Source organism: Acomys minous, assembly GCF_964271855.1.
Source record: "Acomys minous genome assembly, chromosome: 14".
Taxonomy (NCBI): Eukaryota; Metazoa; Chordata; class Mammalia; order Rodentia; family Muridae; genus Acomys; species Acomys minous.
Window position 1 is genome coordinate 4174224 of NC_140496.1, and position 131671 is coordinate 4305894.

General features: G+C 52.0%; 1 protein-coding gene across 1 annotated transcript; it reads left to right on the forward strand.

The window, feature by feature from the left end:
• The first annotated feature begins 44360 nt into the window (after window positions 1–44360).
• On the forward strand, window positions 44361–108941 carry PGBD5 (piggyBac transposable element derived 5). Its single transcript, XM_084755962.1, has 7 exons — window positions 44361–44947; window positions 92387–92814; window positions 96846–96980; window positions 99819–99999; window positions 101775–101972; window positions 104330–104435; window positions 106896–108941. Exons 1-7 carry the CDS (start codon window positions 44620–44622, stop codon window positions 107089–107091), a joined length of 1572 nt encoding a protein of 523 aa, XP_084612088.1. The 5' UTR covers window positions 44361–44619; the 3' UTR covers window positions 107092–108941.
• The last annotated feature ends 22730 nt before the right edge of the window (window positions 108942–131671 follow it).

The window sequence follows — 131671 nt, forward strand, 5'->3', positions numbered from 1 at the left end:
GCCTGTCTCAGAAAAAAAAAAAGCTAGGAAAGGCAAAAAGCCCACCAAAATATTCTAGAGAGAGAGGAGAGGAAAAAGAAAGAGAAAAGAGAGAGAAGGAGGGGGCAAGAGAAAGAAGCAGAAAGAAGAAAGAGAGGAAGAGGAGACAGAAGGGGAAGAAAGAGAAGGAAAGGAGAAGGGGGCAGGGAGGAGAGGGGGAGGGGAGGCAGAGGGCACTCAGGGTTGAATCCCTTACAATGTGTCAGGTGAGGGACTGGATCCCAGGATGCAGTGAGAACACTGGCAGTGGGTCCCAGGATGCAGTGAGAACACTGGCAGTGGGTCCCAGGATGCAGTGTGAGCACTGCAGTGGGTCCCAGGATGCAGTGTAGTCATTGGCAGTGGGTCCCAGGGTGCAGTGTGAGCACTGCAGTGGGTCCCAGGGTGCAGTGTGAACACTGGCAGTGGGTCCCAGGGAGCAGTGTGAGCACTGGCAGTGGGTCCCAGGGAGCAGTGTGAGCACTGGCAGTGGGTCACAGGATGCAGTGTGAGCTCTGGCAGTGTGCCACATGTGAGGTCACAGTCTGTAGGCACAGATGAGGCTCCAGAGCACTGGCCATTTAAGTGTAGACTGCGTGTATGGATGGTCTCTGCCCTTAGTCTCCAGTCTCCTCAATGGTCGCACTTGGATGGCATGGCCTAAGGCAGCACCAAAACACACGGTTAACACAAACTCCTTGTTGTAGCCTGAAGCTCAAAAACACAAGCCTCTGCTCTGTGGGTGGCTATTCCAAGGCCTTGGAGCCTGTCCGTCTTTCTAGAGCTGTCTCAGAATCCATAGGGCCCACGCAACCCAGGCCTACAGCACTGCCCCACATATGCTGTGGACGCCACTGTCGGCCAGGGTCCAGATATCTAAGAGAAATGGCAGTCAGAAAAACAAGGAATTTTTTTTATACCATCCTTTTCAAAGTTCTGCTTTGCCTGACATTTTAATCCTGGCTTTCCACAGCCTCTGGAAGTTCTCCCACATCTGGGGAGGCAGGGGCAGTGGCATTGTCACCTTCTGTGTCATGGATCACCTCCCAGAACTTGAGGGAAGGGACTGATCAGTTCTGCTGCCTTCTCATTGTATTATGGTGTCACCAGGGGCTGGGCCAGCTCTGAAGGGACACATATGGCCATCTGTGGGCCGCCTCCAGGGCTCATCTCGGCACTCGCTGTTTAGTGCACAGATGGTGCTCCAGATTCTGCCCCTCCCCCCTTGCAGTTACTGCAGAATGAGGCGGCTCTCTTCCTGTCCCACAGTGTCCTCTCCCTCCCCAGTACCCCCCTCCCACCGTCAAACAACTCTTATTTTAGCGATGTCTAGGGTTTCTTCATTCGCTCATGGGCCTCAGAGTTCTACCAAGCTGCATCTTGATGGACCATCCTAAAGACACCCCGGGGGCGGGGGAGGGGGGCTGGAGAGATGCTGCAGAGGTAACAACGTGTGCTGGTCTTGCAAAGGACCTGAGTTTGGTTACCAGATGGCAATAACTCCAGCTCCAGGGGATTCAACACCTCTGGTGTTTTCACTCACCACATGTTCTCACACAAACACACACGCACACGTGCATACACATACACACAACTGAGAACAAAATTAAAATTAATCTTTTTTTTTTTTTTTTTTGGTTTTTCGAGACAGGGTTTCTCTGTGTAGCCTTGGCTGTCCTGGGCTCGCTTTGTAGACCAGGCTGGCCTCGAATTCACAGTGATCCACCTGCCTCTGCCTCCCGAGTGCTGGGATTAAAGGAGTGCACCACCATGCCTGCCCAAAATAAATCTTAAAAAGACAACATGGCAGGGAATTTGAGTACTTTCTCTGTGAATCTTTTAAATACATTTGAATAAAACAAATGGTTATCTGTCTGTCTGTCTGCTTGCTGGCTTTGGGACAGGGTCTCAAGTAGCTCAGGCTGGCTTTCAACTATAGCAGCTACTGAAGCTGGCTCTCTCTGGGAGTCTTAGGGAATCCTAGGTAAGGCCCTTCACTCTGCTGACTCAGAATCTAGCACAGAATGGCGCAGGGGATGACTCGAAGGATGACCTTGAACTCCTGATCCTCCTGCCTCCACTTCATAAGCACTGGGACCACAGGCATGTGCCATAGGGTTAAACGGAATCAAACACAATGCCCACCAGTTGCCACAGCAACGAGCTGTCCAACCCGCCTCTCCTGCTGCAGGGGTCCACTTTGGGATGAGATCACTTTTTGGTCACCCCCAACATGCCAATAGCGACCACTCACTGCCTCTCCTCTTTTAGGGTAGATGGAGTATGGGTTCTGGAGACAGCTTCAGGTGGCAGTGACTCTTGGTGAGGGCCTTTAGTCTCTGTGGCCTTCAGCAAGGCCACAGTGTCCTATGCTTGTGTTGTAACACTCATGTTGGTGCCGTGAACTATTTAACATCTTTTGGGCCCTTCCCATGCTGACTTGTCACTAAGAGCTTTGAAAGTGACAATGCACTCCCGGTTACAGGCGCTCACCGGGGAGACCCTGAGCCATTCTGTACGCAGTGGACAGATGCTAAGGCTTCAGGCTCAAAGTCAGCATGGCGGAGGGCGTTCACTGGGGTGCCCTCAAACTCCCAGAGACAGCCAGGCTCAGTGGTCCCTGCAGTGTCCCTCGTTCCTGACAGTCAACTCCACAGAGCTTTGCTTTGAGCCTGTGTTTACTGTACATGAAGACGGGGTACCCCGGACCCCAGCAAGGTCCTCAAGCTTCTTCATGTGTGTGGGTCACTGCTTGTCAAGCTTGCCAGTCTCCTCTAAGATTTCTTCCCACCAGGACTTTATATTTGGAAAGACAGGACTCACCGGGACCTGTACCTCTGGGGGTCGGGGGGCCTCACGGCAGCCCTCCAACTCACTGTGCAGCACAGGGCCTGGGGATCCACTCCCAAGCCTCTGGGATGTGATGGGTCAATAGACCTTTTGAGGAAGGCTTTCAGGGACCTGGGAAAGCTAACACATTTCGTGAATGTTCCAGAGACCAGTGGTTTGCAGAACTACTCAATGTGATTGGCCTGAAAAACACACTCAGTGTGGTATGTAATGGATGTGTATATGTGGCATCGTATGTGGTGTTTGTGTATGTATGAAAAATATGTGTGTCTTATGTGTCTGTATGTAGTAGGTGCAAGGTTTGTAAGGCATATGCGTGGTGCTGTAGGAGGAATGTGGTGCCAGTGTGTATGAAGTACAATGGCATATCTGGTGTGGTGTTGGTGTGTGTATTGTATGTAGTGTGTGTGTGTGAGTGTGGAGGGGTGGCTTGGAGGTCTGGCTCCTGGTCCTGCCCTTCATTGTCATTATTAAGACATGATTTATGCTATAAAGTGTACAGCTAGATGAATTCCATCCTTGGTGTGACCTATCTGAAAAACAGATCAAGACGTGGAACCGTCTGTTGCCTCAGAAAGCCCCCTGCTGCACTCCCCGTGCACACTGGTCAGTTGTCATCACAGACCAGTGTGCTGTCAGCTTCACACAGAGGACTCACACCCTTGAGATGGTGGGTCTGCCTTCGCTTGTTAACAAGCTCTGAGCATTATCCATGTTAAGAAGGCAATAGTCTTGAGACCGTCTCTTGACCCCTCCTCATTACAGCCTCAACAGCAGGAAAGAGGTGATGGGGAGATGGCTTGGTGGGTAAAGTGCTTGCTGTGCAAGCCCTGAGGACCTGAGTTCAATGCCCAGCATATGCATTAAAAAGCCGGGTACTCCTGTACTCTCCTGTAACTGGGGAGGGGCAGGCTTCCCCGAGATTCACCGGCCTGCCAGTCTAACGGAAACACAGCAAGCTCTAGGTTTAGTGAGAGAACGTATCTCAAGGGAGTAAGTTGGAGAGTGACAGGGGAGGACACGTTACCTCCTCTGGCCTCTGCATGGGAATAGATGTCCCCACCCAAATGCACACCATGCATGCGCTGCTCCCCAAATGTACAGCACATGTACATCCCATGCAAATGCACCTGCTCCCCACAAGTGCACTCTGCACATGCATACTGCACACACACAAATGCTCACTACACATGCACACCACCCCCCACAAATGCACATTGCACATGCCCCCCACATAAATGCACACTGTGCATGCACCCCCCACAAATGCATATGCACACACCCACACATACAAATGCACACTGCACATGAACATACACACACACACAAATTCACCATGTACATGCACCCTCCCCACAAATGCACACTGCACGTGAACATCTCCCACTCACAAATGAGTATCTCACATGCACACTCACACACACTCACCCATACACTTCTACACAGAGCAGGATGGAGACAACGTTAGGAGCAGCTCTGTCACCATGTTCCTGCTCAGATGTAGCTTTCAGGATACATTTGTCTGTAAACAGCCGCCAGGCTTTAGAGAGCTCGGTTCTGAGACAGACGAATCCAGTCCAGCCTCAGCAACTTTGAAGCAAAACTGGAGCCCTTTTCCATAAATATTTTAACACTTTTATTAGGTGTTTATTTTGGCATGTTCTTTCTTTGGAAGTCACTGTAACTGTGAAATCTTTGGGGTGTCTTTATAAAATTTGGAAAGTGCGCAGTCCTTGTTCCCTCTGCTGTGCTGGGGATCGATGGGTGTGAGGCAGAGAGACAAGCTCAAGGTCACCCACCACTTCTTGAACTACAAATTCTCCTCAGGCATTGACTAGCTGCTCGGTGGCTACTTGGTTAGTTCTAGTGACAGAGACAGATGGAACAGTGTGTGGTGAGCACCTCCATGGGCTCAGGAGCAAAAGCACTCAGCCACCATTTAACGGTGACGATACACTCCGAGGACCGTGTCCTAGGCTGTTTTTTATGATGTAGTAAATGAAGCACTCTTACCCAAACCTAGGTGGTGCAGCTGACGCAGCCTTTCCGCTCCATCAGGCAGCCCATTGCACCCCTTGGCCACACGGTCCAGCCTTCCGGCCTCCTTGGTCCCGTGCTGCAGCGGTCAGCCCCTCAGGCCCACAGTGCAGCCTCTGGTTCGTTGGGTATGACCCTAGACAGCCTGATGCTGTATGGAATCCTGCACCAACCTTATTACAGTGGCATGTGCAGGCGACAGACAGTAGAAATGCAGATCACAGGACTCTCAGCTCCATCATCCTTAGCAGAAACATCACTGTGTGGCACAAGAAGCAGTTTATACTGCCATCCTGCCCAGCTCTGTGTCTCACTCTGGGTGGTTCAGAAGCAGCCCTGACTCCACAGTGCCTGTGCCTGGCCTCCAACAAGACCTGGGACAGTAGGGTCCAGGAGGGGCCATAAAGAAGCTGCTAGCCAACATGTCTGTGTCAGCACGGTCCAAAATGCCTGCTTTTTCCAAAGAAGGAACTGTGCCAACATTTGCTGAATTGATGAGTGATGGAAAAGACAGTAGAGTCCCAGTGCTACTAGCTCAGCGAGGAGAGGCAGAATCTAGGACCTGCCTCTTGCCTTCTCCTTCTTTTTCCTCCCTCTATCCCCTCCCCTTCATCCAAACACCCTCTTCTCCCCTGTTTCCTGTGGTGTTGAGACAAAATCCATGGTGTGCTGTGTTCATCCTGTCTTCTTAGCAAATAGATGCATCAGTCTCTTTGGAGACCTGGCTCTACGACTCGTAGTAGATGCTAAACCCATGGGTGCTACATTGGCCAGTGAAGAGATGCCATGACCATGGCAACCCTTAGAAAAGGAAGCATTTCATTGAGGCTGGCTTAGCGTCTAGAGGTCCAGGCCGTCCTGCCCTTGGTCTGCTGCATTCAGCCCGAGCTGTTTATAGCCGCTCTGAAAGGCTGCCATCACCTCATTGCCCAGGAAAGTGGAGCAGAAACATTAAAGAATATTTTCAAAGGAAAAGGTCCCCTCACATGATCATGAGGTCAATTCCTTCCTACGGGTCTGCCAAAAATAAGTCTCCCCGGTCCTCCGAGAAGCCCATCTCGCCTCTGCCTATCTGCCACCCGCCAGGCTGAAGAGAGAAAGCCACATGCCACTTTGTCAAGGACACAACAAGGCCAGTCCTAATTCTCCAATCCACGAAGACCCCAATATTGTTCACTGGAAACCGCTCCTGATTGAAGCAGACAGAGCCAAGGGGGGTAGCTAGATGAAAAACAGTCCCTCTTCAAGCGCCTGCAGTTAGTGGCCCTGGATACTCTAGGCAGCGACAAAGCCTTTCTTAGCCTTCTTCTACCTCTTTAACTAGACATGAAATTTGCCAGAAATTTCTCACAGAACACTGTGAGCACCGCTGGACCCCCAGGCCAGAGCTGAGGGGTGCAGTGGGCACATGCAGAGCAGAGCCAAGGGGCGCAGTGTGCAGGACTTCTGCTGGGTAACCAGGGTTCTTTTCGATCTGTGATGTTAGTCCCCCGTCCCTTCGCAAGGAATGGCTGCTGATTGTCATTTACCACTGGCATTGAGTACCGCAAGACGAGGCTCTGCAGCCCACTGGATGCTGACTGGATCTGACTCTGCTCCCTGCAACCTCTATGTCACCTCTTCCTGAGGACCAGGCTCTACGGTCCCCATCAGGGCCGCAAGTCTTTTCCATACCTGCTGTGTTAGTCCTAATTTAATTTTTTTGTTATGATAGTAAAACAGTTGAGGCGTTTGTGCAGATCTATACACAGATGAGGTTTGTGTAGCTCTCGGTTCTGGGGGTTTTAAGGTGTGGCGCTGACGTGGCGGGGCTCTGCTGAGGATCTCTTGGCAGATGGTGTCACATGGTGAGAGTATGAGAAGCAGAGATCACACGTGGAAAGAGGAAGCCTGAGAAAGACTCGAGGGTCACTCTCCCTCTGGCCAGAGCTCAGGAGTCTCAGGCAGCTTTGCTAATCCCTGAGGACAGGCCCCAGTGATCTGAAGACCTTCTTCGCCCAGGCTCAGCCTCTTGCAGTTCCGCCGCCTCTGGCTGCCTCTTGAACCCATGCGACGAGCACGTCCAACTGAAGTGTCCATAGAGCTTGACGCACTAGGGATGAGAAGCCTAAGCTTGCAGAGTGACCCTTAGACGCCCTGGTAGCCAGGCCACACCCACTCGGATGTTGGACACACGGGCCACGCCCATTCAGATGATGGACACACCGGGCCACACCCACTCAGATGATGGACACACCGGGCCACGCCCATTCGGATGATGGGCACACCGGGCCACACCCATTCAGATGATGGACGCACCTCTATAGAGTTGATGTAGGCAGCACAGGCTTCCTGGAAGAAGATGGCTACCTATGGTCTAGGATTCTTCACAAGGAACAATGTTGGGGCGCTAGTGACCCCACGGGTGCTCATAGTGCTCAGCTTCTTTGAGACGCTGGTTCCTGGCTCTGCATATCTGCCACCTGCCAGGCAAAAGTGTAAAAGCTTTATGCCACTTTGTCATGGACCCAAAAAAGGTCAGCACTAATACTCCAAGCCTAGGAAATTCCAATATTGTTAGGTGGAAAATGTCCTGACAGAGGCAAGGGAAATGTCTAAATGACAAGTAATAAGGCCTTCTGGTGCCCGCAGCCACAGGACCTGTGTATGCTTGTGACTAAGGTCACGTGTCCTTTCCTACCCGGTGGCTTCCTGGGGTCCTAGTGATGTGTAATCTGCAGCCTCTACATGCAAGCGCCTCCTTCCGCTATGCATGACTCTTTTGTGGGGCATCTTCACTGGGCATCGCGTTTCTGAGAGATGGCGCGTGTGGACGTAGCTCTTTCCTCAGGCATGTGAGAGGCCATTGTGGAAGCTCACTCATCAGCTCTCCCAGCCCTGCTCACACTTAACTGTGACCAGATGAGGGATCCCAAGAGAGCCTCTCAGGTGACGTGCCATCGAACGCCTGGGCAGCTCACCGCAGAGCCTTAGCTAGGCAGAGTGGTGGCGGGGTTTCCCTACTGACCCTTTGCTTTCTCCGTGACACGCGGGGATAATGTACATTTTTAATTACCGACACATTACATTCGAGGAAATCCCATTATGGCTTGTCTTATTTCTCAGGGCTGCTGTGAGAATTCAGTCTCTGCACTGTCATAACCACGCCCCCTCCCGCGCCCACTCAGAATCGTCAGCGCAGGCAAGTCCTGCTGTGGTACAACTCCGAGGCTTTGTTCCCTGCTCTCCCTCCATCCCAGTCCCTCCCCTCCTCCCCTTTTCCTGCCTGATGCTGAGGGTCCCAGACATCCCTCCTCCTGCCGTTCAGTTCCCTTCCCCACACCTGCTTTTCCTTTTCTTAGTAAAAAGGGAGGGTGCCAAGGGTGGCAATGTGTGGCTTCCGGATAAAGTCACATTTCCTTTAAACACCTAAATTGGGTTGGCACAAGCCTTCTTTGTTCGCGTGGCAACAACCACCTGCTCGAGATCCCGGGCGCGTATGTGTGGTTTGTTCAGTTGGAGCGAGTCCTCTGTTCTTCCTCTGAGATCTTCTCGTGCAGAGCATGTTCCTCTGGGAGACAGTACAGCCGAGGCAAGGGTACGCCTCCAGACTCCGGTGGCTTCAGAGCTGTGTGTGACACTGTCATCTCCCCTAGAGACCTGTATTTGTCACCCCAAAGAGGACTTGGGGAAGTGTGGCAGGCCCTGTGTTACCAAGCCTAGTTGGTCTATATAGATAAGCATTGACAAGGGTGACCCTACTGCACCTTAGCTGAACTGCGTCTATAGCCAAACATGGCTGAATGGGTTTTCTTATTTATTTTTACTGAGGATTTAAGAACATTATGTGAGGGTGTGGTGGTACACACCTTTAGTTCCAGCACTCGGGAGGCAGGGAGCCCTGAGAGTTTAAGGCCAGCCTTTTCAACATAACAAATTCCAGTCCACCCAAGCCTGTATAGTAAACCCCTGCTTTAAATAAATTAAAGAAAAAAAAGAAAAAAGAAAAAAGTCAACTGTGTATACAGATTTGTGCATGTAAGTGCAGTAACTCATGCAGCCACAAGAGGGCATCTTTTCTTCTAGTAGCTAAAGTTCAGGGGGCTTGTGAGCAGCCCAGCATAGGTACTGGGAACTAAATCAGGTCCTTTGAAAGATCTGTTTGCATTCTTAATTGCAGAGCCATCGCTCCAACTACTTTTTGTTTTGTTTTGGTTTTTGGTTTTTGGTTTTTCGAGACAGGGTTTCTCTGTGTAGCCTTGGCTGTCCAGGACTAACTTTTTGTAGATCAGCTTGGCCTCAAACTCACAGCGATCCACCTGCCTCTGCCTCCTGAGTGCTGGGATTAAAGGCGTGCGCCACCACACCCAGCTTCCAACCACCTTTCTTAGTTTTTAAACCATATCTTTTAAAAGACATTTTTAAAAAATACCTATGTCTGGTTGAGCGTTTGCTTGGCAAACACTGGGAGCCCTGGATGTGATCCCAGCACTACACAAATTAAAAATGAAAGCACAGATCTGAAAGCCGGTGTTCTGGATGTGCAGGCAGGAATATCAGAAATTTACAGTCATCTTCAACTATGTAGCAAGGCTGAGGGCATCCTGGGCTACATGACACCTTGTCTCAAAACATAGCTATTGAATTGTAATAGGTTTAGCATGATGCCCACAACATATTGTACACAGCCAGGCGTCGTGGCACATGCCTTTAATCCCAGCACTCGGGAGGCAGAGGTAGACGGATCTCTGTGGGTTTGAGGACAGCCTGGTCTACAAAGCGAGCCAGGACAGCCAAGGCTACACAGAGAAACCCTGTCTCGAAAAACCAAACCAAACCAAACCAAACAAAACATTGTACACAGTTTGACAAGTTGTATGGGCAGGTCCACTGGGGTAACCAAGTGCCCACATTGATAGCCAGCTGCCAGCTGCCCCGGCCTTGTCACTGGCTAGCAAGTGTGGCCTCTTGTGTGCCTGCTTCTCACACACAGGCGCTCACCTCTTTGGGTTCTTCACGTAATCCCTGTGCGGCTTCTCACCCCCCCATCGTGATGTGCGATCAGCCATGCGGTGTCTGACAAAAGCTTGTTTCTCGCACTGGGTTTGTCCCACTGTGAGATCCAGTGCTGATGTACAGCTCAGCGGTTTCCAGGTCTTGGGTATGGTGGACACACTGCTCTGAGCTCTCTCACACACACACGCGTCTTGACACACTTGGTTTGCGTTTCTGTTGGGCCCACATCTGTAATGCGAACATTGCCAGTGTTCTACTGTGGCCGTCCCGTGCACACATCAGCCAGCTTTGGGGGAGGGCCCTTACTCCCACCCTCACCAGGGGGGCGGGGCTGCCTGTGTTCCATCTGTCTCCAGATAGCCAACGACAGTTCTCTTTCACTGATCACAGACCCCACTAAGTGTCCCGTGATCTTGGCGAATCTGTGGGTCAGATTAGTAAGTTAAGGATTGAACCCAAGGGAGGTCCTGGGAGCCCCAGACTTATAGCTGTTGGTGGGGTAAAGGTAGATTCTGAGGCTGGACCTGAGGTGGGAATGGTCTTACAGCAGAGGTCAGAGTTTAGAGTAAACCGTTTTCAGTGAGTCAGTCTGTGGATACCGTTGCTAGCTAGCATCACGCCGAGGCTACGGGAACCAATGGTATGGTCAGCACGCCTTTCCAAAGTCTTAGCAAGTGGGAGAGCTCCCTGGGAAAGGCTTCCTGAGTCTGACAGGAAGTGACTAGCCAGAATAGGAGCCATATGCGGGCAGGCATGTCGTCACTTCCAGGAGTCTGGAAGCGTTTTAGAGCTTCTCCCCTTGGGTTTTGGACGGACGTCCTTTGTTTATTCCATTCACATTTCGCTGTGAGGTAGACCCAGTGGCTAGGAGGTCCTCAGGATTGCTGTTTGCTCCGTCACCCTTTGCATCATGGTCACACAGGAAACTGTGCTTTCAGAGCCTAAGCCTCAGTCTAGAAAGGAAGGTAAGAGTGAGTGGGAGAGGCATATGCCTCTGGGGGAAAAAGGAGTCTATTAATGGGTTTTTAAGTTTGTGTGCCCATGTGCATGTGCCATTCTTAAGCCCACTGCCCACCACCTTGGAGACAGGGTCTCTCATTGGCCTGGAGCTCACCTACTAGGCTAGACTGGCTGGCCAGTGTGCCCCAGGGATCTTCCTGCCTCCATTTTTCCAAAGCTGGAATTACCTCACCTGGCTTTTAACACGGCTTCTGGGGTTGGTCTCAAGTACTCTCGCTCGCAAGACAAGCACCTTACCAGCAGAGCCGTCTCCCAGCCCGGAGTCACTGCATCACACATAGAGAGGCCATGGGGAGCTACGGAAGAGAAGGAAGGGACACAGCAGGCAGGGCTGTGTGAAGATGGCCCCACCCCCAGCTCAGGGAGAGCAGCTGAGCGTTTGGGAACAAAGGCACCCTAAATAGAGACAAAACTTCACACCTATGTGCTACAAATATAGAAGAAGTTCTAGAAAGGACTAGTCACCCTGTGTAGTCTTTCTGGAATTGTTTTTCAAAGTCTGTTGGCTTGAACCCTGGGGCCTCTGATCTCTCAGTAGCTAGGCTCTCCCCATCAAGAGACACATGCCCCCGCCTCTGCATAGGCAGGCTGGAGCTTTGAGGAGTCCTAATGTTAACTCTGCCAGCCAAGAATAAAACCACGGCCACAATTTTTGAGCCAAATTTGGAGCAAGCTTTACTTAAATACTGACCAGGATGACGGGCTCTGGCCAGGACCATTCTGGGGGTTCCCAGAAGATGGTGACGAGGCACACTTTGCAGAGGCACACTTTGCAGAGGCACACTTTGCAGAGGCTTACAAAGGCAAGCACTTACGCATTTCCCACCAGGTCCAATCAGGGGCAGTCAGTATTCTGACACACTTTCTGCCTGCATACCTCCCGCCGACATCCAATCAGGGGCAAGCATCCATCCTGACTTATTTTCTGCCTACGCACCTCTGCCTACATGTGATCCAGGAGATCCGTGCACTTGGGTCGAACAAACTCTTGTAGGGGAGTGAAACATGTGGCTTGTTATCTTACATAAACAGCCACCAGCATCTCAAGAAGTATCTGTCCTTGGGCAAGGAGCTTCCAGGTTAGAGGCATTTTTGTTTCATGGACCTCTTGGGCACAGTTATTAAAACTTAAAATAGCTTTGGCTTTCCCGCCTACTGACGCTAATCACTGAAACAATTCTAACCCTATGAGATCATTAATATCTTCCATAGCTATGGATGCCACCACACCTTGGGAAACTGCAGGACAAACACCAAGTCATGAACAGGTTTTGCTTTGATAGATTGGGAGCTGGACACCTGGTTTTGTTTCTTACAAATACGGTGAGACATCATCATCATCCTAGACTTGAGTGTCCCTATCTAAACACTGAGGGATTGAGACACATAAGCCTTAAAGTCCACTTGGCTTTAGAAGTCTAAGACTCCATCAGGTGCCGGGCCCCGTGCTGGGCGAAGACCCTTTGAAAATTCCAGCTTCCCAAACCGTGCTTCATGATCATACAGGGTCATGTAACTGAACATGGGCATCTTTGGCAACAGTGTAGCAAATTAAAATTAACTCCAAATCAAACACACAATCCTAGACGTGCTCTCCGAGGTGCTCGCCCGTGTCCTGCCACACGACTTCATTGCAGCTTTGGTTCTGAGGACACACACGTGCGCACTGTGCGCCTTAGTTCTGAACACAGAAGTGCACTGTGCACCTTAGTGCTCCACACACATGCTCACTGTGCACCTTAGTGCTCCACACACATGCTCACTGTGCACCTTAGTTCTGAACACGGAAGTGCACTGTGCGCCTTAGTGCTGCACACACACGCACACTGTGTATTGCATGCGCCATCGCACCACAAGGCAATAATGAGCACTTCTGGAAACACTCTGGCTCCGATTCAAGAATACTGTGTTTTTCGTGTGCATACATGTTTTCTGCTCCGATACAGAACGTGATGGTTTGGTTACAGACAACAAAACACCTTTAATACTTTTTCTACCGTCATTCCTCAGCATATGAGTTTCAAATTAGAGCACTGTCAGATTGTGCTGCGCCAGGCTGCTTGCTGTTTAGAAGTGCAGATTCCCTGGTAGGCAGGCAGACAGCGAGAGAGGTAATAAAGGCGGAAATTTTACGAGATGGCTGGCTTCTTCCTTGCTATTTCGACCAGAGGCAAAAGCTTGGCAGCTTAACACACAGGCACTGAGGATTTTTGTTTTGTTTTGCTTTGTTTTCGCCCACCAGCATGCTCCTGCGGCTGGACGGCTCAGCAAGCTAGGCCAGATCAGGACATTGCACAGGACTGTGGGCCAGTCAACCACATAGCTTTCTTCAAACCGACCAGCCCTAAGCTAGGGGAGGAAAACTCTTCAGACACTTAGAAAAAGCAGCCCATGAGAACAGACTTGAGTTTTTGACTTCCCCGTCTTTCATTTTCGGAGGGTCTTTTCCTGTGAGTGAGTGTTCATGCCTGTAAACACCTTTCTCCAGCCGGTTCTGTCCGCTGCTGTCCGCGGTGCTGAAATTTCTCTGCTGCCACCTGTTGTGCTGGAGATTTTTCCTGCCTTTTAACTCTTCAACCCGCAGAGAAAACGAACACCACCAAGGCCGCTAGCTGCTTTCGTTTCAGGATTGGGGCAGAAATTCCAGTGATTTCTGAAACAGCCCCAAACATACATCTACCACTTTGTATCATGTATTCCCATAAAATGGCATTGTCAGCACTAATGATTATAAAATTGAAATATCGGTCTACTGTGAAAAACATTGATAATGTTTCTCTGTCTTGTACATCAAATATTCAACCAAGACTTATGCAGGAATAAACAAGCACATACATCTCATAGGTGTAGCCTTCATCTTTAACAAATGGTGGAATTATATGTATACCAAATATTATTTAAAATAACCATATGAGTTATTATATCAATAAATGTTGGCTTGTATACTTGTTTTATGAACCTATATATCCAGGATCTTTAAAAGAGAAAACCTCTGGCAAGAGTGAGTCACTTGTAGAACAGTTTCAGAAGCCCTGCTCTAGAACATTCCTCGTGCCTACCTAAACTCGAGCTTTATGCTTGACACTCAGCCTTCCCAGCCTGAAGTGCAGCATTGGCAGAGTTGGCTCTACAACATGCGCCCTCCTGCCTGCCACCCACCTCGCACCCTCTGGTCGTCGCTCATTCTGGGCGTGTAGCTAGGTGGGAGGGCCCAGCCTAGCACATGGCTCCAAATCCAGCACCAGGTGGGGGAGGTGTGGGGAAAGATGGGGGGGGGAGGGGCTGGGGATGACACAACAACAACAACAACAACAACAACAACAACAACAACAACAGAAACTCACAATGCTAAATAAAGGACACAGAGAAGAGAGCCCAGGGTGTGATGCCATCTGTGCAAAATATAGCAGCTCAGGCAAATACACAGAGATAGCTGAGCACAGCTGGGGGCGTGGAGGAGGCCAGGGCGAGAGGTGCAGGGCTTCTCTGGGGATGACAGAAACTCTCTTGGACTATTTTTCTGACAGTTCTTCAACCCTGTAAACACACTAAAAGCCACTGAATTATAGACTTACTAAAAAGCTGTCCCAGAGCCTTCATTTGTGTCAAGCTCCCTGCCCCACCCCCACCCCCACCCCCTGCAAGTTTCCCGGAGGCAAGTGCAAAACAGGTCAGAGTGGGTGGCGTGCAACAGCCCTGCAGTTCTGTTCCTTCCTCTAGTCTCTCGTGGTGGCCCTTTCTGGTGACAAGTGGCAGGTGCCACACACAGGAGAAAAGGGAGGCGATCGGTGTGCACATTAAAGGACCCGGGGGGTTTGGTTTTCCTCCATTGCTGGCGACCTAGAACACACAGGTTCATAACCTGTTTGATCGTTGGTTCCAGTTGGATTTTATGGGTTTATAATCATTCCAACCAAAAACAGGCCTCTACATTCAATGTGGCAAGGTCATTCTGAGAACGAAATTCCAGAAAATGGTTCCTCATTGAAGTGGCCCTGCTGCAGGGCACAGGCATTGTCACACATGTGCCAGCATTGTCACACATGTGCCGGCATCTCTGTGAGCAGGCTAGCAGCAGACTGTGTTCCTTTCTTCTGTGGGCAGCATTCCCCACTCTTCTCTCCCTCCTTCAGCATCTTATTCCTGGACGGGACAGGTGGAAGAGGGTTGAATGGTGCTGTGTCCATCCTCTCCTCATGGGACCCGAGTCTGGGTCCCCGCTGGCCACCTCTCCCTCTCCACCCTCTGTTCTAACCAGCCCCACGTGATCCTGCCCCCCTGGATCTGGAGATGCGAAGGGTCATCTAAGGTCCTAACCCTGGGCTGCTCCTCCAGGAAGTCCTGGGTCACTCACCTGACACCCTGAGCTGTGCCTTGCTGCTGTCTCGGGGCTCCCTGCTTTCTGGCTGCTCCTGTTTGTCAAGATAACACAGACAAACAACCCTCTTCTGGGCAGGAGGTCAACCTAGTCACAGTACTTCCTCCATCACCTGCATTTTGAGTAAATGTATTCTTCCAGGGCAAAAGCTTTACTAATATCCAGGCTTGTAGCCCATTCTGCTTTGATAACCACCTGGCTTATTATTTCATTTGGCTATTCCCTCACAACGTGGCACCACGAGCCTCCGCTTCACTCACATCCAGACCAAAGGTGACCAAGAACTTGGAGGAGAGCTGAGTCTGCCAGTTTCTCCAGTTCATTCTTTCCAGATCTTGCTCCTCATCACCAGGAAGAGACAACCTAGAAAGAAGAGGCTATCAGAGTGAAACACAAGAGAACACAGACATGTACTCTGAACACCCCTGAGGGAAGCTATCCTAGACCCATAAAGTCAAGTTTACTGTGCCCTGGGATAGTCCCTGTACTGGGGCCTTGGCGACCAGGCTGGTGGGTTCACCATAACAAGCTTTCCGGGAGAGATGGTGAGAGTGACATGGGTGATGAAGGTGAAGAAGATGATGATGGTGAAGATGATGGTGATGGTGATGATGATGATGATGGTGATGGTGATGATGAGGATGATGATGGTGGTGATGATGGGGATGATGATGGTGGTGGTTGATGATGGTGGTGGTGATGATGATGATGGTGACGGTGATGACGGCGATGATGATGATGATGGGGATGATGATGGTGGTGATGATGGTGATGATGATGGTGGTAGTGGTGACCAAAATGGAGATGGAGATGATGAGGGATAAGAGTGGTAGTAAAAGTGGTGGAGGTGATAGTGATGAAGTGTTAGTGATGGTGGTGACAGTGGTGGTAGTGATGGAGGTGGTGGTGGTAGTGATGGTGGCAAAGATGATAATGATGGTGGTGGTGATGAAGTGGTGCTGCTGGTAGTGATGAGGATGGAGGTGGTTGATGGTGACAATGGTGGTGCTGGTGCTGGTGGTGGCAGTGATGGTGATGGTAGAGGTGGTGATGGAGGTAGTGTTGGCAGCAGGAGTGATGGTAATGAGCGTCAAACACCTATTCTATTTAAATTGAAGAAATTATCTTTCCAGATTCACCTTGACCATAGTGGCACATCTTTTTCCCTGGCCCTGGATGTGTCAACTTGAACTTCTCTGAAGAATGTCCCTACACTGGCTGCTACCAGTGGGCAGTGTACAATCTTATGTTTTCATATTCCACAGGAATACAGAGAGGTCACCATGGAGTCGCCCTTTCCAGTCCCATTTAGGAGCAATAGGGGAAGAGCGCTGTTTCTGTTAAATGTGACACTCAGCTCCCCTCTCACTCCTAGAACATTCTGCCTCCCTCCATATGGGACATATCTGCCTCCCATCCAATCTCCTCAGGAAATGGCTGCTATTGGCAGCTGCTCAGCGAGAGCCATGCCTACTTTATAGGTAGGTGTAGACAGGTGCAGGCCTAGAGGTGCTGTGCTGATGGGACTCAGCTCCGCCTTATCCCTGATGCTTGCCAAGACCTGTAAGACCATGCACAGGACACGGACGTCTGTCTGCCTTGCTGGACACTAAATGCCTCTCACTCAGAATACATGGAGGGCCATGAAGACAGAGAACTCTCTCTCCTGCATGTCACTGTCACACAGGCATTGTTGGTGCCCGCCTCCATGTCTTTAAACAGTGAAAGATGGTTTTATGGAAGCTGAGGGCACAGAGGGAAACTAAGAGGGGCCATAGGGACAGAAAGCAGAGCTGGGGTATGGGGGGCCACAGGACTCTATGGATCTGGTGGCATCTCAGCCACAGTGAGGTCTGAAGGATGCTCAGTGTGGCAAAATGAATCTGATTTCACTGCTTGGTACTGCAGGGTCACCTGTGTTCACACCATAACCCAAGTAGGAGAAGCTGTGGCAGAGCCTGAGGCTCCGCCCCACTGAGGTGTCTGCTTAGCTGAGGACAGCATCTCCCAGACCACACTGAGGAGCCCACCTAAGGGCAGTGTCTTCATCCTCTTGGCTGTGTCCTCATTACAGTATACCCAAGTCCTGTCCAATGTATGGTCTTTGTCCCTTGTGTGTGATGGGACACCAAAGACATGGGGTGTTGACAGGTCTAAACTGTCGAAGGCTCAGCTGGGCTAGCCTTGGCTTCCCTCTGCCCTACCCAGGGGGAGAGGAAAGGCTAGACTAGCTTTGACCCCTGCAAAATGCACCCGGGTCAGTAGGGAATTGGAGATGCTGTTGGCCCTTCTACCTTACAGTAAGAGATATTTGGGCTAGCCTTGGAATGTGGTGGAGAAAGAGGGCTGTGTTTGCCCAGCGTTCCCATTTACTCCACCAGGTAGAAGGCAGAAGCGAAGGGAAGCCTCATCCTTCCTTCGCCCTCTGCTTCCAGAAAACCCTGAGAAGTGGCCAAAGGTGCCCTTCTGGTCACGAGGTAGGAAGGGGAACCTGAGTCTGAAGTGGGTCAGGGTGCAGCGGTACATCCCTGCTCTGCACTGGACTTGAGTGGGAAGCTGAGTTTAACAGCATCAGATTTAGGTCAAGGCCACTGAACAGAGAAGGTGGGGGTAGGGGAGCCTCAGCCCCAGCTACACCTCAGCTTGGCCGGCTGTACCCAGGCCTGCTTCAAAGCTGAGGGAAATTTGGGACTCTTAGTGCCCCAAGGGAGGAAGCACATGGACCCGCCCAAGCTGGGGGACACAGAGATTTGCCAGACCTTGGTGATGTGCCTTGGGAAACCAGTGTCCCGGGTCTGTCCACACCACTCTCTGGCCCCTGGCACTTCCACTGTCTCCAGGGTGTCCCACCTGTCCCAGTGCCCTCCCGCAGGCCCACTTGGCCTGCTGGTCTGCCTGCTAAGGCAGCTGGACCTCTCCTCTTACAGCCAGCGCACCCCCGCGGTGGGGCGGGGACACTGCAAAGGCACTATTTGTGCACAGAGAGAAAATGGCCCTGTGCTCTCAAGTGGACAGGCCAGGCACAAAAGCCAGAGTGGCTTGTAAAGTTTCCTGAACCCCCCACTCCCCACAACACACACAGACTTTCAAAAGTAGCAACCGACATTTAGCTGCCCAGAATGCAATTTCCCTGGCAACCGGAGTAAAGCTCATCTCTCCTGTGGGGATGTTAAAAATAACGCAGCACGCTTGGACCACGCTTACTAACTCACATCTCCAATTACCTCCTTCACTGTCCCCTGGCTGCAGCAGACGCCCAGCTCCCCTGTATCTCATCCATCACCAAGGCAGCCTTGTCAAGACTTGGGACACTCACCTGCATACATACCCTTGCTGAGACCACCTCACTGCCTGCAAGGAAAAAAGCTGGAGTTTGGTCATTAGTGGAGGGGCTGGCACACATTTGCATGTGTGTGTGTGCACATGCATGTGTGTGCGTGCATGTGCCTGTGTATGTGCATGTGTAAGTGCATGTGTGTGTGTGCCTCTGTGTGTGTGTGCGAGCATGAGTGCACTCGTGCCTGTGTGTCCCTCTGTGTGTGTGTGTGTGTGTGTGTGCGCGCGCGCGCGCGCGCATGAGTATGCACATGCGCACATGTGTGTGCATGTGTGCCTGTGTGTGCATGTGTGTGCATGCATGTGCATGTGTGCTGTGTGTGCGTGTGTGTGTGCCTCTGTGTGTGTGCAAGCATGAGTGCACTCGTGCCTGTGTGTGCCTGTGTGTGTGCGAGTGAGCATGTGTGTGTGTGTGTGTGTACTTCTTGAGTTCACATATCATCCCTGGCTTTAATCGAGCCTGTAGTAATCTTCTTTGCCTTTGCCTGTTTCATATTGGGACCTCCCTTCCAGCATGAAAATCTCAGCTCCTTAAACAACACAACACCTGGGTCACACAAGCGCAAACTTGGGGCAGAACCCAGGCCCTCTCACATGCAAAGCATCTGCCGTGCCAGCCAGTTACTCAGGCCTCTCTCACCCCTTCCCCGTGTTGCACCATGTTTTAGCTACTAGCAACCTTTGGAATTCTCTGATGAGACCACCTTCTTCCTCCCTCCGTCCCTCCCTCTGTCCCTCCCTCTGTCCCTCCTTTTGTCCCTCCCTCTGTCCTGTCCCCACCTCCATTTTTTCCTCTACTATGATTTTAAACAGTCAGCTCAGTGAGCTTTGACACTTGTATAAGCAGGGGGAGAATGTAAAGCATGCACCATTCTCTCTAGAACATTCTCTCGTGCACTTTCCACCTTTCTTGGGGCAGATGCATTCCACATGGTGGTGTCCTCAAATATCAAATTTCAAGTGTCTATGGGGCAAATCAAGGAGGTGAAAAATGACAGCCAGGCATGGTGACACGTGTCTATGATTCCAGAGTCTGGGAAGCTGAGGGACAGGATGGGGAGTCCCTGGCCAGCCTGGGTACAGGGTAAGACCTGTCTCAAAAAGCATCACGCCATCACCAACAACTAAGCAATCATGGAACGAGAGAGATGGCTCAGGACTTGTCGATGGCTAAGAGCACTGGCTGCTCTTGCTCAGGACCTGGGTTCAATTCCCAGTGCCCACATGGTGGCTCACAGCCACCAATAACTCCAGTTTCAGGAAATCTAATGCGCTCTTCTGACCTCTTTAAACACCAGGAACACGTGTGGTACCCAGACATATATTTACACAAAACACTCAGACACATAAAATAAAATACATCTTTTGTTAAAAAAAAAAAAAAGACCTTCATGGGTAAGCCTTACTTTTCTGTTATTGTCAGCCACTTATTTAGTGGTTTAGAGCGTATTATCCTCTTTTTTAATATTGTTAAAGACTACATCCTTCAATGGTAACATTACAGCTTTTATACTAATAACAAACAAACGCATACCAAAGGGTTTATTTTGCATACTCTTTAATCTGAGAAACAATAAAAGGTCACAACTAATTAAAAGGAAAACTCCCGGGAGCAGACACATACAGGGGCAACCAGCAATGTCAGCACGATTGCTTAGTAAATGAAAAACGGGCTCCTTTTGTGCTGGCAAAGGAATCAATTATCCGTCCCCTGGGGAAAATTCCACTGTCATGGTTAAACCTGTGTGTTTTAGATGTGGCGAGGGAGCCACTCAGCTCACACCTGTGACCCCAGCACTGGGACGGCTGCGAGACAGTGACGATTACCCTGAGTTCCAGATCAGCCCGGATACAGCGTTTGATCTAGTGGTAATAAACCAGAGAACTTAAGGTAGGCCTGTGTAGATTTTTCTGATCCTGTGTCTTTGTTCAGATGAAGGTAATCCCTTTCTGGGGTACAGGGAAGGTGTCTCTTTTGGGGGACTATTATTCAGGGTCCTCTAGAAGTACAGAACTGAGAATGACCCTATGTTATAAGGGGGTTTACCAGACTGGCCCACACAGTCTGGGCTGGGCAGTTCCATGATGGCTGGCTCCACGCAAGAAAGGCTGAGAAATCAGTTTGCTGCTCAGTCCACAGTGCTGGAGGCTTTAGCAGTTCCAGTCTGTCCGTGGAGGCCTGGAGCAGAGGCTCCGGCAGAGCCACTGTCTGCAGCCCATGTTGGAGGGCCGAGGAAGCTGTGTTCTGACGTCAGGGAGACGCACCTGCAAGCAAGCGGCAAAGGTGGGCAAGCTTTTCCCTCGTGCTGGAAGGTTCTGCTTGCTCGGGGACCGGTCTTCCCGTTCCATTTCCTCCTGTCTGGAAACTGCCCCCAGGCCCACACAGCACGCCTCTAGGTTTCTTCCAGATCCTATGAGCCTGATGGTGAACACGGTAACCGTTAACCATCTCGCCCTCCAAGGCCTCGATGCTCCGGTGTGGCCGTGGATGGCAGGAAAGTGGCCATGACCTGCTTCTGCCTCCCCTCAGGTGCCCCTGTGCCATGTATTGGGGGAAATGTATCTTAAAACACACTTCTTTTGTTGCTAATATCTTACATTAGTACAGTAATTTGCTACAACGGATCAACCAGTACCAATATATTATTATGACTAAAGCCTATAATTTACCCTGGTTTCCTGAGATTCTCCCTAAGGCCCTTTATCTGCCGAGGGAGCACCCTCCCTCACCCTGCCCCCAGCCCAGGACAGCCTCCTATCATCAAGGTGCTTATGTCGGCTTATTTCTACCATCAAGCAGTGTCCCTTTGTATCGTGGTCGGTTTTGCTTTACTTTGAGATTTATTTTATTTTATTTACGTGGACATTTTGCCTACATGTATGTCTGTGCACCATGTTCGTACCTGATGACCATGGAGACCAGAACAGTGCATCAATTACCCTGGAGCTGGGGTTACAGAGTGCTGTGAGCCACCACGTGGGTGCTGGGAATCGAACCCAGGTTCTCTGGAAGGGCAGTCAGCGCTCTTAACCGCTGAGCACTTGTGATTGGTTTTAACCTGCGGCAAATTAAAATCACGTGAATACGCAGCATCACCTGAAGAAGCGGCCCTGGTTGCCTGGATGAAGTAGAAACCCCACCCTGGCCGTGGGCGGGACCTTCTGCTAGCAGTCCTGATGAAAAGGGTCTGTGGCGGAGAAAGACCGCCCGACTTCTGCGCGTGGCCTTCCCTTGGTCGGAGTCAATTTGCCCGGTTTGAAGCTTTGCTGACACCAGACGAAGTGTTTCCGCGCATTCATAGCAGATGAGAGACACCAGCTCTCCAGGAACCTTCTGAGCTTCCACACCAGATTGGGACCACTGGACAGCCATCCTCAAGGACCGTGTAGCTAGTGAGGTATCCAGATGTTTTTCAGCTGTGTTGAGGGTCAATACGCAGACGTCACAATCAATTGTGTGTTGTCAAGGTCAAAAATCATTGCACACGATGATTTTTATTACTAGGCGTGTTTGTACCCCCCCCCCCCCCCCGATTGCTTGTTTACAGTGCTGGGGACTGAAGCCAGGGCCTCACACGTGCTGAGTGAGCCCTGGCTGCAACTGCTAATATGAAAAAGCCTTATAGTTTCTCCTTTTCCACACAGTCAGCCCTGTGGCTTTCAGCCTGAAACGCCAGGCAAACCTTCCTGAAGATGTCAAGTTCAGTGTCTTTCCAGATCCATGAGCTGTTTCCTTCATGTTCAAAATTTCAGTCTTTCACAGTACATTGGCAGAGCTCCTAGGGAGACTGGATCGCTGTGGCCGTATGTGAAAGGGGCACACAGGGAGAGAGAATACGGAGGGAGCCAAGGATAGAACTCCACTCTGACGATGATGATGATGATGATGATGATGATGATGGTGGTGGTGATGACGACAACTCTTCTTTCTAAAAAATAATAGTAATAATAATAATTCTACCTGCACTAGCAGTGGAGTGAGGTCGTGTGACACCCTCAAGGCTGGTATCCTGCTTGGTATCCACAGTGGCCTCCGTGTCTCAGCAGCAGGGCTGGCCATGCTCCTGCCCTCATTTCTAACTCTTTCTGCCGCTCATCACTGGGCTTTTCTCATGCTGCTGTCTTGTGTCCCAAAGCTCAAGAGAGATTGTGACGGCGCTGATGGCTGCCATCTGCCAAGCTGGATGGAGGTGCTGGAGACCGCTGGATTGACAAAGCACAGGCCAGCCTATACCATGACTAGCACTGGGCAGGGTGGAGACAATAGGCACATGTGCTTCTATGCACCAAACAGGCCAGCGTGGGTGTTAGGATTCTGCTTCAGTCTGCCTACCTATGATGTCATTGCTTACCTGTCTCGGGGGCGTGGTGGCTCACACCTTTAATCCCAGCATTCAGGAGGCAGAAGCAGGCAGATCTCTGTGAGTTCAAGGCCAGCCTGGTCTACAAAGCAAGTCCAGGACAGCCAAGGCTACACAGAGAGACCCTGTCTCAAAAAACCAAAAACCAAACCAAAACAAACAAAGGACAAACTGTCCATGTGGTGCCTCCTCCTCCTCCTCCTCCTCCTCCTCCTCCTCCTCCTTCTTCTTCTTCTTCTTCTTCTTCTCCTTCTTCCTCTTCCTCTTCCTCTTCCTGTCTCTCTCTCTGGGGTACCCCTCCCGCATGCTCATTCACTAAACTCCTCTATAACATAATATCTATCTATCATTATCTTATGTAAATATATAAAATTGGGTTTCTCCTCAGCGCAGTGATCAGAGGCTTCTCCCCCTTCTGCTTCCCTCTCCGCCTCCCTCGCCCGCGCCACCCGCTCCACAAGAGCACAGTAACGACTGAGTGGAGAGTGGAGGAGCATCGCAGTTAGAGGAAGTATCTAGCCGAGAGCTTGCTCCTGCCTTAAGTGCCGCCACCCATTCCAGGGCCCATGACTCTGACCGCAGAGCAGACAGTCCGTGCTGCCTTCCCACCCTTTGCCATGGCGAGCATGGGTACAACCCACAGGAGCCCCCCAGTAGGATCAAGAGTGACAGAGGGAGACAGGGACATGGAGGGGGGGAGGGGACTGTGTCCTTGGGGCCCATACACGCCAGATGTGGGAGTTCCACAATCCTACTTTCCGTTATAGGGTACACTTAATCATGGCAGACGACTAATGGACGGATGGAAAAAATATGATGTTATGATAGATAATAGATGGATAGATCAAATATATGCATAGTACATTGATAGATATAGACAAGATGGCTGATAATATAAATAGATGATAACTATAAAGAGATGATGGACTATGATGCATACAGATGATAGATATATAGATATTGCTAGCATTCTGCTTCAGCCGGCCTACCTGTGATGTCATTGCTTGCCTACCTGCCATGGGGACGTGGCCCTACCCGGGGCCGCATAAAAGGACAGTCCTATCTCGCCCCTTTCTTCCTCTCCCTCTCTCCCCTCTCTTCTTCTGTCTCTGTCTCTGTCTCTGTCTCTCTCTGTCTCTCTGTCTCTCTGTCTCTGTCTCTCCCTCCCTCCCTCCCTCCCTCCCTCTCTGCGGTGCCCCTCCCCCCTTTCCGTCTCCCCCCATGCTCACTTAATAAACCGCATATAATATAATATCTGTTGCCTAGGATCTTACTACCTTATCATCTTATTTTTTTAAATCATAGCAGATATTATACATGGATGATAGATAAATTGATTCAGATAGATGATTGATTACATAAGTAAATGATAGATAAGTGACCGCTATGTAGATATACAACAGCTATAGGTAAGCGACAGGCAGGATAGGTAGATGGGGAGTAGATGCCAGTGGAGCGTGATGCCTCATGATCAAACGGCATCCATCCAGAGTCATTTTCACATGCATGTACTACTGCAGAGTGCAGTAAACTGACCAGAAAGGAAATCAGTGGTTTCTAAAATTTAAACCCCCACAATTGCACTGAGCCTTTCTACTGTGGTAAGAGATGTCGGGGGGGGGGGGGCGGGCTTCTCACTTCCTTTTTCCACATTGCCAGCAGCTGTTTTGTGAGTGAGAGACAAATAACCCCAGAGAAGCATGCAGTATGGCTGACGGTGTTTATGGCCTAATGATGGGATGGGATGGGATGGTACTACTTCACACCCTGGGTACCTCCATATCACACCCTGGGTATCCCATCACACCCTGGGTACACCCCACATCACACCCTAGGTAACCCCCACATCACACCCTGGGTACCCCCATATCACACCCTGGGTACCTCCATATCACACCCTGGGTACCCCCACATCACACCCTAGGTAACCCCCACATCACACCCTAGGTAACCCCCACATCACACCCTGGGTACCCCCACATCACACCCTGGGTACCCCCCACATCACACCCTAGGTAACCCCCACATCACACCCTGGGTATCCCCATATCACACCCTGGGTATCCCCATATCACACCCTAGGTATCCCATCACACCCTGGGTACCCCCACATCACACCCTGGGTACTCCCATATCACACCCTGGGTACCCCCACATCACACCCTGGGTATCCCCATATCACACCCTGGGTACCCCCCATATCACACCCTAGGTAACCCCCATATCACACCCTGGGTACCCCCACATCACACCCTGGGTACCCCCACATCACACCCTAGGTAACCCCCACATCACACCCTGGGTACCCCCACATCACACCCTGGGTACCCCCACATCACACCCTAGGTAACCCCCACATCACACCCTGGGTACCCCCACATCACACCCTGGGTACCCCCCACATCACACCCTAGGTAACCCCCACATCACACCCTGGGTATCCCCATATCACACCCTGGGTATCCCCATATCACACCCTGGGTATCCCATCACACCCTGGGTACACCCCACATCACACCCTAGGTAACCCCCACATCACACCCTAGGTAACCCCCACATCACACCCTGGGTACCACCTTTGGATACATTATGTTTCCCTGCTGGGAGATGTTGCTGTGTTGCTGGGTAAATGCCTTTTCCTTGAGCAGAGCTGCTCCTGTGCCCTTCAGGGGCACTCAGCAGTGTCCTGTCGTCTTCTGAAGGAGACACTGTATCCAAATGGCTTTCATCTCCTGTCACCCCTCCACCTGCAGGACCATGAATGGACCTTGGCATCTCTCAAAGGGGAGAAGAAAGCAAATGTGATGTCAGGGAAATCTCTGTCTCTGTCTCTCTCAGATATGTAGGTGTCAAAACTCACCCCACTGTGCTATTTCACTGCCATTGTGACCCAGGCATTTCTGGGCTCCTTTTGATGCTGGGGCCTTATGGCCTGATTCACACGTATGTGGGATGTGACTTGGTGACACGCACTTTCTATGAGCTGGGCCTGAGGGTTCTCAGTCTAAGGCATGAATAGCTGCAGCACGGGGCCTCGGGAGGCAGGTGATGCTGCCCTCAGATGCCTGGAGCTATTCTCAGCAGCCTCTCTGTTGCAGAGAGCTCATTATAACCCTGGATGCTGTTCTCTCTGGGAAGGTTTGAAAATGGCCCTGCGACGTTCCTCTGGCAGCCAGAGGAGCTTCATCCAGCTATCGTACCTCAACACGAGAGCCATCCAATCTGACCTTAGGAGAATCACTTAGAAACGTCTGTCCTCTAGGATGCCTGGGGGCTCCTGGTGACAGCCAGTTTAGCCTATGGGCAACCTTCAGGCTCCAGATCCTGTCTCAAAAAGTAAGAGAGAGACTTGTTTGAGGAAGACACTTGACATCAATGCTGATGTCTGGCTTACACACACACACACACACACACACACACACAAACACACACACACACACACATACACACACTGGCAACTTAAAAAATGTTCCATCTCCTCCCTTTCTGTACCTGCTATCACAGAAATTCCACCGTCTTAGTAAGAGTTTCTATTGCTATGAAGAGACGCGATGACCATGGCAGCTCTTATAAAGGAAAACATTTAAAATTGGGGGCTGGCTTACAGTTCAGAGGTTTAGTCCATCCTCATCATGGTGAAAAACATGGCAGCGTGTGGGCAGACATGGTGCTGAAGAGACAGCTGAGAGTTCTCCACCTGGGTCCTCGGGCAGCAAGAAGGAAGAGTGAGCCACTGGACCGAGGTTGAGCTTCTGAGGCCTCAAAGCCTACCCTGAGGGAGACACCCTACTTCCAACAAGGCCACACCTCCTACTAGTGCCTCTCCCTGAGCCTACGGGGGCGGGTTCATTCAAACCACCACAGCCACCACCGTAACTCGGGACAGTTGGCCTGTTTGCTGGTTTGGTTTAATCTAATAACCTGTCAGAGAAGGAGAGTCCTGGTTCACAGAGCTTCTGTGGCTGCTGTAGGGCTAAGTTTTATCATTGAATCCCCAAAGCCTGTAACAGGCCCCCAAACCTTAGCACAACTGACTCCATGATGGAAGTGCCATCCAGGCTGTGAAACCCAGCATGTAGACAGCACCACCTGCCAAAACTAAAACAAAGGCCTGATGCATCAACATCCACAGCTCTGGGAAAGCCTCTAGATGCGCTAACCTTGCTTTTTAGCTTCTGTAGTCTGTGGTTCTGTTCTGGCTAACTGTTCATGTTGACTGAAGTGTGTCAACCCAGAACATGGTTCTGTCATCCTGAGAAAGGCTCGGTTCTACACTGGGTCCCGAACACTTAGGGTAGTCGCCGGCCAGCTAAGAAAGACTTTCCATTGGCTTAGACCCGTGTCCCAGCAGTCTTCACTGGATGACACCGCACAGCAAGCCCTTCTGTCAAATTCAGAGCTGAACTCTTGTTGTTGGGACAAAGTCCCCTGTGTGGACAAGGAACCTGCAGTCCTCCTGGTTCAGCCTTCCTAGTGCTGGGGTCACAGGCGCACACCACCCCGGCCAGCAGAGCAGCTCTTGTTCTGGTGTGTCGGAAGCCAGCACACCCTGAGCAGCAATAGTAACAGGAAAAGCTACGCGGCCGAGTAAACACTAGATGCTTCCTTTTCGCTCAGAAGGGAACCAATGCAGAGCCCATGGCTGTCAAGATGTCGTTGTGAAATGTCCCCTATAAGCTCTTGTTTTGTACTTCGTCTCCAGTTGGCTGGGGTGGCGAGGGCCTGCCTAGCTAGGATAGACCACCAAGTAGAAAGGTAGGCCTTTGAGGCTATAGCATCATGCTGCTTTGGAGCCCATTTCCTCTGCTTCCTGCTCTGCCTTCCAAGTGAGAGGCGTCAGATGTGAGCACGTGCCTTCATCCCTTCCCCTCCATGATGGGGCGGCACAGTGAGTCAAGTTAAACCGTCCCTTATTTAAGTCGCTTTTGCCAGGCATTTTTGTCACAGTGACAGGAAGAGCGATGAGTCCAGGAGCCTAAGAGGTGGGTGTATGTGAGGGCCTCTGCCAGGCTAAGAACAGTGGTGTGGGAGTCTGCACTGGAACTCCAGTCCCTCCGGGGAGGACTCCAAGGCAAAACATACTGCCCAAGGAAAGACCCGGAAGCACTGCAGCTTCAGGGTCAGAGTGAAGTGAGTGAGCCTCGGGCACACCAGGTAAGCATTCTTACCTAGCTAGGTGTGGCGCTGCAGGAAGGGAAGACATGGCCACAGGAGGATGTGATACAAATCCACAGAACCTCTCCAGCCACCAGATATCACAGGAAGGTGTTTTATTCAAGGTGATCCCAGGCTGGTAGCATCCTCAGGAGACTCAAAAACCAATCCTCTTTGTGACTATCAGCTGGGCCACGGGACCTTTCCTTAGACGACAGTAGCTCAAGGATGGGGGGAGTCAAAGCCAGTTTGAGCTATATAGAAACATTATGTCAGAAAAAAGTGAAAGAAGGAAGGAAAGGAAGATAGAAAGAGACGTAAATGAGTGTTATCTTGAGAGTCAGCACTAGAGTAGAAGAATAGGCCATAGTTGAAAAGATCGGGGAGCTGGGGGTGTAGTTCATTCGGTAGAGTGCTGGCCCTGGGTTCGGTGGTGATGAGCATCTGAAAGCCCAGTACTCAGGGGCCGGAGGCAAGATGACCAGGGCTGTACAAGTCAACCTCTGTTACAGCGAGTTTGGGGACCAGCCTGGCTTATGTAACATCCATTCTCTAAAACCCGAAAAATTAGGGGGAAAAGCCTTTTGTGAAGGACACCAAATTCAGATCCAAGGAGCCCAGCACATCCTAAGAGATAAGCAGCTGGACGGGAGGCCCATTATGAAGGAGAGGACAGTGCCGTCTCCTGCAGTGTCAGTGCCGAGCAGGATGCTGCCTCGCTTCCATCTTCACAGGCTGAGTGTGGGTCCAGGACGGGCTAGGATGAGTCATGCGCCTGAAAAGCATCCTGGTAGGACTAAAACAGCGCAGGCCCTTTTAGAGCAGGAGAGCATGCATCAGCAAATGTTGAGAACAAGCCCCGTGTTCATCAGGAGGCAGGAAGCCGTCCAAACAAACCTAAACAGACACACAATGGAGGCCTTTAGGAAGAATGGAGATGTGATTTCCCAATGCAGAAGAGAGCAAAATCCAAATGATGGGGGCTGGGGCGCTTAGTCAGCCCAAAGGAAGGGGTGGGGGCTGGGGCGCTTAGTCAGCCCAAAGGAAGGGGTGGGGGCTGGGGCGCTTAGTCAGCCCAAAGGGGTAGGGGCTGGGGCACTTAGCCAGCCCAAAGGAAGGGTTGGGGAGTGGGGCGCTTAGTCAGTCCAAAGGAAGGGGTGGGGGGTGGAACAAGGAAAAGACACAAGTTAAAAATGAAAATGAAGAGAGACACGTTGAGAGCTCTCACTATTAAAGCAAATGCTATACCTTTCTTTTCAGACATGTCACATCTGCTTTACATGTTTTAAAGTTAAGCACCATGTTCCCACTCAAAGTTGTGTCCATTTGTGCTGTCCAAATACTCTTCTCAAATTTGTTTTCTTTTATTGGTTTTTTGAGACAGGGTTCCTTTGTGTAGCCTTAGCTGTCCTGGACTCACTTTGTAGACCAGGCTGTTTTGTTTCGTTTTGTTTTGAGACAGGGTCTCACTATGTAACCCTCGCTGGCCTGGAACTGACTGTGCAGACCAAGCTGGCCTCCAGCTGCCTCTGTCTCCCTGCACGTGTCCTCTTAGAGTACGGCCTTTCACTGGAGCAGAGCTGACTTGTTACACTTTATGCTCTTGGAGAAACCTGGCCCTTCTTCTTCCGGCAGCTACTGCCAATAGCTGCTCAGCTAGGGGTGGAACTTCATGGCCAACTGCACTCCATGCTGACCTCACCGGGGCCTCTACAGGCCGGATGCATGATGTCACCATCACTGTAGCTCACGAGTGCGGCTGCTCCGGTGTGTCTGGGAGTCCTCTCACACTGGGGAGGGGGGGTCAGTTGGGAAGTTGTCCTCTCATTCAGCACTGCGTTGCCTAGTCTGTGCCTTTCACCTTTCCAAATGAATGTTGGGATGGGTTTGTCCTTCCGCAATCGTTTCTGAGGTTTTGATGGAGACTACACTAAAGCTACGCATCTCCCCTTCCATGAACATGGGATGTCAGTCCCTTGCTTAGTTCTTTCTTTGTGGTTTTTCCAACATAGTCTTTGTATTGATAACTGTTCTTTTTTTTTTTTTTAAGATTTATTTATTATTGGCCGGGCGTGGTGGCGCACGCCTTTAATCCCAGCACTCGGGAGGCAGAGGCAGGTGGATCACTGTGAGTTCGAGGCCAGCCTGGTCTACAAAGTGAGTCCAGGATGGCCAAGGCTACACAGAGAAACCCTGTCTCGAAAAACCAAAAAAAAAAAAAAAGATTTATTTATTATTTATACAGTACTCTGCCCACGTACCAGAAGAGGGCCCAGAATGTATTATAGATGGTTGTGAGCCACCATGTGGTTGCTGGGAATTGAACTCAGGACCTTTGGAAGAACAGACAGTGCTCTTAACCTCTGAGCCATCTCTCCAGCCCCTTGATAACTGTTTTTATAACTGTAACTCAACAGTTAACGAAAGCCACTGAAGGGGGGAGAGCATTTATTTGGGCTTGCGGCTTGAGGGTGCGATCCAGATCCAGGCATTGACATGGGGAGTGGGAGGTGGCTGGTCACACTGCAGCTGCACGCAGGGAGCAGAGAGAGCTGAGTCCTGCCGCTCAGCTCTTCTCCTGTCTGGGGCTGCAGCCCATCGGATGGTGCAGTCTGCACCTCAGGGTGTGTTATCTCGCCTCAGTCACCTCAGTTGAGGTATCCCCTCAGGTGCTGACTCAGGAGTTTGCCTCCTAGGCAGTTCTAAGTTGACAATCAGCATCAACCATCACAGCCTTGTACATACTTTGTTAGATTCACACCCAAGTATTTTGATCTTTTCCCTTTGTGTGTGTGTGCGCGCGCGCGCGCGCGTGCGCGCACGCACGCGCGCTAAGAGAATTTTTAGAAGAAAATGAAATTAGAAAGCTTAGCAATTACAAAGAAGCAAAGTAAAAGGAGAACATTAAGCCACACAATTGACGCCGTAATTCCAAGGCAGAACAGCGCAGGGACACAGCGTAGTTTGTTAAGAAGGCGTAAAGAAAACCTACAGGCTTCTTTAGTGGAGCACACATGAGGGAACAATGTGAGCCGCACAAGAAGAGCCTGTGAGCACAGCCCAGAGGCAGAGCTGCTTCTCCACAGAGCCGACCTCACCAGGCTGCCTCAGCCCTGGCCACTGCGCCACGCCATATGCCAGGGGGAGGGGGAGGGAGGAGGAAGGGGAGGGGGAGGGGCCAGGAAGCAAGAGGAGGAGACAGGAAAAGCCCAGCTCAGAACATTTTGTGTCTCCTCTGTGGTCCCAAAGCCACAATGAGGAGCAGAGATGCCACTGTTCTGAGAAGGCACAGGCTGTCAGACAGACCCAGGGAGGTACCAATCAGAGGAGTGGTCTTGACTGCGAAGCTGCTTGTTAGCCAAGGTTGAACTCTGAGAGCAAGGGTTTCAGAAACTGTGAAAACAACAGGAGTTATGCCGCAGTTTGGTAAAAAGACGAGAAGTCCCAGGTGGCAAATGCTGAAAACAGTGGGGAGAAAATCAGAGCAAGATTGTCAGCGTGGCGTGGCTCAGGCGGGGCAGACTCCATCCCAGGGGCCCTGTGTAGTGGTGTTGAGGGCCGGTGTGACCCAAGCAATGTGACTGCTTCATGAGAAATCAAAGTACGGGCTGCCTTCCATACCCATGCCAGCCTTGGGAAAAGAGGAAGCAGTCATAGCAAAGAGTGATCTCATGTGTTCCTGCAGAAGTGAAGGCTCACACAGGCCTAACCGGGAGGTTACACATCAAGAGGAACGCAAGACCTCTGTGCACCAACTGTGCACAGTGATCAAGTACTCAAATGGGTCATAAAAGAATAAAAAAAATTTTCTTTTTTGTCCTGTGTGTGTGTGTGTGTGTGCAAGTGTGTATGCACATGTGTGTGCATATGGAGGTCATGGGTTAATGTCAGTCGTCATTCATCAGAAAGTGTCCACCTCGGCTCATGACACAAGGTCTTTCACTGGCCTGGGACTCACCAACTAGGATGGCCACTAAGCAAGCCCTTGGCACCCTCTGGTCCGCATCCCCAGTGCTGGGATTAGCAGCCTGCAAGACTGGGACTAGCTGCGTATGTAGGTATTGAGTCTCGAACTCAGGTCCTCATGCTTGTGTGACAACCACCCCACTGACTGAACCCTCCTCCAGTGCAAGGCTAGGGCTCTTACCTCTGCTGTGTCTCACTTCTGTGGAAATGAGGAAAATTGAGACTTAGAGAACAAAATGACTTTCCAGAGGCTCAGGGGACATAGTGACAACGGGGTATAGCACAGGCTACTAGAGGGGAGACCCCACAGAAGCCTGCACTAGCCCAGGGCCCCCTTGTGTGCTGATAGGAGCAGCTCACAGGCAGCTAGGGGCCTCCTGGACGTCTGGTGAGCTGATTTCTGAGGACGCAGCCGCAGAGTGAGGGAGGGTGGTAACATACACAGCAATGCTCGCCATGCTCTGCTCTCCAACCCCGGAACCTCTGTGCCTGTGTTTGTGTCGTGTACACCAGGAAAAGCCCTGTATGAGGTGTTAGTAACATCCTTGTTCCTGATAATTCAAATGCCTGTCAATAGAAAAATGGGAAAACAGTCCCTTAAACGCAAGGGAAAAAGAGCAAGCAAATGCATAAAAGCAGCACATGTCAATCAAAAGCTCACACTCTGTGGAGGAAGCTGGACTCGGACGTTACAGGATTGCAGCATTCCATTGCAGAGGGACTCACAGCACCCGAGGGCTGAGCCACAGCGACAGAAGCAGACAAGCTCCCGCGTGGTGCTCTTCACCACAGAGCTGTGGGGCTTCTTGGGTATGAAAATTCCTTATCTAGTTTTGGATTTCAGCACAGAAATATGACTAATGTTTAAACTTACCAAATGGGCCATTCAAGATGTGAGCATCTTATGACGTAAAAATGATAGTTCAATTAAAAAAAAAAAGACATTAACATGGACTAGGGAAGTGGCTCAGTGGTTAATAGCGCTCTGTTCTTCCAGAGGACCCGGGTTCGGTTCCCAGCTCCACTCTAGGTGCTCACAAACTGCCTGTAACTCCAACTCCTGGAGGATTCTCTTCTGGCTTCTGCGGGCACTGCACTCACATACCCATAAACATACAATCATATACACATGTACATATAACTTAAAATATAAGTAATTATTTTTTAAAAAGAAAATACTAGCAACATGAGGCAGAGGAATTCTTCTCTCTTGGAAAGCTATGCTATCTAAGCTAATCAGGTCCCTTTCTCTTTTTCTCTTTCTCTCTTTCTTTCTTTCTTTCTTTCTTTCTTTTCCGAGACAGGTTTCTCTGTGTAGCCTTAGCTGTCCTGGACTCACTTTGTAGACCAGGCTGGCCTCAAACTCCCAGTGATCCACCTGCCTCTGCCTCCCGAGTGCTGGGATTAAAGGCGTGCGCCACCACACCCAGCTCTTGGGTCCCTTTTCTAGTGGGAGATCTTGATGTTCCCATTTCCTTGTGTGTGGTCTGAGAAACAGGATGTGTCCCTGGTGGGGTTTTTGTCAGGATGAAGTTAGTCAAGGTAGGAAATTCAGCCAGCCTCCTGCAACCTAGCACCAAGTGTTCCCTAAGGTTGCCATCGTATCTTGCAATTAAAAATAAACGACAGTTCTCCATCGGCCTCTCTTTGCTTCTGCTCAAGTTGAGGCTCTCTGAGCAAACTTCTGATCTGTGGGTGTGGAGAATGTCGCTCCGGGAGACCACAGTGCTTCTGACCTTGAAGCAAAGGAAAATTGGGTCAAGCTGAATCCATTTCGATAATGGTAAAGACAGCTCTGAAGCCTGCTCCCTGAACCTCAGATCCGTCTATCCTTTCACGCGGAGACTTAACGGGAGCCACTCATTGGCAAAGTGCTTTAAAACCAGGCTTTTGATTCTCAAAGTAAATGTCTGCTAAAGGTTACAGATATGGTTGGTGCTGTCATTTTATTATTTCAGAAAATGAAGGTCATTATTTCTTGATTTTTGCATTATTGACCTGGATAATGATTTCTGTCGCTTTAGACAGCTGGGCTTGCTCTGGGGAGCCTGTGACTCTTGGCTTCGTGCTGTGTGTCTCTTCATTCATCCCTCCCCGGACTCTGTGACACAGAAAGGTTAGGATGTCAGGGCTGGCTCAGGCTGTGAGAACAAGTGGCTGCCCCTGATGGAATCATAGCAGCTGAGGTAGGGCTCTGGGGGGTTCTGGCTGGTAGCCCATAAGGTGATACGGAGAACCCAAGACACAGGCGGTAGGTGAGGTAGGAGGACCTGGGACAAGTTAGAATCCTCAGGGGCTGCCCTACTGTGTGCTGAGTCCTGGCTGTGGAGGGCAGGTGGTAAAAGAGACAGACACAGCTTCACCCCTAAACTCTGAGCCTGCCTGCTGCTCTGTTCAAGAGCCCCTGCTATTGTGGCACCGGCGCCAGGGTTCTGGCCAAAGATTCCTTGGAGGGTGAATGCTCTTGTGAGTTACAGCAGGGCACGCGTGCCCACACCGCAGGCATCCGTGGACAGCACAGAGTGGTCCTGTGCAATGATAATAAGGCTGAGAAATGCGGACGGCCAGCAGTACTGTCGCCAGGACAACGTTACAGCAAACCTACCACACTGCTCCAGCCAGCACACACGGGGTACAGTGTGCCTACTGTATTAGAAGGTGAGGTCTCACTGGGAGGAAGCGGGTCACTGTGGGTGGACCTTGACATCTGACTGCTAGGTCCCACTTCTAGCTCAGTTTCCATCTCTACTGTGGACACAATGTGATCAGCTGGCCTCACGTTCCCGGCACTGTGTTTTCTACTACGAAGGACCCTATCTCCCAAACTTGAGCCAAAATAAAGCTGTCCTTCAAGTTCCTTCTTATCAGATAACTTGGTCACGGTGATGAGAAAGGTGGTTAATTTACTAGCTTCCATTGTAGTCTGTGTTCTCTTTCCATCGCTTTTTTTAGTGCAAATTCAGCCGGGTGTGTTGCACGCCTTTAATCCCAGCACTCGGGAGGCAGAGGCAGGTAGATCACTGTGAGTTCGAGGCCAGCCTGGTCTACAAAGTGAGTCCAGGACAGCCAAGGCTACACAGAGAAACCCTGTCTCAAAAAAAAAATCTCTTCTATTTGATGAGTTTTAGATTCTGAATGGAGCCTGTCTTTTATGTGTAAAAATAACAGAAGCACTAGCAATAATGAAAGAGACACACAGTGGCCAGTGCCATGTAATTAACCTCATCCCTGCTCTGTGTAGCCGGCAGCTAATTAGGTTTGGACGACAGCATGCAAGCAGGATTGAAAACAAACTCCACAGAGATGCCCAAATGCTCCGTTCCTCTCCCTGTTAATAAAGGAAAATCCCCAGGCAGGTGTTTTCTGTCACTGAACATAAGGTGGCCAGATCCCAGATTACGGTTTGTTTTGATTGTGGACTTGTGGAAGCATATTAGACTCTCTTTGTTCTTCTAAAGCAGGTTTCACTAGGAAGCTACAGATACACATTAGTATAGACCGAGGAGCACAAAAATGCAGTGTTAGTTTCTTGAAAGGGACATCATTAGCCTGTTGTAAGTAGCTGAATTGTGACTGCTCGAGCCACAATGCGTACGCCGAGGTCAGAGCTCGACAATGCAGAAAGTGCTTGGTTGAAGACAGGGACTGTACAGAAGGCATTCAGTAAAAGGGGTGTGGTGATGTAGGTCAGTTGGTGTCGTGCCTGTCTAACGCACATGGTGAGCTATGAGGCAGAGACAGGAGGATCAGAAGTGCAAAGTCAACCCTAGATATCCCTAAATTAAGGAGAGTAATTAAGTTAACGAGTCAGGGTGCTCTAGAGTAGCAAAACTTACAGAATGAACCGCTCTCTCTCTTTTATTTTTTAAGTTTATTTATTTATTTATTGTATGAGTGTTTTATCTGCATGTACACCTGCACACCAGAAGAGGGCACCAGATCTCATTATAGATGGTTGTGAGCCACCATGTGGTTGCTGGGAATTGAACTCAGGTCCTCTGGAAGAGCAGCCAGTGCTCTTAACCGCTGAGCCACCTCTCCAGCTCATCACTCTCTATTTTTAAAAGGGGGACTCACTAGACAATGACTTGCAGGCTGTGGTCCAGCTAATCTGACAACATCGTTGGTTCCAAAGATGGACAACTTGCTACTTATCGTGGAGGTGTGTGCTTGTGTTTCAACTTAGCACCAGTAATCCTTCAGCTTAGGAATGGTAGGGGGCTGATGAGGAGGAGGTCAGAGTCATGTGACCTTTAGGAGACGAAGCCCTGCCACCAGCACCTTCAATGGCACTTTTCTCCAGAGAGGCTTTATACGCTAAAGGGACCGGAGTCGATTGCTTATGCTGCTGAGGAGTGTCCCTGTCTCCGCTGCAGTGGGAAAATACTGTCCTCTGGGCATCCTATGGCCTGCAGGTCTCCCAAGGCAGCGAAGGGCCCATCCTCGGTTGCTGCCTGGAGCCAAGTGCCTAATCCTTTTTCAAGGCTCCAGGAGGTGGTGCTGGAGAGATGGCTCAGAGCACTGGCTGCTCTTCCAGAGGTCCTGAGTTCAATTCCCAGCAACCACATGGTGTCTCACAGCCATCTATAATGTGCTCTTCTGCCCTCTTCTGGCCTGCAGGTGCACATGCAGGCAGAATACTGTAAAAATAATAAAGAAATTAAAAAAAAAAAAGACTCTGGGAGAAGGCTGTGCTCCTTAGCAGTTCTCAAGGAAAACACTGGTCTTGGGATTCTTCACCCTTCCCCAATTACTAGAAATTCTTAATTATGTCCCTAGTCTATGTTTACTAACTTAGTGTGACCCCTGCAGCTTGGTTGGTTCCTGAACAGCAGTTGATACTGATGGCTTGAAGGAACGTTCTTTTCCTGGACAGAGCCAAGCTCTGACTCGGAGTGCAGCAGGCAGCCCTAACACTCAGAGCATAAATAATGACTATCCGCCGCCACCTTTCCTGCATGACCCCATGGCTAAGGTACTGAGAAGTGTCACTACGTGGGCGTGAGTTGAGATACAAACGACAATTAGATAAATTCTAGACAGCTGCCGTTAAGAGTATGCTGTGAGGAGCCAGCAACCTGGGATTTGGGAGGTCCCAGGAAGTCTTTGGGGGGGGGGTGACCCTAGCTGAGACTCCTAGCAGTAGTGGGGGACATAGAATCTGAAGTCACCACCTCCTGTAGCCAGGCAGGACTTCCATAGGAGGGGCACCATAGGGTGGGACACCAACCCACCCACAAAAACTTCAACTCAAAATTTGTCCTGCCTGTAAGATGTGCAGGGATAAAGATGGAGCGGAGATTGAGGGAACGGCCAACCGGTGACTGGCCCAACTCGAAACCCACCCCGTGGGAGAGAGCCAACCCCTGACACTGTTAATTATACTCTGCTAAGCTTCCAGACAGGAGCCTAGAATAACTGCCTTCTCAGAGGCTTCATCCAGCAGCTGATGGAAGCAGATGCAGAGGCCCACAGCCGAACATGAGGTGGAGCTGGGGGAGTTCTGTGGAAGAGTGGGAGGAAGAGTTGAGGTTGCCAGACGTGTCAAGGTCACCACAGGAACGCCTACAGAGCTAACTAACCTGGGCCCATGGGGGCTCCCAGAGACTGAACCACCAACCAAAGAGCACGCATGGGCTGGGACCTAGATCCCCTACACATAACAGCAGATGTGCAGCTTGGTCTTCGTGTGGGTTCCCAACAACTGGAGCTGGGCCTGTCTCTGCCTCTGTTTCCTGCCTTTGGATCCCTTTACTGTAGCTGGGCTGCCTTGCCTGTCCTCAGTGGGAGAGGGTGAGCCTAGTCCTGCTGTGACATAATGTGCCAGGGTGGGTTGGTACCCCTGAGGAGGCTTCCCCTGAGGAGGCCTGACAAAAAGGAGTGGAGGGAATGGGGGGAGGGTGTGTGTTAAAGGGGAGCTTGGCGGGGGGGGGCGGGGCTATGATCAGGGTATATAGCGAATAAAGAAATTAATGAAAAATTTTTATGAACCATCCCTTGATATAATTCTTTTATTTTCTTTCAGTAAACATTAAGCATCACTGCATAAAGTAACACGAGACTATCTAATAGTACAAAAACAATGTACCATAATGATATATTAAAATTTCTTAATGCCCCCCCAAAGAGTATGCTACAAAGAGAGGGCTTACGCAAAGCTGCTGGGACTTCTGGGTTCTTGTGCCCAGGAATAATGAATTGGACAGCAGAGGACAGAGTGGGAGGGGCCCCTTTTAAAACTGAGAATTTCATGCACATGTATAACGTGGTTTGACCAAAACCCACCCTTTATTCTCTACCCCCCAACCCCGCCTCTTTCCCCTCACTACCACTTTTCCATCCAAACCTCATCTTGTATTTATTTTAAAAACCTCACTGTGTCCACTTATAGGTGCCTGTGTGTGCATGCATATAGAGCCACTTACTGGAGCACGGGCAAAATGGAGCCCTTTAGGGACCTCATCCCCACTGAGGGAACTTTTTTTTTTCCTGAGACAAGATCTCTCTATGTAGCTCCTGTCTTGGAACTTACTATTAGACCAGGCTGGCCTCGAACTCACAGAGATCCACCTGCCTCCTCTTCCTGCCTGCTGTCGTTAAGGGTGTGAGCACAGCTGACGGCTTTTGCTCTGTGTGTGTGGAGGGACTCAGTTATCTTTCAGGGGAAGGCCACTGGGAGTTTGACCATGCTCCAGTGAGTATGTGGGCAACACTAATTGGACTTGATATTTCCTTTTCTTTTGGAGGGAGGGCAGGAGGGTGGACCTGGGAAGAAGGAAAAATGAGTGTGATTGGGGTGCATTGTGTGAAATTCCCAAACAATCAATAAAAACATGATGTTGGGGGGAAAAGGTGTGAGCCACCATATCCAGCCCATGAGAGAACTTTTTAAGGAAAAAAAAACCCCACAAAAACAAAACAAAATGCTTCCAAGGGCAGCCAGAGATGTGAGAAAGCTTAGCAGCTCAAATAGGCATTCTGTGCAAAGAGCTGGATTTAGACAGGATAATTTGCTCCTTTATATAATAATATAGGCTCTGAATCATAATAATACAACATAGCACATTATATTACAAATTATAATACAAATATATAAATATAATATCCAATTGCATATTATAATAAAAGTATATATCAATATTATAATATGTAATATATAATAATATAATAATAATAATAATAATACAAGCATGCTCCACTATGTAAATCTAGATATTTAATTTTTGTTTGTATGTGTGTTTATATGTGCATGCACACATGAGCTCATGGACACTCACATACCACCTATGTACAGGTGCCTGTGGAGTCCAGAAAAATGTGTTTGATCCTGTGGAGCTGGAGTTACATGCAGTTATGAGCCACTAGACATGAGTTCTGAAAACTGAACTCATCTATGTCCTCTGGAAGAGCAGAAAGTGCTCATAACTGCTGAGCTGTCTCTCCAGCCCTCCAGTCATCCTAGAAACAGCTTCCTGAATCAGATGCCTAAATTAGATGCTTGACTCTCTACCCAGTGTTGCTACCACAGAGAGGCGGACATTGCACTCAGCGCCTGTCATATGCCTCTGTGCCTAGGCCAGCAGCTCCAGTCAACACACAGGGCGTTTCCAGCAATTCCTCTTTTGCAACTTGTGTTCTCTCAAGTGCTAATTCGTGCAAGGCCCTCTGGACCTGGCTCTTCACCTTGTTTTTCTGCTGTAGGAAGATGACTAGGAGTTCAAAGCCAGCATGGGCTACATAGGGAAACTACAGTTCAGGGGGAGGAAAGGACAAAAGGAGGAGAGGAGGAGAGAAAGATTGACTGGCCCACCCCTAAAATCCACCATGGACCACATAGACAAGTCTGTCTGAAAAAAACAAAAACAAAATCTGTGGGAAGAGAGCTTTGGAACCAGCACAGATCTTTTAAATTGCCCTGTTATCCAAGAATATAAAAACCTGACTTGCAATATGTATTTTTTTTCACTCTAAACATTTCATATTATTCACTTGAAAAAAAATTATTTCAAACCCTGGAAAAGGAAAGGTAGGTTGCAACACTAATCAGAGTCATTTGTGCTGCCTCGCAGGGGTCTAGCTGCCCTAGATTACCACAGGGAAATGTAAATTAGCTAAACAACTCAAGGAGAAAAAAAAAATCCTCCTGATGAGAAGCCACTTCCCTGCCTTCTTTTTCATGCCCTTCCCTGGATTCTTGCTTGCCAACCTCACTGGCTCACTGGCGTCAACTAATCTCCCTGGGGTTGGGGGGTGTTTCTATCTCTCTAGTCTGGGCTTAGAGTTATCGATTGGTTTTAGCCATTGGTCAGAAAGGGACCTGGTTCTGGGACAGATTTCCTCAAGCCCTCGCTGCTGAACGGGGCTGTGGCAATTGATCAGTTGGTGAAGTGCTTAATGTTACAAGCAGGAAGACTTGTTTTGCTCCCCAGAACCCACAATAAAGGGCTGGGCATGGTGGTACATACCATGTGCTGTATGTACCCTTAAGCTGCGATCCAGAATAAACCTGTTCCCCGCCTAACCTGCTCCTGTCAGACTATTTTATCGTGTCAACAGGAAACAAACCAACCTAAGGCACTACACTGTAAAAAGAGTTTCAGGGCCTCAGAACACAGCCCAGGAGCATGGTAGGCCCCAGTTCAAGAACTGCAACCCATCAGTCAAGTATATAAAAACCAAACAAAAAGAAGGCTCAGACACAACTGAAATGAAATTTTAAAAAAAAGATTTATTTATTTTGTGTTATGCTTGAGTCTTTTGCCTGTATGTGCGCATGTGCACTGTGTGCAAGCCTGTTACATCAGAGGCTGGAAGAAGCCACCAAATCCCCTACAGCTGGAGTCACAGACAGCTGTGAGCCACCATGTGGGTGCTGGGCACTAAGCCTAATCTTCTGCACCGGCAGCCAGTGCTCTTCAGCATCGAGCCATCTCCCCAGCCCCTCCAATAGTTTTGACATAAAAACATGCACCTTTGGTTTAGCAAGATCTATCATATCTACTACAGATTGAGGAATTGCTTCCACTGCTCGGAACTTCTTGAGAAACTTGAAAACCGGAAGCTCAGTGTTAATCTGAGATTATTTTTGAAGTTAAATTATTTGGGGGGGAGGATGTTTTCCAATGACTCATAGGCAAACTACCTCAGTGTAATAGCTGCTCTGCAGCTAAGCTCACAGTAAATGTGATGCTGAGAACTCAGTGGTGGGTGGCATCCAGTAGAGAACACCAGACAGGTGACAACTGTGCCCTTAATTGTTTGCTTGCTTTTTTAAATTTTAAGTATTTTATTTAATTTTAATTTATGTGCATTGGTGTGAAGGTGTCAGATCTTGGAGTTACAGACAGTTGTAACCTGCCAAGTGGGTGCTGGGAACTGAACCTGGGTCCTTTGGAAGAGCAGGCAGTGCTCTTGACCACAGAGCCATCACTCCAGCCTCTCCCTTAAGTATACTGTTTCCTCTCTCTCTCCTATATTTTGACAAGAAGCAGTCGCCTGCCTTCAAAGGCTGACCCGTTTTTACTTTTTCTTGTTTGGAGAACTTGCTTATACAACATAACACGTTAAGGGCCTGAGTATAAAGTGAAGCAGTCATCTACCTTTAATTTTTGAAATGCATCTCTTTAATGTTATGGGTGTGCGGCGGTTTAAGTGAGAGTGGCCCGCACAGGCTCACACATTTGATTACCTGCTCTCCAGGTAGTGAAACTGCTGGGGACCGATGAGGAAGTTTGGCTTTGTTGGAGGAGGGTGTCACTGTGGTGGGCTTTGAGGTATGAAAATACGCCAGCCATTTCAAGCTGCTTCTCACTACCTTGTGCCCGTGGTCTGAGATGAGGCCTGTCAGCTGTTTCTGCTCTGACGCCTTGTTCATGATATGGACTTTAAGCATCTGGGACCGTGAGTCCAGTTAAATATTATCGTCTGTAAGTTGCCTTGGCCATGAGGCTTTGTAACAGCAATGAAAAAAGTAACTAACACAGGCTGGTTTTTGTTTTTGTTTTTCCCTGCAAGTTGGAGGCCAGCCTGGGCACAATGGACGCTGTCTCGAAATGAAAGAATAAAGAGGAGGAAGAGAAGGAAGGACAGGAAGAGATGAGAGATTGCCCAGCAGTTAAGAGCGGTGGATGCTCTCCCACAGATGTGTGAGCGCCTGGTGCTTGCAGGAGCTAGAGGAGGGCATTGGACCCCTGGGACCGGAGTTGGCCAGTTGTGAGCTATCATGGAGGTGCGGGCACTGGCTGTCCTAGAACTTGCTCTGTAGACCAGGCTGGCCTCGAACTCAGAGAGCCACATGCGCCACTGGGCCTGGCTCCTTTATCTAATTTCTATTCGATAAACGTTTGCTCCCTAGTCTCTTGCTTCTTTTCTTCCTCTCTTTTTTCCTTTTCCAGACAGTGTCTGCCGTGCCCAGTCTGGCCTCCAACTTGCTGTCTCACTTTGTAGCTGAGAATGACCTTGGACTTCTGTTTTTATTGCCTCCATCTCCTTGGATGACAGGCCTGCACCACCCACAGCCAGTTTGTGCTTTCCTGGGGATCAAACCAAGAGATCCTGGCATGCTTAGTAACCGTGTGCTTGCTGAACTAAATCCCCAGCCGCCCCCACCCCCCCCCCCATCGTGTGATCCTCTTCCCTCCCTTGCTCTCCATGCGAACCACTGGGGGAGGAGGCGGGAAAGCATGAAGGCCCTGTAGTTTCTTGGCATGCACCACGTCGGGGGCGGGGGCCTGTGCTGTCATAGTGATCATTTTGTGGGATGCTCCCATGCTGACAAAGTGACCAGGATGACACTCCCGCCAGCTGCTGGGGAGCAAGGACTCCTTCCTGTGGACTGGACCCTCGGATGCTACCCACCTCTCACCACTTCATTCTTTTTAATAGGTTACACAAAACCCTTACAGGAGTCTTACCCAGGTTTTGGGTTTGATCTATGAGGCCTTATTTTGTTCCTTTAACCTGTGATCCCCGAGGCTCTTGCTGCTTAAGTCCGTTTACAAGCAGCTGCTTCACAGCCGTTGGCGGTTCCGTGTGCTCGGGGATGCTGAAGACCTCCCTTTCCTTGGCGCACTTGTCCAAGAGAGTTGCAGTGCTCTGCAAATGCTTTCTTTCTTTTTTTCTTTTTATCAGGTAATGCACACGAAGGGGAATGATCAAGTTTCATCCAGCCTGTCTGTTTGTTACCATGGATTCACGCCTGTGCAGAGACCTGGTTTGGAGGTCCCAGGGACAGACTCGGGTGAAGACTGGTCCCAGCATCTTCACTCCATACGCACACTTAGAAACCGCAGCCCATCGTCTGTCTTCCGTTTGTGTAATTATCATTTAGTGTGCCCAGTAGGGTTTTCTGAGCCCTTCACATCTACATGGATTTATTTTATTTCGGAGTGAAAGTGACTTTATGGCCCAATTACCATTGATGCAACTTATTGCATTATGTTACAGAGGAGGAGCGGAGGAAGACATTCCGATAAGGGGAGGCCTTCTAGCCTCACGCTCCTGCCCCAGAAGAGGAGAGACCACCGACTCTACTCCATTGTTAGACACTGAAGCCCTGGCGACCGGCTGGTTTCTTTCCTGGTCATATAATGTTCTCTTCCAGATGTGCATGTCCAGGCCTGCCCAGGCAATACCAGAGCGCAGTTGGTGGTAGCTCTCCTGAAAGCAATGTTGAGTTTCAGAAGGTGTCAGCCTCAAGGACTGTGAGAGATGACGAGCCACCTCAGTCCAGGTTGCCGCCCTTACATGACAGTTGTCGAAGGAGACCGTTTTAGTGTCTGACCCAGCTTCTCAACAGAACAAGATTCGGGGAAGCTAGGAGGGCAGCCTGAAATTCTCAGGAGCGCGCGGCGGTCCGTCCACCTGGAGCGCGTCCGCAGCGTGAATTTCAGAACCGCTGAGCGGACAGCTCCCCGACGCCGGGCGCGGCTGCGCAAGGGGCGGGCCAGAGAGCACGGAGCGCGAGGACCCGCCTCCCTCCCCACGCCGGCGGGCCGCTAGGAGCCAGTGGGAGGTGAGCCCCGTGACAGACGGGCCTCGCGCCACGCCCCAAGGAGGTGGGGCGCCCGGCTATCCCCGCCCCCGCGAGGCCCGAGCTCTCCATTGGCCAGCGGCTGGAGGTGTTGGAGGCGGGCCCGGTCCACGGCTCGCGCCCGGGAAGGTCGGCGGCGCAACGCGGCTGCCGCGGGGAGGGCGCGCGGGGACGCGACGGGGCCGGGCGCGGCGGAGACGCCGCGGGTGGGGGTAGCGGCGGCGGCGGCGGCGCCGGACAGCGGCTGAGTCTCTTCCCGCCGCGGCCGCAGCCAGCGGCGCCCAAGCTCCAAGGCGCATCCCGGGCGCGCGGCCCGAGCGGCCAAGACGGCGGGCCGGCCGGGCGCGGGGCGGCGCGCGCTGTGCTGCGGGCTGCGCTGGTGGGGAGCCGCGGGCCGCGGCGGGGGTCCCGGGCCCGGCGCGTGCGGCTGGGAGGCGTTGTGGGGTGTAGGCGCACGGGCGGCGGCCGGGGCCATGGCCGAGGGCGGCGGGGGCGCGCGGAGGAAGGCTCCGGCGCTTCTGGAGGCGGCCCGAGCACGCTACGAGAGCCTGCACATCTCGGACGACGTGTTCGGCGAGTCGGGCCCGGACAGCGGCGGGAATCCCTTCTACAGCACCTCCGCAGCCTCGCGCTCCTCCTCGGCCGCCTCTTCGGACGATGAGCGTGAGCGCCCCGCGCCCCCGGGGACCGCCCCGCCACCCCACGCCGAGGATTCTTTGGAGCTGGAGGAGGACGAGGCCGGTGGGGGCTGGAGCGCCGTGCTGCGGGATCGCCCGCCCCCACGCTTCGAGGACACCGGAGGTGAGGATCGACCGGGGACACTGGGATGCAGGGGTGCAGGGTGCGGCCTGAAGGCTAGCGCACCGGCCGGGCGAGTTCCAGACGCTCCCAAACCCGTGTGTTTGTGGAAGGAGATGGTTTTGAGAGCAGGGGTTTAAGGTTGGTCCTGTTGCCTAGGGGGCGGGGGGGTCCTAGGTTTCTCGTGGGTGGAGACCACGCCAGCGCTTGCCAGAGGTTTTCCGTCATCTGGAAGTGTCACACCTGTGGGGTCAGTAAAGTATGGCCTTCCTTGTGGAGGGGATCCAAACGCCTGCCACCGCTGAGGCAGGGTCATTCGCAGTACACAGGATCTAGGTGCCAGGGGTGAGGCTGGTCGCAGCTGAAGCGCTGGGAGAGGCCACCCCAGCCTCTTCACTGAGCTGTTTTCCTGAGAAACTTCCAGTCTATCGCGAGCACCGGGAGGAGCGAAGGGTGATTCCACCGCGATAGGGCAAGAGTTCTCAGTCCGAGTTACTTTCAAGGTGTGTAGACCAGACCTAGATTATCTGGAGAAGGTGACTGGAGTTGAGCGCCACTCCGGGGCCTCAGGCTGTTGTTGGCTTCTGCAGAGTCGAATCCTAAAATACCGCTTTGCAGCAACTCAGCCTTCTGCTTTGTGAGAGGTGGAGGCTGCATTCCCGTTTGACACCCCCACCCCCACCCCACCCTGGCAGGCAGATGTTACACCATATTCTTCTGTGAAGTGCACACAACCAGTGTGGATGGGTACTAGGGTGTGCCCTTTACATGATCCCCCCACTACACACACACACGCACACACACACACACACACACACACACACGCGGGCGGGCGCGCGCACGCACGCACGCACGCACGCACACACACACACACACATAACACACACACACACTTTGGGTAGTTCATGGTTAGTGACACTCTAGTTATTGTTCAATCGGTCAAGAATGCACCTCCCGCGGACTAGGACCGTTGCTGCAGGGAGCTGGAGATGGGAAAGGCTGGCCCGGCCCTGGAGGGAGTGGTATGCAACCTTGCCAGGCTGCGGTGTGGATGGGCAAAGTTGCAGCCGGATTGGAGGCTTAGCATCACCGTGTAAGGTTCTAAGTGGGCATATTTAAAAAAAAAAAAAGCATTTGGCTGTGGTTAACAGTACTCTAAATGGTCTTTCTGTCCCATCCTACATTTCCATTAGGGGCCTCCTGCCCTGCACAGCTGTTTTCCATCTTGGCTCGTGGGACTGTACCAGCTGAGTGCCCTGGTTTGGCAGTCTGTGGGCTTTCGTGATCCTGTGTTGATCTTACAGCACTTAAGATAGAAAAACGGTCTACGGAGGAGAAGCCAGCAAAGCTCGAAGGTCTCAGGCCGAAAGAGGGACATGGTGCCGGCTTAGGCCTAGGCTAACAATGACGAAGGTGCTGGTGTTGAGAAGGGTAGAAGGGTAGAGGCACCAAGCTGACTTTTTAAACAGTTCTTTGCTTCTTAGTAACCTGTCAGTCAAGATGTCCACTGTGCACACTCCCCAGCGCGAAGACCAGGATGGCCTGTCACTGGCGTTAGGCTCAGATCCTGCTTCCTGCCGGTGGTTTGCACCTGTGCCTGAGAGTCCCCGTGAGGTTCCTTAGGCAAAGGCGTTAGCGGCTGTTTGCCGGTGTTCGTGGCCAGCGTCACTTTTCTGCTCTAGGAGTGGTCTTCTCTTTTAAACTTAGATCTAATTCAGAACTTCCTCTTTGTGGTACCACCGCCCCGAGGGAGACACGGGGAAAGGATAGAGGGTCAAAGCCGATGGCTTGTTGAGCACAAGAAGTGTGATTTATCAGAGCTTAAAATAGATTCCGATCCCCAGGTTGGTCAGAAAAGATCCTCCAGCCCCCTGGAGAACGTGGAGAGCGATGGATGTGTTTGTTAGGAGGCCGGTCGCAGCAGTGCTTAGCCAGGAGTTTCAGCGTGCCAAGCTACCCACCTACAGTATCGTGGGCACCCCAACAACCGCTGCTCTACACCGCCACGAACGCAGCCTGCATCCCCTCTCCCTTCTGTCTGCCCGGGTTATAACAGGCACAACTGGGGTGGGGAGGGTGGGGAGGGGCAGAGGAAGAGGATGGTATCTCGATTTGTTACTAGGTTTCATAACAGAACACTTGTGATTGCTGTGGCTGCTGCAGTCTAGTGTGGGCTGCACAGGACTCTGGGTTGCTATGGAACTTAACAGACTTGCCCTACTGTAAGCAACTGTCTCTGTGCACGGCCATGAGTATGCAGACAGGCCTGTGGAACGGCTCCATTGTTCCTGGTGGAACTAGGAGAGCGGCTTCTTCTGGGAAGAATGCAGCAGCTTCCTTCTTCTCTTGACTCCTTTGATGACCCGGAGACCTTTGCTGAGTGTTTGGGCAGGAAATAGTTGCACGGTGAGGACTGTTATGCATTGAATTTCTGTCAGAGTGGTTCTGTAGCTCTGTGGAAAATTCGCGTATAGTAGAGACATTGGTGCCGAGCCGAGAAGAGGGACGAGGGATTCCTGTGGTTACCGGTTCGAATCCTAGCCCTTCAGGCTGTTCAGGTCTTTCCAGCCTCATCCCTGTTTTCCATGGCTTCAGCCTGCTGGATGGAGCATGCGTGGGGAGGCATAGTCGGCAGTGGCAGGGGAGTGGCTCTCTCACCTCTCTCAGGCTCGGCTCTGAGGTGTGGGTCCCCTTGGGAAGACTTACTTATAAATACTGGCAGGCTGGTTGGCATGCTTTAACTCTTGGGGAAATGGGAGAGTCTTCCTGGGAACTGAGCTGCTTTCCGGGAGCACAGGGTTCAGACTTGCAACCGAAACCCCTAAAATAGCCCAGCGAGAGCTGTCGGCCTCACTTGCCTAACCACAGTGTGTGCGAGTCACCAGCAGTGTGCCACGCTCTCCTGGGAGCAGTGTGAAATTCAGGCAGGCTGTGTTTGAGGCCTCTGACCTTTAGGTTCCCTTCTCCAAGCGTGCCTTGACCACCTGTTGAGGAGGTAGAGGAGCGAGCGGGTAGCAGCACAGTCTCAGGTCTGGTGTTCTAGCTTGCCTGGGTTTCTGTGGTAACTGACAGGCCCTCTCCTGTTCATGCTGACGTGACAACAGGCATCTGAGACTCCCGTGGGAGCCTGACCTTGGGAACATGAGAGGAGCATATGGGGCTGGAAATTAGCACTGTTGAATTATTTTTCCTTAGAGCTTACTGCTATGTTTTTATTATTGTTATTGTTGTTGTTGTTATTGTTATTTTAGGGACAAGGTTTCTCTATGTAGCCCTAAACTTACTCTATAGACCAGGCTGGCCTTAAACCCACAAAGATCCACCTGCCTCTGCCTCACGAGTCCTGGGATTACAGGCATGCACCACCACAGCTAGTTTACTGCTGGTTTATTATAGTCTTTTTTTTTTCATTTTTTAAGGACTTATTTATTTATTATCTATACAGTGTTCTGCCTGCAGGCCAGAAGAGGGAACTAGATCACATTATAGATGGCTGTGAGCCACCATGTGGTTGCTGGGAACTGAACTCAGGACCTTTGGAAGAGCAGCCAGTGCTCTCTCCACCTCTGAGCCACCTCTCCAGCCCTATTTTTAACTTTTGTAATAATTATTTATTATATATGTTTATTCTTTGAGAGTTTCATGAGTGCTTGTAATATATTTTGATTTCTTCCACCCTCTACCCCTTCTCAGACCCCTCTCCCCTCACATCTGCCTCCCAACTTTGGGTGTCCCCCTCCCCCCTCCCCCTCCCCCTCCCCCCTCCCCCTCCCCCTCCCCCTCCCCCTTCCCTCCCCCTTTACCTCCTACCCTCTTCCTCTCTCTCCTAACCTACCCAGTCTAATTTATGCTGCCCCTATGTGCAGGAATGTGGGGCTATCCACTGGAGCGTTGTCAACCTAGCAGGTACCACGTCCCCAAAGAACGCTGACTCTCCTTTCTGGCAAGAGCTCTTTGGCTAGGGCAGAGGCCGCTGTGCCCCTCTGCCACCCATGCTGGAACGTAGACTGGCTTGATTTGATCTTATGAACGCCTGAGTGTGCCCAGAAGACACTGCGCCTCCCCAGCCCTCCCCAACTTGGCTCTTACATCTTTCCACCCCCCGTTCTGCAGTGGTCCCTGAGCCCCTCCGCAGGGGTGTGATAGAAATGTCCCATTTATGGCTGAGCACTCCATAGACATTCTTTGAGCTCTAACCCAGTTGTGAATCTCTCTAATACCATCTAGTGAGGCCTTTTCAGCCCCGAGTAAGAAGAGAGAAATGTTCCTTTTTACTGCCTGAGTTAAGTGGGGTCCATGACCTGTGGAATTGGGGAAGCAGCGCCTTCTGTCTTGGCTCCGTGCCAGGCTGGAAGGCAGCGGGAGGAGCTCGGGCCTGCAATCCCAGGGGGGTGCTGCCTAACTGCTGAGCAGCTACACCCCTCGGTCAGTGCAGCTGGCTTCCTGGCAGCTCTGTATCCCTGGCAGCTGCCCGAGGCGGGGAACCTGAGCTCCCGGTGTAATTCACATCGGTAGTTGCTCATCTGTGCATTGTCACACCCTGTGCTCACACAGACCCAGTGGTAGAGAAGTTACCATTTCTACAGAGGAAGACGGTCTCAGCTTCCTAGCCGTAGGGGCAGGCGGCTCACCCGGCCAGGTGGAAGCCATCCTCCTAGTCACACCTGACAGCTCAGGACTGGCAATTCCACCTAGTTCTGCTACCAGAACTCTTTCAGCGCTGCCGCCATCCATGGCTTGTCTCCATGTTAATACGTAGACTAGCCTTTCACTAGGTCGGGTTCTGTGAATCTTGAACACCTGAGTGTACCAACCAACCCTTGCACAGTGGTGCAAGAAGAACCAGAATTTCTACTCTTCTTGGGAGTATAGTGCTGCTCCCAGGGAGGTGGGACGTCCTTGCCAGGGAGTGTGGCTAAGCGTGCTGGCAGAACCTGTGTAAGGCCCGCCTCGGGTCTAGAGTGTCAACTTACCTTTATTTCTGAAAACTGTGATTGTATGTTTTTCTTATCTTTTTAGGTTTATTTGTTTATAGATTTTATGTGTATGGGTACTTTGTCTGCATATACATCTGCACACCAGAAGATAGCATCAGACAGTTAGGAGGCAACCGTGTGGTTGCTGGGAACTGAACTCAGGACCTTTGGAAGAGCAGCCAGTGCTCTGAACCACTGAACCGTCTCTCCAGCTGCTGTATGTTCTTCTTAACAGCACAATAAACGTCTTCATTTTAGAAAATAAAGTTATTAAAATTATTTTAGTCCCATAATTTTCTGTTATCTGAAGAAAGCCAACCATGATGCTAAATATGTAAGTCGTGTGTATAAGTATTATCGTGGTGGGTGAGCTGATTTTTAATTGCAGTTAATTATTTATGGACATTTTCCATTAAAATTTAAAATTGTTAAGTTTTAATGAGTCCATAATACTCTGCTGACCCCTCTGGTTAGCCCTGAGCCTGTGGCCTTAGACTTTAGTCTTGTGTATCTGATGTGTGGGGCATGTGTGCCACGGTGCGCGTATGGAGGTCAGAGGACAGTTCTGCGGAGTCACTTCTTGCCTTCTGCAGTATGTGGGTCACGGGATGGATGGGACTCAGGTCTTCTGGCTTGCATGGCAAACACCCTAACATACTGAGCCATCTCACTCGTCCCTTTTGCCCTTTATAATTTTACTGTTAAGCTGTTCTCAAAGCTTAGTTTGTGGACGCATCCTTGATTTGACCCTTAACATAAAACCAGCATTAAGAGTGTCGCGGGGAAGGATCTCTGTCTATTTTTAGAGTTTTGGTACCTGTGAAAAGGAATCTTCTAGAAGCATACCTGTTTGCACCCTTGCCAACAGTGAGTGCGCTGGCACATCCACCATAAGTAGTTTTGGTTCCATGACAGACACTTGCTTGTGGTTTCAGAGGCTCCACTGCCAGAGCCTGAGGTGAGACAGGGCATCACAGCAGAAGCCTGAGGTGAGACAAGGCATGCGATGGTGGATAAGGAACTTTACCTCAGTAGCAGCCGGGACGCAGAGAGGGGGCAGAGATGGAGGGGTGGGCAGGCACAAGAAACATCCCTCAGTGGCACACCTCCAGTGACTGCCTGGCCCCCCAGTCAGGCTCACCTTCTAGAGCTCACCTCCACAACTGCCAGTGACTTGTGCTTCATTGGCAGATGAAGGCTGTTGCCTCGGGGACCAAGCCTTTTTGGGGGGTTCATTCTGTTCTAGATTCACTCTGTAGCAGTAATTAAACCCTGACTAGAAGGTACTTGGGGGAGGAAAGTGTCTGTTCCATCTCACGCTTCAAGTTCTAATGGATCAGTAAGGGAAACAGAAGGAGTTCAAGGCAGAAACGGAGAATAAAGGCTATCCAGGCGGTGCTGCCACAGACATGCTCACACAGACGTGCTAACACAGACATGCTCACACAGACATGCTCACACAGACATGCTCACACAGACATGCTCACACAGATATGCTCACACAGACATGCTCCCACAGACATGCTCACAGAGACATGCTCCCACAGACGTGCGCACACAGACGGGCTCACACAGACGTGCTCACACAGACATGCGCACACAGACATGCTCCCACAGACATGCTCCCACAGACGTGCTCACACAGACATGCACACACAGACATGCTCCCACAGACGTGCTCCCACAGACGTGCGCACACAGACGTGCTCACACAGACGTGCTAACACAGACGTGCTCACACAGACATGCGCACACAGACGTGCTCCCACAGACGTGCGCACACAGACATGCACACACAGACATGCTCCCACAGACGTGCTCCCACAGACGTGCTCCCACAGACATGCTCCCACAGACATGCTCACACAGACATGCTCACACAGACGTGCTCACACAGACATGCGCACACAGACATGCTCACGGGCAGGCCAGCCTGATCTAGGCAGTGCCTCAGGTGAAGCACCCTCCTCGGGTGACTCTGGGCTATGTCCGCTGAAGACTAAGCAGAGGAGAAGCTCAGCTGCAAAGTGATGATTAACATCTTCCTTTCAGGAGGGCAGACCAGCATGTGATTTTGGGAGTGTGCCTAGCCTTGTGGGGGAGTCTTGCACTCAATGAAGTGTAGGAGTGAAGCAGATGTGGGCTACCTGTGTTCCGAATCCCCAGCACGACTGCCTTTTACATGGTGCATTCACACACCCACACAGACACAAGTAAAGGAGGTCTCCACCCCAGGCACACACACCCGTCCCTCTTCTAGAGACGGCCGTTACATTTTACCACCCAGGGTAACGTCGCTTATATTGTGCTCGCAAGACTCACTCATATTATTGCGTGTCTCATATTTTTAAAACATTACTTGGAAGTTTTAAAGATTTATTATCCTAAAGTATGTGTAAGTGTGTGTCTGCGTGTGGGTGTGTGCACATACATGCAGGTTCTCAAGGAAGCCAGAGGCATCAGGGTCTGTGGATCTGGAGTTAGAGATGGTTGTGAACTGATGTGGGTGCTGGGAGCTGAACTCTGCTCCTCCGGAAGAGCAGCAAGTGCTCCTAAGCACTCGGCCCTCTCTCCATCCAGCTGCGTGTGTTCTTATGGGCCTACAGTCCTCCATTGCCCTTGGGCACACACACCTGAAAGTGACTGCGGGCCATACACCTGAAAGTGACTGCAGGCCATACACCTGAAAGTGACTGCGGGCCATACACCTGAAAGTGACTGCGGGCCATACACCTGAAAGTGACTGCGGGCCATACACCTGAAAGTGACTGCGGGCCGTAGTTCAGATGGCTGCTGGGACTTTAGATCGTTTTGCTGACAGGGGTCTGCCTTGTGCCTCACCCCGCATTAAGCAGCATATCCGTCAGGCCCGCTTGCTTTTGCCCTTCTCCTCAGTGGTAACCAGGCATGTTCCTGGACATTGCTGTGTGTCTCCTGGGGGGCAGATTTGCTGTGGGCTGAGGACCTCTGCTGCAGTGGGCGGCAACTGTTTCCCCACTTGCCCTCTGTCAGCAGGGAGTGATGGGTATTAATTCCCGCACGTTGAGCCTCTGGGATAAGGAGAAGCATAAAAGTTCAGTCTCCTGGGACCTGGGAGGGCAAGGGGAAGGTGACAAATGGAGGAGACAGAGGTGTGTGGTGATCAGGGGAAAGCGATTTACACAGGATTTCAGAGCAAGAACAAGTGAAAATTAATCAGGGATAAAAACTGTCTCAAGAGACGTGGCTCAGCAGTTAAGATCCTTGTAGGGGAATCCAGGTTTGCTGCCAGCCCCTATGGGACAATTCAGAATTGTCTGTAACTCCAGCTCCAGGGGGGTCCGAAACCCTCTTCTGGCCTCTGTGGGCACTGCGTGCACGTGGTGTACTTACATACAAGCAAGCAAAGCACACAAAACATAAAATACACATAAGAAAATATTTTGAAAAAGAGAAGGAGAGGCCCACAGTGGTGGAGCACACCTTTAATCGCAGCACTCGGGAGGCAGAGGCAGGCGCATCTCTGTGAGTTCAAGTCCAGCCGGTTTGCAGAGTATGTTCCAGGACAGCCGTGGCTACACAGAGAGATCCTGTCTTGGGGAAAAAAGGGGGGTGGGGTGAGGGGGGTTCTGTCTTGCTGTGATTATAGCCTCCTTCAAACAACACTGAGCTTCCTTGTGTGAAGTGAGTCCCGGGTTTCTCTGGATGCTTTGAAACCTTGAGTTGTTGTATCTCAAGTAACCTTGAGGAGCTAAACTCCAACTTGACCTTGAGGTACACAGGACCCCCACACACACTTGGGGGGGTTCCAAGGTTTGAGGGAGTGAGAGTTTGGAGAGGGTGGGAGGGGGCCTTCCAGGAAGATGACTAGGAACAGGCAGTGTGGTAGTGTGGTCATAGTAGCCTGGCAGCACCCGGGTCTCTGCAGAGGGACGCCGCCTTGTGCTGTAAGCTGTAGTGTGCTGTGCTGGCCTTTGGCTTGGCGCTTTGCTGGGGCCCCTCTTCCTCCGCTTCCCCTTAGATCTAAGAGTTAGTTTCTTGTCTGGAGTTTTTTTGCTTATTTTTGTTTTGGTTTTTGAGACCGGATCTTACTCTGTACCTCAGGCTGATGTGGACCTTTACATGTCCCCCAAGCTGGACTTTCTGTCCCCAGTGTGACCTAGGAGGATGTTATACATTGGTAGACTGCCTGCCTACCACGTCCAAGGATCCAGCTTTGATCCCCAGAGCTGAGAGTTAAACCTTTAACTTTCTATCATACAGTTTCAGGGGTTGAGACTCGCAGTCTTTTCATGTCACACATTCATGGATGTGATCTCTCTCTCTCTCTCTCTCTCTCTCTCTCTCATACACACACACACACACACACACACACACACACACACACACACACGATCAAACACACATTTTGCCCAAATGTTTGCTTTAGTCACGACTAAAGCTGACTGTAGCATGAACCTCTAAGATAAAAAGATGCCTTCTGAAGCTTTGTTTAAAAGCGTTTACACTAAGATCTGTGAGTTGAGGGTTGGAAGGATCAAGGGCGCAGCTCAGGAATATTATTTCTCACATTGTCAGAGCCTGGATTTTGCCTGCAGCTGCTCCACTGGGAAGGGGCTCATGAAAAGAGAGAGAGGTATTCACTTTCCTCAGGGTTCAGGGAGGTCCCCTCATCTGGGGCATGCGTCCCTTCCTCTGCCGGCTGCTCTAGGGGGGTTGAGTCTGACGTGAGGGTTTGCTCAGCGAGGTGATGCTGTCTGTCAGTTCACCAAAGCCAGAGTGATGGACCTCGCTTACTGTCTCAGGTGTTCTTTGGGCATTTTAGGAGGAAGTTTCAGGAGTTGCCCAGCTTGTGGGATTTTGTTTGTTTGTTTGTTTGTTTGTTTGTTAACTCATGTTTCTGCCTGTAGCTGCTGTTCCTAAGATCAGTTGGAAAAGCCAGGAATGTGGCAGTGGACCGATGTGCTTTTCTTTCAAGCTAACAAAATCACTGGTTTTTGCATCTTCCTGCAGTGATAAGGGGTGTGCAGTGAGGAGCGCCTGCCCTCCTGCAGCTGATCTCTTGGCTCCCAGGGTTCCACAAAGCAGAAACTAGGCTGGGGGACTCCTTAGTCCAGCAGGCTGTTGACCACAGAGACCGGTGTGCTGCCATTTCCAAGTGTCTGCTGTTCAGGGACGGGGGGGGGGGGGGGTGGGGGTGGGGGGGATGCACATTAACTTAGGGAAAATTTTCTTTCAGTATCACATTTTCCAAGAAGACCGTAGCAAGTACAGAGTCACAGAGCAGGTCCCAGTGACATTTTGTCTCCTGGTGGGCAAGGTTGGTGGCCTGGTGGCGTGGAGTGCACACGCCAGCTCTCGTGTAGAATGGGGTTATAGTCTCTAGAAATAAAAGTTACAAGGACCTATTCCCAGCCCCCTTCTTAGACATGGGCTCTGAGTGTGGTGTAGGCTGGCCTTGAACTCCTGCCTCCCACCTCAACCTCAGCTGCTATCGTAGACGTGAGTCCTAGGGAAATGACTTTGTTTGGTATTCCTGTAGGATTTGGGTAACTTTCATGAGTGAAGACAATTTTTCTCTAAAACTATCTTCCTTCCTTCCTTCCTTCCTTCCTTCCTTCCTTCCTCCCTTCCTCCCTTCCTTCCTTCCTTTCTTTCTTCCTCTTCTTTTTTTATACTTTGTATCTTCTTTTTAGTGTTTGCCATGAGTTGGGTAATAAAGAATGCTGGATATTTGACCTGTTCCTGAATTTTCAACTTCTCCTTTTTCTGCCTTTTTCACGTACTCACTAGATGAATTCCCAAATAGGACATTTCTTTGGAATAGTTACATCCCAAGTGAAATTAAATGGCTATAAAATTACATTACATTCTTAAGGGCTGTTTAGCTCAGTGTTATGTGTTTTAAAACACAGAACAGTTCTACGAAGATTATTATACAGTCTAAACTGCTTTTCTGCCTTGTATCACTCTGAAAGAATGTTCTTTTTAAAAATGTGTGTGTGAGAGTGGGGTGTGTGTGTGTGTGTGTGTGTGTGTGTGTGTGTGTGTGTGTGTGTTTCTTTCAAGCTTGCCCCAAGGATAAATATTCTCTATAAAATTTATTTAGGCACTGGGGATAGAGAGATGGCTTGGCAGTTAAAAGCACTTCTGCTCAGCCGGGCGTGGTAGCGCACCCTTTAATCCCAGCACTCAGGAGGCAGAGGCAGGTGGATCTCTGTGAGTTCGAGACCAGCCTGGTCTACAAAGTAAGTCCAGGACAGTCAAGGCTACACAGAGAAGCCCTGTCTCAAAAAACAAAAACAGAAAACAAACAAATAATGCACTTCTGCTCTTCCAGGTCTCTGGGATGGATCCCCACATCCACATGGTAGACCTGACTGACCCCCTCTTCTGGATGCTGGCATCAGGCACACTCATGGTTCACAGTCAAAACACCCATACACATGAAATAGTAAACAAATTTTTAAAAAATTACCTGGACAGTGGGCATGGTATGGTGGCACACCCCTTTAATCCCAGCACTCGGGAGGCAGAGGCAGGTGGATTGCTGTGAGTTCGAGGCCAGCCTGGTCTACAAAGTGACTCCAGGACAGCCAGGACTACACAGAGAGACCCTGTCTCGAAAAACAAAAACAAAAACAAAAAAATCACCTGTGCAAAAGTTACTTGTTATATTTATGTTGACTCTATTTTTTAGGTATAGAATGCTTTTTACATTTTTATTTTGTTTTGTTTTGTTGTTTGTGGGTGTATGGTGGATACAGATGCTAGGAAATTGGTAAGCTCTTATTTTTGTTCTCAATTTAACAATAACAACAACCTTTAATTATTGAAAAACTCCCCCTTGTCATTGAGTATATTTATTCTTTAAAAAAAATTTATTCCACTTAGAGCTGGACAGTGGTGGCCCAGACATTTAATCTCAGCACTTCAGAGGCAGAGGCAGGGGGATTTCTATGAGTCTGAAGCCAGCCTGGTCTGTAGAGTGAGTCCAGGATAGCCAGGGCTACACAGAGAAACCCTGTCTCGGAAAACAAAAAATAAGACCCCCCCCCAAAAATCACTGCATTTATTTAGTGAGTGTGTGTATGTATGAGTGTGTATGTGTGTGTGTATGTGTGTGTGTGTATCTGTGTGTATGTGTTTTGTGTATGTGTGGGGGGGGGCGTGTAGGAGAGAGGAGAGCCTGTAGCAGTCCGTTGCCTCCTTCTACCGTGTAGGCTCCAGGGATCGAGCACAGGCTTTGTGGCAAGCGCCTTTCCCATCGTGCCAGCTCCAGGTGTCTTCATCCTTACAGAGCTCCAGCCCCATTGCTTGATTGCAGTGAAGGTGAACAGCCAAACAGCAACAAAGATCTGAGTTAGTTGTCTAGCGTGTGCTGCTGAGGTGGCACGGAGGGAGGCCACGTGCCTAAGTGACGTTGATCGCCCTTTCCATCCGCTGTTGCTGCTCGAGCCACGCCTTGGACTCTCAGGCACGGCTGCTGCTGTTGAGGCCTCCCCCCCCCCTCCGCTATCTCCCCCAGCTGTGGGCCTGGGGTGTACTCACAGTTCCCAAGCTGCATTTCCTACCTTGAGAGCTGTGGGTTTGCGGAGGAAGCACTCCCCATCCCCCCAAACCCCCCCTACCCTACCCCCACCCCCCCACCCTCACACCCCCCACCCCCCGCTGCCCCAGCTCCCTGCCATGCAGTCCTTGTCACTCTGCCCAGAGCTGCCCTGTGTGGCCAGTCTGTATCCATTTCCTTATAGGTTTGAGTTCACTCTGCCTGAGAGATGGACCTAGATTTCCTTTGATCTTAGACCCAGAATGTCACCCGTGTCTCTTCTTGTCGCCTCCGTGCAGAACTAGTGCCTTGGCTCTCCTGTCACCCCTGCATCTCAGAATGAAGCCTTGAGGTCTCCGAGCTGCCTTTTGTGCTGTTCCCTCTTCACTCCTGCTTTGCTCTTTACAGTCTGGTCCCCCCAACTCAGCCATTTAGTGATCATGGTGATCACCTTTGCTGGAAGAGTTTGGGGAGATCAGGCGTCATCGTGGTGCCTCTGTCATGGACCCCCGCCCACACCCCCCCCGCCCCTGCCACCCCTGCATGTATTGCAGTGGGAATCCTTTGAGAGCTGTGCTTTTTGTTTTTTGTTTTTAAGATTTACTTATTTATTATTGTGTATAACGTGCTCTGCCTGCATTACACCTGCAGGCCAGAAGAGGGCACCAGATCTCATTTTAGATGGTTGTAAGCCACCATGTGGTTGCTGGGAATTGAACTCAAGACCTCCAGAGGATAACCTCTGAGCCGTCTCTCCAGCCCATGGGAGCTGTGATTATTTTAATTAAAATTCAAGCAAGACCTGCACCCTCCCACTGCTCTTGCTTGCTGGGCCTGTGGTCTGCTTCTTCTGAGCAGGGTTCCGGACTCTGTTCCGGAGACTCTTAAAAGGGACAGTGAGTACTTCCTACAGCCTACAGGTCGGCTAAGAAACTGGCGTCCTACTCCCATGAGACTTTGCTTCTGGCAGCGGCTTCGGAGTCAGGGTCCTGCTGCTGTTGCTGAGGCAGACGGGAGCCCACGCCAACTCCAGGACCCGCCCAGAGTCCACGCACCTCTAAGGCCGCAGCAAAGTAACTTATCCAGACATGGCTCCAGCAGGCCTGGCCCTTCTCCCCAATCCCCTCTGCCTTGCTAAAAACCAAGGTCTTTTCCCGTATTTGGCCACTTCCTCCTCCTGTGGCTGACTGACCACCAAGGTCCAGCTATCAATGTATTAAAGCCCAGCAACCAAAAGCCCCCTTGGGTCACCTAATTACCATGCCCAATTAAAATATACCACCACATCCTGCCCACTAGAACACAGACCTCTCTCCCTTTTTTCCTCTTAAAAATTACACCTGCAAGGTCGTTTGCTGCTGATTTTCTGCCAGAGTCAGAAATAAACCTTTCTAGCTTTTTTTCCACACTTAATAAAGGAGCTCTCTGTGAAAACAGATGTTTGGGCATGGTTTGTACCTCATCTGGAGTCCAGGAGGGAACCCCCACTGTGTAGGGGTTTCTTCAGTGGGTACCCCTGAGATGACTATAGGCATCTTATATGTTTCTTTTAAAGAAAAATATTGAATGTGTCTGCACACGTACGTACGTGTAGATGTGCACACACCGAGGCATGGATGTGGGGGGGTCAGAGGATAACTTGTAGGTTTGGGTTTTTCCCTGACATGGATTTCAGGGATGAAACTGAGGTCATCCGTTTAGGCAGAAGTGACCTGTGCCTGCTGAGCCATCTCCGTGGCCCCTCCTCTGGGTGTTTCTCAGGGTGGTGAGGGGTTCTTACAGGAACTGGACACTGGTCATAGACACTGCCTGCTGCTGTACGGCAGGCCTCTCTGCTCCTCTCAGTGGTAAAGCAGAACACCCCTTCCAGGGGGCTTGGGCACTGTAGAGCCACCCTTCCCAGGGGGCTGTGGGCACTGTAGAGCCACCCTTCCCAGGGGGCTGTGGGCACTGTAGAGCCACCCTTCCCAGGGGGCTGTGGGCACTGTAGAGCCACCCTTCCCAGGGGGCTGTGGGCATTGTAGAGCCACCCTTCCCAGGGGGCTGTGGGCACTGTAGGGCCACCCTTCCCAGGGGGCTGTGGGCGCTATAGTGCAGCATCACTGAGCCTGGCACTTGGGCGCCCCGGAAGCAGCCGACTCCCTCCTCCACTCCCCTGCACCTGTGTGGTGTAGGGGGAAGCACCTGAGGATCTCAGTTCTGAGCACATTACAACTCAAGCACTGATCCTGGGTGAGGCGTGTGCTCTACAGTGGACCGTCTAGCAGGAAGCATGACAGGTCGGCGGGATGTTAGGGAAGAAGTGTCACAGAGAGAAGCAGTGGGCAGGATTCAGGGCCTCGGAAGTGACCTCAGAGAAAGGGTGCGGAGTTCAGAAAAACTGGCAGAGGCCATAGAAGAGTGAGGCCGTGGAGTTAAGGAAGGCGAGGTTTGAAGGGGTCTTGCAGGACATAGCTTATGCTATAAGATGTGGGTCTCTGGTGCCCTTTAGCAAAGGGCATGGGCCCCGGCATGGGTCTTGAAGAAATGCACACAGGGCACGTGTGGTTGGACCCTTGTTACCCGGCCAGAGATGGTGTGGGTAGGAGTGTCTGTTTCTGGGTGTGATTTGGTTTCCGGTGCCTTAATGGGTTGAGAAATCGACCTTGAGAACCGAGTAAAGGATAGATCTCCAGCACTGTGGGTAAAGAAGTGGAACCATCTTGGCGAGATTCGGATTTAGCAGGATTTAGTAAGGACACCATCAGCAACATCTTCTCGAAACTGTCCAGTCTCCCGGCCCTTTGCTCGTCGAGTCACTGTGGACGGTGCCCAAGGACCAGAAGCTTGGCGCGTGTGGCCCACAATGGCTGAGTGCATGGATATTGAGGAGTGGGATGTCATGGCGCCCCCTTGTGGAGTGAGTAGGCGCGGCTCTGCGTTGGGTCCTTTACTATTGAGTGGCAAACACTGATAAAAAGCAGCTTAAGGAAAGGAGAGCTGGGCATACTTTGAAGACACCATCCACCAGGGCAGGGAAATGCTGGCGCAGAACTATCAGGGGTCACGTTGTATCTGTGTCAGGAAGCGGAGAGAGATGAACACCAGTGTTCAGCTGGCTTTCTCCTGTCAATTCCGTCCGGGAGCCCACAGAATCCTGGTGTCCACATTGACAACATCAGCTGACCCAGCGTAGAAACTCCCTCACCGGCACGCCCCGAGGGTGAGGTCACACACTTAACCACCAAACCTGACGAGCTGAGTTCAGTCCCCAGAACCTCAGGCTGTGGGCACCAAAGAAAGCCATAGCTGTAAAATGCCTTTTTTAATGCCCAGGAGATTGTCTTCCGGGTGGTTTATAACTTGTCGGCTTGACGGTATTAACCATCACAGGCTCCGTGAGAACACCGGAAGGAGCCAGAGTCTGAGCAGTACTAGGGTGACTCACCCCAGGGCATCTGGAGCTCACGTAAGCAGCCTGTTAGTGTAAGTTTGCCCCAGATCCTCCTCGGGGGCGGACTTACACAGGAAAACGTACACTGTTTATCAGATATTTACGTTAAACGGGGCACTCTGCACTTCAGTTTGCTAAATCTGGTCGCTCTTCCCGGCAGGTTCTTGTTCATGACACCCTAGTAACCTGTCAGGTTGCTAAGTAACAGGACTTGACTTTGAAAGAGCCGGTTGATTTCTGTTGCTTGTGCTGGGCTCCTGGTTCAGCCTTTCCCCCACTGACTGAGCTGCACATCATAGCATGGGAGCGCTCCACACGCCCTGCCGCCTTTAGCTTCCATTTCCTCTGCATGGGCGGGCTGCTTTGGGGCCCAAAACTGCATCTAGAACACTGCTGTCTCTGACAGCCCAGGCCACAGTGAGGAGGTGCAGGTGGATGCACAGAAGTGCCAAGCCCTCGGTTTCTGGAGACTCCGACCTCCTGGGGTCAGTGCTGGAGTGCTGAGGCTAGGGTAGGCTCTGCTGGGGGAGACGGCTCTACCCAAGAGAAAGGTTCATATTCGGTCCTCAGCATTTGGTGTGCTGAAGGTCACCTCTTTTCCTTTCAGGTCTGAGCTGTGTCCCCTCTCCCCCTCCAATTCATGCATTGAAATCTTAATTTCTGCTGCCTCTGAAAGGGACCTTATTTGGACACAGGGTCTTGAGAGAAGTGAAGTTTAAGTTGAGGGTCATTAAAATGGGCCCTGGTCTGATGTGACGGTGTCCTTGAAAGAAGAAGGGATTAGTCTACAGGCACTCACAAAGGGCTGAGGTCATGTGGCCACGGGGAGAAGATGGGCTACAAGTCCAGGGCAGGTCTCAGGAGGAGCCTGGCCTTGACCTTGTGTTTCTAGCCCAGGGCTCGGGGGATTCCTTATGTGCATGCTACCTCGTCTGGGAATCTTCTTAGGGTAACCAGCCAACTGATGTATCATCCGATGAGAGGAAATGAGAGAGATCACATGGGGCTTGTAGACGGTTGACTGACTCTAGGGGTTCAGAGGAGACAGGCCCTAGCCATAACCTGCTGGGGCCACAGTGTCGGGAACAAGAGGTGCCGGCAGAGACTTGTGGGTGATATGCTGAGCCCTGGGGCACAGCTCCTGAACAGATGTCACATGCCTGTGTGTTTGTGTGTACCTGTGAGTGTGCCACCCAGAGTGACCCTACAGTACGTGTTCATAGCCTTGGGTGTGGAAGGCAGAGGAGAATGTCACCCTAACCCATAAGCCAACGACAGTCTGTAGGTTTTATCTAGGGTGGCTAAGGGAGAGTGCGCAGTCTGAGGTCACAGCCCTCGCTGAATTGCACGTATATCATCCATGGTGTCCTTGAAGGGGTTGGGAAAATGCCCCAGAGTGGTCCCTATGGCGGTGACACCGCTGGGTAATTAAAGTATCGCTTTATTTATTCTTAATTCCCTGGAGTTGTTTGGATTGGCATGCCATTTAAAGATGTGCCTTTCTCTGTAAAGATGTCACCTCAGATTCAGAAACCGAAGTTAGAAGGCAGGGTTAGTTGGAGAGGACAGCGTGGAAGCTGGGTTCTGGATTTCTGGGTCACTGATGAGCTGGTCATTTTGGTTACCAGAACGCTACGGTGGGGGCTCACTTTAGATTGCTGTTTTAGGGACTTGGGCTGAGAGATTTGGCCAGAGAGGTTGGAGTGCCACAAGGGGGGGCTTGCCAGGTGGCCTGCCCTCCTAGGAGTCAAGCTTGGATCACGGTTGGGACTCCATCTACAGTGGGCAGTTGAAGGCTCAGGGTGAGTGTGCAGGTATGTGTGCTCACACAGGCGTATGTGAGCATTCAGGTTTGGGTGTGATCATGCAGGTATGTGCTCATTCTGGTGTGTGATTATACAGACATGTGCTTGCGCATGTGCGTGTTGTTGTGGTCATCTACCCCCGCAACTGTGTTCCTGGATAGGCTGGTGTGGACCATGGCAGGGTGTGATTCCTGGCTCCTGGGACCACAACTGACAGCTGGATTTTTGTTTTGTTTTGTTTTTTGCATAAGAAGTCTGAAACTGTGTCCTCAGCTGTGCCAGCATGCCCCCCAGCTATGCCTGGAAAGGCTCAGGTGTGGCTCCTAGCTTCTAAGGAGGCCCCACAGGTATGTGAAGGTGGATGGAACCACCAGGTTTACAGAAGGATGCTAAAAAAGTTAGGGACCATTTTACTTGGCCGGCATAAACAGGCTTGTGACGCTCTGACCCACACCTGAGGACAGACTATCTCGTTCGTGTTTTATGTGGGAAGATGGCGCTCTGGGAGGGCAGCAACTTGTTTGGCCTCTCAGGTCAGTATAGGGTTAAGGGTAGAGTTCATTCTGTGCGCGCTTAGTGGACCACGCGGGAGGTGACGAGGCAGGACTTGCTCCTGGTGGTCGCTGCTGCTGCTGCTGCTGCGAGAGATGCCTTCCATCTGTGCCTGAGTGTGGAATGGCCCTGACCAAGCCTTGGGTTTCCAAGTAACCGGGAAGGCAGAAAGCTTGTTGTCTTGTGAGGGGCATTTGTTGAGGAGGAGCCGTGGGCGAAGTGTGGGTGAGAGAATCTGGTTTTCTGTAAGGCTCTCAGCCCACGCAGGACAATGAGAGAGTAGGAGGCAGCCCAGAGACCCACTTGTCCTAGGAGGGCCTGTGGAATCTTTTCCTGTGACAGATTAGGGCTTGGGTTGTTGCCTTGGGATGGAAGTGTGTCCTAAGAGGGACAGACAGATCCTTCCCTGTCCCATGAGAACTTCTGGTCCTTAAAGGTCTGTGGTGGAAGGTCTCAGATGGTTCCCCATTGTGTGTCACCCCTCCTCATACCCTTCTGTGCCCTCCCATTCCCAGGTCTGCAGCAAAATCTTCCCTCCTTTCCCTACCAAGCTGCCTACCTCCTGTTGTTGCCTGGGTGGACCACAAAGGTATTGGTACCATCAGCCCCTGACTTGGCCCGCCTCGTGCCAGCCAGTACTACTCCCTGTAGCTGTGTCTTGACCCACAGGCTTTGTTTGGCATGCCCCTGCATCAACTTCCAAGCTTCAGCAGGAGCCGGCAGGGGGGTGGGGGGTGGGGGATGGGCAGGAGCTGCTAAGGGAGCATGTGGGCTTCACCTGGGTGTATGGACCGGAAGGAGCCATGGAGCCAAGGTTTCGGAGGTAGGAAATACAGACAGTTTTGTGGCCAAGGACGTGTTTCCATGGACCCCGGAATGAAGCCATATGAACAGATGCAAGGGTGGGGCAGAGCCACAGTCCCAAGGGACCTCCCCGCTCCCTCGAGCAGGCCTAAGTGAAAGCTTTGTAACTGGGCTTTGACGGCAGAAGAAGCCACCTCTAGCTCAGTGACATTCGAAGGCTTTGTGACTGTGGCTTGGATGGTGGCCTGCTTTATAAACCGACATCAGGGCTTTGCCTTTCTGAGCTTTTGATCCTACACAGTGGGGCACAGGGAGGGGGTGAGGTCAGAGACAAGCTGCAGGCTGGAGGCTTCCCAGCCACACACGGGTCCCCTCACCCAGTCAGCACAGGCCAGGTGTGGGGTGGAGCCCGAGCCAGCTGAGGATCAGTGTCTGTAGCTCAGAGAGGCCTGGAAAAGGGGGAGCAGGAATCAAAAGAAGTTAGGTTTCCATTTGCACATCTGCTAGGGAAGCCTTGGAACCCAGAAAGCCCCGAGCCAGCTTTCCCCTGTGAGAAATTCGTTCCATCTCCCGCTCCTCTCTAACCTCGTCTATCTGTGAACCGAGCGAGCGCGTGCCCACCAGGATGCAGGTCTGGCTCCCTGTGCAGAGGGAGGGCACCCGGGCCCTCTCAGCTTCCTCTCACTGCCATCTAGCACCGAGGGAGGACACTCAGTGGGGAGTCATTTAATCTGAGAGTGTCAGGGAAACAAGTCTTTTGAGCATCTGTGTTGGGATGCTCTTAAATTTATCGATACTCTGGAAACAGCAGGGGCGGGGTTGATTTCCGGAAACAGTGCATTCTCCTAATCGCGCCCTAAATACCACAGCCGTGGAATTTGTGCGTGACTAGGTACTGTTCTGTGTGCCTCTGGGGTCCTGCAGCATAGAAAGTGTCCAGTGTCCTACTTCTCACTGGCACCAGCACTGGTTAAGGTGTACTGTTGTGTGCAATGCATCCTGGGACAGTCCCTATCTACACAGACTCCATCACATTCTTGTGGATGAGGATGAAGCAAATTCATGTTTCCTCTGGCGGGGGGGGGGGGGGGGGGGATAGGAAAATTGCTAGATTGTTGTCCCATGAGCAACTTCTGACTCCTTCCCAAGCGCTTCAGTGAGTACACAAGAGTGAGTCAGGGCCCGCCCTGTGCCTGCACTTGCAGGAGTTTACCTCAGCACACCCACCCGAGTGACACTCGGGCACACACAGTCTTTGGCTACGTCCTTTGCCTTCCTGGTGACGTCAGCCTTGGCACCGTGGCTAGTCAATGAGAAACGAGATGGACCAGCAAGCAGCCCGTACGCCTCTGGAGTGGGCCCGTCAGGATGCTGCCGGTAAGCGAGCACCCTCCAGCTGTGAGGTGGATTCATTTTATTTGATTGATTGATTGAGACACAATCTCCTGTAGCTGGAGCTGTCCGCAAACTTGCCCTCCAGCCGAGGATAACCTTGAACTTCCGATCCTGCTGCCTCTGCTTCCAAGTGCTGGGATTTTCCGTGTGCACCACTGTGCCTAGTGTAAGCGGTGCTGGCAGATGCTACAGCTGAGCTACATCCTCAGCCCAAGCCCCGCAGGGACGGGTGGGTGCAGTCTAAGAACACCATTCAAGTAACCTTGACATCACACATATGCTCCGGGTTAGAGGCCTGGCTGGAGACTTGGGCCTGTGCTTGATCTCTCTCTCTCTCTCTCTCTCTCTCTCTCTCTCTCTCTCTCTCTCTCTCCCCCCTCCCTCCCTCCCTCCTCCCTCCCTCTCTCCCTTCCCCCTCTCTCCCTCCCTCTCCCCCTTCTCCCTCCCTCTCTTTCCCCATCTTCCGCTCTGTTTCTCAAATTTATGTATCTTCTGTGTGTGACTGTTTGCCTGCATGTGTGTTTGTGAACCACATTTGTGCTTATGTGTTTGGTGCCCACAGAGGTCAAGACGGTGCCAGTTTTCCCAGGACTGGAGTTACAGACGGTCGTGAGTCGCCATGTGGGTGCTGGGAATCGAACCCAGATTCTCTGTAAGAACAAATGCTCTTAACCACCCAGCCAAGTCCCTGGCTCCTGCCCTCACTCTCTCTGAGGCCTTCTGAGGGACCGCTGGGAACGCGGCATCTTAAACATGCTTGGGCCGATTTCGTTTGCTATGGTCCAAAAAGATGTTCCCTGGACCAGAGGAGGGGCAGGTGAGAGCCGGAGCTTTTGCTGAGTGGCATCAGGGCCTGTGAGGCCGCTGGGGCCAGTGATGATGGATCCATCCGTGTATACGCATGCAGGTGTGTGGTGGGTTGTGCCACGTCTGGACCTCTTTGCTCTGGGGAGGTAGAGGGAGCATGGACCCGTCAGCTGTGGTAAAGAGTAGCGGTCACTTGGCTGTGGGCGTGGAGGAAGGCGTCCTGGCTCTTCCTTGCTCTCTGGCTAATGCTGTCCTGTGGCAGAGCGGCCTCGGGGGTGACTTGCTCAGCTTGGCTGTCCGCTGTTGGCCCGGGCAGTCCTCCTCACTAACCCTCCAGCTCCCTGCTGTGTGATGTGCAGAAGCCACTCTTTCTCTGCGAGTCAGCTTCTCCATTTACGTGTTTACTGTTTACTTATGGACATGTGTGTGTGTGTGTGTGTGTGTGTGTGTGTGTGTGTGTGTTCATGTGTGCACGTATGTGTGGAGGCCAGAGAACAACCTTGGGTGCTATTTTTCAGGAGCATCTGTCGTGTCTCACTGGCCTGGAATTCACTGGTCGGGTTAGGCCAGCCATTCTCTGGGCCCCGGGATCCACTTGTCCCCACTTCCCTGTCACTAGGATTATAACCATGAGACCCCGGCTGGTCTTTTTTGTTTTGTTTTGTTTTTTGAGACAGGGTTTCTCTGTGTAGCCTTGGCAGTCCTGGACTCACTTTGTAGACCAGGCTGGCCTCGAACTCACAGAGATCCACCTGCCTCTGCCTAGCAAGTGCTGGGATTAAAGGCATGTGCCACCACGCCTGGCCACATGGTCTTTTTTAAACCTAGGCTGTGGGGGTTGGCCGCAGGTCCTCATGTTTGTACAGCAGGCACTTGACCAACTGAGCTCCTCCTCTTTCCTTAGAGGACAGGGTAAGGACAGCTCCTTTCTCTCTGTAGGTACTCCCGCTGTGAGGCAGAGTAATGTCCTAAATCATTGTGTTTTTCCAGGTCCCAGGTCCCAGGTGAATTCTAACCCGAGAGTGGAGTTGCTCTTGACTTGCCTGAAGTTAGTGACTATGACAAAATACCCAGGACAAATAACCTGTGAGGAAGGAAGGGTTATCTTGGCTCACGGTTTCCATTAATGGTTGGCTGGCCCCATAGCTTTGGGCCTGTGGTGAGGAAGAGCATCACGGGGTGTATATGTGGTAGAACAAAGCCACTCACTCCATAGCAGCCAGGGAACAGAGAGATAGGAGGTTGGGGGTGGGTCATGGGGGGGCAGGAACCCCTCCACCACTAACATAACTTCCACTGGGCCTTACATCCTAGAGGCAATGACCTTGCCCTGAGCACCCAGCCTTCCACACCAGCCTTAGTGAGACACTCCAGATCCAAACTGTAGTGTGTCTTACGGCTGAGTTTTGCATGTTGTAACTAAGCTTAGCTTACAAGCCTTTTCAGTCCTTTTGCAGAACAGGCCTATTTCCACAGGCCCTTCTAAAACTCCTGTTCTGGGCACCATGCCCCAAGCCTGCCGGATGAACAGCCTGCACACACACACACACACACACACACACACACACACACACACACACACTCACACACACACACTTGCTCCAGACACAGAACTGCGGTACCCAGCCTGGGGAGTCTGGGCAACACGTTACCGGTCCTGGAGACGGTACCCATGAGCACACCTGTGTGTTTCTTTGCACATGTGTATGTATCTCACATGGGTATGATCATGTACTGCACACGTGTGAGTGTAACACAGGCTGGCTGAATGCAGCAGAGGATAACCGTGAACCTCTGATCCTCCTCCTTGTACTCCCAAGTGCCACCATTGTGCCCAGTTTATGCAGTGCTGGGACCGAGCCCAGGGCTCTGTACACGCTACACGGGACTCTGAACAGCTGAGCCCTGAGTCCCGTCGCCAGCATATATATTTAACATGAGGAAAATTCCATTTTACTCCATAGAGCGACCTAAGGTTTGGAACCACCGTGACAGCTTTAGTGAAGGAATTTGCTCAGCAGGGGGCTCACCTCAGCTTCCTTAGCACCCTCCCGGCCTTCCCAGGGAACAGGAAGATGGACAGAGAGACTAGTGCCTGCATCAGGGCACTTCCTTCTCAGGCTCATTTCACAAAAGCCTGAGGCCTAGCGCCCCTCTGCCGCCTTCACCCCCAGAACAGTGACAGGTGGCTGGCTCCTCAGGAGGCCTCATGGCCTGCTCACTCTGCAGTTTATTCCTGGGCCTGTGTGGGTAATAAAACCAGAGGAGCCTAGGGTGCACATGTGAATGAGAGAGCAAAGCTTTGTTCACTCAACTCTGCCACAGCTGGGCGGACCACTAGATGCCAGAGTCCTGCACTCAGCTGCACTGAAATGCTCCTCATAGACCGTGCCGCGGTGTGTCTGCCTCAGTGTTCCAGCCAAGCTCTGTGCTGGTGTTTCTCGTCAGTGACTGACAGGTTTGGACCATCTCTTGTGGTTGGGCAGGGATACTGGAGTTTGGTTCTGGGCAACAGGCACCAGCTGGCGGAAGAGCGGGCTTAGAAAGTAACCCAGTGGTAAAATTCTTAGCTCAGAGCTCCTGGTTATTACCCATCACTGTAGGGAAGGCCGAGTGGCAGAAGTCTGGGGCCAGTCACACTGCATACAGAGGTGAGCAGCAGGGTGCAGTGGGTACATGCATTCCACTGGTCACACCACATGCAGAGGTGAGCAGCAGGGTGCAGGGGATACATGCATTTCACTGGTCACACTGCATACAGAGGCGAGCAGCAGGGTGCAGTGGATGCATGCATTCCACAGGCCACGCTGCATGCAGAGGTGAGCAGCAGGGTGCAGTGGGTGCATGCATCCCACTGGTCAGCTCCCCTCCGCTTACACAGTCTGGGATCCTGGGAAAGTCTGGTCCTACTCCCCGTGGATCTCAGTGCAGTCAGCTCCTCCTCCCTAGACCCACATCCCAGGTGGCTTTAGACTCTGTCAAGTTGACAGCATGACCCATCACACCCTGAAAGCTCTCTTTGGACCTTGGCGGCGTTAGGGACGCTTGTGGGCCTCAGTGATCCTGGGGCTTGCCACGACTTTGAAAAGGAGGCAGGACCATTGCCAGGTCTTCTCATAAGCAGCCTTTGGGGGTGGGGCCTGTCCCTGTGACCATTGCTTCCTTCCCCGAGGCTGCAGACCCTCTGAACCCTGATTATCCCCACTGTGCCTCAGTTTCCTCACAGTTTCCGATAGGTAGAAAATCAGGCTAAGGGCCAAACCTGGCCAAGAGCCCTGGAGAAGCAAGGGGGCCTCTGTCTTCCTACCAGCCTGACCAGCCACCTGCTCTCAGGGCCTCAGGCTCACTAATGGTAAAGAAAATGTTTCTTCCCTCAGGACCAAAAGACAAGCTCCATTTTGTCCTTTAATTTCCATCCTGAACCACACAGATGACACCTTCACAAGGAATCGAATCAGGGTCGAAAGAGAGGGAGAGAGAGAGAGAGAGAGAGAGATGCTCTTAGTTAAACCTCATTTACTGTTGGCTCAGAAACACTGGGTCTGGAAATGAGGTCACAGCGAGGCCGCGCAGCGGAGAGCTTACACTGGGGCTCCTATCTGGGTCTCTGCTCACCTTTTAGAAAATTTAAAATTTCATATAAATGGCCCTCTCCATTACGGCTGCCGCTCTGCCTGGCTGCAGGGTTATTAAAAATTAAGGAGTGCTTCTGGTGCCTGAACGCGACGGCCGAGGGGTCCTGAAGCGGGCCCACGCGAAACCCAAGCTCGCCTTGGTTGTTTCGTGTTGTGACTGTGGGGCTCGAGCTGACGAGCTCACATTTGCTGGGCAAGTGCTCCACCGCTGAGCTACATCCCCCAGCTTTTACTTCTGTTGTGGAACAGGTCCTCGGTGTTGCTGGCCTTGAACTCTCCATGGAGCCCAGGCAGGCTGTGAGTTCTGATCCTCCTGCCTCAGCCTTCTGAGTAGCTAGGTGTATAGGCCTACACACCAGGCTCAACTTCACCTTGACTTGTGTACATGAGTGTTTTTCCTGAGTGTTTGTCTGGTCAACATGTAAATGCCTGATGGCCACAGAGGCCAGAAGAGGGTGAAGTACACATACACACACACACACACAGAGCACACACATGCACCACACACATACCACATAACACACACACACACAACATGCACACATACACGCACACACACATACATTCTCACTCTCTCTCTCTCTCACACACACACACACACATACACACACACTCACACATGTACACAGAGCACACACACGCACACATGCACCACACACACCACATACCACACACACACACACACACACACACACACACACACACACACACACACTCACACGGGGTGAGGGAGAATGCCTAGCACAAAGCTTTGGCAAAGCCATTTTTTAACTTTTCAGCTCCTATCTTTGCCAGCTCTGCCCCAGGTGCCCACTGCTCTTGCTATCACAGGAAGAGTGGCCAGTGTTTGTACATGCTGAGCCATCTTTCCAGCCACTTCCATGTGATTCTGATGTCATTTTCAGGGAGAAAGGCTCAGGAGTGAGGTGAACAGGGTCCCCAAGCTCAGTCTTCCTTAAGAAGATCCTTTTCTGATTTGGGGATATAGTTCAGTGTTGGGCAAAATGCCACATTTGAAATTTGGACTGTATTTGTAACATTTCAAATACATATGTTCTAAATATATGAAAGCCTCTCACTGACTCAAAGGTCAGTGGTGGCCATCTAAAGAGGAGCCAGGGCCAGGCCTGGAAACACAGCGTGGCTGAATGGACTTGGGTGTGGCCACACTGGGAATTCTGAGGTTAAACATCCCTGAGGAAGTGTCCTTCAGTCTACCAACTGAGACTTAAGAAGGTGGCTCCGCATGGCACTGGACAGGCAGTGGCATCCCCCTGCCCTTTCTCATCCTACCACCATGTCCCTGGAATCTCAGGGTTGCGATTCTGAGCCTCCGGACCCCGCATAGGAAGTAGGAGCACCCACTCTGTTTTTCTTGTCTCCTACAAGTGTCTTGCCTGGCTCTTTTTACTGCTCAAAATTTCCCCTTCAAAGCAAGACAGTGACTCGCCAGTTCTCCCGTGGTCAGGAGGGAGCCTGGTAATTACCAGGCATCTGTCGCTTTATTCAAAGTCAAGGCCCTGCAGCCAGAGGCACCATGATTCAGCAAGCAAGGGGACAGAGCAAGGGGAGAGTTCTGGGGGGGACAAGGGGCAGGGTGGAAATGGGAGGCTGAAACCCCAGCCCCAAAGCTGGGTGAGCTTGGGATTGGAGAAAGAGCTGTCTGTACGCTGGGCTGACTGGCAGAATCAAAGGCTTCCACCCTCAGCTTTGCCGAAGGCAGAGCTATGCCCAGTGGCTGAAAACATTTATATAAAAGTCAGTCCTTCGCTACGGCTCAGCCCAAAGAAGAGTGGACAAGGCAGCAGCCAGGGGCTGATAGGGCGTTCCTGGTGGCAGTGCAGCCAGTAGGGGGGTGGGGGGGGTGGGGGGAGAAGGGCTGATGCTTAACCAGGCGCCAGTTCTGTCGGAGCACTGTGGCTGCACCTTCCCACATTAGGAGCCTCACTCTGCCCCTCTGCCTGAGGAGCCTTGAACAAGTTACTCCTAGGAGACCAAGAGAGATCACACAGGGATGTCCAGCGGAGGGCCCAGCACGTGATGGACACTCAGCAGAGGGAGGGCTGTTAGAGTGGCGGGCAGCCTGCAAAGGGCTCCAGCTGGGTTTAATCGGGATGCATCAGCCCCGAAGACTCTGTGCATCACACTGTGCCACCGAGCCAAGGCCGCGGAAACATCCCGCAAGCTCCCAGCCTCGCTGCCCCCCCATACCTTGTCAGAACCCCAGATCAGAATATCCGAGAGTCTGCGTGCATTCTTTTCCTCTACTTCGCCCTGGCATCTTTTCCTGACACGACACTCAATAAGCTTATACTGAACCGTCCACTCTGAAAACCAGCTCGCTTGACACGAGGGCTTTCTGCTGTGCATAGGTGCAGTGGGCAGGCACACTGCTGTGTGTCTCAGTCCACCCGCTTTGCTTATCTCTGATGTCATGGGAATTGGCCAGATACACTTGCTCTGCCCATCTCTGTCTTGGCTTCTCACCATCTGGCTTCTGTCCCTTTCTCTGCTTGCCTGGCCAGTCCACGTAGCCTTCTGTCCACAAGGTCTGAGACCAGAGAGTTTAGGGAGCTGGATATGGAGAAAGCCAACTAAGGGTCAGGCTAGACACAGCAATACAGGCTCCTTCAAAGGCCCCCTGATCCCAGGCACCTTATCTGCTGCCCCAGGCACAGGCATTGTGAGCCTGTGAGCTGGCACCGAGCTACTGGCACATGGCTGCCCCAGCAATTCCAGCCAGAAGGCGTTGTGAAGAAGGGACAGCGCCCTTGCCACAGTGACCAATATCACCTGACACTTGGCAGAGACCTGGATGCCTAAGACACGCCTCCACACCAAGCTAATCGCCTCACCCCGAGCATCCGGATTCGCTTTGATTGTCTGGGTCTCAGAGCTGATTCCTGGCTCCAGGGATTACCTCTCGGTCCTTTGCAAACCTGGCTGGCTGTTCACGCTGTGACTCTCCCCACAGTGATGACCCAACGCCATGCCATCATGACCGTGCAGAATAGAGAGGCTGCAGTCCCCGCCCAGCGTCATCGAGACTGCAGTGCTGTGCTGCCTCAGGAGTGGCCAGCTCTGGATGTCTCTTACCTGACCGTGAGAAAACACCAAGAGCCACATGTTGCTGACTGGTTCACGCTGGCCTGGGACCCTCAACGGAAAGTGACCATCCGGTCACAAGGAACAGAGTCTTGCACACAGTACCGTGTTCACGGGTGGAAGTCAGACTTTGTTTGGAAAGGATGCAAAAGGTGTGGCCTTTTAAAGACGAGGGTAACTTTGAAGTTTTCACAAGAAGGTGGTGGCCGAGCGAGGTCTCCAAGCTGTGCAGATGGCGAAAGAGTGGGTTAGGATGATGTGGACGAGGAAGCATTAGATTAAGGCAGAGTGTGGCCACGGGGTGGGGGTGGGGGCATTGGGGGGGACGTTAGGCGTGAAAGGCAAGTTGGTCAATGAGAGGGAGAGGGGACAGGTCAGCTCCACTCAGTCCTGTGTGCCGACTGCAGTGTCCAAAGGAAGGGGCAGTGGGCGGCTCTGCCGTGGACTCAGAGAGAAGCAGAGGGCTGGCCAGGCTACAGAGGGTGCCCTGCCCACACTGCTGGGACTCGGATCAGTAACCCGTGAGGACTCTTGGCAGCCGAGAACCTCCACAGAACAGCGTAGCTCTGTTGGGTGGGCGGGGTAACTCCTCTCCTGTCTCAGTCTGCCTCTGGCTTCAGACCCTGGGCTGTGGGAGACGCAGCTTCTGTCACGGGTCCTGGAAATGGCCGGGATTGGACTGCCTCCAGGATCCAGTCGGGAACGGCAGACAGCTTCCTTCTCCCATCGGCCCACTGGCCTCCTGTGCGCCATCAGGGTCTGGCTGTGGCCAGGTCCGTCCCCTGCCTCACTCACGGGCACTCTGCCTTGGCAGAACACACATGGGCTGCTGTGGGTGGATTCTGCAGCCTGGCTTGGCCTTCTGCTTCCTTACCTACTACTAGCTGGCAGGAGAACACACATTTTAAAGGCTGTTCATGTGACTGTAAACTGTAAAGAATTGTGAGGAAGGAAGGAAGACACCTGCCTTGCTCTCCCCGGGGTGGCAGCTGGCACCCACCTGCCCCACCCTGCTGCAGCAGCTCTACCCTCTGTGACCAAAGGCTGTGTCACATTCTTTGTTCTTGTGGTTTTGAAATGGGCCTTGCTATGTAGCTTAGGCTTGCCTTGAACTTGTAGTGATCCCCCTGCCTCTGCCTCTGCCTCCCTGATGCCAGGAAAATATAGTGTTTATCACGATGCCCGGTTTCGGTTCCCACCCTAATTCTCCCTCCTGTTTCTGCCAACTTGGCCCTTGGCTCTATTGTGTCCCTCTTGTTTGGGACAGCTAGCTCTTTGGTGGTTGACACCTCCGCGCATCCATCACCTTGGAACCAAGATGTTGGTCTGGGCACAGGAACTGAGCTCCTGGGTCTCCGTGCAGATGTGGCCCGGCTCTGGCCAGTGCCTTCTCTGCTTGTAAGGTGTTCCTGGGGTTCTTACCCTCCCACGTCCACCCCTGCAGGCCCACACACAGCTCCCTCCTCTTCTGCAAGGCACAAGTGGGCAGTAAAGCTCCTGTCAGCTTAGCCAGCAAACAGACACTAGTGGGCTTCCACCCAAGAAAGAGGCATGGACACTCTGGCCTTGAATGTCCAGCCCTTAGGGTGGCCATGCTAGTCCCACTGTCCAGTACTGTCCACTACAGGACAAGCCAGGATGTTTCCTTCCCAGAGCTCCACATCAGGAGGCAGAGCACTGAGAGATCATGTGACACCAACTTGGCTGCTGAGTTAACAACCCCAAACAGGGTTTGTGCCTCCACACAAATAAGTGAGGAGAGCTGACATGAAAATACTGCTTGTGTCTTCTGATGTGGGGCTCTGCTCTCTATTTTGCCATTTGCCTTAATTATCCTGGAAATTATCCTGCAGTGTCCAAATAAAAGGGCAGTGGGTGGTTCTGCCATGGGCTCAGAGAGAAGCAGGGGCTGCCCAGGCTGCAGAGGGTGCACTGCCCAGGCTGCAGAGGGTGCACTGCCCAGGCTGCAGAGGGTGCACTGCCCAGGCTGCAGAGGGTGCACTGCCCAGGCTGCAGAGGGTGCACTGCCCAGGCTGCAGAGGGTGCACTGCCCAGGCTGCAGAGGGTGCACTGCCCAGGCTGCAGAGGGTGCACTGCCCAGGCTGCAGAGGGTGCACTGCCCAGGCTACAGAGGGTGCACTGCCCAGGCTGCAGAGGATGCACTGCCCAGGCTGCAGAGGGTGCACTGCCCAGGCTACAGAGGGTGCACTGCCCAGGCTGCAGAGGGTGCACTGCCCAGGCTGCAGAGGGTGCACTGCCCAGGCTGCAGAGGGTGCACTGCCCAGGCTGCTTTTGGTATGTGGCCCAGGGCCTTGGGTCTGCGGCAGAGGTAGCTAGTGTCCTGCCCTACACATCTGTTAAGTAGACACTGGGTGACTTAACAGTAGGCCACACTGATGTGGTGACTTAGAATTATTGGGCAGCCCGGCAGGGTGGTGTATGCCTTTAATCCCAACACTTAGGGAGGCAGAGGCGGGAACTCTGTGAGTAGTTTGAGGCCAGCCTGGTCTATAAAGGGAGTTCAGGACAGCCAGGGTTACACGAAGAAACCCTATCTTTAAAAAAAAAAAAAAGACTTGTTGGGCGAGGATGGAGAGATATGGTTCAGTAGAAAGGGGGTTGGGGGCTGGAGAGATGGCTCAGTGGTTAAGAGCACTGACTGCTCTTCCAGAGGTCATGAGTTCAATTCCCAGCAACCACATGGTGGCTCACAACCTCTGTAATAGGATCTGATTTCCCTCTTCTGGTGTGTGTGAAGACAGAGCATTCATAATAAATAAGCAAATAAATAAATATTTTAAGAAAAGAAAAGAAAAGGGTTCTCTGTAACCCGTGTTTTTCACCCATGCCCTTGTTCCCAGAAATAATGACTCTCAAATATATTTACAGAAGCCCAGGCCCGTATAGCTAGGCACGTTCCCTGACCTGCTCATGACTAGCATCCCGTTTACTCTATTCTGCGTTCTGCCGTGCGTCTGTCCACCTCTGCTCAGGTTTCATGCGTCTGTCCTCCTCAGTGCCCTGGGTGAGTCCCCGCCCGCTTCACTCTGTCCCAGCATTCACTCTCTCTACTGGAATTCCTGCCTCAGCAACAGGTCAACCAGCTGTTTATTAAACAGGTGAAGAATCTGTACAGTACATAAGAGATTATAGCTACGGTTGCTGCTCTTCTGGAGAACCCAGCTTTGGCTCCCAGCACCCACGTGACAGCTCGCAACCTTCTATAACCTTCTATAACCTTCTATAACTCCAGTTCTAGGGGATCTGACCCTTCTGTCCTGTTGGGGCACCAGGATGTGCAGGGTGCACATACAGACGTGCAGGTAAAGCATTCACACATGTTAAATAAATAAATCTTAAATATATATTTTATATTTATGATAAATATAATATAACATAAATCTATATAATATATTATATATAACATATATTTTATATATTTTATAATATTTTATATATATTTATATATATTATATATATTGCCAGGCAGAATCAGCTCCAGGCACTGGGGAAGCTGCTAGCTTCAGTTTGCTTTATCTGTGACGTGGGCACAGTAATGTCTCACAGGGAGCTGGGGGGTAAATAAGCCCGCAAGATGACACCTGGCTCTGCAGGACATGATACCTGGCTGCAGGTACTCTGTGTCGTCTTTGGAGTGGGTGGGAAGGCTGGTTGAGCTGGTCATGGAGTGGGAACGGGCTTCTGGGAGGCGGGAGGTTAAGCAACGAGGGCAAAGCCATCCACTGTGCTGGCGAGCAGGTCCCTTTGGTGTGCCCAGTACCATGAGACGGCATGTGACAGTGGGATAGGCCATAACAGGGTAGAACTGTCACTCAAGACTCAGACGACGGAAGGCGTCTGCAGGACACTTGAAGCAGGAGAGTAGCTGGAAAGGATGGTGTTTTGAAACTAACTCTGGGGACTGGGTGTGGGGACCAGGTGGCCCGAGGCCCTGCGTTCAACACTTGGAAACTGGAGGCAAGAGGACCAGAATGGAGGTCACCCTTGGCTATACATCAAGTCTGAAGCCAGTCTGGATAACATGAGACCTTGTCATTAAAATAAATAAATAAATAAATAAATAAATAAAATTTGAAAACGTAAGCAACAAAAAGCATGGAGTTGGGGATGCGGCTCAGTTGGTAATATGCTTCTCCGGCATGCACAGGCCCCGGGTTTGACCCCAACCCCAGCAGCACTTCCTGTGGTGGTGAACACCTGTAGTCCTGGCATTCAGAGCCGGAGGCAGAAGGATCAGAAATTTTGCTTCTCAGCTACAAAATGAGTTTGAGGCCAGCCTGGGATACACGAAACCCTGTCTGAAAAAAACAGACAAACATGGCGCCAGAGAAATGGCTTATCCGTTGAGAGTACTTCTCCTGCGGAGGACGCAGTTCAGTTCCCAGGGCCCAAATAGCTCACAACCGCCCAGGTCCAGAGAGTCAGGCACCCTCCTCTGGTCCCCACAGGTGCCAGGCACACATGTGGTGCACAGGCATATATGCGGACAAAATACTCATACTCATGAAATAAATCGGTCTTTCAAGACAGACCCAAACAGCGGGTAATCCTGCGGACAGAAATCCTGCAGCCGCAGAGGTTTTCATACAGGCGCTGCGGACTCACTGAGAGCAGGAGCTCAGGAGAGGCAGGCGAGCCCTGTGGACAGCAGCTAGAACACAGAAAACACGTGGAGGAAGAACCGTGGATGCAGTGGGAGGTTAGCGCTTGGCAGGCAGCCAAAGCTGGAGGGCCGGGAATGATGCCCTTCCTCTCAGCTGTGCAGGTCAGGGTCAGTACAGGATGGGCTCGAGTGGGCATCAAATGAGTCTAGGCCACGGTTGCTGAGTTCCTGGTCTTTTTACGCTGGCCACGTGGAACAGAAAAAGCTCCTTCGGTGTTGCCGCAGGCCTGCAGGCAAGTGGTACCATCTTATGTAGGATGTTGGACAGCTGCTCTTCCCGCTGGGCTGACTTACGTAACAGAGGACGATTTCTCTGCTGTGGAGATGTGCTGTCTGTCATTCCAGCACATGGGAGGACTGAGCATTGGAGGGCAGCCTGGGCTATTAAATGAAAGCCTGGACTCAAAAAAAAAAAAGGGGGGGTAGAAGAGAAAGAAAGGAGGGAGGTGAGGAGGAGGATGTCCCTGTGCACAGTGGTGTTCACAAGATGCATAGCCAAAGGCCTCGGAAGGATACCACTTCCGCTTTGGGGCACTGCAGGCCACACCCACTTCTGGCAGGTGGCGCTGCCACGCCCAATGCTGCTGTGGTGGGCTCCGAGGCTGCCTAGGACAAGAATATCTTGCCCTTGTAGGGTGGCATACAGTGGTGTGTGGTTCACAGAGCTGGCGACGGGCGACACTTCCTGTACATAAGGAGAACCCCAGCTCCAGGCCGTGTACCAGGAGAACTTGATGCAGAGAGGGGAGCGGCCAGAGGTCTTACCTCTGTGCTCGGCAGCACTTGGCCATGGAGCTTTTATGGAAGTGCCTCCTGCCCGCCATCTCATCAACCTCGGTGCTGGGGTGGTCGTCCTAATAGATGGAGAACAGGAAGTGGAGCACAGGCAGAGGCTGTGCCCATGAAGAGCACCTGTCACTGTTGATTTCAGAAAGTGTGCTTGGTGTCTGTCAGCCCGTGGCGCTCTGTCCTGCTGAGCCCTGAGCTTGAACTTGGCGGATTTGCCAAGAGACCTGAAGCCGGTACATCTCGTTGCTGGTTGGGAAAATTGCATCCCTTCTCAGATCCAGAGTCAGGCCCGAGGTGGATGCCTCATTTCTCCTTTGAGGGAGCCTTAGATGTAGCCGCTTTCTGGGCTGAGGAGCATGACTGTGAGACCAGCATTTTGGCAGATGACTTTCATAGCGGGTGCTTATTCCACATCCAGTGTAAACCTCACGCCACACTCTGCTTCCTGCAAAATGTTTTGTTTTATTCAAGGTTGCTCTTTGTGCTGGAAACTTTATTGTGCAGATGGAGAGTCGCCCTGTCCGGAGAACCTTATGTGTCTACAAGGTGATCCCGAGCCGCTGTGGCCAACCCGGTGCTCCATCAGCTTCTGTGGGTGGCGGGACCCACTCTAGGCAGCGCTGTCTTGGCAGAGCTCCTGGCTCTGTGGCTCAGGCCATCTTGTGGGCGCGCCTTGTGCCCCCTTGCAGCTTCTCTGGGACTGTGGGACCCAGCACTTCACCCCAGTGGCCATTTCTTCTCTGCCTCTGTGGTCTTCAAATTCAGCTGCACACAGTATTGGAATCAGGAAGCAGCTTCAAGGGGGCCGGAAATCAGCACCCGTGTTTCTTTAGTCTTGGCTTCTGGGGGACGCTGTACCAGAATTTGGAGGTGCCCTCCAGGCATTGTGTATATCTGGAGTGGGGGGGGGGGCAAATCTAAAGACTTAGAGGAACTAGAGTCGGTGGGGGGGGGGCTCCAGGGACTGTGTGGGCTTAAAGTCAGGAGAGCCTGCAGGTGCTTGAACTTGGAGTCAGGCGGCTCTGGGCTCAGTGGACCCTCTATCCTAGCAGGGCCGCCAGGCTCTCTGTGGATAAGGAGCCGTGCCACAGTTGGCTTCTGCCTGCTTCCTAGCCATGTTTGTGACTTCTTTAAGAATGTTCTCTGCCCTCACTATCCTAACAACGTCCTTACAGACGCCAGCCAGCCTCTCTCCTGTGTCCTGTGGGCGAGGCGTTTTCCCTTTCCCACAGTGGGAGCAGCGGTGGCTGCCTGGAGAAGCCGTTGTTCAAAGAGCCAGAAAGGGCACATTTTCAGCTTTTATTCTGTAGAGGAAGAGCCTAAGCCATTTGCCTGGCTTCTGCATGGGCTCAAACCCGTCTGTCCTGGCTCCAGCCTGCTCTGCCTGTCTGTCTGCCATCCATGCTTTCCGCCCAGCCCCAGCCTTTGGCACACTGCCTTCGCACGCAACCCTTGGGGTCAGAGTGAGAACTCTGAACTGGAAAGATGGAAACAGGTCACTAGGTGGTGGGCGTGGCAGCCAAGGAGCAGCTCTGGGGGGGGGGGCAGGGTTGGGGAGAACTCAGAGGCCAGGCCCTCAGCTAGCTGAGGGTAGAGGAGGTTGCTGGATGACTCTGTATTCTGTGTTCATTTTTGGACTCAGCATGCAGGGGTCCTGCATCCTGAAAAGACAGCAGAATCTAGCATGCAAGACGGGCTAGCCTGGAAGGCAGGGCTGCTCCAAGGATCGTTAGACAAGTTTGGGGTCTAGCCTGGGATCCTCCCCTTAGCAAGATTTCCCATCTCTAGACTTGTCTTGGAAGTGTGCCTTCAGAGAAAGGTAGGAAGGACACGACACACTCAGTGTGGCCACACTCGGCTCTCGGCTGACTCTGGAGGAAATGAGAATAGTAACACTGGTAGGCACGGCCTGCGCTTCCTGTACGCCAGGTGGTGCTCACGCCATCCCGCAGAAGTGCTGCAGGGCAGGTGGACCAAGACAAACACAGTGGGCCACTGGGCTGCTGGCGCGGGGAGCTGTACACACAGCCTCTCTAGCTGTTGGGAAAGAATAAAGGGATGGAACATGGAGGCTGCTGAGGCAGCACAGCAGGAGAAGGCGCTTAGCACCAAGGCGCTTAGCACCTGAGTCTGATCCCGGAGACAGCATGGTGACCTGCCTCCCACAAGCTGTCTTCTGATCCACAGCATGCTCATGGCATGCTCGTGCCCACACACTTACATGTGTACGTACGTGCGTGCTCACATATACACAAATAAACATAAAAGAGGAAACAACACGGTACGTAGGACCTGTTGGACCTCCAGGGGACTGCGGAGGGAGAGAGCTGCCCCATCGGTGGCCTGCTGCCTTAGTGTGAATTTCTTCCATCTACAAAGAGATCCAGGTGTGACGGCTCACGTGTGTAGTCACCAGCACCTAGGAGGCTGAGGCAGGAGGATTGCCATGAGTCTGAGGCCACTCCGAGCCTATGGGGTGAGTTCCCGGCCAGTCTGGGCCACGGAATGAGACCTTGTCTCACAAAAAAATAAAATAAGAATAAAATAAAACAAATAGCACAATGATGCAAAAGGTCCATAGGCTGAGCTGAGCTGGAGTTTTAGAGAACGCAGGTACAGCCTGGCCTTAATAGGCATCTGCATTATGGTCCAGGATGGTAGAGTCAGGTGTCTCCCTTAGGACATCTGAAGCATCCATGTAGAGGTTTCCGCTGGACTTTGGGTGTGGGACCAACTCACAATCGTCTGGAAGAGGGTGTATGTGAGGTGTGTCTGTCCTTGGCTGTCCATCCCTCTCTCGCTTGCTCACTTGTGTGCAGCCCTGTTATCCTTGCTTGCGTTTCACTACCATCTGCTAACAGCTGTCTTTTGTTCCTCAAGCTTGACAAACAATACCCTTGGTTATAAAGAGGACTATTTATAACCAGCAGAAAGCATAAACAATGATTTGACTGTTATAGTAACATTTTTGGGATTCATTTATTATTTTTTTACAGCCTCATTAAACATGCGTTCTTTGAAGTTTGTTGCTTTCAGCCTGCACACCCACATTTGGGTGGTTTTACTTTCCTTGTCTGCTTTCTTATTCCTTTTTGGAAACAGTGCAGGAGAGAGAAGCCAAAGGCTTTCTGGAAGCCTTGGGAAGTTTCTCTGTCTAGCCTTAGCTCTCCTGGATTTGCTTTGTAGACCAGACTGGCCTTGAACTCACAGCAATCCCTGTGTCTTTGCATTACAGCAGTGCACCACCACACCCGGTGTACACATCAGGCTCTTATAGCTCTTTTTTAGGGACTAAAAATGGACCCAGAGACAGACTAGCAGCAACCAGAGTGCCTAGTGTAGAAAGGATGGAGACCACACCATCCTGCTCAGCTTTTGCAGATGGAACCGCTTGGAGGGACAGGCGGAGTGTCAGGACACAGGACTGCCTGAGCACTTAGAGCCTGTGCGTCGCCTGCTTTTCTCATTACTGTGACAAGATCCCTCACAAAAGCAACCTAAGACTTTGTCTTGGCTCACAGTTTAAGGGTACAGTTCATGGTGAGGAGGTCACGTGAGGCGGCTGGTCGAGCTATATCTGTGGTCAGGAGGCAGAGGAGAGCAGTGTATGTTGCTACCCAGCTCACACCCTCTTGCCCTAGGGCGTGAGACCCTAACCCGTGGGATGGTTCTGCCCCGGGGTCAGGGTAGCTCTTGCCACTTCAGTTCACCAAATCTAGAAGCTTCCTCACAGGCATGAGTAGAAGCCTGTCTCTTGGGCGGTTCTGGATACGTGAAGCGGACAGTATCAGCTGCTGTACTGTGGCTTGGGATTCTATTCCCAGCAAAGCGCCCGCCCCCCTCCCCCACCCCCTACAATCCACTGGGACTTCATTGTTACCTTTACCTGCCATATATTTATTTAGCTGTGTCAATGATTTCCAGAAATCATAATTCAAAAATGTAAAAAGAACAAGTTGGAGATCCCTAGGATCCTTCCAGGCTGAGGCCTGTGTGGTTCACCCTCAGCCTTACATGTTTGCAAATTCATCTTGTAAACTTTTTAGGTTAAGTTTGGGCTATTTTGCTCATATTACTTTATAATCTTTTTTTAAAAACTTTATTTTATGTGTGTGAGTTTTTGCATATATACATATGTATATATATACACATATATGTATATATATGTGTGTGTGTATGTGTGTGTGTGTGTGTGTGTGTGTGTGTATCACATGTGTGCAGTGCCCGGGAAGCAGGAAGAGGGCACTGAATCTCCCTGAACCTGGAGTTAACAGTTATAAACTGCCATGTGGGTGCCTGTAGCCATCTGTAACTCTAGTACCTGGGACCTGGTGCCCTCCTCTGGCCTCTGAGATCACCGCAGTACATGGTATACTTAACACACATACACATAATTAAAAATACATTTAAAAATCCTTAGGTATTTGGGAAGAAACTGCCCCCTTGGCTGCCCTCCTACAGAGAGCATGGCAAGGGTGTGGTCCCGCACGCTGGTCCTCATCACCGGAAGCATACTTGGAGCTTCGGTCGCAATACCAGATGGGGCTGTGGACTCCTTGTTGCATGTGTGGAGACTTGCATGTGCCACCTCCACAAAGGGGTCACCTATTCCACCTCACTGTGCCCAGTCCCATTTTGCCCATCCCTGGAGTGTGAGTCTGGACAGGGAAGGCGGGGCTGGTCTGGGAGACAGCTGTGGGGACATGTCCACAGGTAGGTGTGCAAGCTCCCGTCACAGCACCGCGCACTGGCCTCTTTACCTCATAGCCAGTATGTTGTCATCCGGCCTCCAGACGACGCCTTTGATTACCTGCAAGCCATTATCAAAATAAGTCCCTCCCTCTAGTCTTCATCTGCTGGGCTTCATTATCAGCCAGCAACTTGGCAGGATTTCTGTTGGAGCCATGGGGCACTGGACGGGAGGGGGGCTGTAGCAGGAGAAGGCTGAGTTGAGGATTGGGGCAGGCAAGGCTACCTGATGCAGGGTCTTGGAGTGTCACTGCTGGCACCTCAGGTGGCATGGTGAGAATCTGTAAGATCAGCTCCTGTCAGGTGAATCCACCTGCGCCGGGGCGCATTGGGCCACGAAGACTGAGCCCTGTCATCTCCATGGCCATTGGCTGTCAGGCTGTTGACAGGCATCTCTAGAGAGCATGCTGGTGACTGGGACGGGGCAGAAGTGCTGCCTTCCCTTAGCAGGGCTTTCCTCAGAGAAGCGTGTCCTGCGCCCTCTGTTGTGCAGGAGGACCCTCAGGGAGTGAGGGACTGAGGGTGGGGGGTGGTGATGTCACTAGGAGAAGCATCACAGCACCATCTCACAGCAGCCGCAGCAGCCCGGGGAGCTCGTAGAGATTTTTCCCTGGGTAAAACTGGAATTCATGGCTGCAACAAGGAAATAAACCCCAGAGTGAGCCAAATACGAAGCAAAGCTGAAGAAAAGTGCTCTGAGAGGGAAACCACTTGATTTGACAAGCGTGCCCTCCAGAGAGTCCATTTCCTCTCTGCAGAGGAATGGAATCTGTGGCTCTCGGGTTAGATCTCTGCAGCTGCTAAGAAACCATCTTGGGTTTGTTTTTGTTTGTTTGTTTGTTTTGGTTTTTCGAGACAGGGTTTCTCTGTGTAGCCTTGGCTGTCCTGGACTCGCTTTGTAGACCAGGCTGACCTCGAACTCACAGAGATCCACCTGCCTCTGCCTCCCGAGTGCTGGGATTGTAGGCGTGCGCCACCACGCCCGGCTTGGTTTTTGTTTTTGTTTCCCCCTAACATTGCCCAGAGTGTAATATGTAGCAAGCTTTAAAGAGTTTTTCTCAGTAAATAAAATTGTGAGATAGATTTGTAAGGTCGCTTCTTCATGTAAGAGGCTGGCATGCTAGCAACACTGTATCCATAAGTAACCATGCCTTGATTGGAGCGGCTTGGGGAGGCTTCATCTGGCCCCTGAGTGAGCACAATTTATTGTCTTTGGTAAGTTGCTTTTCAGAAAATACACATGGCCTCAGCAAGTTTCTGTCAGTAGAGTCTGAAGACTGCTGTTTTTCATCAGTAAAAGTGGATGAGGTGCCAGAGCCTGCCTTCTCTCCCAGCCTTCTCCCTCCCTCTGTCTCCCCATCTTTCTGTCCTACCTCAGTGGGAAAGGCATCTTGTTTTTGCCATGGCTTGCCCATACTGTTCCTTGTCTGCAGTGCCTTCCTTTTTGGTCACAGACTAGATGTTTGTGTGTTTGTGTATGAGGCCAACAGGAGGCACTATGCGTTCTACTGGGGTCTTTTTAGGGGAACTGGCTCTAATCCGAGTGGGATGCAGGCAAACCCAACAGCTGGGAAACTGCCCCAACCACATCCCGTAACACCTGGCGTGGGGGCAGACTCACAGAGGCTGAATGCCGAACACAAGGCTTACTTTTCCATCACTCATCTCCAGTTGCTTGTTTCCTGGCCTCACCAGGAATGCAGCCGTCCTGGGACATGCTCTGGAGGGCTCTGCTGCTCTCACGCACTGTACTGGATCACAGACCACTTAGCACTGTCCTGTCTGTGGGAGCTGTTGTCCACAACCTCCCTCCCCGCATGCCTCTGCAGCCTCTGCAGCCTCTGCAGACTGGAATAGCTTGTTGCATACAGGTTTTCCCAGCACCAGAATGGGAGGACAGTGTCACTGGGAAAAGAGTTAGCCTGGGCACAGACTCCAGCCCTGTCCCTCAGAGGGTGCCGTGGGACAGTGTCGTGGGACTGTGTGTCCGAGCCATTTGACTGGTTGCCATCTGTAAAGTTCCCCCAGGAATGTGGTGATGAGCTCCAACCGTCACTAGCTGTGTTCCAGGCACACAGTCAGCTGAATTAAGGCTAGTGTCCCACCAGTAACTCTGAAGTAAAGGGCCTCTGGAGTCGAGGGTAGCACCTGGCAGCTTCTTTCCTAAAGGGGAGGGAGGGGTGGAAGTTAAACACGTTTCCTCCAGCCAAGTGTTTGCCCTGCGTCTGTGATGCTAGTCTTTGAGCCTCGGCGTGCATGTAGAGTGGGCGGGTAGCGGTCACTTTTGCACCTCTGGTTCTGAATTGTGCTGAGTTTAGGTCACAGCTGGCTGTCCTTCCACTGGTCTGAGTTCGTTCCCAAGTCTGGCTGGGTCCCAGATGAAAGCCCCAGGGGAGGGGCAGGGGGTGAGGGTGGGGTGAGGGCTGTCCTCACCAGGGACTTTATCCCATCTTCCCTATTGTCTTTGTAAGAACTCATAATTTGAAGCTTAGAAAAGAATGGCTGTTGCCACAGACGGGGCAATTAGAGGAGCCGGAAAGCTCTAACTGCGTTTAAAAATACTCCGGCAGACTTGGGGTGTAGCTCAGTTGGCAGAGCGCTTGCCACACGTGCATGAATCCCTCAGGTTTAACTCCCAGCACCATAGGAACCAGGCAGGGTGGGGCATGCCTGCAATCTCAGCCCTTAGGAAGCAGAGGCAAGAAGTTCAAGGTCAGCCTCAGCTACCCACTGAGTTCAAGGCCCGGCTGGGGTATATGAGATTTTGTCTCAAAACCACATATAAATGCTATTGTACTTAGACCGTATCAGTCTCCCTTTTGAGGTATGTGGGGACTGTGCCCCGTGTAGTTCTGGGAGTGCCTAGCTCAATCCACACTCAGAAGGAAAGAGGAGCGGGTCGTGAACATGTCCCTCAGCCATCCATATTCACTGGGCACTTTTGTCTCAGGCCTGTGGGTTACAGTGGTCAGATGTGGCCTGGCCGCAGGAGACAGAGCTCAGAGAGTTTGTATTTCTACATCTAGCTGTGAACCGAGTTGGGGTTGTGGGGTTGTGTCCTCTGGTACCAGGGGACTCTTCTGATAAAACAGACCCAGCTGGAGAAGTGAGCAGTACGTTGCTCGGGGTGAGACTGCTGAGCTCTTTCTATGTCTTACACTGTATTATCAGTCAGTTTTCTTGATGCCATGAGCAGACACTTGGCAGGAAGCAGCTTTAGTTGGAACAGTCTGGGATCACAGTTCTAAGGGACACAGTCCACTGTGGGCTGGGGGTGGGGATGGGGAGCGGAGGGCGAGGTGCGGAGGCAGGAGCATGAGGCTGGTGGTCACATTGTATCCATGGAAAGGAGTGGGGCGAGACGAATGTCGATGCTCACTTTCTCCTTTTTTATTCAGTCTGGTGCCCTAGACTATGGGATGGTGCAACCCACGTCCTGGGGATGAGCCCTCCCTCCTCCCTCAGTTAAATCTCTCTGGAAATAGCCTCCCAGGAGCATTCCCTGATAATGTAAAACGCAGTCAAGTTGACAGTGGATGCTAACCACCGCAGCCACTCCCAGATGCATGGCCTTGGAAATAACCCTTTAACCAACAACAAGTTCCCTCTGCGGCTTAGTTTCCCCTTTGGGTAAATGGGTTAATAACAGAACAGATTGCCTGGAGATGGTATCCATGCAGGGAACAAATAAATCGAGATACCATTCGGGAAGCGGACAGAGCACACGCCTACGTGTGAACTCATGCTAAATGCTGTGTGTGTTAAGTGAAGTGGATTCCACATGCTTATAACTATGGGTAAATAAGCAAAGTGTTCCCTTGGTGGTGCTTTCGGAGCTAATACTCTTGAGGTGTGGCCCAAACTGTGGACAGGAGGCTGCAGGCTGAGTCCCCACAATCCTGCAGCTCCTGCCCTGGGGCGATAGGACTGCCTAGCTTGCACATCTCTTCTGACCTTTGCCCTTTCAGCTCCTGGGTCTCCTGCTCCTTGCTCTGTCCCAGCCCAGTGCTCACTGTCAAACGAGGACACTGAGGCTTGTGCCTTGTCACTCTTGTGCTTCCGAGCGATGCCATCCTCTCGGGATCGGTTTCTGTACCCCCCAACTCCCCTTTCTCATTTTCTCCTTTCTCTTCTCTCCCAGCAGGGCGTGGGTGGGTGCACAGGGGATGGGAGGGATATAATTAGCATCCAGGGAGAAGCAGCTCCAGCCTGCATGCTTTTCTGGGACAGCACTGTGATGAGGAGGACATGGGTATCCAGGGACCAAGCTCTCCCTGCTGCCAGGGGCTCCAGCTGACCTGCAACCTCTTCTCCCCCAGTGCAAACCCAAAGTCAAAGCAAGTGGAGGGCCTGATGGTGGGGCGGGGATCTCTGTGGCCCCCGTGAGCCTGGCTGTGTGTCCAGAGGATCTATATGAGCTGTGCCAGGCTGTGCCGTCGGGCCTTCTAGCTGGATGTGTTTAGGTACGTGGGAGACAGCCCCATGTCCGTGTCCAAGTGGGTCCATCTGGGAAGGAAGCCTGGTGCTGCCCTTCCTGCATACACACTGGCCAGACAGAGCCAGCTCCCATGTGGGTAGTGAACATAGAATTAGGTCCATACCAGGGGTCAGAGGTCAGGCAGAGGACCAGTTACACCCACACCCATCTGTTGTGTCCCGTGTGGGTCTCAGTGACATCATTTCACCATCACCCTATCTCCCTCAGTCTTGCTGTTGCTAAGGAGCTGTGTTTGACCAGGGATCTGGCCCTGTCTTAACTTTACCCTTTTGTTTGGGTTGGAAGAGCCAGACCTGTTCACTGGGCCCTGTAAAGCCTCTGGCTTCTCCAGACTCAAGACCCGCCTGAGCCACTCCTTTTTTTGATCGCTTCTTTGGGATCCCAGTTATTTTTTAAGTGCTGGGGCAGGGTTATGAGGATAGAAATGTGTTTTCTGTGTCCAGCCTGTACTCCTGTTTCAGCTGATCCTGGTCCCAGACTGAACCCCGGCACCTCTGACTGCCCTGTGTCTTCCTCTATCCCCCATTTCCTGAGAACCCTTGACAGGGTTTAACTCTGGGCCTATACCTTGCTATGTAAATCAGGCTAGCCTTGAACTCACAACAGTCCAGTTTCCAAGTGCTGGGATGACAGGTGCACGCTGCACTGCGGGCCTTTCTATATACCACCCTTCACCCAGTGAGATTCCTAGTGTTTCCAGAGAGAGAGAGAGGCAGTTTGTGGTAATATGGGACACACTCTACTTATGGTTTTAAACTTACTTGATTTAACCCGGAGAGGAGTGAGTCCAGTGTTTTAAACTCTGCATCTAAAACACGAGTCGGTCTTTAGCTGTGCCACAACTGCTGACAGCATCTCCCCCCAAAACATATTCACATAGCTGGCTGCTCCAGGATGCAAGGAGATGCTCTTCCGTTCCAGGAAGTGGAGCTGGGGACTCGTACTGCCTTGGCAGGCGTTTATTGATACACACATGAGTGGCCGTGAAGTATGTGTTGCCTGAATGACGAATGAGCAACGCAGCATGTCACCTGCAGCCCAGATTGGCCCTGCCCGTGTGAGGCTGTGTGGTCCTTGCTCCTCTTTGAAAACTGTAAAGGTTGTATGGTGCCTTTGGCTTAGCGGTTGAGATGAAGGCAGAGGGAAGTGAGGGAGGGGCCAGGAGTGCCCCCCCCCAGGGGATAGAGGAAAGAGGGAGAGAGGACAGAAAACAGGGCTGGACCCGGAGTTGCCCCCCAGGCACACTCTGTGTTTGCTGCTTCCTGTCCAACACGCAAAGCACCCTGACTTTTCAGTGGGCTCTGTACATATACATGCAGTGAACCCCTATTTGTCCTGTCAGTCCTGCATGGCACCACTGACAGTATGGTGGACGTGGCTGATCCATACCTGTCACCGAGCAGTGGCACGGGCACCTCACTTTTCTCACTGAACTCATCAAAGATGCCCTTTGTGTCTCATGGAGCGTGCTCACTATCCCGCCCCCCTGTGATAACCTCCACTCTTGCTGCCTATAGGTTAAGTGTTGAGCACACCACACCCTGAGCTCGAAGAAAAGGAAAAACAGGACAGCCATGACTTTGGTCTACTTGCTTCAGTGGGTGTCAGAGAGCAGGTGGCGCAGGCAGCCACATCTGAGCAGGACCCGGGACCAATGCAAAGAGGGCAGGCTGTGGGGTTGGATGAAGGAGGCTCCAGCAGGGGCTCTGAGCTCAGTAGGCTACTAAGAGTCAGGGGAAGGAAGCCACGTTAGGGGACTGAGCAGTGAAGGCAGGACCTCAACACCATGGCCTGTGGCGTGGTACTGTGGCTGTGAACATAGACCTTCCACTCTTACTAGATCCTAAATACAAGTGGCACCTCTTCCTTCTCTCCCACCACCCCTGCCCCAGGCCTCCCTGCGGTTATGACATAGGTCTCTGCTCCCTTCAGTTCCCCCCACTGGGTCCCTTTATCTTTTTCACCCCATAGCAGGAGGCTGTCTTGGAGGAGAGAGACACATGGTTGCTGTTCCCACGGGGCGTGTAGCATTCTTAGTAATCTCCACAGGAAGCAGGCGAACTCCCATACGGGGCTTCAAAGCCAGTCAGCTATACGTCACCGAGAGAGCACAGGCTATGCCCTGCTTCTGCCATTCTCTCTGAATCGGGGTAGTGTCCCCTGGGGCTGAGGTCAGAATCTATAGGCTATGTTAGAAAGCTAAGTGGGGCTGTGGTGAGGAGCTGGATCAGCCACTTACCTCCTTCCTCATGACAACCAACCTGTGTCACCACATTCCAAGTGGCAGGAATCGCAGCAACCCAGAAAGACCAACAGTGGAGTGTGTCAATCTGAGCAGGTGGCGGGGCAGGAGCCAGCCACTGTGCAGTGTGTTCACGAAGCAGGCTGGAGTAGGCCTCGTATTACCTAAGACATAACTTTAGGAAGAGAAGCCCCCGGGCCTCTCAGTCAGCATGATGCAGCAGTCACAACGCTAGCGCTCCTCCTCACCGAACACCATTCTGAATAATTTATGGCTCTACCCACAGGAGGCTGCCAGGCCTACTGAAATGCAGAGATGCTCACCGGGGTAGTTTGGCACACCAGTAAGCACGGCCCTGTATTTCAGCATCCCCATGCCAATTGGACCGCCTCCTGGGTCACATTGGTGCTCTGGTGCCAGCTAGGCTGCCTTTCACTGTGGCTGGGGACGGTGAATGCGGTGGCTGCCTTCCTGTCTAGGTGAACTGAAAACAAGAGTTTGCTTTGCAAAACCATTAGTGAGTTCATATAGGTGCAGACCCAGGAATAGTCAAGCCTTAGGCGTGTCTCCTTGTACCAGTGCTGTGCTGGGCATCTGGTGTATGGCCTCAGCCATTTTACTCTGTGAACAGACTTTCAAAATTGACTTCACTCAGTCCATTCTACAAAGGGAAAATGACAACTGGGAGCAACTAGCAAGCCTGATGTCCAGTGAACTAAACTGTAAGGAGCTGGGCCGTGGAGGTGGCACGGTAGTTAAAGTGCTTACCATGTGAGCATGAGGACTCGGGTTTGGATCTGTATTGGTGAGCTCTGGGTTTGATTGAGAAACCTTGTCTCAATGAACCAGATGGAAATGAGTGATTAAAGTCCATTCCTGATTCCAGCCTTGGGCTTCCATATGCATGTGTGCACCCACATACACGCAGACATACACACGCATGCATGTAAAATGGAAACAGAAAAAAAAAGGTAGCTGCATTCCTGGGTCTGGCCACTGCTCCAAAGCCTGGCTCTCTCACTGGCTTTATCTGTGAGCAGGTTGGTTTTCTACAGACCACACAAGCTGAATAGTACACACGGTTTTTATTTAAAAGTTGCCACACAGATGCAAAAGAAAGCTTATCTTCCACAAATCAGAGCGCGCTGCTTTAAGCCTGTTTGATAGAATTGCAAACAGTAGCACTTAGGAATCATAGCAGGTGTGCATGTGTGCACACGCACCACATGCGTGCACATGCACATGTGTGCACACATTCCCTGAGGAGGAGAGACAGAGTCCTCGAATAACACAAAAGCAGCGGTGGGTTTAAGTAGGAGCCATACTTGAGTTTTAAACCGGATCTTTTCTGTGGCTAGCAGTATGTCAGATGATAAATCTTCCGGGGTTTGCAACAGTGATGCTGAGCTATGGCTCCCCACCCCCACCCCCCCCTTGTCAGTTGCCCTTGTGAGGAGACCAGCTGACATGATGCCATTTGCTGCCACTGAATTAGAATAATCTAGTTAAGGGGCACATGCATTTCCCACTTAAGATGTTTTTGGTTCATGGTAAGAGTGTAACAGTAAATTGAGTGTGTGCGCAACATGTGCAAAGAGGCTGTATCAGCCCAAATTTGAGGCCTGTCTCCTTTGGTGAAACTGTCTTACACTACTCCCTCTGAAGTAGTTTACAGTTACGTGAGGATGCTTGGTAAAGCTCGCTCTCTAGTGGCTGCGACTCAAACTCTGGAGTTGCGGAGTCCCCTGACTGCCACAGCCGCTGGAGAGTGACAGCCGAGCTGTGTGTGCTTCCTCCTCTCCATAGGTGTCCTCAGATCAGTCCTCACTGGGGGGGGGGGGGGGGCTGCATTTAGCAGGACTCTTGTTTGCCTAGATTCCAGAAAAGGTGTTGCCGCTGATGTCCTCTGGGGTGTGCGAGGGGAAAGCCTAAGTGTGATGGGTCTGGCAGCACAAGGACCAGGGAACAGGAGGATAGCGGTGGAGGGAACAGAACAAGCAGCTTGGGCTACGAGAGGGCAGGAGGTGAGGTTGATGGGTATGTTCTGGGAGACAGGGGCATGCGGGCAAGGCAGGAGCATCTGAGTGACAGGAGGAGCATCTGAGTGACAGGAGGAGCATCTGAATGACAGGAGGAGCATCGGAATGACAGGAGGAGCATTTGAGTGACAGGAGGAGCATCTGAGTGACAGGAGGAGGATCTGAGTGACAGGAGGAGCATCTGAGTGACAGGAGGAGCATCTGAATGACAGGAGGAGCATCTGAGTGACAGGAAGCCTAGGGGATGGAAGAGCTGGGCCGTGCCTTCCATATGGTCAAGGTGTCAGATGCAGGGGGGAGGGAGGCTAGACAGGGCTGCCGGCCTGAGGCAAGAGGACCCAGCCCCTGTCGGGTGGTGATGGCTTTGGGATTGAGCACTTCCGCCTGTCTTCCGGTTTCAGGTCCAACCAGAAAGATGCCCCCCAGCGCTAGCGCAGTGGACTTCTTCCAGCTCTTTGTTCCGGACAACGTGCTCAGGAACATGGTGGTACAGACCAACATGTACGCCAGGAAGTTCCAGGAGCGCTTTGGCAGTGACGGCACTTGGGTGGAGGTGACCTTGGCTGAGATGAAGGCCTTCCTGGGCTACGTGATCTCCACCAGTGTCTCACACTGCGAGTCGGTACTCAGCATTTGGAGCGGAGGCTTCTATAGCAACCGGAGCCTCGCCCTCGTCATGAGCCAGGCCCGTTTCGAGAAGATCCTCAAATACTTCCATGTTGTGGCCTTCCGGTCCAGCCAGACCACGCATGGGCTCTACAAGGTCCAGCCCTTCCTCGACTCCCTGCAGAGCGGCTTTGATGCTGCTTTCAGGCCATCTCAGACCCAGGTGAGGCCAGTGTGCACTCGGGTGTGTGCACTTGCATGTGCGTGTCTCCACATGTGGGTCTATGCATGCATATGTGTTTGTGTGCGTGCATGCATGTGTGTGTACACTTACGTGTGTGTTTCTTCACACATGCACCTATGCATATGTGTGTGTATATATGTGTGTGTGCTTGCATGTGTGTGTCTCCACATGTGGGTCTCAACATGCATATGTGTTTCTGTGTGCATGATGCATGTGTCTCTCCACATATGTGCTTATGCGTGCCTGTGTGCATGTCTCTCTGTGTGTGTGTGTGTGTGTGTGTGTGTGTGTGTGTGTGTGTGTACCACTGAATGTCCTTTCTCCTTGTAGAGCCTTACTTTCTCCAGTGACTTGAACAAGTCACTTCAGGGTCACCAGCCATACTGCTGACCTTACGATCCAAACATGTTTATAAGGGAGGGCGGGGGCTTGAACTCCAGTCCCCAGACAGTTGGAATTCAACCCTTTGCTCAGAGCTACGGCTCCCCTCTTTCCACATCCTTCCCTTCCATGGCTCCTGCTGCCTCAGGGTCACAATCCTGCTGTGTGGAAGAGACTCAGGTCAACCCTTTCCTGATGGTGAAGGAGTGAGATGGGATCGTAGAGATTCCTTACGTTGTTGGCATTTCCTGCATGCAGAGGTCGGCCTGGCCACTCGGGGAAGAACCCATGGCCTCTCACAGGGTCTGGTAGCCAGCACCCCCCCCTGCCTGCTCCTCCCAAATACGCTTAACCTACTCAGAAGGTGGAGGCCCTGGTGGCTCCCAGCTCCCGCCCCACACTGCCTTTCACGTCCACCTGTCCTCAGTGCTGTCACACCTGGTCTGGTGTCAGAATCCCAGAATTGCTCTGTTGATGTAGCGCATGGAGGCGGGGGCTGACACCTGTAAAGTTTGGCACCTAGGGAAGTGAGCTGAGCTCCCTCTGTGGAGAGAGTCCAGTTGCACAGTCGCATCATGTTTTGTGCTCATAACTGTTCTTTCGGAGGCTTCGGCGGGCCCCACTCCCAGTGGTCTCTTCTGCACAACCGGAAAGTTCAGGGCTTTGCGGGGATGTCACTATGTCTCGGGTCCGTGGGCTTCCCTACTGTTCTAGAACCTGCCAGGTGCCTTGTGAGAGGCAGAGACGGGGTTGTGGGAGGGGGTGGCAAGCTGCGTTCTTGCCTGGGAACGTCTCTTTCCTTCTTTCCCTGTTGAAGTGATGCTCTTCCCCATACCCTTGTCAGATGGAGTTAGATTTGCTCTGGTTCTCAGGAGTGAGCCAGGGCCTGCTCCCTTGTACCCCCATCCTGCCTCCGCCCTCAACACACAAGTGCTCACGCACATGCGCAAACACACACACACATACTTAGGTGCACGAACTCGCGGCATGCAACCTTAGCAGCTAGCATTCCAGCAAGTGTTACCCTTTGCGGAAGGTTTCACAGAGACCCCCAGAAGACCCCAGAATCTGACAGCAAGCAAAACAGCTGTTTTTGTGTGTGATGTCCACACACAAGTACTCCCATCAAAACCAGAGCCAGACTAATCAGAAAAATATCCCTGGAGAGGGATTATGCAAATAAGTAAGAGATGTCTCATCTACTGTGTGCTGCCTGGCATGCCCCAGTGTGGCTTGTCACACAGAGGGGACTCAGGGATGGCACTGTTTTCCCAGAGGAGGAGGAGTGAGACTCAGAGATGCTTGCTGGTCCTGCTGTGACATGTTATAAATGTGCTTGAAAATCATGCAGAGATGGACTCCCTCCCTCGCTCTCTTGCTCCCTCACTGAGGAGAGCACTGTTCTTGGATGGCAGAGAAACAACAGACTCATGGTCTAGGCAAGGAGGCGGGGAGGGGCCAAGCAGGGAGCTGGGGACACCTCCATGCCATCTTCCCTGGTCCTATGACGTGCTTAGATCGTCCATTTTGCTAGATGGTTCCGCATGGGGCTTTTTATGTTTCATAAGCTGCAAGGAGCCAGGAATGTGAGCGTCCTGACTGTGGCACAGAAAGGGCCACCATGCCTGTTCCCACCAGAGGCTGGGCTCATACTGAAGTCACTTGGGGCAGTGCGTGTGCAGTAAAGTAAGGTGTGGCTGATGATTTTTTGTTTAAAAAGGTGTACTTTTCTTTATCTTGTGTATTTGAGTGTTTTGCCTGCATGTATGTAAGTGTGTGTGCACATGTGTAGGGGGGTGTGCATACATGTGTGCATTGCCCACAGATCAGAAGAGGGCATTGGATCACCTAGAACTGGAATTCACAATGTGGGTGCCGCCAGGTGGGTGCTGCAAACCAACCATGAGTCCTCTGCAAGAGGAGCATCTCTAATGCCCTGAGGCTGATGCTTTTTAAAAATAGAACCGGGGCTGGAGAGATGGCTCAGCGGTTAAGAGTACTGACTGCTCTTCTGGAGGTCATGAATTCAAGTCCCAGCAACCACATGGTGGCTCACAACCATCTATAATGTGATCTGATGCCCTCTTCTGGCCTGCAGGTGTACTTGCAGGCAGAGCACTGTATACATAATAATAAATAAATAAATCTTAACAAAATACAATAAATAAATAACTAAAAATAGACCCAAAGGCAGTGTCGCTCCCCCCACAAAAAAAAGTGCTGGGTCATATGTGCTAAGACCACCCTCCATCACCCAGGCCAGGCTACGGGCCGATGTTCTAGTGTCCCCAATGCAGTCCACGGACTGATGTGGCTTTTGGAGAAGACCCCATGCCCTGGGCTGGCTCAAACCTGCTGGGAAAGCCACAGTTGACCACCATCTCCAGAAGCTTAGCTCGTTGAAACTTTTTCTGCATATGGCCAAGCACTGTTTTAGATTTTATGTGGACTCTGTTGGGTCTTGTCCTGTCTTTCATGTGGCCACAGAGCTGCAGTAGGTGAGAACCGAAGTTTTGTTTACAAAAGTAGGCAGTGATTTGATGACCCTGAATCTAGAGCATCCTGCAGCGTTGCAATCAGTGTGTATACACGTCTTGTTAAAGTGCAGAGATGCACTCTGGTTCATAATTGTGGCATAGAGCAGGCGAGGGAATGAGGGAATTGCAGCATAATGCCACAATGTTCCTGAAAGCCCCCCAAGAGCTTTAGTTTGAAAAATCAACTTAGAGAGTTGTTGTTGTTTTTTTTAATTTTATTGTCCTGTCTTTGAAAAGGTCATAGATTCAGGTTATCAAGAAGTTGACATGCCTGGTGGTGGTGGTGGTGGCAGCAGCAGCGCACACCTTTAATCCCAGCACTCAGGAGACAGAGGCAGATGGACTTCTGTGAGTTCAAGGCCAGCTTGACCTACAGAGCAAGTTCCAGGACAGCCAGGGCTACACAAAGAAACCCTGTCTTAAAACAAAACACAAGCAAACAAACAAACAAAAAAGTTGGCATAGGTAAAGCACAGCTAATAAGTGTGCTTAGGCGTGAGGGGGCTGGAGAGATGGCTCGGTGGCTAAGAGTGCTTGCTTTCCTTGCAGAGGAGCCAGGTTCACTTCAGAGCACGCATATGGGACAGCTCACAACCATTGTGCTTCCAGGCCAGGGTATCAGATACCTCTGAAGACAGCTTCACTGGTGTGCACATCCCCCATACACACCTCGTACACACTGACGTGAGTTGGGCCTGAAAACCCCAGGCCACTGAAATAGGTCACTGATACAGTGAGTCTGCTCACACCTGGCTCCGTCTCTGTGATGCCGGGTTTTTGACATGACCCAAGGACCTAGAGTGCCAGACAAGATTGCTTCTGGGATAGCGGCTCTGAGTGTGTTGTCTCACGCCAGTGAAGATGAAAGGCCCAGCCAGTGTGGGGCCATGTAAGGTGGCTAGTAAGAACCATGTTCGGTGCCCGTGCTCCCCTGCTGAGCCTCCCCAGAGCAGCAGTGCAGATGAGGGGACTCCAGGTCAGAGAAGACAGGTGACATGGTCACGGTCACAGCCTGCTGAAGGTGTTGCTGGGAGTCAAGCTCACACAGCCCCGTGAGGACATCCGTTTCCTCCCCCTCCCCCTTTCCTGCAGGTGCTACACGAACCCCTGATCGATGAGGACCCTGTGTTCATTGCCACGTGCACGGAGCGAGAGCTGCGGAAGAGGAAAAAACGGAAATTCAGCCTGTGGGTGCGACAATGCTCGTCCACCGGCTTCATCATCCAGGTGAGCCGGGGCACTGTGGAGCGGACGGGAAGCGTCACAAGTGGGGTGCTCTGGGGTGGTATGCACGTGTTGGGGAGAAGGATGAGGTGCAATGCCAGGAGCCCAGGCTGTCGGAGAGTCAGTCAGTTCGCTGTCTTCCGGTGTCCCACGCGGCCCCTGCACACTCCAGCAGTGGCCAGTCTGGTCTCACTTTGCCTCCTGTTGGGGTAGCTAGTGCTCGGAGAGGACACAGCCATACCTGGCTCCACCCCTGTGATGGAGGGGTTTTGACATGACCCCAGGACCTAGGGTGCCAGAGACTCAGAAGCACCAAAGATGGACCTGGGACAGTGGCTCTGAGTTTGTCTTGGGCCAGTGAAGATTAGAGGTCACGGACAGCTGGAGGTTGTAAAGTGGAAGCAAACCCTATTAAGAAAAATTAGGAAAAGATGAGAGATTGAGGAACAGGAAAATAGCTGGAGCGGGTTCCAGGAGGAAAAAGACACCAGGCTTCCTTGACTAGGGTTCTCAGCGCACCATGGTAAGACGGGTCGACGGCTGCAGTAACCGCCTTGAGATTAGCTAGTTCTCTGACTGTCATGGGCCTAGCCAGTGGCGTGTCCACATACTGCATGCATGTCACCCCACCCCCAAACATGGAGATGAACTCTGTCCATCTCTGGGTTGTGTTTACTAGCAAAGTGCCTACCTTGACTGTCTGATCATACATGGTATGTTGCTACCTCCAACCCTGACTAAAAAGATAAATTAAAAAAAAAAAAAAAAAAACAAAGCTAGGCGTGGTGGTGCACGCTTTTAATCCCAGCACTCAGGAGGAAGAGGCAGGTGGATTGATGTGAGTTTGAGGCCAGCCTGGTCTACAAAGTCCAGGGCAGCCAAGGCTACACAGAGAAACCCTGTCTCGAAAAACAAAACAAAACAAAAATTTTTTTAAAAAATTAAAAACAAACAAAAAAAAACCCACTTCTGGGTGCCCGACTTCACAGTGGGCTTGTAGGCTGCATACAGCAAATCATCCTTGCAGAGCAGGAAAGCAGGGCTCCAAGCGTGTAACCGGCTTGCTCACAATTGCACAAGCAGTGAGCGATAGAAGCAAGCCTCCACTCTAGCACTCACACCCCCGTGTCTCCAGAATCTCTTCTGAGGGGATCTACGGAAGCCTCCTGCGAGCACCGGTTATGCAGACGTCCGTGGTGTGCCGTGTCCACACCTTGAGAAGGAAGTGGCTAGAATGCCTGGAGTGAGCAATGTCAGATGGTCCTGCAAATGTGCCCCAAGCCACGGCAGACTTAGCCAGTCTCCGGAGAGCCGGAGCCTGGCAATCTGCAAATCTGCACAGAAGGCAGTCCACAGTGACAACCACACAGTCGTGTCTAAAACTCACCAGTCTCCAGCTGCACTTGTCAGTGATGGTGACAAAGGTCTTTTGTTTGTTTCTTTGTTTTGTTGAGACAGGGTTTGTCTGTGTAGACTTCACTGTCCTAGGCTCACTGTGTGGACCAGGCAGGCCTTGAACTTACAGAGCTCCTCCTGCCTCTGCCTCCCCCTCCCCAAGTGCGTGCACCATTGTGCCTGGCTGAAAAGGTCTTTTATAATTCATGCCTCTTCCTAATTTCAGCACCCAAGCCCCCAAATCCCAGCGTATCTATAATACAGTAAATGCTTTATTATTTTTAAGATGTATTTACTTTCATTTTGCCTGTTTGAATGTATGTCTATGCCTGGTGCCTGTGCAGGCCAGAAGAGGGCATCAGATCTCTAGGAAGTGGATTATGGACCATTGTGAGCCACCATGTGAGTGCTGGGACCAAACGTAAGAGCAGCCGCCGTGTTTAACCACTGAGCCATCTCCATTGCCCCAGTAAATGCTTACTGTCTCTGTAGTTACTTTTCCTGTCACTAAGACCAAATACAGGACAAGTTCCTACCGGTTCAAGAGTAGGCAGACACAGTGGCGGCCGGAGCAGCTCAGGCCTGTGGCACTGGTGAGGTGGATGGCTGCATCGTGGTGACAGTCAGGAAGCCAAGAGCTCAACAGGGAAGAGAGACCAGGATGTGACCGTCAAGGCCAGCATAGCACTTCCTTCAGGAAGGCCCCACAGCCTCCCCAAACAGAGCCACCAGTGGGGACCGAATGTCCAGACACAGCACTGCACAGACAATTTCCCATCCTAACCGCAGCCTGCAGAAACAGCCCTCTGAGGATGTCTCTATAAAGCATGCTGGCCTAAGCTAGAGGGACAGCGACATAGACGACCCTCAGGGCTCCCAGAGAGTGGTGGGAACTCCGTGACCTACAGCCTAATCGCCAGGAGGTTCTTGCGAACCAGGTAGAAACACACCAGCTGATGTTTTGACTTCAGCCTTGTGGGCCCTGAACACAAAAGCCACTTGCGCCGTGGACAGGCTCCCATCCTGTAGTGTGGGGGGCCCAGTGGCTCTGCTGTTCAGCGCCACTTCTTACTGAAGTATTGCTCCTTCCATTGGAGACTTTGTTGCTAAGTTAGCTCCCCGTGCACTGACCGAAGCGCAGACTTGGGCCCTCATGTTCTCTGTTCTCACGGTCACCTGTGCTTGGTGGGTGGCCTCCCAAACTCATCAGCCCAGACATGGGAGCCGGGTCTTCCACGTGTTCCTTCTGGGCGCTTCTCAGAGAGCATTGCTGGAATCCCAGCTCCTGGCAGCTCTGGCATGGTCTGATTGCTCCAATGTCAGCATGAGGCTGATGACATAATGGGGCGGTTTCCCCACGTTCTCTGACCCCATGTTTCCTGCAGCCTCGGGCTGTGGTCCACGTCTCCCTTGGCACTCTGACCTCTCTGTGCATTTCTGTTGAAGATCTATGTCCACCTGAGGGAAGGCGGTGGCCCAGACAGCCTGGACGCTCTGAAGAACAAGACACAGCTCCACAGCGTGGTGGCCCGGAGCCTGTGCCGCAACGCGGCCGGGAGGAACTACATCATCTTCACGGGCCCCAGCATCACCAGCCTCACCCTGTTTGAAGAATTTGAGAAGCAAGGTTTGTCCAGTGGCCGTCCCAGCACGGCCAGCTCCTTGGGGGAAGTGATGAGAGGCTGAGGGGGACAGGAGGCGTGGCTAGCACAGGCCGCTCACACGTCTGGCGTCTCAGCGGCCCCGTGGGTCTGGGTTCTGGTGCTCTCCAGATGTGGGAGCCCTGGGCACACCATCTAGACACAGCATTGTCACAGAGCTCTGCCAGTCTTCTGGGCACTCCCGTGGGTGTCCTGTGCCGTGTGGTCCTGGCCATCAGAGTCCCTCGTCAAGAAGGGTTTGGAAAGTACAGTCGCTCAGCATCGCTGCTGAGTCCCCTCCCATCTGTGTGGTCAGGAACAATCCACAGGTCTCAGAAAGGTCCCAGGCTCCTCAGGGTGGGAGGCTCTGTTTGTTCCTCACAGACTGGATAAGGCCCCCCCACCCCCCTCCCCCACCTTCCCCCACCCCCACCCCCACCCCCATCGCTTTGGTGGATGCTGGATGTAAAAAATGCAGACCTAAGCGTCAAGCTGTGCTTGGAGACAGCCCAGAGTGCATCACACGTAGACAGAGGGTATAGAACTGAGGCATTTAGCCACGCCACATGTGGCTATCAGGCTTTAAAACCCAACCCTCTCGTATTGTGGAGGGACAAGCGGTTTACGTCGGGGCCTCAGGCACTGTGCTGAAGTGAGGGAGCAGCCAGCCTCTGAGCGCTGTACTGCAGTCCAGGTAAGGGTGACCCTCAGCCCTGGCCGGCGGCGCAGGCTCAGGGCTCATCTGTGGAGAGCCCAGCAAGACTGAGGAGGGAAGGAAAGCCACAGGAGCTGACCCTAGAGCACGAGACACAGAGCTCTGGCCAGCGGGGAGCTGGGCTGCTGCCTGAGCCCGTGTCTGTGGAGGCATGGACATAGAAGTGTAGCCCTTGGTGGCATGGGCACATGTATGTGATGGTCCACCTCTGAATTTGTTGTCATCACTAGGAGTTGGAACGTGCACGGGTATGTGTGTATACGTGTGTACGTGTGTGTGCACACATGAGTGTGTGTGTGTGTGTATGAGAGAGAGAGAGAGAGAGAGAGAGAGAGAGAGAGGCCAGATGTGCAGAGCTGAGTGAGTGTTGGTACCAGAGCATGGCTGGACCACTGAGGCTGCTCCCCAGGAGTCAGGAGGGTTGCTTCTGAGACCCGGGGAAGGTCCTTCTCTGCCTCAGCAAGCTAGGAGACGGGAAGAGAACCCCTGGCTGGAAGACAGTAGCTGGGTATGAAAATTTGCCTTTTTCAAGGGTTAGGTAATATGAAAATGACATCACTATGAATTTTTAGAGCCATCTAGAGTTGCTGAGCTCTTGGCAGTGGATCCTTGTACCTTGTCTGCAGTGACAGAGTCCCAGGCTCTGACAGGTGTGTCCGTCCCAAGGACTCTGGCTGCAGCCTCAGCACCTGCCCCATCTCAGCTGTGACTTAGGCCCTCTCCCTCCGGATTGCCACCTTCTTTTGTGACATACATGTCACAACCTAGCAAATACAGGTTCCCGGAAGCAGATGGGATATTATGCCCCACACTGCCAAGAAGAGCCCTGTTGCCAAGGGCCACACTGTTGCCACTAATCCATGGCTTATGTTCAATGTGGCCTTAGTGAACTTTGGGTGCGCTGTCATAGAGGAGTGGGGGGAGGGGGAGGGGAAAGGCCTCCGCAGCTGCTTCTGAGGGGTTGTACTCTCACAGTCTCTGCTGCCCTAGGCTGTGGGTTGGGGCACCCTGACGATGCCCATGTGAAATTTCGCATCTCTCTGCCAGGGATCTACTGCTGCGGCCTACTCAGCTCCAGGAAAAGTGACTGCACGGGCCTCCCTCCATCCATGCTCACCAACCCCACCACCCCACTTGCCCGGGGCCAGCACCAGATCAGGACGAAGGGGAACATGTCTCTGATCTGCTGGTACAACAAGGGTCACTTCCGCTTCCTGACCAACGCCTACTCCCCCGTGCAGCAAGGTGAGCAGGGAGTGTGAGCGTGGGTGGAGTGTGAGCGTGGGTGGAGTGTGAGCGTGGGTGGAGTGTGAGCGTGGGTGGAGTGTGAGCGTGGGTGGAGTGTGAGCGTGGGTGGAGTGTGAGCGTGGGTGGAGTGTGAGCGTGGGTGGAGTGTGAGCGTGGGTGGAGTGTGAGCGTGGGTGGAGTGTGAGCGTGGGTGGAGTGTGAGCGTGGGTGGAGGAGTGTGAGCGTGGGTGGAGTGTGAGCGTGGGTGGAGTGTGAGCGTGGGTGGAGTGTGAGCGTGGGTGGAGGAGTGTGAGCGTGGGTGGAGGAGTGTGAGCGTGGGTGGAGTGTGAGCGTGGGTGGAGTGTGAGCGTGGGTGGAGTGTGAGCGTGGGTGGAGTGTGAGCGTGGGTGGAGTGTGAGCGTGGGTGGAGTGTGAGCGTGGGTGGAGTGTGAGCGTGGGTGGAGTGTGAGCGTGGGTGGAGTGTGAGCGTGGGTGGAGGAGTGTGAGCGTGGGTGGAGTGTGAGCGTGGGTGGAGGAGTGTGAGCGTGGGTGGAGGAGTGTGAGCGTGGGTGGAGGAGTGTGAGCGTGGGTGGAGTGTGAGCGTGGGTGGAGGAGTGTGAGCGTGGGTGGAGTGTGAGCGTGGGTGGAGTGTGAGCGTGGGTGGAGTGTGAGCGTGGGTGGAGTGTGAGCGTGGGTGGAGTGTGAGCGTGGGTGGAGTGTGAGCGTGGGTGGAGTGTGAGCGTGGGTGGAGTGTGAGCGTGGGTGGAGTGTGAGCGTGGGTGGAGGAGTGTGAGCGTGGGTGGAGTGTGAGCGTGGGTGGAGTGTGAGCGTGGGTGGAGTGTGAGCGTGGGTGGAGGAGTGTGAGCGTGGGTGGAGTGTGAGCGTGGGTGGAGGAGTGTGAGCGTGGGTGGAGTGTGAGCGTGGGTGGAGGAGTGTGAGCGTGGGTGGAGTGTGAGCGTGGGTGGAGGAGTGTGAGCGTGGGTGGAGGAGTGTGAGCGTGGGTGGAGTGTGAGCGTGGGTGGAGTGTGAGCGTGGGTGGAGTGTGAGCGTGGGTGGAGTGTGAGCGTGGGTGGAGGACCCCTCATGCTGTCTGTGCTGTCCTGGGGACCGAGTGCCTTGACAAGCTGGGAGGATTTGACTGGCAGGTGGCTCTGGCCTCACCTGCTGGCTACGGTGAGAGGACTCCGTTGTTTAGGGCACCGCGATGGGCGACATCCTGGGCGGAGTTTGTGCATCATTCTGTCATCACAGACCCCTGGCAGCAAAGCGCCCGTGCCATCCTGCCTGCCAGGCGGCCTGCTGTTTTCCTCACTGTTTCTCTGGGGATCTAAAATCGATTCAGAGCAGAAGGACTTAATTAGCCCAGAGTCTGTATTTAAAGAAACTGACAGTCAAGGCAGTGTGAAACTGCTGGGGGGGGGGGGGGAGGCTTGCAGAGGAATCTGCAGAGATGCTGCCAGTGTGGTTTGCACACGAGCAGCTTGCATTCCTGTGTGCAAGCTGGGCATGTGACACATACGTTTCTGTGGCGTGGCATGTGTGTGGCGTGTATTTCGTGGCCCAGCGTGCGTGTGATCGTGTTGCATGTGTGGTCTATATGCGCTTCTGTGGCAACGTGTTTGTACTTACGTTCTCCGTATAGCGTGTGACTCTGTGTGTGACATAAAACTAACCGGCACAGCGGGAAACCCTCACCACGCCCAGTGCACATAGTGCTGGGAAGGACACCTCCATCTTTGTCCCCACGGCCTGCAGATGGTCAGCAGAGGACAAACATCACACAGCAGCAGTTGGCGCAATGAAATGGCCAGATCCCGCTGGTTCCCTTTTGGCCCCCAGGCTCTGCTGGCTGTTACTGTCGCCGCCTCCCTGGAGGTGCCTTGGCTGTGTTGCCTTTGACTGTGTAAGGGAAAGCATTCTGGGATGGATGAGAATTCAGGGGGGCAAGGTAGGGGACGTTCCATTCCTGGTCCCAAGGCCTCAGGAGAGGCCCCCCCAAGAGGTGTGAGGGAGTTGGGCCTGGTGCGCACCTGCTGGCCTCCTTGTTCCTCTGTAACATGGGTGCTCTGTTCCTGTCCCACCAGTCCTTGACCAATCCAACCAGGATGGGAGCTGGAATAGAGAAGCCTGCTTCCCCTCAGTTCTCCTCAGGACTGTCCGCATGTGCCTCTCAGAGTTGCCTGTGGGTATATGTCACTGTACTGAGGGAGTCTTGGTGGCAGATGGCTTTGCTGTTGTCCGCCTTCAGCACCTCTTCACACCTACCTGGTGTGAAGCACCTGGTGGACGGTGCTGGTCCAGTCACCCCCTTTCCCCCACAACAGGACCTGGGCGGGCGGGGTGGGGACTGAGCTCCTGTCTCCCACTCTCTCCAGGTGTCATCATCAAGCGCAGAAGTGGGGAAATCCCCTGCCCTCTGGCTGTGGAGGCCTTTGCTGCTCACCTCAGCTACATCTGTAGATACGATGACAAGTACAGCAGGTGAGTGTGTGGGCAGCAGGTGTACAGCAGGTGAGTGTGTGGGCAGCAGGTGTACAGCAGGTGAGTGTGTGGGCGGCAGGTGTGCATGTAGGTGTGTGGGTGGCAGGTGTGCGTGCAGGTGAGCGTGTAGGTGGCAGGTGTGCATGCAGGTGAGTGTGTGGGTGGCAGGTGTACAGCAGGTGAGCGTGTGGGCGGCAGGTGTGTGTGCAGGTGAGCGTGTGGGCAGCAGGTGTGCATGCAGGTGAGTGTGTGGGCGGCAGGTATGCATGCAGGTGAGTGTGTGGGCAGCAGGTGGGCATGCAGGTGAGTGTGTGGGCGGCAGGTGTGCGTGCAGGTGAGCGTGTGAGTGGCAGGTGTGCATGCAGGTGAGCATGTGGGCGGCAGGTGTACAGCAGGTGAGTGTGTGGGCAGCAGGTGTACAGCAGGTGAGTGTGTGGGCAGCAGGTGTACAGCAGGTGAGTGTGTGGGCGGCAGGTATACATGTAGGTGTGTGGGTGGCAGGTGTACAGCAGGTGAGTGTGTGGGTGGCAGGTGTACAGCAGGTGAGTGTGTGAGTGGCAGGTGTACAGCAGGTGAGTGTGTGGGCAGCAGGTGTACAGCAGGTAAGCGTGTGGGCGGCAGGTGTACAGCAGGTGAGCGTGTGGGTGGCAGGTGTACAGCAGGTGAGCGTGTGGGTGGCAGGTGTACAGCAGGTGAGCATGTGGGTGGCAGGTGTACAGCAGGTGAGCGTGTGGGTGGCAGGTGTACAGCAGGTGAGCGTGTGGGTGGCAGGTGTACAGCAGGTGAGCGTGTGGGTGGCAGGTGTACAGCAGGTGAGCGTGTGGGTGGCAGGTGTACAGCAGGTGAGTGTGTGGGCGGCAGGTGTACAGCAGGTAAGTGTGTGGGCGGCAGGTGTACAGCAGGTGAGCGTGTGGGTGGCAAGTGTACATGCAGGTGGCATTAGGTATATGAGGGGTGACACACAACAACACAGGCACAGTGGTGTGTAGGGAGGGTAGTGTCAGCCCTGACACAGTGAAGAGCACACATATGGAGCATGAGGACCTATGACGTAGTTCCTGGTTCTCGTGCTGGCCCCAGGGAGGCCTATACACTCCAGCCCACCTGAGGTACCTTTGCTGCTCATGCCCCAGTGCTGGTGGGTGCCTTGGCTCACAGTTCAGCCTTTATCCTCTCTGGCCTTTGTCTACCCTGTCCACCTCCCATCTGTCCACGATGCCAGGAGTCAGCGCAAGGCCTTTTTCTGAGTCCATAGGTTCCTTTACCCAGGAATGCCTGTGACCAGGTGTGGGCTTGTGCACACACGGCATACCCAAGGCACATGCAGTGTATTTAGTAGATATGTGTGGCTTACGTGTACCACAAAGCCACCTGCCAGGTGTCCTGATGAGCTCAGAGGAGGCTGTCGAGCGTGTCGATGCCTCCACCCCAGCTACCCACCTAGTGCTAAGCTAGTGCAGCTAGCTGGGTAGCCGAACACCTGCTCGGCTGCCTTAGGGGAACCTCCGGTGTTTGGCCTCTGGCATGAGTGGGAGGGGAGAGCAAAGCTGTGTGTGTCCTCTCTAGTCCGTCCCTCCTTCCTGTGAGGAGGCGCCTCTTCTGCTGTGACAGCTCGACACATCACTGTCACCATGTTTCAAAGCTGTTGGTGTCTCCAAACATGACGAGGCTAAGATGCGGAGACAGTAAACATGACAAGACAATCCTAAACTAAGGTTCTGGGCGGAATAGTGTCCCCAGGACCAGTCCCAGGGTCCTGCGCCTTCCCCGAGGAGGGACAGATGGGTAACAGGACCGCATCCGGGAGCGAGGGAGCACACTGCAAGCCTGGAACTGAGCGCTTAGGTGTGGATGGGCCTAGAAAAAGGCTTGAGAAGAGGGGCGCTGGGGATGGCATAGGGCCTGTCACAGCCCCACCTCCCTTCCCATCCCGAAACAGCTGTTTTCCCTGAGTGAAGTTCACTGTAATGGCGCCCTTCCCACAGCTGGTTCCCACTGCTCCCGGCCACGTGGGAGTCCGCGGACACTGTGGCCAGGTGCGGAGTTTCTGGGTTCTCTTCCCTGCAAGCTGTGACCAGCGTGCCTGTTGTGTGACTTCTCTGAGGAGATGTGGGCAAACGCCTGTTCACCCCAGATTGGGCACTAGTGGCAGACTAGAGAGCTATTTCCACTCAGGTCTTAGCCGAGGGAGCCATGGAGTTTGCCATGGTCACCTGCGGGCTCGTGGGTGATGGCTCACAAAAGCTGCTTCCCTGGGGCTCCCTCAGCTGGGTGAAGAGTCTCCCCTTCCAGCATTTGCTAGGGCTGATGTACACTTGGGGTGGGGCCTTGTGAACCTCCCAAGTTTCAAGAGGTCCCTCAGTCTTGTGGGTTTCATTTACCGCCTGAGTCTTAAAGAGCTTCCCTCCGTGAGGGGATGTTTCAGCCTCAGGAAATAGCTACGCCTCCCTCTCTTCCCAGGTATTTCATCTCCCACAAACCAAACAAGACGTGGCAGCAGGTGTTCTGGTTCGCCATCAGCATCGCCGTCAACAACGCCTACATCCTGTACAAAATGTCAGACGCCTACCACGTGAAGAGATACAGCCGCGCACAATTTGGAGAGAGACTCGTCAGGGAGTTGCTGGGCCTGGAGGACACATCACCAGCCCACTGAGACCGGGCTGGCCCAGGGGTGGCAGGAACAAGGAAGGAGCCTGTCCCCTGCCTGCCCACCAGAGGGCCCACGTGTGGTCAAAGGTCTGCTTTCCGTGCCACCCCTCTGAAGGGTGGCTCCCCGGAGCCTGATGCAGGTGACTGGCGGGGCTGTGACCTCGGAAGGTGCCAGCAATAGGACCCATGGACCATGCTCTGCTTTCACGGAGCTTGAAAAATTATGATGGGCTCACATGCGGACCAGGCAAGCTTACAAAATGGACTGCCCTGTGCCAGCACTCTGCACATAGGGGCGTGGGTTTCCAGCACTCCCCCCACATGATCAGCTCAGATGGCTCCATTGAAAGAAGAAACGCAATGTGGTGCCATTAAAACTCAGAGTCAATGGGACAGGATGGTTGCCACTTGCTGGCTATAAACAGGGTGTTCCGGTTACATCCTCCTCCTTTGTGGGGCTGGTGGCGGAGCAGGGCAGAGAGGAAACTGCGAAGGGGGCAGAGCAATGCTGTTTTTTTATTTTTCAATATATCTTCAGGTTATTTTCCTACTGTTGCTTAAGGTCTACCGTAAATGGGGCGTGTCCCCTCCTCTCCCACACCACACCCCCTCACAGTTCCCCGCATGATCACAGTTCTGTGTCTGGCCTGTGGTGGGACAGGAAGGGCCTCTGGCTTCCAGGACAAATGTGACTATAGCTACCAAGGCTGGGGAGGCTTCCCTTGGTCACCGTGTCATTGCTGGCAGAATTCCCTGTTTTGAGAACTATGTAGCATTGTGAAAACAAAATCCCCCAGTGCCCTTTCTCTGTGTGTGGTCTTCCCCCAGAAAGGTACAGCTGGCCTAGGAGGTCCTGGCTGGGGAACCACCTGGCGATCTGGCCTGGGCCTGGGGACTGGCCACAGCAGGGGCAGGCAGCAGCTGGCAGGAAGACGTGTGAGACCTCCCCAGGCCCTTCCTTCCAGAGGTTGACACGTCTCCTGGAGCCTTGGCCCCAAGGTTGGTCCACTCTCCCCACAGATGGAAAAGAAGAAATTTCTGCATCTTGTACCCCTTCCACCTGACCTCTCAGCCACTTCCTCAGACACAGAATGTCCTCAGCAGGGGCTTTGGGACACGCAGAGATGTGGCTGGCATTATGTCCTCCACGCCTTGTCACTCCCGTGTCCTCACTCTCCGTGGGCACCCACACTTGTGGGGGGACCTGCGATGCCACAGATCATAGGCCCAGTATTCAGATTGTGTTTAAGATGAGCCTTGCTGTACCCTTAATCGGATTGAAAGCACTTTTACCACATGGAGAAATATATTTTTAATTTCTGATGCTTTTCTACAAGGTCCACTCTTTCTGAGTTCAGGTGTTCCCAAAACTTAGGGAGATTAATGAAGGCCAATGACTTTTTCTTTTTCTGTCCAAACAAGAAAAATAAAAATAAAAATCTATTTAGATGTTGGCTTGTTAGTATGTGGCTTTGTTTCAAAGGGCAGAGTTAGAAAGCTACTCCTTTGAACTCACTTTCCCATTGTGTGGCTAGGTACGTGTGGGATGAGCTGTTTTTGGAACCTCGAACCATGGGACAGTTTATAAAAAGAATTAAGTTGGGAGTTGATGTGTGACTGTGAATGAATGGCAGTACTTCTGAGTGTAGTTGACCCCCCACCCATTATTTTTAGTCTTGGTTGCCTGAGGTCAACTGTGATCCAAAAAATACTAAATGGAAAGTTCCAGAAAGAAATAATCCATACGTTGTAAACTTTTATTATAGCACATTGCTAAAGTTGTTGTATTTTATTGTTAAATTCTTACTGTGCCTAATTAAACTTTATCACAAGAGTGTGAGTAAAAGAAAGAAATATGGTTTGTGATTCCGGCATCCATGGAGGGTCTTGGGTTCTCAGAAATATGTTCCTGGATGGACAGTGGCTGCACCCCCGAGGCTGTGGTGTGCACCTGAGGCCAGCAGGTGGCGATGTTCCACAGGGTGTTTGCTCCAGTCAACAGCTGACACCATCCCTGAGTGGAGGTGCTGTTTGGGGCTCTCTTGCCACCTGTTTTCTGTCAATGGTGGGAAGGTGGCAGCCGGCCAGTGTGTGGTCACAGCACTGCAGCCCGTGAGGCGTGTGTAAGTTGAAGAGCTTTTCATTTGTTTTCCATGAAGGTGAGAATGGCACATGATGTATGAGGTTAGAAAGCCTTAGTGCCTGGGCCTTGCTGTCTCTTGGTCTTCAAACAGACACTGGCTTTTCAGCAATGTGGCATCCCTGGTGGCCAGGGAGAGGCCCCCATCTCAGCTTCCTGCCACCCAGACAAAAGGCTGCTCCGCTAGATGACAAGGACAATGTTTGGTTGGCTCACATTGCGACGGTCCTAGCGCGTGGGGAGTGTGGGTGGCTGTCTCTTCTGCCTTGGGTTGGGGGGTGTGGCTGTCTGTCTGTCTCTTCTGCTTTGGGTTAAGGCAGACGTTCTTGACTAGAGGACATGGAAGAACAAAGCTGCCGATGTGCCAGTAAGTAGAGCCTGAGAGCTGAGGAGGCCAAGATGCCGGGGTCGTCCTCAGGGGACACTGATAACACTGACAGCCCAGCCTCCTTCCACCAGACTCTCTCCTCCTGGTTCTGTCGCCTCCCGCAGTGCCGTAGACAGATGAGGGTGTCTTCAGATCACCAAGGATCCATGTCCCGGTGGCCCAGGATGTGACTCTCACGAGAAGTCCCAAATCCTTCCTGCGTATCCCACAAGCCACCTCTTCCCCAGGAATTGGCCTGGCAGAATACATGGGGCTGGTGACACCTCCACATCCCATGGCCAGTGAGGCCTCTCGCCACTTAAACATGTTCCCCTGGGGATTTCCTTGTTACCAGGCACAGAAATGAAAGAGCCTTGAGCTCCAGACGCTCGTGTGAAGTGAAGTCGCAGGGTCCCTCCACCTGAGCCGTTCATTCTGCTGCCCGGTCAGTGTGTGGTCACAGCAGCAGCCGCAGTGAATTCAGCTCGGATCATAAACAGCTACATATTTGCTCCTTTCCTTTCCAGATTTAATATTTGGCTGACAAGAGCCTCCGATGGGGACCTTGTCCTCTGTGGCCATTGGGTCATCTTTGAAGGCTTGGGTGGGTCATTCAAGGCAAAGCCTCTCTGGCTGCCGACTAACCAGGGAGGCCACCACGATGGAATGACCTGGGTGCAGGACTCGAGATGAACACTCCCCCGACACAAGGCCCAAAGGTTCTGACCCCGTCATCTGTGCCAGTCCACAGGCGTCAGCACCTGACAGTGTGCGTACGGGACAGGGTATGGGAGCAGTCACCACAAGGGTGGCACCATGGTCACTTCCTGTGCGGCAGGTGGGACAGACCCCACTGTCTGCGGGATCATCGAGGGTGCAGGTCATGTTCTGTCAGTGTGTGGCCTGCTATGGGTTAACACAAATAGCTGGTTGACCGTGAACAGGTCCTATGTATACATAAAGGCCAACTGTGTACACACAGGTCAGAAAGTCATTAAGGCAGTAAAATATTAGGGTTTTTTTTAACTCTTAAGTTTCCATTTATTTATTTACAAATTTCATAGACCACAAGCTAACTCAAGATATCCAGTCGTGATTGTTTCTTCAACAGAGTTGTCTTAAATCCCAAAACTCGAAGACGCAGTCACATACGTTTTGTTTCCCACTCTGCTGGTTTCCCCTGGGGTGAGAGGCCGTGGGGAGAATGCCCACGCAGGGCACCAAGTTTCCTGGTGAGTGCAGCGGCTGTTCCAGTCTGAGTATAAAATGTCCCTGGGAACGGATGCATTGACGGCTGCTCCCCAGGAGGTGGCGCTATTGGGAGGTGCCCGAACCATGAAGACACTAAACTGAGCCAGGACTTAGGCTGTTGATAGGTTCACAGCTGAGTGAGCTAAGGGGCAGTGGGCCTGGTTAGAGGAAGTGGTCGCTGAGGGCTTGCCTTGAAACGCTGTGCCCTGTTCCTGGCCCCTTTAGCCCTTCTCCCACTGCCTCCTGGCCATCATAGTGAACATCTTAGTATTTCTGCTGTGCCACAGGCCTGAAAGCAGTGGACACAAAAGCCCCAGAAGCCTCTCTGCCTTTAGGTGGGCTTCTCAAGTATTTAGTTGCAAAAATCAGAAACTGGCCAATGTATCTGGGACTAGGCCAAGCTTAGGAACCCCACCCATGGCTGTGGGCGATGAAGAAAGGGCAGGGCAGGGACCCTTGCTGTCCATCCCGCCTGATGTCCTGTAGTTTCCTTGGCTCCACTTCCCACCGCCCTTTATGCATAGACTGTTCTACGCAGGAGCAGCACCCCCACCACCCACCCGCTGGCCTTGCACCCTCTGCCTCTCCGGAAGCTTGGAGCTGGGTGAATATCAGTCAGAAGTGCAGAGACCAAAAGTTGGTGTGTGAGCAGAGGAGACACAGGAGGGAGGTCCGTGCAAAGGGCTGCGCCCAGTGTCAGGGCTCCTGAGGGACTTGGCCAGCAGCCTTTCTAGAGACCTGGGGAATTATGTAATAGCCTTTCTGGGGAGAAATCCTGCTTACAAAGTCTGCCCAGGGGAGTCCTTCCTGGCCGGAGTTTGAATAAATGAAAGGAATGTGGCTTTGGCCTTGCTGGACAATTCTAGAAGGTTGCTGTTAACGATGGATAATGAAAATGATTTTTATACTTTATTACAAGAGAAGATAAATATTTTAAGGCGGCTGGAGAGATGGCTTCACGGTTAAGAGCTCTCGCTGCTGTTGGTGAGGGCCTGGGCTTGGTTCCCAGCACTCACCATCTGTGACTCCAGTTCCAGGGGATCCGACACTTTCTATGAACCTCTGTCGGCACCCGGCACGCATGTGGTACACATACACACATGCAGGGAAATTCCCCGTGCCTCTTGCACACACACCTAAAAAGGGTTCTGAGCAGCACATGTCTTCCAACATAAAATAGGACATGAAAATATTTAATAATTCTGTGTGTGTGTGTGTGTGTGTGTGTGTGTGTGTGTGTGTGCTTGTTTGTGCCAGTGTGCCAGTGTGCCAGTACACACTGGGGCCAGAAGACATTGATCCCTCTCCCCTGGTGATAGAATTACAAGTAGTTGTGAGCAGCTCAGTGCGGTGCTGGGAACTGAACTCTGGTTCCCCGCAAGAGCAGGAGGTGCTCTTAACCACTGAGCAATCTCTCGAGTTCCAGCAATAAATATTTATGCAGCACACTGTAACAATGCTTGAGGGTTTGTTTTGTTTTGTTTTGTTTTGTTTTGTTTTAGACTGGCCAAGACAGTTTTTTAAACACCTTTTAAATGTCTCAGTGATTTCAAATCAACCTCCCAGTAAGGACAGAATTTACCTTCACTTCTTCCTGTGTGCCCTGACACGGTAACGTTTGTAAATTAAACGGCGATTTTTCTCTCCAGCTCCTGCTTTCACTCTCTTCTCTCTCTAGTCCTGCTCACGTCCCTGCTCACGTCCCTGCTCACGTCCCTGCTCACTTCCTCTTTTGCTCTCCCCACCTTTACTATCCTTCCCAGAATTCCTCTGGTTGAAGGAGAGTTAGAGGGACGTGGGTGGACGAAGGAAGGGAAGTGGGGCTTCCTGAATTGGCAGCCTCTTCCTCCCAGAAGACGTTGCGAGGCGTGGGAGGCGGCTACCTAATAAGGACCAATAGGGGCAAGAAGAAGACCAGGGGTTTTATAAAATACCCAGGTTGGTGTGGGCTCCGGTGAGGCTCCTCCTGGCCTGAAGGAGCGCAGCTGTTACATTTCTTTTTCTTTCTTCATGGTTTGGTCTTGAGTCTTTTCCGGCTGTTCGGTTCTTTTTCCATCCCAGAGAATGAGTTCAGTGACCCCACCCCCACCCCACGAATGACCATCAGTGCCCCCAACATATTTCCTGGCTTCTGTTCAGATGTGAGACGTCTGCTTAAGGCTGTACACCTGACTAAAACTCAAGATGGACTCGGAAGTGGCCATGACAATCTGGTAAGGGCTCCTTCTGAGCAAGGGGACAGCCCCACCACGGGCATGCTCGAACCCAGTCAGGCCACCTCCGCTGTAAGGAGAGTAAGGGAGCGGGCTCCAACCAGGCACTTTGACTTCATATGGATGGATGGGGGTGGCTGGCGGGCCTACTTCTCCTGAGGGAACCTAGGAGGGAGTGCGGCTTATGCCAGGACTCCTAGGTCAAGAGATACTGCAAACCGGACCTCAGGGAACTGACTGTCTTCCCAAGGAGGAAGGGAGGGAGAGGGCAGACTCCCCACCTGATGCCCTGCGAAGGGGCCGTGGGAACACCACCCCTTTGTTCAACTGCTTCCCTGCCTACACTGCGCTGCTGGGTCCTTGAGCTGCAAATAGCAAAGTGTGGGCACCTGAGGCCGACAAGGAAGCCGGGCTCAGTTTTCTCTTGAGACTCTAGCACGCAGGCAAAACTCAAGGCAGGCTTAAAGTTTACTGATGTAGAGGAAAGAAGAAAAACAGTGATAACAAAGCAGGGAGCCTGTTCTACGCTCAGGGTGGGGAGGGCCTGGGGCTCGGATGCACGAGGTTCCCAGTGCGCAAGCGCAGAGCAGCTGGCGCGTGTTGAAGCTTTGTGGGGGGGGCGGGGGGGGATGGATGGGGGTTGCTACCTCTGAGAGGCTCTAGCTGTCCAGAACGCACACGGATCCTGCTGGAGCTGCAGGGCAAATGCCTCCTCCACACATACGCCCGTCCCTTAGCCTAGGCTCCTCAGCACCCCCGTCCCTGTTGTATATGCAGTACTCTGCGAGCCTTGAAAAAAAAACCGGAAGTCTCTGGGGTCCCCAAGCTCATGGGGCAGGGTGTGTGGCTATGGGGCACAGTCAGTCCACACAGCTAAAGGAGACGTCAAGAGTTTTCCCAGACTCGCCCCCAAAGCACTAAACTGGCTACACCTTGGCAGCTCATATGAATTTGCAGCAGCCCAGGGCCAGGTGCTCCAGACAAGCTGCTGCTGTGACAGGTGGAGACCAGGAAGGGTCAGCCTGCTTGAGTGGGAGGCTGGAAGTGGGGCCTGCGCCGGGTCTCAGTGTCGGCTCCTTCTGCCTGGCGTCGAGCCTGTTTGTCTCCGAACGAGGTAGAATATTCCTTCCCTCCTAGCTGCCTGTTTTTCCTCTGTCCTCCCATGCCCTGGGTACCCCTCCTGTCCCGTCTCGGATTTACTTCTCAGTTGCTATATAAGAGAATTGGGCGGAGCATTCAGTGCTCTCCAGATGACAGGTGCCTGTGGCAAATCCCTCACGCTGCGCCCAGATTATAAATGTGAGAGCAGGGGTCAAAGGGAGCGCTGACTCTGGGTTTTATGTGGTGGTGGGTGTCGTGAGAGTAGGAGTTCATTAAGGTCACAGGATATTACAGATCCACATCTGCAAGAGTAAGTAGTCCGAACAGGTGCCCGTGCCCACGCCCACAAAGGACACTCTGACGAGGGAGACAAAGACTGGAAGATGCTTCACTGTATCTCGTGTCTTCTAGGTGGGTAGTCTAGGGCAGCTGCCCCAGATGTGTCCTTACACACTGGGGTCTCTATAATACGTGGGCCTCCGGAAGGAACACCTGATATTTTTATGCACATGAGCCTGGCCTGGGGGTTAAGAAAATTGGCCTTTGGTGGGACATATCAGAGCAGGTAACAAACCAACAGGATAGAAAGCCTCCACAGCTGGGCGCCCAGCCTGGAGTGGGCTCAGAGCTAAACGGACTCGTTGCTGGCCAGTGAGGCTTAACAGAATTGCGGGCCCATGTGTTTCCTGCGCTTTTCTTTCCTGGCCGAGTGATGTCAATCAAGGAAGCGCCTTCGTGAGCGCCCCCAGAGGCAGCAAAGGGGTGCCAGGGGCACTGAGCTGTCGGGATAGCAGAGCATCATTAGGAGTCGTTTCTTTTCTTTTCCAGTCGTGTTCTACCCTAGGTCTCTGTCCCTCCGGCGTCCTGTGCCTGGCCGTCCAGGCAGTATCAGGTATGATAGGATGCCTCAAATTAGACCAGTCCTTGGCTGGCCACTCTGCAATGTCTGTGTATCCATTATTGCAGCACATCGTGCAAGCAGGACACATTGTGAGTGTGGGTCAAAGAGCTTGTGGCAGGGTTGGTGTCTCAGTCCCACCACCGGGAGCCTTGCCTGGTTACAGAGGATGATCAGTGCAGGCTACAGAAGATGGTCAGTGCAGGCTACAGAAGATGGCCAGTGCAGGTTACAGAAGATGGTCAGTGCAGGTTACAGAAGATGGTCAGTGCAGGTTACAGAGGATGGCCAGTGCAGGTTATAGAAGATGGTCAGTGCAGGTTACAGAAGATGGTCAGTGCAGGCTACAGAGGATGGCCAGTGCAGGTTACAGAGGGTGGCCAGTGCAGGCTACAGAAGATGGTCAGTGCAGGCTACAGAAGATGGTCAGTGCAGGTTACAGAAGATGGTCAGTGCAGGCTACAGAGGATGGTCAGTGCAGGCTACAGAAGATGGTCAGTGCAGGCTACAGAGGATGGCCAGTGCAGGTTACAGAGGGTGGCCAGTGCAGGTTACAGAAGATGGTCAGTGCAGGCTACAGAAGATGGTCAGTGCAGGTTACAGAAGATGGTCAGTGCAGGCTACAGAGGATGGTCAGTGCAGGCTACAGAAGATGGTCAGTGCAGGTTAGAGAGGATGGCCAGTGCAGGTTACAGAAGATGGTCAGTGCAGGCTACAGAGGATGATCAGTGCAGGCTACAGAAGATGGTCAGTGCAGGTTACAGAAGATGGTCAGTGCAGGCTACAGAGGATGGTCAGTGCAGGCTACAGAGGATGGCCAGTGCAGGTTACAGAGGGTGGCCAGTGCAGGTTACAGGAGATGGCCAGTGCAGGCTACAGAAGATGGTCAGTGCAGGCTACAGAGGATGGCCAGTACAGGTTACAGAAGATGGCCAGTGCAGGTTACAGAAGATGGTCAGTGCAGGTTACAGAAGATGGTCAGTGCAGGCTACAGAAGATGGTCAGTGCAGGTTACAGAGGATGGCCAGTGCAGGTTACAGAAAATGGTCAGTGCAGGCTACAGAGGATGATCAGTGCAGGCTACAGAAGATGGTCAGTGCAGGTTACAGAAGATGGTCAGTGCAGGCTACAGAGGATGGTCAGTGCAGGTTACAGAGGATGGCCAGTGCAGGTTACAGAGGGTGGCCAGTGCAGGCTACAGAAGATGGCCAGTGCAGGTTACAGAGGATGGCCAGTGCAGGTTACAGAAGATGGCCAGTGCAGGCTACAGAAGATGGTCAGTGCAGGCTACAGAAGATGGCCAGTGCAGGCTACAGAAGATGGTCAGTGCAGGCTACAGATTATGGCCAGTGCAGGTTACAGAAGATGGTCAGTGCAGGCCACAGAGGATGATCAGTGCAGGCTACAGAGGATGGCCAGTGCAGGCTACAGAGGATGGCCAGTGCAGGCTACAGAAGATGGTCAGTGCAGGTTACAGAGGATGGCCAGTGCAGGTTACAGAAGATGGTCAGTGCAGGCCACAGAGGATGATCAGTGCAGGCTACAGAAGATGGTCAGTGCAGGTTACAGAAGATGGTCAGTGCAGGCTACAGAGGATGGTCAGTGCAGGCTACAGAGGATGGCCAGTGCAGGTTACAGAGGGTGGCCAGTGCAGGCTACAGAAATGGCCAGTGCAGGTTACAGAAGATGGTCAGTGCAGGCTACAGAAGATGGCCAGTGCAGGCTACAGAAGATGGTCAGTGCAGGCTACAGATTATGGCCAGTGCAGGTTACAGAAGATGGCCAGTGCAGGCTACAGAGGATGGCCAGTGCAGGTTACAGAAGATGGCCAGTGCAGGTTACAGAAGATGGTCAGTGCAGGTTACAGAACATGGTCAGTGCAGGCTACAGAAGATGGTCAGTGCAGGTTACAGAAGATGGCCAGTGCAGGTTACAGAAGATGGTCAGTGCAGGCTACAGAAGATGGCCAGTGCAGGTTACAGAGGATGGCCAGTGCAGGTTACAGAAGATGGTCAGTGCAGGCTACAGAAGATGGTCAGTGCAGGTTACAGAAGATGGTCAGTGCAGGCTACAGAGGATGGTCAGTGCAGGCTACAGAAGATGGTCAGTGCAGGTTACAGAAGATGGTCAGTGCAGGCTACAGAGGATGGTCAGTGCAGGCTACAGAAGATGGTCAGTGCAGGTTACAGAGGATGGCCAGTGCAGGTTACAGAGGGTGGCCAGTGCAGGCTACAGAAGATGGCCAGTGCAGGTTACAGAGGATGGCCAGTGCAGGTTACAGAAGATGGCCAGTGCAGGTTACAGAAGATGGTCAGTGCAGGCTACAGAAGATGGCCAGTGCAGGCTACAGAAGATGGTCAGTGCAGGCTACAGATTATGGCCAGTGCAGGTTACAGAAGATGGCCAGTGCAGGCTACAGAGGATGGCCAGTGCAGGTTACAGAAGATGGCCAGTGCAGGTTACAGAAGATGGTCAGTGCAGGTTACAGAAGATGGTCAGTGCAGGTTACAGAAGATGGCCAGTGCAGGCTACAGAAGATGGCCAGTGCAGATTACAGAAGATGGCCAGTGCAGGTTACAGAAGATGGTCAGTGCAGGTTACAGAAGATGGCCAGTGCAGATTACAGAAGATGGCCAGTGCAGGCTACAGAAGATGGCCAGTGCAGATTACAGAAGATGGCCAGTGCAGGTTACAGAAGATGGCCAGTGCAGGTTACAGAAGATGGCCAGTGCAGATTACAGAAGATAGTCAGTGCAGGCTACAGAAGATGGCCAGTGCAGATTACAGAAGATGGCCAGTGCAGATTACAGAAGATGGCCAGTGCAGATTACAGAAGATGGCCAGTGCAGATTACAGAAGATGGCCAGTGCAGGTTACAGAAGATGGCCAGTGCAGGTTACAGAAGATGGCCAGTGCAGGTTACAGAAGATGGCCAGTGCAGGTTACAGAAGATGGTCAGTGCAGGCTACAGAAGATGGTCAGTGCAGGCTACAGAAGATGGCCAGTGGAGGCTACAGAAGATGGCCAGTGGAGGCTACAGATTATGGCCAGTGCAGGCTACAGAAGATGGTCAGTGCAGGTTACAGAAGATGGTCAGTGCAGGCTACAGAGGATGGTCAGTGCAGGCTACAGAGGATGGCCAGTGCAGGTTACAGAGGGTGGCCAGTGCGGGCTACAGAAGATGGCCAGTGCAGGTTACAGAAGATGGTCAGTGCAGGCTACAGAAGATGGCCAGTGCAGGCTACAGAAGATGGTCAGTGCAGGCTACAGATTATGGCCAGTGCAGGTTACAGAAGATGGCCAGTGCAGGCTACAGAGGATGGCCAGTGCAGGTTACAGAAGATGGCCAGTGCAGGTTACAGAAGATGGTCAGTGCAGGTTACAGAAGATGGTCAGTGCAGGCTACAGAAGATGGTCAGTGCAGGTTACAGAGGATGGCCAGTGCAGGTTACAGAGGGTGGCCAGTGCAGGCTACAGAAGATGGCCAGTGCAGGTTACAGAAGATGGTCAGTGCAGGCTACAGAAGATGGCCAGTGCAGGCTACAGAAGATGGTCAGTGCAGGCTACAGATTATGGCCAGTGCAGGTTACAGAAGATGGCCAGTGCAGGCTACAGAGGATGGCCAGTGCAGGTTACAGAAGATGGCCAGTGCAGGTTACAGAAGATGGTCAGTGCAGGCTACAGAAGATGGTCAGTGCAGGTTACAGAGGATGGCCAGTGCAGGTTACAGAAGATGGTCAGTGCAGGCTACAGAGGATGATCAGTGCAGGCTACAGAAGATGGTCAGTGCAGGTTACAGAAAATGGTCAGTGCAGGCTACAGAGGATGGTCAGTGCAGGTTACAGAGGATGGCCAGTGCAGGTTACAGAGGGTGGCCAGTGCAGGCTACAGAAGATGGCCAGTGCAGGTTACAGAGGATGGCCAGTGCAGGTTACAGAAGATGGCCAGTGCAGGCTACAGAAGATGGTCAGTGCAGGCTACAGAAGATGGCCAGTGCAGGCTACAGAAGATGGTCAGTGCAGGCTACAGATTATGGCCAGTGCAGGTTACAGAAGATGGCCAGTGCAGGCTACAGAGGATGGCCAGTGCAGGCTACAGAGGATGGCCAGTGCAGGTTACAGAAGATGGTCAGTGCAGGTTACAGAAGATGGCCAGTGCAGATTACAGAAGATGGCCAGTGCAGGCTACAGAGGATGGCCAGTGCAGATCACAGAAGATGGCCAGTGCAGGTTACAGAAGATGGCCAGTGCAGGTTACAGAAGATGGCCAGTGCAGATTACAGAAGATGGCCAGTGCAGATTACAGAAGATAGTCAGTGCAGGCTACAGAAGATGGCCAGTGCAGATTACAGAAGATGGCCAGTGCAGAATACAGAAGATGGCCAGTGCAGATTACAGAAGATGGCCAGTGGAGGCTACAGAGTATGGCCAGTGCAAGCTCCATATTCTCCATTACTGGGAGTCCTCTCTAGGGTCACCCTCATAGTTTTCAGGGAGTTCCCACTGCACTGGGTTTCCGCATGCTCCCTCAAATGCCCAGTTCCAATACTCTCTTTCTACATCTCTTCCCCATCCTTTCCCCGTCACCTGATCCCTCCTGTTCCCGCAGAATCTATTCAGTTTCCTCTTCCCAGGGAGATCCAGGTGTCCCCGCTACAGCCCTCCTGGTTGTTTAAGCCTCTCTGGGTCTGTGGAGTGTAGCGTGCTTAACATTCACTTTACAGCTAATATCGACGTATACGTGAGCACATACCATGTGTGTCTTTCTGGGTCTGGGTTATCTCACTCAGGGTGATGTTTTCTGGTTCCATCCATTTGCCTGCACATTTCATGATGCCATTGTTTCTAGCAGCTGGGTCCACATTTTCTTTATCCATTCTTCCGTTGAGGGACGTCTAGGTTGTTTCCAGTGTCTGGCTATTATGAAGAAAGAACTCTATGAACATAGTTGAGCAAGTGTCCTTGTGGTATGGTGGAGCGTCCTTTGGGTGTATGCCCAGGAGTGGTACAGCTGGGTCCTGAGGTAGCTGCACTCCATTTCTTTTGAGGAACTGCCATATAGGTTTCCATAGTAACTGTACAAGTTTGCACTCCCACCAGCAAGGGAAGGGTTTTATTGATCTTAGCCGTTCTGGCAGGTATAAGATGGAATCTCAAACTAGTTTTGATTTGTGTCCCCCTGCTGGCTAAGGATGTTGAACATTTCTTTAAGTGTTTCTCAGCCATTTTGAGATTCCTCTGTTGAAAATTCTGTTTAGCTCTGTACCCAATTTTTCATCAGATTGTTTTGCTGATGTCTAGTTTCTCAGGTTTTTCATATACTTTGGATATTAGCCGTCTGTGGAATGAAGGGTTGGTGAAAATCGTCCCATTCTGTAGGCTGCCGCTTTGTCCTGCTGATGGCGACCTTCACCTTAGGTGTTTGTCAGGCTCATGATGTTCCATTTGTAATTGTTGGTTTAGAGCCTGAGCTGCTGGGGTTCAGGAGGTTGTCTCCTGTGCCAGTGAGCTCGAGGCCCTTCCCCACTTTCTCCTTCATCAGGTTCGGTGTATCTGCTCTTACCTTGAGGTCTTTGATCTATTTGGACTTGAATTTTGTGTGGAGTGATAAATATGGATGGATTTGCAGTCTTCTACATGTCCTTTTCCCCTCCCGCTGTGTATTCCTGGCTTCTTTCTTTTGTTTATTTGGGGTTTTTTTTCTGCCTTCTTTATCAAAAAGCAGGTGTTTACAGGTGTGTGGATTTATGTCTGGGTCCTTGTTTTGATTCCATTGATGAATATGTCTTGAGTTTTATGCCAATACCATGCAGTTTTAATTACTATAACTCTGTAGGATAGTTTAAAACCAGAGATGGTGATACCTCTGAAAGTTCTATTACTGTTCAGAATAGTTTTAGCTATCCTAGGTTTTCTGTTTTTCCATGTGAAGTTGAGACCTTTCAAAGTCTATAAAGAATTGTGTAGGAATTTTGATAGGGATTTCATTGAATCTGTAGATTGCTTTTGGTGGGATGGTCAATTTTTACTATTTACTCCTACTGAGCCCTGAGTATGGAAGATCTTTCCATCTTCTGGTAGCTTCTTTAATTTCTTTCTTCAGATCTCTGATGTTTTTGTCGTGCAAAGTCTTTCACTCGCTTGGTTAGAGCTACTGTCCAGATATTTCATATTACTTGTGACTGTTGTGAAGGGCGCTGTTCCCTGATTTCCTTCTCAGTTTGTCATTTGTATAGAGGAGGGTATTGATAGTTGTTGTTGTTGATGATGATGATGATGATGATGATGATGATGATGATGATCTGGTATCCAGCCACTTTGCTGAAGGAGTTCCCAGGTAGAACTTTGAGGGTCAGTTATACGTATAATTGTATCATCTGCAAATAATGATACTATGACTTCTTCCTTTCTAATTTCCATCCCCTTAATCTCCTTCAGTTGCCTTAATTGCTCTAGACAGATGTTCACGTGCTACAGAGAGGTGAATAGACAGGGAGAGCATGGACCTTGTGGACTTTTCTCTCCATTTAGTTTGACGTTGGCTGTGGGCTTGCCGTAAGTTGCCTTTATCATGTTTAGGTGTGATCCTTGTAGCCCTGATCTCTCCAAGATTTTTATTATGAAGGAGTCTTGGATTTTGTCAAAGGCTTTTTTTTTTGGCATCTAATGAGAAGACTGTGTTTCTTTTTCTCTTGGTTTGTTTATATGGTGGATTACATTGACTGGTTTTCATATGTTGAACCAGCCCTGCATCTCTGAGAGGAAGCCTACTTTGTCATGGTGGATGATCTTTCTGATGTGTTCTTGGATTTGGTTTGTGAGTATTTTATTGAGTATTTTTTTTAATCTATGTTCATAAAGGAAATTGTTCTGAAATTGTCTATGTATGTAGAATCATTGTGTGGTTTGGGTATCAGGGTGACTATGGCCTCATAAAATGAATTTGGCAAAGTTCCTTCTGTTTCTATTTGTGAGATCATTTGAAGAGTATTGGCATTAACCCTTCTTAGAAATCTGGTAGAATTTGGCACCAAACCATTTGACCTACAGGCCAGTCTTACGGAGCATTTTCCCCACTGAGGTTCCTTTCTCTCAGGTGAGTTTAGCTTGTGTCAAGTTCACATAGCCCTACACAGGGCAGTCACCATGAGTCTGTTGGAGGAGGGTCTCTCCTCCTTAAACACTGGTAACGGCAGATACTTCTGTCGTCTAAACCTCCTTGATCTTGGGAGCTCACTGAACTCATCTATAACGTTATTGCCAGTGGTTTTGTTTTTTTTAACAGTTTGACACAAGATGGTCACTTGGGAAGAAGGACTCTTAATTAAGCAAATGCCTCCGTAAGATCTGTCAGCAGGCAGTCTGTGCAGTGTGACTTAGTGACTGACGAGGGAAGGCTTGCTCACTGAGGGGGCAGGGCTACCCCTCAGCAGGTGGACTTGGACAGTGTAAGCAAGCAAGCTGAGCAAAGCATGGGAGCAAGTCAACAAGCAGCCCTCCTCTGTGGCCTCTGCTTCAGGTCCTGTCTGCCTAGACTTCCTGCCCAGCTCCCTTCGTGATAGATCAGCCTGTGATCAGGATGAGCCAACTGAAATCAGCTCTTTCCTCACCAACTTGGTGGTGGTCATGGCGTTTACCACAGCACCAGAAAACCTAACTGACACAGCTTATATAGTTTAAAGGTTCTTACAGAATATAAAGAATATCGGGGGGGGGGGGGCTGGGGGGCTGGAGAGATGGCTCAGCGGTTAAGAGCACTGGCTGCTCTTCCAAAGGTCCTGAGTTCAATTCCCAGCAACCATATGGTGGCTCACAGCCATCTATAATGTGATCTGGTGCCTTCTTCTGGTTTACAGGCATACATGCAGGCAGAACACTGTATATATAACAAACAACCAAATAAATAAACCTAAAAAAAGAAAAAAAAACCAGAGGGTATTGCATTTTTCACGAAATCTTGTCAGTCCCTGTTTCTAATGTATAACCCAGTAGATTAGCCATCTGGACACTTGTAAGTGCAGGTGCTGTGTGGGTCCAGCCAGTTGTCATCAGATTCATAGCAAGTTTCCTGTCCAGTGTAAACCACTGGGTTCAGGTTTTTTTTTTTTAACTTTTTATTGATTCATTGTGAATTTCACATCATTCACCCCAGTCCTGCTCATATCCACCCTCCCCACCCCCCGCAACCTCCCCACCAAAAGACAGCAAACAAACAGAGAAAAAAAGGGGGAAATCTTGCTGCATCACAGTGTGTCCCACACGATGCCCTTTTGCCCAGACGGCTTTTCTACAAATGTTCATTGCAGAGGCCTTGGCCTGTTTCGAGGCCTCTGGCGTCTGCTACACCATCAGTACTGGGTCCTCCCTGGGACTCCTCTAGGATACCCTGTTGTTGCCCTGTGTCCTGGAGATTGTGCAGCTTTGGCTCTGGAGGACCCGCTCCTTCATGCACGGGGTAGATGTCAGGGTGTGCCAACCCAAAGCCCTGGATCTGGGCCTGGGTGGTGGCTGAGTTGGTCAGCCTGCCAACTCTCCCATGCTCATACTGTGCTGCCCAGGTGAGGTGTGGGACAGCTCTCCCGAGTGCTGCAGCAGGCGAGGGGTGGGGCCTGCACAGCCCTCAGACAGCGACATGGCCCCAGGCAGCAGCCTAGACCAGCGACGTAAGCATGACTTTATGTGTAACACCACCACCACCACCCCCAACCCCACTGCTGCTAACCACGAACCCAGACGTGGCCCTCCGTGGCAGCACAGGCCAGGACCTCACCATGGCCTCAGCTGTTCTTTGCTACCCTCCAGTCCAGTTCCACCTCGCTTCATTGTGCACACACACACAGTTCTGCTTTCTTTCTCTTCCATCTCTCCGCCACTAACTTGTTCATCTTAGTGGTGCCTGGGGCCTCTGGGTGTCTGAGGTCACCTCAGAAATGCTAGGCCCCACCCACGCAGCGAGGCACTGGATGGGAGTTGCCCCAGGCCCCTGAGTTCAGTTTTTTAAAATATTTATTTATTTATTACTATGTATACAGTGTTCTGGCTGCAAGTACACCTGCAGGCCAGAAGAGGGCAGCAGATCTCATTATAGATGGTTGTGAGCCACCATGTGGTTGCTGGGAATTGAACTCAGGACATTTGAAAGAACAGTCAGTGCTTTTAACCTCTGAGCCATCTTTCCAGCCCCCCTGAGTTCAGTTTTATAGAGAAACAAATGCCTTTATATATATATATAAAGTGTCCTGTGCTGTTTGAGCTCACAGAGGCGCTGGCTTTGGAGGTAGGAGGTAGGATTTGGCTCCCCGAGATCAGACTCAAGCATTTGCTATAAAATGTCTCCCAAAGTCCTCGTTGCTGAATCAGGCTGTCCCTGTGACTGTGACAGCAAGAAAGGCGGTGAGAGAAGGAGACAGTCCAAGGGGACGATACCCCGTCACCGCATGGTTTTGTCTGTGTGCCCTTGCTCTAAATAATGACACGGAGACTTTTATATTTATTAAAAGCTGCAGACGGTATAGCTGGGCAGATACTCAGCGATTCCAACGCGCCAGTGCTGGCCTGGCCCGTCTTTCCGTGTGGCCGGTTAACTGCCATCTTAGTCTCATTCTGGCACCTGCTTCTTCATCTGTGTCCCAGTGGCAACTCCTCTCTCTGGTCCTCAGCTGAGACCCTCTCACTGGGCTTGGAAGTCTCATCTTCCTCTCCTGCCCAGCTATTGGCTGTTCAGCTCTCTATCTGACCAATCAGAAGGTGACTGGAGGTGGAGAACAACGTTTACAAAATGCTAAGATGGGGGATGCTTCATAATAGCGACAACACCAGCCCGGGGCAGGGCAGGTGGTGGTAGCGCAGCCTTTAATCCCAGCACTTAGGAGGCAGAGGCAGGTGGATCACTGTGAGTTCGAGGACAGCCTGGTCTACAAAGCAAGTCTAGGACAGCCAAGGCTACACAGAGAGACCCTGTCTCAGAAAAACAACAACAACAACAAACCAAAACAAAACAAAACAAAACAAAATAATGACAACACCAACGTCTGGCCTGGAATCAGATCTCTGCTAGCGCAGATGTCTTTTGGATCACAGTACACAGAGGCATTGCTCCGGCAACACTCCGGGACATTAGGCTTATCAGAGTATGAGATGATATTTAGACAATTACTTCTCCGTGATGATTTTCTTCTTGGAAAGGAAAATGCTGCCCAGGTGTGGGATAGCATGACCTCAGCTCACTTCGATACTGTAGCATCCACTTGCCAGAGAGCATTGTAGCTGTTACTTATCTCATTGCCCTTTGGGCTCTGCTTCCCCTGCCCTTCCCGCTTCCGGGTTGGCCCTTGACTGTGGCTGGCAGATCCTGAGGGGAGGAAGCAAGAATGGCAGGAGGGGGCGGCGGTGATGGTGTGTGTGCAGAGGGACAGGAAACCTCAGGCGGCAGATGACCCTGCTAGAACAGGCTCTGGGACAGGGGCAGGCTCCATTGAGCAGCTTGTTTAATTAGGGGAGCAAAGGCTGTTTAAGCTTCTGGGGAGAGGGGAGAGGCTTTCAGGGTGAGGGTACATCGTTGGCTGGGGCTGAGGTGCTGGGAGTGCCGTATTTTGCATGAGGAGGAATTCCAGCTGCTTGCTGGGCATGGCCTTACAAGGGGGGAGAAAGTGTGACCTGTAACCTGGTCACCAGGCTAGGTGACCACTCAAGGGTGACAGAGGTGGGTGCCAAAAGGCTACGTACACTGAGACATGGAGGCCCAGGGCAGAGGCGGGAGTGGTCCTCACTCCTACTGCTCTCAATGAGATTCTGGGGTCGGACATGACTTGACTGACCCCCCTCCCTCCTGCTCTGGACCAACTCCTCCTGGTTCCATGGCATCCTGGCCCCACATCTCATGACATAAACCCCTATGGCTGCTTTTATCCATTCAACATTGAAAGCCCATTTGTGGTAGATCGCCGTGTGCTGTATAAAGACTCCATGGGTTTCTGCAAGGCTTGCCTGGGAACTCACCAGGTCCCATAGTTTAACCATTTGCACACAGGAAATGGTATGTGTGCATTACTATTCAACTGGTAAAAATGATTTCTTCTTTCTGTTTTAAGTGTTATGTGCATTGGTGTTTTGTTGGCATGTGTGTCTGTGTGAGGATGTTAGACCCAAGGGAACAGGAGTTACAGACAGTTAGAATTTGCCTCGTGGGTACTGGGAATTGAACCTGGATCCTCTGGAAGAGCAGCCAGCGCTCTTAACCGCTGAGCCGTCTCTCAGCCCTCAGCTTTCCTTCATTACGGGGCTGTTGTGTTGTAATATCTGCTAAACTAAACAGCTGCCACTAAACTAAACTAAACCAGCAGTCACAGCTCGCAGAAGATCATCAAAGCCAGGCCTGCTGGCTGTTGATTTATTCATGTCATTATGTCCCATAAGATCAATAGGTGTGAGGCAGAGGCAGGCGGATCTCTGTGAGTTTGAGGCCAGCCTGGTCTACAAAGTGAGTCCAGGACAGCCAGGACTGCACAGAGAGACCCTGTCTCGAAAAACAAAACAAAAGATTGCTAGGTGTTTTTCCAGAATGGAAAAGAATGTTGTAAAACTTAAGCTAGTTACAAAGGTTACCTTAGCTTAAGCCACTTACATAATCTATGTCAAAGGTCAAAGTTCACTTCACTGATAACAAATCTGAAAACAGATCAATGGAGTTGTTGGGCAGCTGTCTGAGACAATTAAAAGAGCTGGCCTAGAAGGAAAATTGTATGTCTAATTAGTTTTAGTGTTTGGTTTATTTTATTTTATTTTTTATTTTTTTGCCTGAGCTTTATCTAAATAGTATAGAACAGTTAAAGTTCGAGACTGAGGTAACCGACCTTCTGGGTCTCCTAGAACCGTACGCGCAGGCCACACTAATGTGGTCAGAGGGACTAAAAGGAAGAGTGTTCCCCTCTTCCTCCAAGGTCAAGTCCTGGGTGACTGTGCACGCATCTCTCAAAGTGTTCTGTAACTATGGGGGATCCACCTGCTCTCTTTGTTTGTTTGCGGGGGCCATAGAGACCCCACTTCTTGTTTGCAGAGGCCATGGAGACCCACCCACCTAGTGAGTACCAAGTAGCATTTAGTCCAGGAATGGGACAGTCAACGTGGAGGAGGATTTCTTTGCTGCTTTGAAGGGGAGCCATGTTCAAGTGAGGGCTTCGACTTAACTTGTCCATGGGCGCTGGAGGAGTCAGAGGCCAGGTGAGGAGGAACTCATCCTCACCTGGCCTTGAGAGTAAACCAGGAAGTAATTAATTTTGGCCACGCCCAGCAGGGATGTGTAACCAGGGGCTAAAATAATTGGTGTGCTTCTTCAATAGTCCAGGGGGGATCACAAGCCCAGATATTAGGTTTAATTGCATATGAGATGCTTTAGACAATTATTTCTCACTAATGATTTTTCTACTTAATAACTAAAGTGCTTCCCAGAGAAGGGGCACCATGACTTGTCCTAGCTCAGCACTGCAGCCCCCACCTGTAGCCAAGAGAGACAGGCCCACGATTATTTTAAAAGAAGCTAACCAAATGGTAGACAGGGCACTTGGCTGGTCCTGCTCCAAGGAGTCTTTGGACTGGCCTTCTCCAAGGACCTCATGGACTGGCCAAGTCCCCACAAAAACCTTGTTCCAAGCTGGGCGTGGTGGCGCACGCCTTTTATCCCAGCACTTGGGAGGCAGAGGCAGGCGGATCGCTGTGAGTTCGAGGCCAGCCTGGTCTACAAAGTGAGTCCAGGACTGCCAAGGCTACACAGAGAAACCCTGTCTCAAAAAACCACCAACCAACCAACCAACCAACCAACCAAAACAAAACAAAAAACCTTGTTCCAACAATTAAATGACCTGTTTCTCTGTGGGCCCTCTCAACTTTCCAGGAGACGTAAGGTCCCTGGAGAAAAGATGCAAACTGAGGTATGAATAGACCCAAGCGAGAGCCTCAGGCTGTTCTTCAAGATGTGGGACCACTGTCCCCCTGTACTGAAGCTTGTCTCATGAGAGTTCCTCTTTCTTGGACCAACACCCCCCTGACTATGCCCCTTCTCAGCAGTCATCACCCCCTGACCCTAACAGCAGCTGCTGTTGATCTGGGCAAAGCAGGCCCTGGAGGAGTCAGAGAAACAGGTAGACGGGAAAAGAGGCAGCCGGCTCCCTGGGCTGAGGTGCCTGGCTCCCAGAAGCCACTGTAAGGAGAAATGGCTGGAAGGCATGGGAGGGGCAGGCGGTGAGTGCCTTAAACAGGACCAATAGAGGAAAAAGAAGGGATCAGGGACCATATACAAACACCCAGGCCAGGGCTGGGAGAATAGCTGCTCTTGCAGAGGACCCAGCTTCAGTTTCCGGCAAATTTGGGGCCAGCATCTCCGAGCTTCACCACTGGGGGGCTCTTGAGCCCGAAGGGTTTGAGACAATTCTGCAGGCTAAGAGAATGCAGAGTCTATGCCTGCTAGCTCCCGGAAAAGCCAGAAACTGACACTGGGATGAGATACAGTGTAGGTGCTAGATACACCCCAAACCGCTGCCCCCGCCAAGAAGCCCACAGTAACCCTGGTGTCTGTACCAGGAGCTAATGGGAGGATGTGGCTACTACGCTCAGGCTGGTTCTGAGCAGTTAGAGGAAAGCTGGTATGAGGCCGTGGTGGGGGAAGGTTGTTCCCAGGCAGCCAAGGAGAACATCTGAAGATCTTGGGGTCATCGAGGCCAAATCCAAAACTGTGGCCTCTAAGGACAGGATAGTATAAGGTATCTATGAATCTGAGACCGTTGTCCTAGCGAGGGTGGCCTGAGCTGGGGCTGGGAGAGGGGCAGTGCTATCTAACTTCAACAGTGCCAGAGAAACAAACCAGCAACAAATCTAACAGCCTGATTCAATGATCTGCCTGTCTCCTTTCCTGGGATATGTCTCTGCCTCTGGTTGAGGCTGTTCCCAGTCTGTCCAGCAGAGGGCAGCAGGCCCTCAAATCACCACAAACCCGACAAAACTGTTAAGCGCAATCAATGTGATGCACTGGGGTTGGACTGCGGCGGGGTGGGGCAAAGGGTGGGGGCAGGGAGGGAGGCTGGGATTATGGACGGCATGGCCCAAAATCAGACTGGTAACAGTACAGCCATTGGGGCCAACAGGATCACAGTGGGAAAGGGCTGCAGTGTGTCTAGGGTCATGGGGTGCCGAGGCACTTGAGGGGACAATTAAGAGGCCAGGGATCCCTGATGCTATACCATATTTTCCAGCAGAGGAAAAGCACACAGTGAGCATGAAAAACAGCCAGGCCTTAGGAAGGGGGAGTAGTAGTAGTTTGGCCAGATGGGAGCTGAGCCACGATCCCAGCCACACTGGCTGAGGCTAAGGATCTCACCTGGAGCTAGGCTGTGCACAGCCAGAGTCTCGCCCCTCCAGTTTACAACTGAGAGTGGCAATGACACAGGCCAGTGGCTCAGCTTCTAGGAGAACGAGATCAGGCCTGGAGGCCAGGACGGCTCACACCCACAATTTTTCTCCAGCACCCTCTCACACCCCAAGCCAGAGTCTCTTGGGAAAAACTCTATCCAGTCCTACAGACAGTTCTTCCTGCCCCGTGGATGCCTCAGCTTCCGCGGTTGACTTGCAGGAACTCACGGGAGCAGGTGAGGCGCTGTGCCTGCTGACCCCTGGACAGCCGCTCCCACTTCCAGCGCACTGAGAGGCAGAGGACACCAGGATGGTCCCTGCTGCCCTGCTGGATAAGTGAGCCCAGACACCCAATCTTGGCTGTTTCCCACTCATAAGATGTTGAGAACTCGGGGTGACATCCCACAAACGGTCTAAAACAGGGTGTGCCCACACCACCTCTGCAAACAGCTGACCTTAGCAAAACTACAGCTTTTAGGGCATCCAATTACCCAGTTGGGGATGTGAGGAAACTTACAGAAGGCAGGCCACGGAAGGGGCCAGGTCACGGACCATAGTGTGGTAGGTGGGCTGCCTGACCTCTTTTATCGGCTTTCCCTCTTAGATGCCCTGGCAGGGGCTTGGCCACCCTAGTGGCAGCCACAAACCCAAAGGAAGGAGTTGCACAGTGTGGACAGAAGAGCTGTGGCCATAACCCAGAGGTCTGGTCTGTGATCTCTGGCCATCCTGAAGCCCCACTGTGACTTCAAGGTTGCCACCTGGCTATCAGGAAGCTGTACTTGCTTGTGTGAGGAGCACTGTTTAGCACCTCTGTCCCAGCACAACCCACGAGCATTTCCTAGGGTGTGTGGGTGACAGAGAGGATACTCAAATATTCCCAGACAGAATCTGCCTTTGGGCCACGCCCTAGCAGCTCAGCTTGTGTCCTAGGTCTTCCCACCTGGGTCTTGAGGTGACAGGTTGAGATAAGGACACAGCAGAGAACGTGACAGGCGAGGCATGTTCCTTCACTCCCAGGCCTGGGCGTTTTCTGCTTCTTGAGTTAGGTTTGTTACCAACACATCTGGCACAAAGACATTCAGGTGAGTTCCCTGCTTCTCTGATCCCTTCCCCCCCCCCCCTTTTTTTTTTGAGACAGGATCCCAGACTGATTTGGAACTTGGGATGTAGTCAAAGATGACCTTGGATGCCCAGTGCCCCTGCTTCCATCCCAAGTTCTGGAATTACAAGTACACATTGCCAAACCCACTGATTTTTCTTTTTTAAAAAGATTTATTTATTTATTATTATGTATACAATATTCTGCCTGCATATGACAGATGAGGGCATCAGATCACATTACGGATGGTTGTGAACCACCATGTGGTTGCTGAGACTTGAACTCAGGACCTTTGGAAGAGCAGGTGGCGCTCTTAACCACTGAGCCATCTCTCCAGCCCAAGCCACTGATTTTTTCAACACGAGAGAAGCAGTTAGTGAAATTCAGGTCTGGTATGAGAGACCCAGCCTGCAGGCCTGAGCAGCTTTTTGGTTATGAAGAGAAATGTCTGTCCTTGACAGGGATGTCTGTCCCTCTGGCATCCTGGGTAGAAGCCCTGTTGTTCCTGGGAGGGGTGTATGCAGATGGTTCGGGGTGAAGGATGGCTCACCATCAGGACTTAAGCCTTAGGCACCCTCCCCCCTTTTCCCAGCTGGGGAGCACAAGACCCTGCTCTCTAAGGAGAATAACAGAGGGTGAGGAGGGGACAGAAATTCCAGTCTGCAAAGCCACCTACCTAGTGAGTGGCAGAGTGTACCCCCAGATGGAGAAGCAGGGCCCCCCGTTCCAGAAGCTCCACTCCCAGGACTGAACCCCTTCTCCAAGGCCTTGCCACCAAATACCATTACCGTGGGAGTGAGGACTAAACATGCGGGCTTGAGAGGCACACGGTCTGTGGCTGATGGCCTCTTGTGGGTCTCTGGTGTGCCCTGGAAGGAGTGACACTGTGACATGCAGGTAGGGCTGGTTCCCAGGCTAAAACCCAACCTTCCAGCTCCTACTCCTAGGGGGCCTCACACACTTGATCCTAAATACTGATGGATTCCAAATCCTTGTGGAGAAGTAGGAGGGAAGGGGCTGCCCAGAGCCACAAGGTTCTGGTGAGTTCTCTGGTGCTTTCCCACCCGTTGCAGCCCTATCTTGTCCTTACCCGGTCAGTGCCAGCTCCTCACAGAT

What these genes read in the sequence shown, in the direction of transcription:
- PGBD5 (XM_084755962.1), top strand. Translation starts at nt 44,620, where the DNA reads ATGGCCGAGGGCGGCGGGGGCGCGCGGAGGAAGGCTCCGGCGCTTCTG. An exon ending in ACGCTTCGAGGACACCGGAG is followed by an intron (nt 44,948 to 92,386) that starts GTGAGGATCGAC and finishes TTCCGGTTTCAG; the next exon opens with GTCCAACCAGAAAGATGCCC. An exon ending in TGAAGAATTTGAGAAGCAAG is followed by an intron (nt 100,000 to 101,774) that starts GTTTGTCCAGTG and finishes TCTCTCTGCCAG; the next exon opens with GGATCTACTGCTGCGGCCTA.